This window comes from Haliotis rubra, unplaced genomic scaffold, assembly GCF_003918875.1.
Source record: "Haliotis rubra isolate DU_JTF1 unplaced genomic scaffold, ASM391887v1 Scf875, whole genome shotgun sequence".
Lineage (NCBI taxonomy): Eukaryota > Metazoa > Mollusca > Gastropoda > Lepetellida > Haliotidae > Haliotis > Haliotis rubra.
In genome coordinates, this window is record NW_025767607.1 from 59,039 (window position 1) to 203,217 (window position 144,179).

At 40.6% G+C, this 144,179-nt stretch overlaps 3 protein-coding genes across 4 annotated transcripts; 1 reads left to right on the forward strand and 2 right to left on the reverse strand.

The window, feature by feature from the left end:
• Positions 1 to 13,291: 13,291 nt before the first annotated feature.
• On the reverse strand, positions 13,292 to 27,768 carry LOC124263262. 2 transcript variants are annotated; one of them, XM_046697855.1, is made up of 9 exons: positions 27,674 to 27,768; positions 23,005 to 23,199; positions 22,305 to 22,396; positions 21,901 to 22,012; positions 21,330 to 21,424; positions 20,190 to 20,248; positions 18,993 to 19,070; positions 15,795 to 15,879; positions 13,292 to 15,126 (listed from the first exon to the last, which is right to left on the reverse strand). In XM_046697855.1, exons 2-9 carry the CDS (start codon positions 23,165 to 23,167, stop codon positions 14,905 to 14,907), a joined length of 906 nt encoding a protein of 301 aa, XP_046553811.1. In that variant the 5' UTR covers positions 23,168 to 23,199; positions 27,674 to 27,768; the 3' UTR covers positions 13,292 to 14,904. The 2 variants fall into 2 exon arrangements, with proteins under 2 accessions (XP_046553811.1, XP_046553810.1); XM_046697854.1 differs by lacking the exon at positions 27,674 to 27,768 and adding an exon at positions 25,200 to 25,314.
• Positions 27,769 to 39,249: 11,481 nt separating this feature from the next.
• On the reverse strand, positions 39,250 to 56,552 carry LOC124263253. Its single transcript, XM_046697844.1, has 11 exons — positions 56,450 to 56,552; positions 55,505 to 55,592; positions 48,573 to 48,943; positions 47,848 to 48,002; positions 45,567 to 45,658; positions 43,748 to 43,859; positions 42,590 to 42,687; positions 42,245 to 42,306; positions 41,878 to 41,955; positions 41,461 to 41,543; positions 39,250 to 40,616 (listed from the first exon to the last, which is right to left on the reverse strand). The coding sequence occupies exons 2-11, from the start codon at positions 55,505 to 55,507 to the stop codon at positions 40,543 to 40,545; spliced, it is 1,128 nt and encodes a 375-aa protein (XP_046553800.1). The 5' UTR covers positions 55,508 to 55,592; positions 56,450 to 56,552; the 3' UTR covers positions 39,250 to 40,542.
• A 2,631-nt stretch (positions 56,553 to 59,183) lies between these two features.
• On the forward strand, positions 59,184 to 76,847 carry LOC124263250. The gene is made up of 12 exons (XM_046697843.1): positions 59,184 to 59,189; positions 61,154 to 61,364; positions 61,782 to 61,959; positions 62,779 to 62,968; positions 64,760 to 64,870; positions 71,032 to 71,178; positions 71,698 to 71,758; positions 72,200 to 72,463; positions 73,632 to 73,735; positions 74,305 to 74,570; positions 75,516 to 75,727; positions 76,183 to 76,847. The coding sequence occupies exons 2-12, from the start codon at positions 61,154 to 61,156 to the stop codon at positions 76,674 to 76,676; spliced, it is 2,238 nt and encodes a 745-aa protein (XP_046553799.1). The 5' UTR covers positions 59,184 to 59,189; the 3' UTR covers positions 76,677 to 76,847.
• Positions 76,848 to 144,179: the final 67,332 nt, after the last annotated feature.

Genomic DNA, 144,179 nt, shown 5'->3' on the forward strand with positions numbered 1-144,179 from the left:
TAAGTTCATATCAGTGGCGAGTGTGCCCACCTTGTGTATTGATGTCTGACGTTAGATCATAATTTCCTATTGGCAAACGTTCGACCGAATTCTCAGCATCAGAACGATTCGTCAAGGTCTGACAATTTATGGCAGTCACAACACATGGAAGCATCTATTTAACCATGACTCGCGGTCTTCTCTGAAGGCAATCGACCCCTAGCTAGCCGGAAGAGCTGACTACCCACAAAGATGTTAGGAATTGTGCTTTCTACAAAGGAAAAACATAACTACCAAACTAATAATGTTGCAGGTTATAATGACATGAAAATGAAAAGAAACATAAGTCTTTTTGGTGAACTTCAGTGAGATCAGCATTGAAATTTATAACATATTAGTCTGATCACATGGTGTCTACGATAGATAACCGGGATTATATCACAGAGGCGGTGAAAATTTGAGACAGAAAGGAATCAAGCTGAAATACATGTAGCTGTGCATGTGAAGTTGTGGACACCAAGTATATATTTCTCTACAACCAGCATCCAAGCCCTGTATCATCATGAGTGATTTCAGTGGGCATAGACTGTGGCGAAGTCCAAATACAAACAGGCAAGGGATGATGTTACAAGATTATATTTTCAACAACGATTGACGTATTTCAATGGAAATTACTTACAACTTGGTTCAGGCAAATATTCTCCTCTTCATTTATTACTAATAATCGTAGACATACTAAATGGGTTAGAATGTCAAATCCACCACGCTCTGTGTGGAAGTGACCATTTTCTAACAATTCTTTAAGCAAGAATTCTAAATGACTTCACTAACCTAAGTGATCGTTATACAAGCACATCAAATCCTGATCGTCAGACTGATGCTCCTGATTCAATAATTTGCTAATAAAAGTATTCCCATATCCTCTACAAATCGAAACATCCGAACATGTGGGTTTGCTTATAGAAAAGCTAGAAAGACAGGAAAGAAAGCTGAGTATTTTTTCCGTCGCCATCTTGTGGTACATATTTTTAGTACATTCAAGCAAATAAACGCCAGTCACAGCAAGCTTATGTTTTAAAAATATTTGATATACTCCATTGTCCAAGGTACGGAACATGATCCAAGAGATCAAAGGTTAGGGGTCCAAATCTGGAGCTACCATCTTAAAAATCGTTAACTGTTCAATTGGCCGCCTCCGTGGTGTAGTGGTTAGAGCGTCATACCAAAAGACGTTAAAATATGGTACTTGTTGGTCCCTGCCTGGCGCTCGGCATTAATGGGTACAACAAGGACTGGTCGGCTCGGAGTCAGTATAATGTGTCTGAGTGGGGTATTCATGCTTCACTGTGGCATGGTATCTCAGTGGGCTAGCACAATAAAACCAGCTTAAGTCGGGGCTCGTACAAGCAGCCGCACATACACATACACACGCATGCACGTCGTCATATGAGCGAAATATTCTCAAGCACGACGTTAAACCCAATTTCACCTCACCTCACCTAACTGTTCAATTTAACATCTTATTATAAAGTCCTGATAATACAAACGTTTAAGATTTACATACTAGTTTTACATCTAAATGTGTGATATCCTAGTCGTCATTACTGTCCTCCGTTGACAGCTTCTTATAATTTAACTTTGTGTATTATGAATGTATAACTTGTTTTAGTCATGATATGACTGGAATACTGCTGATGTGACTTAAAATCTGAACTCACTCACCAACAGCCTTCGTACAACAACACGGATGTTATTGACAGTATTGAAACGTAAGCTCTCTGGAAGTGAATTTACAATAAAAATTACCATATCTTAATCCAGCATATCAATTCAGAATCCAGTTTGATATTTCTGCCGGTAAAGTACATCTTGCAAATGTAGCCATAACTCAGCTTTTGTATTTTCAGCCATGACAAACAGAATTAAGGTTAAACTGCCACGAATCAAATGCTATTCCATAGAATTATAACGATCAACAGTCCACAGGAGACAAGTAGGGGTTCACAAGTGCATTCACGTCTTCATTGGCCAGTCTGCCCACTTTGCGTATTCAGGCCTGGCACTAAACGTCAATGAATGTCACGGGGAAGGTCGTTTCCTTTGCGTGGGACGATTCAACAGTGTTTCTACAGTGTTGGTGGATGATTAAGATGACGTCATAATCGTCGTTTCATTTTATCTCAGACGTGTTCAGTGGGTAACAAAAGCAGGGAACTGTTCGGGCCAAGGCAACACATCAACACTGTTCTGATTAAGATATTGCCGCACAACTCCGTGTTAACGTCTTCAATTGCAAAAAAGGTGAAGCGGCCATTTGTAAAATCTCGGGAACTCAGATCAGTCACGATTCCTTCAATCACGAGCATTTCCGTCCTTCAATCACGAGCATTTCCGTCCTTCAATCATGAGCATTTCCGTTCTAGCCGCAGCTGTTATTCCACCCTAGTTCATAACGCCCACCCCTTTCCAAAACGGCCTCCGTCCAGAACACATGACCTGATGTAACATTGACCTGTTCGCCTGTAAGCGTGCTTCAGAAGGAAACGAGATGCACAAGCGACTAAAACTCCTCTGAACTGTCTACCGCACGTTTCATTTGCTCCACTGGAGACGTCAACCACGATGTTCTGGCGTCAGAATATGCCGTTATGCTTGGAACGGACGCATAGAGACGCATAGAGATCGTCCAACATTTAGTCACAGATAGACCTCTGTTGCAAGAAATGGCACATGCTTGCTTGCTGTCTGGCTTGAACACGAAGGTACGTGGTACGTTGTCCGAATCTATCGGTCTTTCCTATTTAGCGGCCACAATGGGGACGGTCTGTAGGTTGATTGTTTTCTGAAGACGTCGTCATGAGTTCCTAATGATATTGGTGTTGAATCGACGCCCAACGTCACGCCTCCAGATACCAGATTGAAAAATACCTTTCATGGCGTGACATTGTTGTACTTGCCCCAGCTCGATGAACAGAGGTATGTTTCTGCCCTCCAAAAAAGAAGCGCCTGGTTGTCAGGCCTTTAAAAGCGAAAGTTGCCGGACATTTTTTTCGTAAAAGGCCATGCTTCTTGCAAATTAAATGCAGTTCGAACATCAACTGCTAGATTGGGTTTCTTCGAGCATTTTAACATCTTTGGATGAAATAAAAACAATCATTTTGCAGATTATCGATGGAACCCTTTCATGTCACAATAACGTTTGCCTCTGAGGATATATTTTAACAGATGGATCCAATGATTGTGAACTGTAAATGGACATCTCAGTCATATGATCCAGATATTACGCCTGAACACATGTCAGTTTGATAGCGCTTAGAAATTCCGTAAACGGTCAAAACATAGCAGTTCAAAATATTTTCAGATTTTCTTTCGTGTCTCCAGGGTATTCCTGACATGTCCTGTGATCATCCATAGGATGATAATTTACCCTGGTAAATGTCGCTAGCCAATACCGATTTTGTTGGTTACCCAGCCATTTTGGAATCATTGGTAACACAAGGACTAACGCTGTGGGGAATGGAACACTCAACATCAATTCCAAACCTGTTGTTGGATGCATGTGAAGTGGGACAACCAAGTATGTATTAACAAGTTATACCCAATTAATCCAACAATTGGTTACGTCTTCTTGGGCTCTCTGTCCAGATTGGAAGCTGTATTGGCTATGCGAGATACACCCATGAATATACCTTCTATTTTGTGTCCCTTGTGATGAAGGAATCACAGTCAGGCATTTTCTGCTTGGCTGTACTGAGTTATCTGTCTCAGGTGATTAATATTTCAAATCATCATGAAGAGCAACCTCCTCGTGGTGGGTGCTGGGTAACGCCAATGGCTCTTCGCCCCCGTGTGGACCCGGGGTCGAATAGGTCCACAGCACCCCATTGCTGGTTGTAAGAGGCGACCAAATTGGGCAACCCGTTTGCCGTGGGTTGCATCCCTGTGTCGGCAGAGGAAGGGAGTCTGGTGGTTGAGGATGACGGAACCGGCAATAGTGTTCAATAATCCAACACACCACTTCGACCCTAACTTTGCCTAGACGGGTGGTAGAATAGGCCCGATTCTACCAATCGGCTGGTCACGCCTTGCCCTGTGCATGGAATGTCTATACAAAATTTGGTATTACATAACACTTTTGACCATGTTCAAAATGTTAACTAATATTCTACCAAAACAAATTAGCCTCGCAGACCCATGCACAGAAGGCGGTGGCTCATGGGCCAATCTGGTGATGCTGACCTCCGATTTCTGTACGTCTCCAATTGATTGTCATGGACAGAACCATCCTGACCTTTAATCTGGTAGGCAGCTACAGCATTTCATGTCAAATTCGCTGGAGTATAACACCCCCTTATCCCTGGTCTTTGCAGCTTGGAGACCCGCTGCAGTATAAGATCGTCCTTGTTGACACTCCACGGTGGGTGGGGAGAGGGGATGCCGAACCACATTACTAACGACATGGCTTCCCAATACCCCGGTTCAAAACGAAGACACATGGATGATGACAACTCCTCGTCTGACGAGAGTACGCCCCTCCGACCTGACTACTGGCCACGTTTCCTGATCATTGAGGCTTGTGACAAGCAACCTTTGCAATTGAATCCTTTTGCAATCTCCAAAGGTATCGCTGGTATCTGCGGAGAGGTTGCCAATGTTACAAAGCTTCGATCTGGCTCTCTCCTGATAGAATGTACCCGGAAACAACAATCACTAAATCTCCTCAAAATACAAGAATTTGTCAATATCAAGGTCGCTGTCTCAGCACACAAAACACTTAACTCGTGTAGAGGCATTGTACGGGACAGAGCTCGATGCCTGTCTGACATGACTGAAGAACAAATTGTCAAGGAACTCTCTCAGCAATCCGTCACAGCCGTAAAACGATTCACCTTCAAAAAGGACGGTGTTGTTCAACCAACGAACACCTATCTCTTCACGTTCGCGCGAGCAAACATTCCTGACTCGATTAGAGCTGGTTATTGTAGCATTGGTGTGGAGGTGTATGTCCCCAATCCACTCCGGTGCTACAACTGCCAAAAGTTTGGACATGGATCCAAGTCCTGTCGTTCCTCTGCTGTTTGTTACCGCTGTGGTGACAAGCATGAGGGCAACGACTGTACTAAGGAAGTGAAGTGCACAAACTGCGGTGGTAACCATATGGCCTCTTCCAAGTTCTGTCCAGTGTGGAAACGCGAATCCGAGATACTAAAGATCAAGCACAAAGAAAATATCTCCTTTCACGAAGCAAAGAAGAGGGTTGCAAGTTTAACTGCAGCCCCTTCAACCATCACCTACTCTTCTGCTGTCTCCCGTCCTACTATCACTACTGCAACCATCTCATGTCAGACCGACCTGACATGGATCATGTCTTCTCAGCCAACTGAACTCAACACAACTCAGCCTATCTCAGCAACTCCATCTCCAACGCCAAAAGTCAAAACCTCTGAATCACAAACACCAGAACAAATGCCAAAACCAGAAACAGAAACTGCGCGCAGAAAAAGGGAAAAAAAGAGGCTAGAGAGACTAAAACAACTTGAACAACTGCCAAACACAAAACCAAAGGCCACCTCTCCTTCAGAGGTCCCCATCGAGGTCCATAACTCCTTTGGCCCTCTGGATATGGAGGTAACTCCAACTCCACCTCACACCAATAGGAGTTCATCAAACGCTTTCTCACGTTCACGTGACATGTCACCAGTGGAAGCACCATGAATCCACAAAACATGATCCAATGGAATTGCAGAGGACTTAAGAATAATTATAATGAATTACAGTTATTGATTCAAGACTTCAAACCATCCGCGTTTTGTCTCCAAGAAACCTACCTAAAAAGGACCGATAAATTTGACATCCGTCGGTACAGTTCCTACCACTCCTTTTCTCCTCCCGGTGTAAAAGCTACAGGAGGCACTTCTATCCTGGTGAGGCAGGGCATCCTCCATAGCCCTGTTCCACTTAAAACCAACCTGCAAACTGTTGCTGTCCGCATGACTCTGAACATAGGGTTTACACTATGTTCCCTCTATCTCCCTCCCACCTCAACTGTTCGCCTATCAGATCTTCAGAACTTATATGATCAACTCCCGAAGCCCTGCATAATCATGGGCGACTTCAACGGCCATAACCCCCTATGGGGGAGTACTGATACTAATAGTAAGGGAAAGGTCCTTGAAGAGTTTCTCTCAAATAATGATGTATGCATCTTCAACGATGGATCAAACACCTACCTCCATCCTGCCACTGGATCATACTCTGCTCTCGATCTATCACTTACAGATTCTAATCTTTTAAATGAGTTCGAATGGTCGGTCCATGACGACCTTTGTGGAAGCGACCACTTCCCAACAATTCTTACTCCTATCAACCCCACGGATGAACCACCATCAACAAGATGGAATTTTACTAAGGCCAATTGGCCTTTATTCCAAACCCTATGTTCAGAAAAACTTAAGCCGGACAACTTCAGGAATGTTCCTGACCCCATGGAACTATTTTCAGACGTCCTAAATGCCATCGGAGACAAAACTATTCCTAAGTCCTCTGCAAACCCGCACATACACAAACCATGGTTTGATACAAACTGCAAACAAGCTAGGAAAAATAGGAAGAAGGCGGAAAAATATTTCCGACAACATCCTACAGTGCATAACCTGAATGCTGTTAAAATGACAAATGCCAGGGCAAAACGTACCTTCAAACAAACTAAACGCCGGTCATGGAGGAAATATGTGTCAAAAATCAACTCCCGCACACCCATGTCCAAGGTGTGGAACATGATTCAAAAGATTAAGGGCAAAGGGTCAAAATCAGGAGTTCACCACCTGAAAGATGGTGACTCCCTCCTAACAAATAAATCTGAAATTGCAAAACAAACTTGGCGAAACTTTGGCAAACCACTCCTCCTCATCAAATTATAACCCTCAGTTCCAGAAATACCAAACCCAACAAGAAAAGAAACCAGTCAATTTTAACTCTGATAATGGGGAGGATTACAACGAAACGTTTTCCCTCCATGAATTACGTACTGCCCTAGGACAGGCTCACGACACTGCGGCAGGAGCTGATGAAATCCATTATCAGCTTCTGAAACACCTCCCTGACACAGGCTTGGAAACACTCCTAAATATATTTGATGACATCTGGACATCCGGACACTTTCCCCTTCGTGGCACAATGCCATTATCATCCCTATACCAAAACCCGGCCGCGATCATACTGATCCCTCAAACTACCGTCCTATATCACTAACTAGCTGCGTTTGCAAAACCATGGAGCGCATGGTCAACAATCGATTAATCTGGTACTTGGAGACCAATAACCTCCTCAGTGACCTCCAATGTGGTTTCCGAAAAAACGAAGTACCATTGACCATCTGGTGCGTCTCGAATCATTCATCAAAAACTCCATTGTCAACAAACAACATACCGTATCTATCTTTTCGACTTAGAAAAAGCATATGATACAACGTGGAAACATGGTATCCTAAAAGATTTACACGAGTTTGGATTGAGGGGTAGACTACCTCAATTCATATCTCAGTTTTTAAATAACAGACAATTTCAAGTTCGGGTGGGTTCCACACTGTCTGACTATTTCCACCAAGATCAGGGCGTCCCCCAAGGCAGCATCCTGTCTGTCACACTTTTTAGCATCAAAATTAACAGCCTCACTAACGTTCTGAACAGTTGCGTTGATGGGTCCCTTTTCGTGGATGACTTCAATATTTCATGTCGTGGTAAGAACATGCACGCAATAGAAAGGCAGCTACAACTCTGCCTTAACAAAATCCAAAAATGGGCCAAGGGAAATGGTTTAAAGTTTTCAAAATCCAAAACAAATTGTATTCACTTTTGTCGTAAATACAAACCACACAAGGATCCAGACCTAAATTTAGATGGTACTCCCATCAAGGTAGTAGAAGAGGCCAAATGCCTTGGACTCATATTCGACCTCCACCTGACATTCTTACCACACATAAAATATTTGAAAAGAAAGTGCTTGAAGGCTCTAGACTTGCTAAAAGTAGTCTCAAATACAGAGTGGGGAGGGGATCAGACCACCTTCCTTCACTTGTACAGATCATTAGTTCGCAGTAAATTAGATTATGGCTCCATTGTCTCCATTTTTACAATGTGTAGTTATGATTAGTACTGACAAGTGGAAGCCAGGGACTGTTAATCCAGGCATGATTAATAAGAAAAACAAATAGAAGCCAGGGGCTATAATTAGCACTACCTGGGTGGATGGACAAAAGGAACCCAGGGATTGTTTTTTTTTTATAATATTTATTTCCCAGAAACACATACAGTCATGTTGGAATAATACTTGCAATCCATGACACAGACACAGTAATATATACATGGATAGTAACAGGGCAAGCGGAAGGTGAGTTCAACACCGTACTGCTGCCACCATTTGACATGGAAATTATTCATTATACACCCGCGTGCTGCATTTGACCACAAATGTGCCCCTGAGAGATCTAGACACCGATCTGGGGAATGTCATGGGATCGCTAAGACAATTGGGAAGATAATATATGCAAAAAAGCGACAAGAGAGAAAGAGAGATAGAGAGAGGGAAGCCAGGGATTCTTAATCCATGCGTCGTTGATGAGGTAACAATACTGGCACATAACAGTAAAGCTGTTTGTTCCTAATTGTTTCATTCACCTGATAAACGTCGTGACCTTAACAATAAAGAAGTTGTCATCAATAAAAAAACTCCTGTCCCTATGTGTATCACTTCTAAATGCCCTTCAAAGCTTTGATTTTGAAGCTTTGAATAAATGACACACTGGAAGATTATTTTGATCGTTCGAAACCTCTGAACATCAATAATATTACAGTTACTTGTATTTTCGTGCTTGCAACAAGCGATTTCATTGGATAAAAACTGGTTTCTCATTACGCTTTTCCCCCTGTATTCTGCTATGATGATCGTGATTGGTCGAACTGAAGGAAGCCAGTCATGTTACAGTACTAAATACCGTCCTTGTTTAGCCTTTAGGTTCAAGTTTGGGTAAAATCGCTTTGTTGCGTAGCACGAAATCGTCACCTCTACATCAAATATGGAACTTCGAGCTAGGTTACGATCTCTCGCCAACTATTGATATTTCCTGAGCGTGAAGATCGAGGCGACAGAAGCTGAGATGTCACTTGACTTACATTACACTTATTCATGACAACTTGTTGCCGAAGTGTCCGATCACGTATTTTTTTATAAAAAAAACTTTGCGGAAAATAGTTTCTAATTCTATTTTTTTAAATCATTGTGAATTGAACTTAAACACATCATCTCAGACAAGTGAAAAGTGATGGATTTAATAAATGAATGATATGTCAGGTGGGTACCTGAAATTACATATCATTTAGATGTAACTACTGCCTGGTCGGGAAATAGGCCTGCTCATGACGTCCTGTCCGGTTTTCCGGCCTGCGGGGATTAACTGAAGGAATGTCTGGTACCAAATATATGTTCCATTTCGTCATGATCTGTGACAGTATAATAACGTGTATTATTGTTATAATATCTCAGCAATAAATCACCAGTGAAAAATCAGTGTCGATTATCCATTGACAGAAACATAAATTAGCGTGGAAGGCAAATTACATGGAGATTCTTAGGGACACTAAGTAAACCTCCTGACTGAGTAATTATAATATGTTTATGATTTGGCACAGACAAATAAATCATGCAACCTATACACATTTCGATTTCGAGAGTCCCTTTGGGCATTGAACAACCCTTTTAAAGTATGAAATTATAATGTCAATTGATTCATTCACGAACATATCTACATATTACAGCATTACAAATTGACAGCATTATCAATTATAACAAGCTCATGGGATTTGTCTGGCAAAATGCCCGTGGCCACAAATTTGTTGGTTTTGTTTTTATAAATTCGAATAGTCGATATTTAGATTTCAAAATATAAACTAAACAAGGCCGTGAATGGTGAGTAGTAATGTGTCAAAATGGCGACATTTACGATGCATGTAGTTTTCAGTAATTGTGCCCTTCCTGCAACTGATGATATCCCAAAGGAAATTTCCACAGACTTCTTAATTGCGAAGTTTATTTATGCCTGTGATGTAGTTGGATAATTTTCGACATCAAAGTGAGGGTTGAAGAGGTGGGACATATATTTTATGAATTTTGTAGATAAGCAGAAAAGTTACAATATCAGCACATTAACCAATGGCTTGGTGAATCTTGTGCAAATTCGTTTTGGATTTGCTAAAAGAAGATTCCGTTGGAAAGACAATCGACGCAAGCTGAATGTTATACACTTTGGTTGTACATAAATAATACGGTATAAAGAAATAAGAACGCGTTAGTACCTTTTGTACAATGCATACATTTTTTAAACCGTGTATGTGTCAAAGAGAGGTACATAAAGCCAGCTAATGGCCTGGCACCATGAGTGTAAATTAAAACGACAAAACCATTTCCACATACATCCGAAATCTCTTCTGCAGATTTCAGCAGTATTGCATCTGTACACAAATCGAATCTGGATCAGACAATCCAGTGATTGTCACCATGTCATGCGATGAAAGAGCATATTGTGTTTATAAATCAACATGAAATAGTGATGATATCAGGTGTTTGCGAAAAGGTAAGCGTATCCTGCCCCACCGGCGGCACCCGTCATAAACATATGCAAAGTTTAGTCAGTTGTTCACCTGAAATAATTCTCGAACGTATGGTACAAGTCAAAATAGGGAATTTCAACGGACATCATTTTTATCACTGATTCATCAAATATTGAAATGTCCTCCACCTGTCTACCATGAAATGTTTGAAAGCTTTACTGAGGCCTTGTTCTTCTGAGCAAGAATGGCATGGCGCCCTTTGTAATCTTAGTAAAAGGAGCATGCTCAAAATTGTAGCTCAAAGGGAAGGAGCTGTTGGAATATTGCTCGACATGAAAGGAAAGTTGACGATTGGGAAGTTGGAATCACCCCTTTTGTCATAAAAGCAGTTGGCTGCACATCGAGACACAGGAACCACACACCTATGCCTACGGTCCTACACCACAATTGTATGCTGGATTGGACTCATTTGAACGTAATTTAGTGATATGCTGCAGTGAAAGTTTAATGCGGCGTTGTTCAAGGGAAGGTTCGTTAGTCTCCGCATATAGACTGTCTACCGAAGAGGCCCTAAAAGCTCCAAGGCAGAGCCTCGGGCCTTGGTGGTGGATAGAACCAAATTTTTCTAAATTTTTGCTTTTGCAGGCTCCACCATAATCAATGGAACCGTAATCTAGTTTAGAGCGAACCAACGATCTGTACAAGTGAAGGAGGGTAGTCTGATCCCATCCCGACTGTACTTGAAACGACTTTTACTAAGTCCAAAGCCTTCAAGCATTTTGTTTTCAAATATTTTATGTGTGGTAAGAATGTCAAGTGACGGTCGAATATGAGTCCCAGGAATTTTGCCTCTTCTACTACCTTGATAGGAGAACCATCTAAAGATAGGTCTAGATCCTTGTGTGGTTTTTATTTACGACAAAAGTGAATACGATTTGTTTAATTTGGATTTTGAAAACTTAAAGCCATTTTTTCCATTTGGGGATTTTGTTAAGCTCAGCTGCCTTTTATTGCGGATTTTGTTAAGACATGAAATATTAAAGAGTCGAAAAGCTGCCAATTGTTCAAGACGTTAATGCGTTCATGCTGAAAGCTGTGTGAAAAAACTTCTGTTTCATTGGAAAGGACCGCGTTAAATTATGAAGTTATTGTTATTGGCATGCACAGTCCTCTGGTAGGTAATAAGTCATTACAACCTATCATGCCTTCCTACTGAAAAAGTACATTGACCGAGAGGTCAAGGGTACAGAATAATGTGCCGTAAGCATTTCTCAGCTAATGCATATGCTGGTATCAGTTAAGAAGATGTCAAGTCAAAGAGGTAAGAATATTCCACCAAGCTTATACTGTTCCTATGTCTGAGGAGACATATCATGTTAACGTTTCCGAGGAATTGACAGAAGAACAACAAAATGATGTGAAAGAGATAATACGTGGATTCGGGGATTTGCTAAGTGGATTTTAGACTTCCATATTTTCTATCAATTTCCTAAGTTGAATAAGGTAGCGTCCTCGATGCAGAGACAATATAGTGAGTAGGTGCAGTTTGGGCAAGACTGTTACACTGAAATTACCTAACATGAATGGGTAAGCACTTGGAGGGATGGCTACGACAAAGCTGACCAACGTAAAAGTAATAAGAAGGATTCTAACTTGGCAACTCGAAAAGTTTCTGATCCGTTAACCCCAGTCTCAGCGTGTAAACAACAGAATGGAACTGGTGTATTCCAGGATATCATCGGGTAAATATCACGGTAGTTACATCTTATGAAATCCAACTAGGGTCCGTGCAGGTAGCAAAGGCACTGTAAGTCCCAATGGTCCCTAGTATGGTGATCTACCTTCAGTTGTTGGCGATCTAAAGCCCCAGTTTTATATTGTATTGTCTTCTTAGATTAAAATGTTTTAGTTTTACATGCTAATTTTAAATTAAAAGCTATGATACTCTAGTATTTTTACTGTCCTTCGATGACAGGTTTTTACGTTCTAGATTTTTTATTTTAAAACTGACATAAATGAAATTGTTCTCGTCTCGATATGGCTGAAATATTGCCGATGTGACGCTACATCTTATGATGTTTTGTGCGTGTAGGTTTAGAAAGTCGTTTGAATAAACGGATTGGATAATGTTTGTGTTTTTTAAAAGTGTATCCATTCAGTAAATAAAACTGACCATACTTTTTCAATATTTAGTGCAGTCTTTTTTAACGCTATGACTTTGGCCGAATGTGTGCAGAGATATGTTCAAGCAAGTGACATTTGGTGCGAAACTGGTGTTGGTGTGTTCAACTTCCACTACCCGAAAAGGAATTGGTTACCTAGTCAACATATGTGTTTTATCGTGGCTTTCAGGCCATGCTTTGCGTATATATACATTTAATGCCTGTTAACGACCTGCTATCATCAAGAGGTGATACAAGGGTTTAGATTGTCAGTTGCACCCGCCAGTGCCTGTTGTAAACTATCACCACGTACATGTTCCTGTTGAGAGAGTGCTTACACCATGTATTCGTTTGATCATTTAGTGTCGTTATGTCCACGTGTGGTGTTCAAGAGCTGCTCGTTTTCGACTCTTCAGAAAACTGAATTACATTTAAGCATTTAGTAAGGTTTGAGACAAATAACATTAAACGCAACCTGAACTTTCACACCCAAACATACAATTATGCAGGATGATATGCATAATATAGAGACAGGCGACACAGGTGTATAGTTGTAAAAGGTTTATTGAAATTATAACTTCTACAATCTTCCAGTGTGGTCATATTCATTTTTATCTGTACCACAAGTATTTAAGTTATGGCCCTACATTCACATGAAATAAAGAATTGAAGTATGTAAGCTTGGTGAATCAATCAGAAGAGTTGGATCTTCCCATGATTTGTCCCCGACATGAATACCTATGGGTGTTTTTCGGTTTAATAGTTCCTGCTATGTTTATTGATAGGGCTAGATGGAAATCGATCAAGGCTGCACTCGGCAATATTCCAGCTATATGGCGGCAGTCCGTATATAATCGAGTCTGGACCAGACAATCCAGACAGCATCAACATCGATCTACGCAATTAATATACGATGACATATCAACCAAGTCAACATACTGGCCACCCAATCCCGCTGATCGCCTCTTACGACAAGCATGGGTTGCTGAAGACCAATTCTAAACCGTACCTTCACGGGTATGCACCAGTAGAACCAAAATGAATCCCATATTTCTCTTGTTTTAAGTGGTACATCGTGTGACTGCCTAAAGCAGAGAATCATCAAAAGGCGGGAAGTGTGGTCTTGGCGAGGCTTAATTTTTTTCGGTTTAGGAAAACAAAAGCGAAAGAAGCCTTGAGTTGGAAAATTCTACGCTGCGGAATCTACGGAACAACGCACGCACGCACGCACGCACGCACGCACGCACGCACGCACGCACACGCACGCACGCACGCTCGCAAGCACACGCACACACACACATTGATTCATGTTTTAATGACGTTTTTCCGTGACGAATTGCAAATATCAAAAATTAATCATACATTATCACTGCTAGGAGGTGGATGACATTACCGCTATAAAAACGAACTGCTAAATCGTTCGGATTAAAACAGAAACTATTGACAGCTATGCAGTTTAGAGAATTTTACATAAAATGGCGTAAAATTATCATCGCAATATGTATGACTATAGGTAAAAAAACCCGATTCATTCATTTTACTGTGTGTAATCTGTCATGACAACTGGTATGAGTGTGATAGGCATATTGTGCTTCCCACACTATTCATAAAACTATTTTTCTACTGCCTGTAGATAATTTTGAAATAAGGTGATGACAATGATGCCAATAATCCCAGGATTTGTCAACTGTAAGTGAGAGCATTATATGGTTGTATAACGGCCACTAAATGGTTTCTCAGCCATAGAAAGCGTTGAATTATCTGACAAAAAACGTTTAAACATGCAATGAAGAACACACTGTACCGTCGACATATGCAACGTGGTGTATCTAATTCAACTGTCAAACCACATGGCTATAATGAGTGCAGCCCATTTCTGCTGACATTGCTGGAATAGCTTGAAAAGCTGCGAAAACCATACATGTACCATACATTTGTCAAAACTGATATCTCTAATTATATTGCTCACGATTGATTTAAATCTGTGGAAAAATTAATTGAAGACCAAATACAGTTTCAACTATGCCTCACAACCGTTATTGAGCGTCATTTGAGTATGATGGATGAGTCAACAGTCATCACGAGCCTTGCAATATTTTGAGGACAACTGCAATCAATTTCAAGACCGTCTAGTGATAAGTGTAACAGTTAATTCAGGTTTATCTTGCCGGACACTTGTAGCCGTTGAGAATATGGTTGTAGGGCAACCCTGGGCAGATAATGGAACAGCGGATGCCATTTTCTGGATTATCTGATTCGGACACAATGACCTCTTGGCAGAGACAGTTGTTGACCAAGTCTGGCAGACTGCTGAAGTGACGACCTTTGAACTCCAGTTCCAGACTGAAGGGATGCATGGTCACAGCCTCTTCTGGGTGACCCTGTTGGATAAAGAGATGTCAGACACAGGCACAGGACATTCATCATAAACACCAACTGAATATGAAAGAAGAAAGAACTTTTATAAATCAATTTGTGATATCCAAATTATGCCATTCTATTTTGAACCAAGGACATCGAATGATTGGCCATGTCGTCATCCGGGTTATAGATTCTCATCACTTTGTTCACTAATTTGGACAGCTTCTTTGAGCGGCATTTGGTGTGATGAACAACGGGGAGAGTTCTCCGTTTCGGTGTAGCTACTAACACCGTTATCAAGCAAGTGATATACAGATTGTCAGATTCAGTGAGTGATGTATTGTGTCACTGGATTCCAGCGTACAAAGCTGTTCGACATCAAACAATGTTTTCTAACCTAAATGTTATTACGGTAAGGGAACGGAGTAGTGATGACTTAAAATACAAGCAACACCAACTGGGGGATGAATCTGCCCTGCTGTTTCGAAAGGGTACTGACTTTTATTAAACAATCTAATCTAAAATAATGAAGAACATAATATGTTCTCAGGCTTTTTAAGAAAAGTCGTTGACAATCAAATTGTTCAGTTCCATGAGCAGAAAATCAAACATTAGCTAGCAGTAACCCTTTCTACCAACATTCCGTAAAGTCCTAAAGGATACTGTATTCACTTCATGGCAATCCTACCTTAATTTCGAAGTGTTCGATAGAATTGTCAAGCATCACCAGGCTAAGGGCAAAGCACCCAGCTTCCTCTTCTGTAACACTCATTCTGTGAGGAAAGAATGTAACGGTTATTGACATCAATGAAATACGCACGTTTATCTGGTCCCACCTTCTTAGCACTACGACTACCTTAAGTCTATGCAAGAGTGTGGAAGCTACGATTATCTTAATGCTTAGATCGCTTTGTACAAACGTCCCCTGATCACTAGGCTGACGGAGGGATCTTACAGCGGCCTCAGTGTCAATTGTCAGACAAAACCCTCTAAGAGCAAATTTGCTAATAAAATATTCTCCAAACGCTATGTTCTATTTATCCTTAATGTATGCAGTGTATAAAATATATAGGATGGTCTCTTAAATAAGTAAGGCTGTCCTGTGGTCGGGGGAAATGTTTGAAAAATTGACTTAACTTGGTTTAAATGAAAAGATTTGGGACAGGCTGTGTTACAGGACTGGTCACCCTTCTGAACAGCCAGTCCTTGGACAGGTCACATTTTCAAAACTTTTTAGACACTGATGTATGCCTTTATTGATCTCAAACTGTCAAAATTATAATCAAGGATAATCATTGTAAAACATATACCATAAAATAGATACTGAGCATTCTATATGTTTTTATCTAAATTACATAATGATATGAGTATAAGAAAATGACTAAATACAAATTTGTAACAACGTTTGAGCAGCATTAGGGAGATGTAATCTTTTCATTGCAATTACATAACTGACGGACAGGTGACCACATCCATTAGCCATAGTGTAAGACATCTGATTACAATAATGATTTCGGTATATCATTATTCTAATATTGTTTAATCATGTTAATGTAACCATCTCGGTCATGCAACCTTTTGCTGATATGATATTTTCTTGTTCAAATACCGACACTTAGTGCAAGTGTGACGAAGAAGTCACTTGTTATCAGTATCCTGTAACACTGTCCACAGTGACATACAAAAGGTGACCTTGTTGACAGTGACAGTGTTCTAACACTGCTCCACCAAGAATATATATACTTCAACTGTTGTAATAAGTTCCCTATCCCGCTAGCCCGAGACTACAAACATGTGCACGACCATTAAATAGTTTCAAGAGCCCGCTGGTGATTTTCTTACCGAGGGAGGCCCAAAGGTTTGAACGTGAATTCTGACGTACAATTGCCCCACGGATACGAAAAAGTCAGCCTTGAAACCAAAGACAATTTACGATAAATGAATTTCTAAGGCTTGGAACTGCAGTCACACCAACCGGTACAAATCTGGACCAATACACAGATGAGCTGTAGTGTACGCTGTTGTCGGCAATTGCCCAACACTTTTACAGTTGGGTAAACAACAAAAATGGGTTTTACGTATGGTAACCTTAGGGACTTGAACCTGGGAGTTCGGAGAGGCGAGCCAACCCTTTGACCACAAAGCTACCAGACCGCCTATATATACTGATGCCCATTGGGTATTCTGGATAAGAATTGGTCCCCAGCAATTATACTGGTCGTATGGCCGTGAAACGGTGGTCAGACTCGGTGACTTGCTTGACAGCGTGTCATGGAACCCCTCAGAGTGGGATTTTTCTCTCACAATAACAACCACCGGATTGTCCGATGCAGACTCGATTATTTTAAAGGCTGCCTTCATATAGTTGAAATATTGTTCAATACAACGTTGAACAACAGAGAAACATATTGTTCAGTGCAACGTTGAACAACGGAGAAACATATTGTTTGATGCAACGTTAAAGAATAAAGGAACATATTGTTCAATGCAACGATGAACAACGACAAAACATCATTGTTCAATGCAACGTTGAACAATAAAGGAACATATTGTTCAATGCAACGATGAACAACGAAGAAACATATTGTTCAATGCAACGTTGAAGAACAGAGAAACACATTGTTCAATGCAACGTTGAACAACAGAGAAACACATTGTTCAGTGCAGTGTTGAACAACAGAGAAACATATTGTTCAATGCAACGTTGAACAATGAAGGAACATATTGTTTGATGCAACGTTAAAGAATAAAGGAACAAATTGTTCAATGGAATGTTGATCAAGAAATGAACACATTGTTTAATGCAACGTTGAACAACGAGAAAGATATCGTTCAATGCAACGTTGAACAACAGAGAAACACAATTGTTTAATGCAACGTTGAACGAATTGAACAACGGTTTAATGCAACGTTGAACAACGGAGAAACATGTTGTTTAATGCAACGTTGAACAACGGAGAAACATGTTGTTTAATGCAACGTTGAACAACGGAGAAACATGTTGTTTAATGCAACGTTGAACAACGGAGAAACATGTTGTTTAATGCAACGTTGAACAACGGAGAAACATGTTGTTTAATGCAACGTTTAACAAGGAACATATTGTTCAGTTCAGTGTTGAACAACAGATAAACATATTGTTCAGTGTAATGTTGAACCACAAATGAACATATTGTTCAGTGTAATGTTGAACCACAAAGGAACATATTGTTCAGTGCAATGTTGACGAACAAACAAACACATTGTTCAACAACAGAGAACGTTGAACAACGTTGAACAACAGAGAAACATTTTGTTAAGTGCAACGTTGAACAAAGAAACTAACGATATTTGTATGTACTGATTATCGGATATCCCTTCCTTTTTGTTCATAGAGTGAGTGAAGGAAAACTAGGTTCTATGGATAGTCAACTTCTTTATTGCAATGAGTGCGACGTTTCGGTGTAGGTACTAACACCGTTATCAAGCTTAACGGTGTTAGTACCTACACCGAAACGCCGCACTCAGTGCAATAAAGAAGTTGACTATCCATAGAACTTAGTTTTCCTTCATCTTCACAACTTCTAAAATGCCTCTCAAAGAAAATAGAGTGAGCGAGTTGTGTTTTACGCCACCGTGAGCAGTATTCCAGTCATATCTCGACATAATGCCCAAGACAATCCCGCAGTGATGCTGGTATCAGACGTGTACCACAATGCTGAAACCGATTAGCACGAATATGGTGCTGTCACACCTAGAAACATAATCTTGACAAAATGAGATTCGAACCCTTGATCATAGGTGCCTTGTGGGCCCAAGAAACGCAACTTTGTACTGCCTCATTTGCTGACTGGGCCACCTGCGGCCCCTGTTATAAACCTGCACCTGAGATGAATGAAGCTTCTACCTGATGAGGAACGTCCCTGGTTTCTGGTCCTGCAGCTTGTTCTCCGCCTCCGAGCGAGTCATGTATCCCCCAAACCAGCTGAAAATATAGAGATATTCTGTATTGTCCATATTGTTTAAGACAAGTCTTATCTCACAGAAAGGGTAAAACAAGAAGCTGAGAAACTGAAATATGCCACTGGGAATTCTTGGGTTGAAGATGTTCACATACGCCTTCAAAAATGGCTCAAGAGGTTAGAGTGCGTAACTTTTATGAGTGTCTTTCATCGTGACCCGATTGTTGTGTTTGCTCAGGCTATCGACCACTGGTTTATTAGTCACAATTCAATATACTGAATTCTTTCTAGTCCGTTTTTTGCGATTATAACTGATTTTCAGGTTTTGCTTGTTAGTTCAGTCGAAATTGGTAGAACGAACTACGGTAATAACGAAATGAAAATTAGCGGTCGTTTTACACAGTATTCTTAGTAAATATACTCAAAATATACCACCATCACATTACGTCATATTACAGTTATCAACCATATTGCCTGTACCAATACTTATCGTCAATAGGTAGTGAGCCACATTGAGGGTGTTTAACCTTTAAATAGTTTAGAAGAATTTTGATTGGTTAATAGCCAATGCATATGAACCTGTAACAACGGTAAGAACAGATAATTTTAACAGTTTGCGACCTTTGACATTGAAATCCAACACGCTTGGAGAATGCAACTATTTTTATGACAAAAAGTTATTTTCTTCAAACCTCCATGTGAATATGCTGTGTTTCATGCATCAAGTGAAAATTGATTCGAAATGAAGATTTATCCAAAACAACGGCGTTATAATTTGAAATAACAAGTCCCTTATAGTTGTTAAAAGTTATGTCCCTTCGAATATCGGCGACAACATTCGGCGAAAACATTCATGACGAAATGCTTTGCGTTCTGTACCACGCTAGAAGCCAAAGAGAAACAGATGAAAAAGGTTCTGGAAACAAACTCACGAAACAAACGTCTAAAAAGCTTAAAGGTAACAAATTGATAAAAAAAATATTCTGTCGGTATATAACCATATCGCCTGTGTGAAATCATGCTGCCAGTATAACGCCAGTATGACTATTAAATGATGACTATTAAAACACGTCGCCGGATTATACTGGGACTGTAACAGCCTAAGTACTAGTGTCTAGTTCACGGAGTCTATATTGTCATACCATATCTTGGACTTCTTGTCTGTAGATTTCTGGTACGAATTCTCAACAAGTTGTTCTATCTGAAAGAAAAAAAAACATACTTCCATACGTATGCTGTTTGAATATAAAAAGTGAAAGAAAAGAAAACACACACCTGTTTGAAGGATTATCTTCAAAAACCAACGTAAATAGTTTGAAAAGCCTTTTGATTGTGAAAGATCAAAAACCTGATTTTCATAATATACGAACACGAAAAACCCGTACGTCACCGAAATGTGCGACCCCAAAAATGGCGTCCATTTTCATTACATTCACGGGCTGTAACATGTGAAAATGTATTGTGAGACGACCTCTTTAGGTATCCTCTGCTATTGAAAGGGGTATGGGTTGGCAGTTAGTTTGTATGTCCCGAGCCAAAACGCATGCTTTGGTGAGAATTTATATATCCACGTAATTAACAACTGTGTTCAATGTTCACATGAACCAAAGCAGTAAACACAGAAAAACAACGACATAGAATTATCCCCCTTTTTATAAAAAAGCTGGATATAAATTCAGTACTTCGTGATACCAAATTGCTGTGTGTATGTGCAATTCAAGGACATAAAACATGTGTAATACATGTTTGCGGATGCATTAAAAATAATAATATATGGTTTCAGCCAATCAGAATACGACAATCAAAGTCATATTATATAAGGAGATAGTGACGTCACTTCCTCAAATAGCCACGGTGGCTAATGAGACTCATTTTTCGGTTTGTTGAAATTGGGTTTAACGTCGTGCTTGAGAATATTTCGCTCATATGACGACCTGCATGTGCGGCTGCTTGTACTAGCCCACACTTAAGCTGGTTTTATAGTGCTAGCCCACTGAGATACCATGCCGCAGTTAAGCATGAATACCCCACTCAGATACATTATACTGACTCCGAGCCGACCAGTCCTTGTTGTACCCATTAATGCCGAGCGCCAGACAGGGACCAACAAGTACCATATTTTAACGTATTTGGGTATGACGCAGTCGGGGATCGAACCCGCGACCTTCCGCTCTCCGAGTGGACGCTCTAACCACTACACCACGGAGGCGGTCCGGTGGCTAATGAGCAAAGTGTATACAATTGGTGTGAGCTGTGATATCCTTGATTTTCGAGGATGTTACCTGTTTGACCACGACACATCTGTCTCCTTCTGTTCTGAACGGACCGAAGAATTTTATCACTCTGAGAAAATCTTCAATAGATATCTCGCCAAGGTCTGAAACGAAAAGTTAGTGCTTGAGTGCTACTCAGTCCATGTAGCTGAAAGAAGTCGGAGCAAAGGTCTTGCTGTCTAAGAATAGAAGAGGAAGAAAGTTCTGACATGACTCTTCTTTGACAACAAACTGTTCTCAGGACTAGTGCAAGCAGACACAGAAACACACAGAGAAACAGGCAGACAAATACACATGCCGAAACACAGACACAGAAACACACACACACAGACACACGCACTGCAGACAGCTAAAACAATACTGAACGCGTAGTTGAACCCAGCCTCACTCAACTCACAAGAAGTATGAATATGTTACAATATATGTGTATATGTGGTTAACATGTAAACGAGTCAAGATTCAATCAAGCCTCTGGTAGGAATAATTTAGTAGACACACAGATTTGGCAGAAAAAGGAATCATCTCTGCTCAGGGATCCCGTGCATATAAACTGGATTAAGCTGCTGTAGTCTGATTATACCTTGATACTCCGCGCCGAGCAGACTTTTAAAGATGTTCAACACCCGCTTCTTACAAAGTGCCCGTTCGTCGGGGAAGTCTTCTCGAAACGTATCTATGAAATCTTTCCAAATCTGAAAAGGATATAAAAACATTGGAATGTGCGTCGTTCTTATCAATATCCCAGCTGTAAAGGATAGAGTCAGGACCAGACAATGCAGTTATTAACATCGTGATCATCGATCTACGCAAATGGGAGATGATGTCAGTGAGTCTGACCATCAGATCCCGTTAGTCGCTTTAACGACATGCATGGGTTGTTGAAGACCAATTCTAACCCACACGCCTCTATCTTGACATCGTTATGTCCCCACTACGGACTATCTGGATGACATCAGCCGGGATGCAGCTATACAAGGTTCTCACCCTTCTACAGCACACGGTACTCGGAATTTTCTCCCAGAAGTTTCTGCTCTCAGGACACAGGAACATCCCATCTGCCAGAGTACATTTCCTGCCTGGAGAATACAACACACTATACTACCGGACAAAAAAGTGTACATTTGAACATTTTATTTCGCTGATTTTATTCTAACGTCCAAAATATTATTTCAATACCTGGTTCAATCACCACTGAATAGAACTTCTTATATGCTTCCTTTAAAGCACCAGCCAAAATAGGTGTAGCCTGTTTCTGCCTGCAGTAGATAAGAAAATAGAATTGACTAGGGAACTTATAGCAAACGTATGTTGAAGCCGACTCATACTTTTCACGTGAGGTAACTACCTTTCTGATAAAATTAATTATATTGTTTATGTTATTCAGAATTATTGGATTCTGCATAAGGTTTATTGTATAACATTTGTGGACTTTCCATCCGTCCTAGGAAACATGGACACCTCCTGCTGTCTAGAATTCCGCAATGTGCTTGTAGAGTTGTGAAACCCTGAGGTTTGTTAACAACTTAACATCAAGCCAATGTTCGTGCATGTTAAAGTGGTGAACATCTGAGGTTTAGCTACCTTAAGCCTCTATTACAATCGGGAGTTGACGCGCCGCGATATACCTAACATTTTTTAAAGCGTCTTGAAACGTCCCAGTCCACCATTCAAACGTTGTGCTTACACGGGCTGTTTGCGATGCTGCCGAATCCTGACTCCACTAAGCTCTGTCCCAACGACCAGCCCCCGTCCGATAAGCTCGAGGAGTCGTCCCACTGAGCTGCCAGTTCCTCACTCAACATCCTCCGATACGCTTCCTCCTCACCCTCCCTATATCTGTCCGCCATGGTTGTACAGTAGGCCAGCAGGGATAGTATATCTGAAACCGAAAATAAGTCAATTATTTTAAAATAGAATTAAAAAAATCAATAACGTATAATTGTGTCAATGTTACCATCGGCTGGCTGTGTCGGTTAAAGGCGTCGAAATTGTGATGTTACGGCCCTTAGTCGAACCAGGATCCGGTAATCAGATCCCAGGAAACCCAACCCTCCTGCGGAATAAAATACGTATAAAATTCATTTTTCCAGCAAGCCGATTCCATCGAAGCGAAGGACTCGGAAGGGTTGTACTTGATTCAGAGGTCAGCCAGAGAGACTTCCCTTGCCGTGACGATTCAATATTGCTCTATGCTTGGTTGAAACATTCCGTCCAAAGTTACAGAACCATCAACAAAATCAACACTGACAGAGAGATAATGTCCAACATCTCTGTAAACTGTGGCATTATTATTATGGAATATTGCTGAGTGCGGCGTTAAACAACAAAGAACATATTTAAATAGATGAACGCAGCAAGAGGGTTCGGATCATACCAGCACAGTCAGGCTCGTTTAGCTCATCATCAGCTCGGGGCGATGGGGTATATATAAGTATATACTAGTATATACCTATATAGTCTACCGGGACGGTGGGGTAGCCGATCGAGTGGTTAAAGCGTTCGCTCGTCACGCCGAAGTCCCCGGTTCGAATAACCACATGGGTACAATGTGTGAAGCCTATTTCTGGTGTCCCCCGCCGTGGTGTTGCTGGAATATTGCTAAAAGCAGCGTAAAGCCAAACTCAGTCAGTCAGTCAGTCATCATCAGCTCAGGGCCCTTGCCCCCTCTACACGCAGCCCAGACAGCCAATGGGACTTCTCCCATGCAGCACTGCCTAGTCGAAACCACCGAGACCTGTGAGAATGTGTTGACCCCGCAACACTGCAGCCTTCTGCATTACCCCGGGTGTCACAAGGGCCGTGGTCCCAGTGGAGAACCCTGACACACTCCTAATCTGCGTCCAGGGATCAGAAGGTACCAATCCAAGGGAACAGTCCAAGGAGGTGAGGTGAGTTGAAATTGGGTTTAACGTCGTGCTTGAGAATATTTCGCTCATATGACGACGTGCATGCGTGTGTATGTGTATGTGCGGCTGCTTGTACTAGCCCACACTTAAGCTGGTTTTATAATGCTAGCCCACTGAGACACCATGCCGCAGTGAAACATGAATACCCCACTCAGACACATTATACTGACTCCGTGCCGACCAGTCCTTGCTGTACCCAGTAATGCCGAGCGCCAGGCAGGGACCAACAAGTACCATATTTTAACGTTTTTGGTATGACGCAGTCGGGGATCGAACCCGCGACCTTCCGCTCTTGTGAGACTGTTTTCCTATTTTCAATAATGATTATTCACTTGAGAAGGAAATTTTAGTTTAAGAATTAAATTTAGAATTAGTATAATAGCTTCAATAAAAATGATAGAACAAGCAAATCGACTTAATAATTTCTTACAAAGCGCTGATTGACCACAAGGTTTAGAATACAGCTATCTTTTCCTCGTTTCGGTTTGTGAAACATTCCTGTTGCCCTCAACACAGAAGCAGGCTTAATATAAACTCGAAATATATATCAAACGAATTATCAACATTTGCCCAAAGGCAAACAGCAACACCTTCCTGATTATTTACAATTTTGTTAAATTTACTTTTTCAGACAAATCCTGAATATCTGAAGTTTTGTCGCTAAACACAGTATTGTCCCTCCTGTCACACACTGATCAAGGAAGTTAAACGTATTGACGATTCAGGAAGTTTGCAAATGTTTCGTTTTCTAACTGAAATCAAACAGGATTAAATGTCACGCGGCGGTAACATCAGGACACTGGGGTCTTGTGGCATGACAAGATTTTGCTTGTATGAAACTGAAACGCTGTCTCGGATCAGATGTGACCATCAACAGCTGGGCGGACGTACATCATGGATGACAAGACAAAGGGGCGCAAGCTCGAGTAGACTGTCAACGGACCGTGATCGATCAAATCATCTTAACACTTACCTGGTTTAAACTGTGAAACTGCCTGTACCTGCTCTGTATGTAACACAGGTTAGTATAGGTTTGATCATTAGATGCGAATGTATGTGTTTACGGTTATGATCTATAGATAGACGAATGGTTGTACTGAACGTATGACGTCACGTTACGCACGGCGTGTCGTAGGCAGGAAAACCTGCTCAAGTTTCCGGAACAGCATGAGGCAAACGGAGAGACTCGTCCCTTTCCGTTATCAGCCTTTTTTTATAATTTTAAAAGGAAATGACCGATCGTGGTTGTACAAGAGAGCATCATTCGGCTTGCCTCAGCATGGTCACAAATGAAGGACAGTATCTGTCTGTCTGTTTGTTGTTTAACGCCGCGCTTCGTATTAGTCTAGCGACACGAGGGCGTTCTGTAATTCTAATCTGAACCAGACAATCCAGTGATTGACACAATGAACGATTTACGATATTGTGGTACGAGGACATGTATGAACCGAGCGGGAAAACCCGATCCCATTACTCGCCCAATGTGGGTTATTCCACACATATACTTGATATGGAACATTGATCATGCTTTGCTTATCCATGTGAAATTCACCATCCAGCGGTGACAGAACGCTATGAGATAAAGGATTTTCCGGGTACACGTGAACCGAATTAACAAACATATATACTTTCGTTTTCAGGTAAATGCCTGTTTCGGGATAAAGGGAGTTATGTGAAATGAATTTGTGCCCAGTTTGTGTAAATATTTACAGGTTTTGTTGCCTAATCGTAATATGTTGTGTCGAAGTGACATTTTAGGAATTTCAAATTCGCGGGGGCGGCGGGGTAACCTAGTGGTTAAAGCGTTCGCTCGTCACGCCAAAGGCACGGGTTCAATTCCCACATGGGTACAATGTGTGAAGCCCATTTCTGGTGTCCCCCGCCGTGATGTAGCTGGAATATTGCAAAAAGCGGCGTAAAACCAAACTCACTCACACTTCCTTAATGGCGTTGGTGACGTTACACTCCTTTACTTACCTCCTGACAGTGGTACCCTTACCTATTGCCGTATCCTTATCACGGGTGGATTGGATGGTGTCTTTATTTTTCTTTTTGACTTTATTTGTAAGAATTTGATCTCTGGTTGTCCTCATATTATTTCATTTTTGATATCTACAATATTTCATATTAGAAAACTTTAACTGTGACGCACAGAATGTATAGCTCACCCGATACATTTAGGATGTGGTGAAAGTTTAAGACTGACTCATCTTTAGCCAGTGACTGGAGGCTGCTTAGAGTTTGTTTGTTTGAGTTTGTTTGTTGTTAAACGCCGCGTTCAGCAATATTCCATTTATATGACCACGGTCTGTGAATAATCGAGTCTGGATCACACAATCCAGTGATCAACGGCATTCTAACGCGGATCTTCACGGGTATTGTGGAGGTTATACGCATTTGGAAACTCTGTTTGTATTCTATTTGTTTTTAGTACATTTGTAGTAATAATTTATAGATCTCAACATACAACTGCATGCTCGGGGGATTTCTTTCCACATGAAACGTTGGTCCTGGTTGGGTAAATCGTGAATGTTAAAAAAACAGGAACCCATTGGAAAAGGGTAATGTGATTACAAATCTTTATTACCCTTAAGATACATTTGTCGAATTCTGATTGGTCGATAGCCAAAGCATACCAAACCATGTAGGTGGATTTGCCAGATTGTACGAACCGTACACCCCGTCAAATCTGTCATGTGACACACTACACGGGTTGTACGAATGACCTTGACCTTAGATGGAATGTGGCCGCCAAACGGCTGATCGCTTCGAAATTTTAGAGTTATACAATTATGAGTATAAACAGAGTAATAAAATTGTTGTCGTAATTTCTTATTTGTTTGTGTCAATAAATGTATCAAAAAAATAAAATGCTTCTGTATTTCATTTGTCGTTTAACAAAACCTCAAATTCGATAATTTTTATCATAAACTAAGCCATCCCGAGTTATCTCCCTTTATGACAGTTCAGGAAAATTCATGGCGAAACGTTTTGCGTCTCATTCTGCCAATGATTGAATGTAGTTGTTTAAAGATCAGCTAAATAAAAAGATCTTAAGGGTAATAAATGACGAGACCCGTACCCTTTCAAAACACCCTGTAACTAATAGTAATCATTGATATGACCCCAATTATTGTAGTACATGAGTGATTGAGTGAGTATGGTTTTTGGCGCTTTGCATAATATTCCAACAATACCACCGTATCAGACACCAGAATGGAGCCCCACTAATTGTACCCAGGGATAAAACCCCGTACCCTCGGTATAACGTTCGAACGCTTGAACCACCAAACTATCACCCTGTGATACATGAACTCCTTTATACATTTCTAGTTTTACATGTATAGATGCGGAACGGAGAGGCTTATGAATAATCAACATACAATGCTACAAAAAGAAGAAATAAAACAATTCTACAAATGATAATGAAATCATGCTTTTCCTTACTTGTGAGTCCTGCAGTTAGCGTTGACTTCAGTTTAAGCCAAATCAAACACTGGCGACATAAATTATATTATTCAAATGAGGAGACTGAAAGCAATTGATATTTTTATCTTGTTGCACACAGGAACGCTTTGGGAAAGATTACGTAACAGGAAGAATTGCATACATAGCTGTGTCAGACAACACAGGGTAAGCAACGTGATTATTATCACGTTGCTGAACACAATCCTTACTTGTCATTTAAGGTCATCTCAAATGTGGACGACTGATATTATGACATCCTGGTAATGATGACTGTGTTATGCAGCATTGTTAATCTGCTAACTACATAATGTAAATACGAGGGCGATAAGAGTGAGTGAGTGTGTTTAGTTTTACGCCGCAATATTCCAGCTATATGGCGGCGGTCTGTAAATAATCGAATCTGGACCACACAATCCAGTGATCAACAGCATGAGCATCGATCTGCGCAATTGGGAACCGATGACATGTGTCAACCAAGTCAGCGAGTCTGACCACCCGATCCCGTTAGTCACCTCTTACGACAAGCATTGGTTACTGAAGATCAATCCTTGCCCGGGACTAGAATAAATCACGGGTAGGGCGATAAGAGGCGATATTACATGGTTTGAATACATTCCAGTTAGTGAGTGAGTTTTACGCCGTTTTATTTGTCGTCATCTTTATTTCTCGAAAACTCACCAATGTGGTACATAAGACGAATAAATGCAAGTGAATACAATAAATACCAAGATAGCAAGGATGTACAAAGTGACATAGAAATCTTTAGTGATAGATATACAAAGATATGTTATAACTAAATGAAAAAGCGTAAATGTTACAAATTAGATTTTTATTTGGAGCTCTCTGAAAACAATTTTAATACGTAAAGTGTTTGTTCTTTTGGATTTGAGAAGGTTCGCCATTTTTAAGAGATTCGGCCATTGTAAAAATTGATTTGAGATCAAAGTGGATCTTTCGGAAATGGAGGCTTCACATTTAAAAGGATAATGGAACTCATCTGAAACTGCTGGTGAGTTGCAGAGAGGGCAAAGTCGCTCTTATCTGGGTACTCCAGTCTAGCGACCAGTCTCAACCGGTAGACTATGGTTGATGTTCGGAATTTCAAAGATTGCTGTGATATCGCTTTAGGAAAGAGAAGATGTATTTCAAAATTTGGGGAGTATTTGTAGCATCGATAATGAATGCCTTTTGTGCTTGGCATGATATTTTCTCTCTAATTTTGAATAAACTGATCTTAAAGCAAGATCTAGGGGTGGACACGAGAATTGAGCTTCACACATTGTCGCATGTGGGTGTGAGGAATGAACGCTGTAACAACTTGGTTACAACAAAGGCCCTCCAAAGTTTGTACAAAGGGGATACATGGCTGTTTGGTGATCTGTCGTTACAAATAAACCTAATCTGTGATTAAAGAATAGAAACTGAATATCATCTGCCATAAGGACGTGTTTGCTGTCATGTTGCTGTTAAGAAAATACTGAAAAGGGGACCGAATATTTTGAAAAAATGTGAATGAGTGGCGCCAGCTATAATCGAGTCTGGACCAGACAATCCAGTGGTCAACAGCATGAGCATCGATCTATGCAATTGGGAACCGATGTCATGTGTCCCAAGTCAGCGAGCCTGTTTGAAAAAAAAGAGAGATGCATGTCACTAACGTCACGACCGCGTGACGTGTCTGAAAAAAGGTCGAGTGCGCACCCACCCCAATCTGTACAGTCCACCCTTACCCATATATCCTACCCCGTATGGATCTGCCGGTGGTATTAGCCCCCTATACGGCAGTTATCCTCACACCAGTAAAGTCCTTTCTTTGGCAAATAATATACTATTCACACTTGGCTAAGGATCAAATCATGGATTCAACAGAAATTTGGTTTAAATATCTTAGCTTATTGTAAGCATGGATCCAAGGTTTCAGTGTGTCATTTCATCTTGTGGATCCCATACCTGCCATTGACAGGTGTTGTGTACTTGTCAGTGACTCGTTCCATGATTTGCAAAATGGTTGATTGGTGCCATGAGAACCATTTTTATGGTTACTCATGTATCAAGCGCATAAGGTTACTAGATTAAAGTGACTGTTTGCCCAAAGGAGGGTCACCGTATTATTATTTATCCAGTTTTAAATGGATACAATTTCAAATGATAAATCTACGTTTAAGTAAAGTTGTGAATTTTTGTCATCCTTAACAAAGTGCGAGCAGTATATACCCTGTGTTGGGGTACGGTGGGTGGGAGCCTAGGCTATCCTTAACAAACAGTCTCAGACCTCCGTCACTATTTCTGTGCACGTATGTATAACAGTCCTGTACATGTATTTTACTAATTTGTACTGCTATTACATAACGTCAGCGTTCCTTCCTGCTCGACACGTTATCTTGATAGGGCAGAGATTTATGGCAGTTAACAATTCGCTGGTTTCAAATACTGACTGTTTTATAGACGGTTCACTTTAAACACACATGACAGTGTTCTTTTCATTCACTGTTAGAACAATGCCCATGGATTACAAATTGTTTCCCCCATATTCAGTGTCTCACGTACAGGGCTTTACATCCTTGTAGATCTTAATGTGAAAACCCACTTTGATGATAAATCTACAAGCCTACAAACACATCCTTTATGAACACAATCGGTTTAGGATACAGGATGTTTGTTTATCTGATACAAGATTGATTTCGTCTCATATTCGGACACTGTATAATACAACGCTGGAACATTCTGCTCATTCTGAGGTAAGGGTGTACAAAGTGATCTTAACGCTTTGTTGATCGTAACTCTCAAACCTGAACATACACTTATAGTCCATGGGCTGAAATAGGTGACACACACCCACCCACACCCACCCCACACCCCAACCTCCGGGAATTTGAAGACTATATTTTTTTGAAAGCTTATTATGTGTACATTCAAATTCCAGATGTTTGCAGGCTGGGTGCGGGGGATTTTTCCAGTCGTGACTCCCCAAAGGGGGTCAGGGTGGGAAAAATATTGGGAAAATTAGTTTTTGCTTTTTTCACAAAATACATTCTCATAACTGCTTTCTATCAGGATCTATACAAATATTTATGGTTTATTGATAAGTTACAGGTACAGGAAGACATTTACTTTGAGAAATGCATTGCGTCTAAGGGAAAAATAAAACTTTACAGCTGTTTTTCTACACTTTCTGGTTGGCAATTGTTTTAAGAAGGTAGTTTTGTTTCAATAGCTTTAAAATGATCAAAATTATTGTTACAGCTATACTTAAAGCATGAACAGATTTTGCGATGGTTTATTGTAGTCTGGGTGCGGGGTAATTGTAGTGCCGTGACCCCCCAAGAGGGGGCCAGGGGGTAAAAATTTGAAAAAATGAGTGTTTTTCACAAAATACATTCTAATAACCGCCCTTTATCAGGAACAATGAAAATATCTAATGTTTATTATTTAGTTATGACAGACAACCGGACCATAAGCAGAAACACTACACATTTATACACGAACGGCTTTTCCTGGCGCAGATAAACTTTTATGCCCTTTTCGTATTGAAGGACGATAGCACACTGTTTATGTATTGCAGTACAACTTCCGAGACGCTGTTCAAAAATCACTAGGCCGCCTAATACCTGTTATAGCAAAGCCTTGACCGAGGGAACTATTTCACCACGGACACATACGGCGTTATGCAATGTTCACTTACTCACCCATTCATCAAATCATGACTTGAACGTATATTTTTTATTTTGCCTTCATGTGGCTGAGCGTAGCAGAGTGGTTTAAAAAACTGCAAAGGTTGTTCAAGGATGATCTTGAGTTCGAATCCCATACTCTACATACTCGGATTTATACACTGCTTCACACCCATTCTGCTGTTTCACCAGTTTTGTGCAGACATAACTGAAAACGATGTCAAAGATGACGATACCGAAGGGGGTGGACAGGAGGGAAGAGTGTCGACCTATCTTCCGAGCTCGAGGAACATAAACGAGCAAGACCTGTGTCATCCAAAAGAATGGTGGTCAACGAATGGCCACAGCACACCTGGTTATATTGATACATTGGTGTATCTTAAGCATGTTTTGGTTCGACTCGGTACAAATACAACAGTTAGGCATTTACATGTGCTTCTCTCAGTTTTCACGTACAAAAAAGCAGACAAGTAACAAACGTAAAAGTTATTCCCTCGGGAAATACGTCATTCGAAAAATATCGTAAATATCCGGAGAATGGAGCCCTTCATCATTTGTTGAAGATTGAATCGGTTTGGCAACTCGAGTGGGGAACAGAAGAATTATACAGAATTGTGAACGTGAGACTAGTAGGGTTGTAGAATGCGTCCTATAATCTCAGAATCCATTAAGTTAAGTTAAGATAAATGCCACAATATTATTACATCAACATTTAACAATTTCGTCGCGAATAGCTGCAAAATTGCTAATGTCCGTCATTAACTTAAGTTAAGATATATGGTGCTGCTACAATATTATTACATCATCATATAAAAAAAATTCGTCGCGAATAGCTGCAAAATTGCTAATGTCACGTTAAGCAACACTCACTCACTCATCTAACCATTGCTTGATTTACGTTATCTTCAAACACGCATGCTGGGGTATGTATGTGACGGGTGTCATCAACACGCATGCTGAGGTATGTATGTGACGGATGTCATCAACACGCATGCTGGGGTATGTATGTGACGGATGTCATCAACACGCATGCTGGGGTATGTATGTGACGGGTGTCATCAACACGCATGCTGGGGTATGTATGTGACGGATGTCATCAACACGCATGCTGGGGTATGTATGTTACGCATGTCATCAACACGCATGCTGGGGTATGTATGTGACGGATGTCATCAACACGCATGCTGGGGTATGTATGTTACGCATGTCATCAACACGCATGCTGGGGTATGTATGTGACGGATGTCATCAACACGCATGCTGGGGTATGTATGTGACGGATGTCATCAACACGCATGCTGGGGTATGTATGTTACGCATGTCATCAACACGCATGCTGGGGTATGTATGTTACGCATGTCATCAACACGCATGCTGGGGTATGTATGTGACGGATGTCATCAACACGCATGCTGGGGTATGTATGTGACGGATGTCATCAACACGCATGCTGGGGTATGTATGTTACGCATGTCATCAACACGCATGCTGGGGTATGTATGTGACGGATGTCATCAACACGCATGCTGAGGTATGTATGTGACGGAAGTCATCAACACGCATGCTGGGGTATGTATGTGACGGATGTCATCAACAAGCACGAGTCTGTTAACTGTGGGAAATGACTGAAGAATGAAATAAACGTCATAAGGAAAGGTTTGCTTTATTCTTTATATTTCATATGCTAAACGTCACAGCAACAAAGCATTTTATAACCAAACGGAATCAAATATCACCATTGCCGTCCATTAACACGATCTAAATGGGGAAAACTTGTGCTTTATCATTTTCCTTGTGAACAATATGTTTATCATGTTTAAAATGAAGTTCGATAGATATTTATCAACATAGTTAATAACAACACCGTATAATTTAAAAATCAAAATCAAATAAAATTATGTAAAATAATGAACGTGTAATACGGACCCAAGCGCCAAAACGATTTGTCACCAGTTTGTTTTCCTGTAGATTTTCGTATTGTATGTTGTTTGTTTGCTGTTATTAGTGCCGCACTTAATAACATTCCAACTTTGTGACGACGGCCTATGACATGTCGTGTCGACCATTTGCATTCATAGACGCATTGATGTTTAAGTGGGCGAGCCAGCCACCCTATCCCGCCAGTCGCCTCCAGGGCATTGAAAACCAGTTCCAACTCAGATCTGTTTCCATTCTATATGTGAGCTTCCCATAAAAATATATTGGGTCATAAAGACATGCATTACTCATGGCTTATTAGAACATATTTTTCAAAACAAATGTCAGTCATTTTGATTTTTGAATAAAGAAAAATGCAATAGTTAGAAAGTGCCGACGTTACATCAATACATGATGTCTGAAGATAATACAGATGACCAGAACAGCAAGGGGTCTCTATCACACCCTACTTATTATACTGTCATCTTCTAAAATACACAGCAAATACCTATTTTGATAAGAACTCACAAACACATTTGATATATGAAATGCTTCTCACAGCTATTGAGAAAAACAATAGTGTACCCTTGTACAAAGCTACCATAGCGCTGCAAGTGTCCTAAGGTAGGTATAGGGTATGGGAGTTACAATCACCTTAAGCGGCGGTCACATCTTACGGACACGCACGTACTTGACCGTAGTGGGGGATGAACTTATTAGACCGTAGTAAACCCATATTTGACCTTAGTTAAACGTAGTTAGACGTATTTAAGCGTAGTTCAACGTAGATCACCGTAGTTATGACCGTACTTTGAGCTTCAGCAAACCCATGATTTTTTTGGTCGTGGTAAGGCCTAAAGAATTTCAACATGTTCAAAATATCTCTAAGGATAGCTTGAATGCCAAGACACTACTGGTACTGTAGTTTGAACGTGATCGACCCTAGTTCTCCCAAGTAGACCGTAATGGACCCTTCTGCACCGTTGTGCTGATCGTAGTACACCGTGGTAACATGACACTATGATCAAACTACGTTTTACTACGTTAATCACTACGGTCCAGTCGAACAACGTTCAGAACCGAAAGATGTGACCGCACCTTTATCAGCGCTAAGATCGCTTTGTGCAACGGTACCAATACATGTAAATATCACGAGGCAACACAAGTACATGTTATAAACAATACATAGGTACGGCGATTGTGCGTAAAAATAAATACTGAAGTAATGTGTGATACAGATTGGAATATTTGTATACATAACGTTACCGTTACGGGAATATATTTTCACAATTATTGAATCCTTCTAATAAATATTCTGCTCTCCCCGATCAACAACATAGTTTTTGATTGATGTTTACTGCCATTTTTAGTGTTTGAATGTCCACATTCTCCAGGTAGTCTCTAAATGTGACAAAATATTTACTCATTTTGTTGAAAAATATGGTGCCGGGGCACTGTAGCTCACCTGTCAAAGTTCTGTCACTGAACATATCTGAAACCAAAGTCAGTGATGTTCTTCACGAATGCTGAACAGTATCACTACTGCTGATCAGCATAACCATACGTGGAAACACATTCCCAAGTTCACCCCTCCCTGTCTGCCAGTTCAGGAGACAGTTAAAGGACGATTATAAGTTTGAGTGAACAACATCGTCGTGGTTTTAAATAACAAAAAATGAGTAGATATGCATTGAATCCAACAATTAACTAACTATATTCCAGGGAACGTAACAAATGTATTATTAACAGAAATGACTAACATGGCAATGAATAGCGTTTGCAATGTGGCCGCCGTGCCATCCATATTGGAATTCTGAGTCTTGTCCTTTTCAACAAAGTATGATGGATTTGTTCATCGTCACAGCACAAGGGCTTCTGATGAAATGACGTTTATAATTTGCTTTTGGGGATAATTTAGCAGGGTGGTGTAACTTTTAAAATGTGACACTGATGTTGTACCCTACTAAAGGTTTTAAACACACTCTATGTCATTGCATTTTGAAACGAAAAGGAAAATATACAACTTGAGTTGTACACACGGAAATATACACAAAATATGCGACGTAATTTCTAAAAGGAATGGCTTATCTGAACACAGCCGGCGAAAGGTAATTTACATCATAATCTCAACCGTGCATAGATTCATAGCTCATACAACATGGATACTTTATTTCCTTCTTTCAGTGGCATTTAGAAGTTGGTGTGATGAACAATGGGGAGGGTTCTATGAATATACAACGTCTTTAGTATTAATATGAGCAACGTTTCGGTGTAGCTACTTACACCGTTATGAAGCAAGTTTGGCTTGGTAACGGTGTTAGTAGCTATATCATCACTTCCTTGATAACGGTGTCAGTAGCTACATCATCACTTGCTTGATAACGGTGTTAGTAGCTATATCATCACTTGGTTGCTAACGGTGTTAGTAGCTATATCATCACTTGGTTGCTAACGGTGTTAGTAGCTATATCATCACTTGGTTGCTAACGGTGTTAGTAGCTATATCATCACTTGGTTGCTAACGGTGTTAGTAGCTATATCATCACTTGCTTGATAACGGTGTTAGTAGCTATATCATCACTTGCTTGATCACGGTGTCAGTAGCTACATCATCACTTGGTTGATAACGGTGTTAGTAGCTATATCATCACTTGGTTGCTAACGGTGTTAGTAGCTATATCATCACTTCCTTGATAACGGTGTCAGTAGCTACATCATCACTTGGTTGATAACGGTGTTAGTAGCTATATCATCACTTCCTTGATATCGGTGTCAGTAGCTACATCATCACTTGCTTGATAACGGTGTCAGTAGCTACATCATCACTTGCTTGATCACGGTGTTAGTAGCTATATCATCACTTGGTTGCTAACGGTGTTAGTAGCTATATCATCACTTCCTTGATAACGGTGTCAGTAGCTACATCATCACTTGGTTGCTAACGGTGTTAGTAGCTATATCATCACTTGCTTGATCACGGTGTCAGTAGCTATATCATCACTTGCTTGATCACGGTGTCAGTAGCTACATCATCACTTGCTTGATCACGGTGTCAGTAGCTATATCATCACTTGCTTGATAACGGTGTCAGTAGCTACATCATCACTTGCTTGATCACGGTGTCAGTAGCTACATCATCACTTGGTTGATAACGGTGTCAGTAGCTACATCATCACTTGCTTGATAACGGTGTTAGTAGCTATATCATCACTTGGTTGCTAACGGTGTTAGTAGCTATATCATCACTTCCTTGATAACGGTGTCAGTAGCTACATCATCACTTGGTTGCTAACGGTGTTAGTAGCTATATCATCACTTGCTTGATCACGGTGTCAGTAGCTATATCATCACTTGCTTGATCACGGTGTCAGTAGCTACATCATCACTTGCTTGATCACGGTGTCAGTAGCTATATCATCACTTGCTTGATAACGGTGTCAGTAGCTACATCATCACTTGCTTGATCACGGTGTCAGTAGCTACATCATCACTTGGTTGATAACAGTGTCAGTAGCTACATCATCACTTGCTTGATAACGGTGTTAGTAGCTACATCATCACTTGGTTGCTAACGGTGTTAGTAGCTATATCATCACTTGCTTGATCACGGTGTCAGTAGCTATATCATCACTTGCTTGATCACGGTGTCAGTAGCTATATCATCACTTGCTTGATAACGGTGTCAGTAGCTACATCATCACTTGCTTGATCACGGTGTCAGTAGCTATCATCACTTGCTTGATAACGGTGTCAGTAGCTACATCATCACTTGCTTGATCACGGTGTCAGTAGCTACATCATCACTTGGTTGATAACAGTGTCAGTAGCTACATCATCACTTGCTTGATAACGGTGTTAGTAGCTATATCATCACTTGCTTGATAACGGTGTTAGTAGCTACACCATCACTTGCTTGATAACGGTGTCAGTAGCTATATCATCACTTGCTTGATAACGGTGTCAGTAGCTACATCATCACTTGCTTGATAACGGTGACAGTAGCTACATCATCACTTGCTTGATAACGGTGTTAGTAGCTATATCATCACTTGGTTGCTAACGGTGTCAGTAGCTATATCATCACTTGCTCGATCACGGTGTCAGTAGCTACATCATCACTTGGTTGATAACAGTGTCAGTAGCTACATCATCACTTGCTTGATCACGGTGTTAGTAGCTATATCATCACTTGGTTGCTAACGGTGTCAGTAGCTATATCATCACTTGCTCGATCACGGTGTCAGTAGCTACATCATCACTTGCTTGATAACAGTGTCAGTAGCTACATCATCACTTGCTTGATAACGGTGTTAGTAGCTATATCATCACTTGGTTGCTAACGGTGTTAGTAGCTACATCATCATTTGCTTGATCACGGTGTCAGTAGCTATATCATCACTTGCTCGATAACGGTGTCAGTAGCTACATCATCACTTGCTTGATCACGGTGTCAGTAGCTACATCATCACTTGCTTGATAACGGTGTTAGTAGCTATATCATCACTTGCTTGATCACGGTGTCAGTAGCTATATCATCACTTGCTTGATCACGGTGTCAGTAGCTACATCATCACTTGCTTGATCACGGTGTCAGTAGCTACATCATCACTTGCTTGATAACAGTGTCAGTAGCTACACCATTACTTGCTTGATAACGGTGTCAGTAGCTACATCATCACTTGCTTGATAACAGTGTCAGTAGCTACATCATCACTTGCTTGATCACGGTGTCAGTAGCTACATCATCACTTGGTTGATAACAGTGTCAGTAGCTACATCATCACTTGGTTGATAACAGTGTCAGTAGCTACATCATCACTTGCTTGATAACAGTGTCAGTAGCTATATCATCACTTTGCTCGATCACATCAGTAGCTACATCATCACTTGGTTGATAACAGTGTCAGTAGCTACATCATCACTTGCTTGATAACAGTGTCAGTAGCTACATCATCACTTGCTTGATAACGGTGTCAGTAGCTACATCATCACTTGCTTGATAACGGTGTCAGTAGCTACATCATCACTTGCTTGATAACGGTGTCAGTAGCTACATCATCACTTGCTTGATCACGGTGTTAGTAGCTATATCATCACTTGATCGATCACGCTGTGTGTCAGTAGCTACATCATGCTTGATAACAGTGTCAGTAGCTACATCATCACTTGGTTGATAACAGTGTCGTAGCTACGGTCATCAGATAGTGTCAGTATCATCACTTGGTTGATAACGGTGTCAGTAGCTACATCATCACTTGGTTGATAACAGTGTCAGTAGCTACATCATCACTTGCTTGATACCGGTTTCAGTAGTTATACCATCACTAGGATAGTATGGTTGATCACGAGGATGATGATGTATCAACATGGCTCCAAATGTGATGACGATGCTGACGGTTACCCTATCTTGCCCTTAGACATCTTAAGATATGAACATGTATCTTCAGCTGACATACATGACGGTCACACGCCAGCAAAGCTGTATATTGCTAAATTCCTCAACAAAAAAGTCTTACGCTCTTGATTCATTCCACTTATAATATCAAATGTAATATTAATATTTAACAGGGCAAGGAGAGCATAAGAGAAGACTAACGTGATAATGCTCATATATTAAATCTGCCATTTCCAACCATCATGTTTGAGTAAATTCACAATAAACATTATGTGTGCTTCATTTTATCCCCGTGACCACATATCGTATTGTACTGTATAATTTGGTCAAGAAGAAAATATTATATTTTTTAGTTATGCTGTTTGTATTTTCTACATAAGGGACCGTTTATAATTTATGGGTGGGGATTGGGGTGGACGGTGGTGTGTGTTTCACCCTTTTGTTCTGGGGAGGTGGGGTGTCAGCAATTTTGTACACACGTACTGTGTGTGTGTGTGTGTGTGTGCGTCAGCATCTTTGTACATAAAAATATCTTAAAATTATGCTCAAAAATTATGGGAAGTGGAGGGGGGTCATTGATTTTGTACATGACATGCAGCGGGGGTCACTTATTTTGTAGATAAATGTTTGGGGGTCATTCACATTGTACATGCTTCACAATAAAAATCATCACACACACACACACACACACACACCAAATTCTAATTAACTATAGTAACATCATCGAATGTTATTTAACGTCTTGTGAAAATGTCTAATAGAATAATATGTACAAATTAACTATAATGATATAAAAACATCGGAAGTTATGTAACGTTTTCTGCTTGGAAGACATGACAAATTAACTATAGTAACATAAAAACATCGAATGTTATTTAACTTCTTCTGAGAAGGCGTGACAAGTTATCTATAGTTATATGAAAGTATCGGATGGTATTTAACGTCCTCTGAGAAGGCGTGACAAGTTATCTATAGTTATATGAAAGTATCGGATGGTATTTAACTTCATCTGAGAAGGCGTGACAAGTTATCTATAGTTATATGAAAGTATCGGATGGTATTTAACGTCCTCTGAGAAGGCGTGACAAGTTATCTATAGTTATATGAAAGTATCGGATGGTATTTAACTTCCTCTGAGAAGGCGTGACAAGTTATCTATAGTTATATGAAAGTATCGGATGGTATTTAACTTCCTCTGAGAAGGCGTGACAAGTTATCTATAGTTATATGAAAGTATCGGATGGTATTTAACTTCCTCTGAGAAGGCGAGACGAATTAACTGATAATATGAAAACCTCGGATGGTATTTAACTTCTTCTGAGAAGACATGACAAGTTAACTATACATATAGTTATATGAAAGTATCGGATGGTATTTAACTTCCTCTGAGAAGGCGAGACGAATTAACTGATAATATGAAAACCTCGGATGGTATTTAACTTCTTCTGAGAAGACATGACAAGTTAACTATACATATAGTTATATGAAAGTATCGGATGGTATTTAACTTCCTCTGAGAAGGCGAGACGAATTAACTAATAATATGAAAACCTCGGATGATATTTAACTTCCTCCTGTGAGTAGACAACACATATTTACTTTAGTCGCGTGAAAGAAGCAGATTTTTTTTATCTTCTCTTGAGTAGGCAGGGCAGGCTCTTCATCACACGGATGGGCAAGCACTGAACAAGCCTGTATACAGCAATGGCGTCCATTTAGCAACATACTTTCATTTCTTATATCCGTTGATGATATGGTTGTATGGCAGACCAGGACATACTTTGGAACACCTGGTCGCATTTTCTTCCTCACCTTCTCCCGATATCTCTTCCTTGAAGAGAAAGGTATTTACTAGTTCAGGTAAACTAGAATACCTCTTTTCCCGGAAAGTCAGCATTAAGCTGAAGGGGCTGGAATGAATGGCTTCTGACGGGTGTCCCTGAAATCAGTAATATTTGCAAATGAAGATAAAACGGATTCTACATTCGTTTGTGTGTTGTCTTATGTGACAGCTGTGTGCGAAAAAGACCCCTGCCCAATAATAAGAAGGCTGTACAAAAAAGGCTTGGCCACATCTTATGAACTCACTGACACGGAGTGGCAATTTTATGTGCACACTCCTTAATCAACTTATAAACAAAAGATCAGCCCTTTCTGCAGATTGCACGCCGAAGGCCCGGGTTCGATTCCCCACATGGGTACAATTTGTGAAGCCCATTTCTGGTGGGCCCCGTCGTGATATTGCTGGAATATTGCTAAAAGCGATATAAAACCATACTCAGTCAGTCAGTTCTGCAGACTGATACAGCCATCAAACCGGGAAAATAGAATTGATAAAAAGATTGCGATATCAGAGTTACACCCAACCCCTACTCCGGTCATAATATTTGACTCATGGATTGCAATTTTCGTTTAGTATATTGATAGATCAATTCTGAAAAAAGAATTTCTAGAAAAAAATAAACTGTCGCATATTTAAGCCATCACAGTGAAACATGTTGCAACCATTTCTCATCCTGCGTCACAGATAGGACTACCTTAGCAATACCTCGGCCTGGAACACCATTTTGGGTTTCACACCAATCTACCAATCTACCAATGTGGGGAATCGAACCCTGGTTATCGGCATTACGAACGAATGCTTAAACCACCATGCTACCCAAAGCGCTCTTTGGTAAATTTATATTCAACAAGTTTTAATATCAGGAAGCGCAATACTAGTATTATGTATAACAATTAGTTTCAAGTAATATCCAGGCATTGGTCATATTAAATAAGTTTACCTCTATGATGAAGTGAGAGACTCTCGTCCGCCATGACAAGAGCTAATGAAAAACTCCCTTCTTCGCTCTGAGTCTCGCTCAATCTGTGGAATGTTCAAATAACAGTTATTATGGCATCACCATTTGAAAAAACATATTCGAACGAAAAATAACACCGCAAATTATAGAAACATCAAATTACACTTAAGGAATCTAGCGCAATATAAGTACACACATTTTGCTTATCATCATCACCATCATCATCATTATAGTGAACAGACATTAAGTATTGAACACATGTTTAGTAACCCGAGAATCGAGATAACGAAGAATCGATATCAGGATACTCATCATTATTGGCGCCGGTACAAATATATCACATGTGGTTCTAATGTTTTCATTATGCTTTTATCGTTACATAATAATCTGATCATTCACCTGATCAAGAAAGTTCCGGTTGGTCTCTCCTTCAATTTCGCATCAGCATCCTTTCTTGACAGAGGCCCAGCGAACCAGCTGGAATATTAGGGCTTAGTCTTAATTATGCGGATCCTGCCATTTAAATTCGCTGCAACGGACTTGGGCGTTTGTGTTTGTTACATTTCTGAACATAAGAAATTTGAAAGACACTACTTTGAAATTGACAGAAATACCTACCTCCGTGATCATGCTACAAATTTTGAAATGTCCTTCAATATGAGTTCAATAATAACGGGCGCTACCTTAAACTTCATTTCAACTCGCCATTTCTCCTCGTGAACGAAATTATCTGCATATATCTCAAAACGTGTATGAAGATGCTTACGAAATCTTTTGCTTCCTGTTTTTAGGATCCTTGATGAATGAGTGTTCAAGAAGATCTTCAAGCTACAACAAAATATCCCTCCAATTGTATATTTAGGATTGCGTAAGTAAAAGTGAAGGCAAAATATTTATGGATGACATCTGCTTTCTCATCTTAACCGAATATGATCATCGCATTATGATAGACGAAAGAAACTGTCATCCACTAAATATCTTCTGTTTGCGGAACATGAACGTTAAAGAGTTAAAATTGTATTTATACAAATAGTAGCACTTAGAATTGGTCTTCAGCAACACAGGAAACTTCTCTCGTATCATCAAACATGTCGCAATACACAACTTCTACCTGTTTAAGGACAACACATCGGTCTTGCTCGGCTCTGAAGGGACCGATGAATTTGATCACTCGCAAAAATGACTTGATGTGCACTTTTTCCAGAGATTCTGAAACAAATATTCATTTGAATTTCGAGACTTGAAAAGATAATTTTCCAAATTTAGACATGCTGAGTCAGCAATATTCTAGCCATACGAGGGAAATGAAATTGATTCAATCTAGGCAACTAAAGCCCAATCACGATGAGACAGTCTGTCCTGATTACATTACATGCACCCGTGAAGATCCGGGTTAGAATTGATCTACAGTAACAGATGCTTGTCGTAAGAGTCGACTAACGGGATCCGGTGGTCAGGCTCGCTGACTTGGTTGACACATGTCATCGTATACCAGTTGCGTAGATTGATGCTCATGCTGTTGATCACTAGATTGTGTGGTCCAGATTCGATTATTTACACACCGCCCCCATATAGCGTGAATATTGCTGAGTGCGGCGAACAACAAACCAACCAGCCATCATTACATGCAGTAAACGTTTGGGTGCTTACACAATTACAAATTCAGCAGCACAGTATTAACGCTATAAAGCATATATTATACAGCATCACCATTTAGATGGGATCCTCGGTCAATGGGTGAGTGAGTGAGTTTAGTTTTAAGCCGCTTTTAGCAATATTCCAGAAATATCACGGCGGTGAGACCAGAAATGTGCCCATTTGAGGAATCTTCCGCGTCACGAGCGAACGCCTTAACCAATAGGCTACCGCCGACCCCTACTCGGACAAAGATCAACAAAAAAGTCTTGCCATGGGTCACTGAGCATTCTCCATTCCTTCGTACAATTATACGTCTATGACAAACAAACAAATGTGGTATGGCCACTTAAATAGTTGATGTATCTAATGCCATTTGGCATCAGAGGAGACTTTCTAGAAAGACTTGAGTTAGTGCTTATTATTCATGCCTGTATGCTTGGGAAACCATCTATTAATCTGCATGAATCTATTAATCTACAAGAAAGGTGGCCAACAGTCGCCATGCGGTTATGATCAAAGTGTCAACGTTTAAATATATATGAACTTTAAGGTATCCTTTCACTTTGGAATGAGAAGTCGCATTTAAACTGTAAATGCTCAAGGAAGAGTTAGACCAATCACACTCTCTCACCATTCACTCCTAACAGTGACTTTAAGAGGGGCATGATACGGGCCTTTCCCCCTTTAAACGCTGGATCTTGAGGAAATGTTGCTTTCAGTTTGTCATGGAAATCTGACCAAACCTGAAACATATATGACCAACTATATATAAAAGTAATGTACAATATAACCTTTTCAATTGTTTTATTAATTTTGATATAATTTATTAAATCAAACAGATATGCTCTTCCAACTAGACAACGAACACAAATAATTATTTAATATTCTCATTTACAACAAACACACAACATTACCGTAGACAACAAACACATAATATACTCGTTCACCACAAACACATAACATTACCGTAGACAACAAACACAAATAATTATATAATATACTCGTTCACAACAAACACATAACATTACCGTAGACAACAAATACATAATATACTCGTTCACAACAAACACATAACATTACCGTAGACAACAAACACAAATAAATATTTAATATACTCGTTCACAACAAACACACCACATTTCCGTAGACAACAAACACATAATATACTCGTTCACCACAAACACATAACATTACCGTAGACAACAAACACAAATACATATTTAATATACTCGTTCACAACAAACACATAACATTACCGTAGACAACAAACACATAATATACTCGTTCACAACAAACACATAACATTACCGTAGACAACAAACACATAATATACTCGTTCACCACAAACACATAACATTACCGTAGACAACAAACACAAATAAATATTTAATATACTCGTTCACAACAAACACATAACATTACTGTAGACAACAAACACATAATATACTCGTTCACAACAAACACATAACATTACCGTAGACAACAAACACATAATATACTCGTTCACAACAAACACATAACATTACCGTAGACAACAAACACATAATATACTCGTTCACAACAAACACATAACATTACCGTAGACAACAAACACAAATAATTATTTAATATACTCGTTCACAACAAACACATAACATTACCGTAGACAACAAACACATAATATACTTGTTCACCACAAACAGATAATATATTCGTTCACCACAAACACAGAATATACTCGTTCACAAGAAAACATAAACATCCATTCACAGCAAACACAAAATACCCGTTCACAACATAACATGTCCATACACATTTACAACCAACACATAACATTCCCGTTCAGAACAAAATATGAAATACTCGTTCACAACAAACACATAACATTACCGTAGACAACAAACACATAATATACTCGTTCACAACAAACACATAACATTACCTTAGACAACAAACACAAATAATTATTTAATATACTCGTTCACCACAAACACATAACATTACCGTAGACAACAAACACATAATTATTTAATATACTCGTTCACAACAAACACATAACATTACCGTAGACAACAAACACATAATATACTCGTTCACAACAAACACATAACATTACCGTAGACAACAAACACAAATAAATATTTAATATACTCGTTCTCAACAAACACATAACATTACCGTAGACAACAAACACATAATAGACTCGTTCACCACAAACACATAACACTACCGTAGACAACAAACAAAAATAATTATTTAATATACTCGTTCACAACAAACACATAACATTACTACCGTAGACAACAAACATATAATATACTCGTTCACCACAAACACAGAATATACTCATTCACAAGAAAACATAAAACATCCATTCACAGCAAACACAAAATACCCGTTCACAACATAACATGTCCATACACATTTACAACCAACACATAACATTCCGTTCAGAACAAAATATGAAATACCCGTTCACAACAGGTGTCGCTTCTAATGGAGTACCAGAAGTCCTTGCTGTGGCTGCAGAGGAGGAGTCTGTCGGCAGCTCGGCACAAGTCACCTGAAACATAGCAGAAATGTCAAGGACGCAGTAACCTTGGGGGTGGGGTGGGGTGGGGGTGGGGTTTTTAGCCTAGTGGTTAAAGCGTTCGCTCGTCACGCCGAAGACCCGGGTTCGATTTCCACATGGGTACAATGTGTGAAGCCAATTTTTGGTGTGCCCCGCCGTGATATTGCTGGAATATTATTACTCACTCACTCAGTAACATGTACTTAGAGGGGTGACAGGAGGTACCAAAGTAATGTACCATCAGCAATTACATTCAATCCTGCAGACATTAGAAACTTCATACCAACTTGAGCACCGACTGAATCCACTATGTTATCTATAATATAGGTTGTTCACTGGTCACGACGGGGACATGGGTTGATGTACATACTATGTTTGTTATGTCCCCGAGCCCGAAGGGACCAGTGAACAACGTGTTTATCTTACTGAACACCTCATAGTTAATTCTGAACTGTTAGAAGCACGGGTGTCGGATCATAAATAAGGACTACCAGAGTTAGGCAGTTAGCCAATACTAGATTTTCAGATGACATAGGTTCTAGCAGACAAGAAAAACAAATTTAGAGTTACCTCCCTTCCGTCGCCGCGATTATGCAATCGCGAAACAGCGGCAATTTCCGTGTATCATACGTGACTCTATTATTCGAGATAAAGAACTACAAACACGAGGCACCAAATGAATTCCCACAGATCGGCATTCCTAGCGGGTAACCGAGAGAGAATGTTACTCGCTTCTTGTCAGCCGGTACATTGAAACTATTAGAAGAGCGCTCAGAAAACTACATTTATGTGTGAGGAAAGATAATAAGTATTTTAACACTGATTAACGGTTTGTCTAAACTATTCGATTGTATGTAGACACTAAATTTAGATAGAAACTATGCCAGTATGAACCAGTGCCAAATCTAACTTGCTTCATTTAGTGCTACAATACTTCAGTATGGACTGGATAGAAGAGGAAATACCATGGCCGGAGACAGTGAGAGTATCTAGACAATTGTGATGGAAATATACAACATACCTTAGGCATTATGGGTGGTTACAGCTTGGCTCTACAGCCACTTAAAAAGGGGAATTCAATGTTCAGCAATAAATTGATTCATCAGACTTCAGTGTTAATAAAAGTACCCAAACTCAAATTACCTCTTTAGTAAGAGAGTAATTATACAGACGTAAAATAATTTCTAATATCAAAATATTATGAAGGTAAAATAAAAAATTAACTTTGGTAATTTTCTTGGTGAGGACCATTGATCAACACGTCATCTGTAACAGCGTTCAGAGTTAACAATATTCCACTTGTGTATGGAGATCTATTCGAGCTTCAAACCGTTTTTAACAATATCGGATATGTCTTTCCCGCATGTACGTGGGCAAGAACAACACGCATGAATCATTATGGCATATTCGTCGTAGCTACAGAGTGAGTGAGTGAGTGAGTTTAATTTTACGCTGTTTTTAGCAATATTCCAGCAATACCACGGTGGGGCACACCAGAAATGGGCTTCACACGTTGTACCCATGTGGGGAATCGAAGCCGGGTCTTCGGCGTGACGAGCGGACGCTTTAACCGCCAGACTAACCCACCGTCCCTGTAGACTATATAGGTATATATACCTATCACTATAGGTATCGGGATGTTGTATTTTGCTATCGTAATATCTTTGTCTGTATGTACCAGTTAGGCCTCATGACATTTTTGTACATGAAGTAAACCCACTGAATTTCAGGCCGTAGTTCAACACGACTACCCAGTTCAGACACAGTATAATATCCCATTAATGCTACACGGCAGGCAGGGTAACAACAAGTACCATATTTTAACGTCTCAGTACAACCCGCCAGATGACTGGGGCGGTGGGGTCCTCGTGGGTAAAGCTCTCGATCGTTACACCGAAGAGTTCAAGACGCCACATGGGTACAATGTGTGCTGGGATATTGGAATATTGCTAAAACCTCCACTCACTCACTCACTCAAAGAGGACTAATCTACCCACCTTCCGCTCATTGAACTGATGTTTCGTCCACAAAACTACGGAGTATGCAGCAATAAGGAGAGAATGTATCTCACTGACTACATTCCTCACTGACTTCATTACTACATATCTGTGTGGCTCTCGCTTGAGTAAACAAACAACAAAATCTGCGTGACTATGAAAGTGACTAAAGTCCCCACTTACATGATCTTGGCAGACTGGAGGACAATGACAAATGACTGAAGGAGCTGCTGTAGCTTCTTGGCCTTTCACTGGTACACAGCTCACTTGCTGACTGGAGGTACTCCGCCTCAACGCTGTCTGAACTCTGCAAGGGAGTCCTTTTGCCACCCCCTTTTCTGTAAAGGAGGTACTTTCTATAACACACTAGAAGAAAGCATCATGGCTGCACGATTAAGCTATACAGAATGTATATCAAGACTTGGGATTCATACCCATTCGCTCAGCCACCGACTCACATACTCTTCCATAGTCTTCAAAGCTCTAACTGGAGTAAGAAAGAGCGGCTGGCACAAGCTATAATATGTATTACTATCACACTTTGAACAAGATTTTCAATAAACATTCTTGAGAACAAATACCCAACCACCAGAACATTCGCTCATTTACCCATGTTTGTCCTCAAAGCTTTAAACTGAAGTCAATCAGGACAAACTTGCACAAAGTGATTTTACAGCGATTCAAACTCTGATGCTTTAAGATTTACTCTAGTCTTTACGTAAAATCGCTCCTTGCAATAGGACCATGTACTGATCTTATGATAGCAGTAAAATCGGTTTGTCCAGGGTACTGTTCAACAGATCGAAGCTGAAAGACTATCTTAAGCCTATGTTGGATTACTGGAGCGGCGTAGTGCTGAAATAGCTTTGAGCAACGGGATCCAGGATATTGGTCAGTACAGTATTTACGGTATAGGATGCTGCAGTGTAACCTCGATGACACCGTCCTGCTGTGCACACTGATCGTCAGCCAGACCGCCATGACCCTCAGCTCCCAGCAGGCCTTGCTCTGGTGTTACTTCCGGTGATTCGCCATCCGTGTCCAGCCCGCAGTCAACTGAAGAAACAACCTTAGGTGTTGTAGCATCTGCTCCATCTTCACTGTGGGTATGGATACAGACTGAACTGTCCGACACTGAGGTGTCTGATAGTGTGTCGCAAACTTCAACAGCGGGTAACGGCTGATTCTGTTCTAAGCTCGCATGTGTCTGACTAGATTGTTCTTTGGTATCTTTGGCTTCTCTGTCCCGGGAACAGCACCTGCTTCTATCCATCGAGACCTGTAATACAACAACCGAATCACTCAAGGAAGGACCCGTGAAGATCCGGGATAGAATAGGTCTTCAGCAACCCATGTGCTTGCCATAAAAGGCGACTATGCTTGTCGTAAGAGGCGACTAACGGGATCGGGTGGTCAGTTTCGCTGACTTGGTTGACACATGTCATCGGTTCCCAATAGCGCAGATCGATGCTCATGATGTTGCTCACTGGATTGTTTGGTCCAGACTAGATTATTTACAGACCGCCGCCATATAGCTGGGATATTGCGGAGTGCGGCGTAAACCTAAACTCACTCACTCACTCTCAAGAATAGGGTGGCTCTTCCACCTAAACTGCCTTCTTTATTCTTCCACAAGAGGAAAAACACAATTTCTTCCTGACCTGCCCCCTCTATTCTTCCATAGGGGAAAAGTAAAGAAAACCCAGCATGACATTGGTATTGTCCAGCAGTATGGCGGCGGACTGTAAATAATGAGAGGAGACAGTACTATTTTCAAATTCTGCAGGAACCCACAGCACCATTACGATCTGAACATTTAACCATAAAACGAAATGGTTGAAATAAGAGAAAAGAGATAATTGGAATTAGAAAGAAGGATGCTTCAGAAGATGAACATACTGCATTGTGAGGTGAGGTGAAATTGGGTTTATCGTCCTGCTTGAGAATATTTCGCTCATATGACGACGTGCATGCGTGTGTATGTGTATGTGCGACTGCTTGTACTAGCCCAGACTGAAGCTGGTTTTATAGTGCTAGCCCACTGAGATACCATGCCGCAGTGAAGCATGAATACCCCACTCAGACACATTATACTGACTCCGAGCCGACCAGTCCTTGTTGTACCCATTAATGCCGAGCGCCAGGCAGGGACCAACAAGTACAATATTTTAACGTCTTTTGGTATGACGCGGTCGGGGATCGAACCCGCGACCTTCCGCTCTCCGGGCGGACGCTCTAACGACTACACCAAGGAGGCGGTTTACTGCATTGTGAAAATTTGGGTCTTCTTTAAGTCTGACTGACTGACTGAGTTTTGGTTTTACGCCGCTTTTAGCAATATTCCAGCAACATCACGGCGGGGAACACCAGAAATGGGCTTCACACATTGTACCCATGTGGGGATTCGAACCCGGGTCTTCGGCGTGACGAGCCAACGCTTTAACCACTACGCTACCCCACCGCCTCTTCTTTAAGTGATTTCATGCCTGTTATTTTTAATAGTTGTTTTAACTCATTAGAATCATGAACATCACCGCAGTTTTTCTAGTCATCCCAAACATCGTTGACCTTGAGACGGAAAGAAACACAAAGCTACCCAAACGCCCCTACCTTCAAACAGCCAAACGTCAGAACAAACCAAACGTTTTTCTGAATTATCTGCTGATTGATCATGCTTTTGATTTCCACTGAATCCACAGAAACAGACACGCAATGAGTCGTTACGTACAACCACTCAACCAGAGCATTGCTGTTCAAAGTATCCTCATAAACACATCGCTTGCGTTGACAAACATAATTATGGTCCTGTGAACCGACACTTAAATGATTATTGGTCGTGTTCATGCGTCACAAAAAGGTCACAAGGTAGTGTCATGATTAAAGTGTTTGTAACACTTTTCTCAAGCTGCTTTAAGTAATGAGAAAATTAAGAAACATGTGTCTTATAAACGTATGATTTGTATGGAATGCTATGCACGAGTCTCAACCCTTTCCTATTCTATCCCTGCTGCAACTGCCGGCGAGAACGAGTCATCTTACACCAGCCCACTCGACGCCCCCCACTTCAATATGCTAGATCCGCCCCTACAACAGGATATTACATATTACAACGTAGCTTGTAGTATTTAAAATAATCAATAAAACATAGTGCACACGATATTACAACGTAGACAGTAATATTCTATACCATTTAAATGTAGTGCACACTACTATCGACCTCATCCGAGCTAATGCGGACGGACATTGTGCTCGTCAGACAGTACTGTGAAACAACATCGAGAATGTTCCGAACGTTTTCCTTAACAATGGGTTATAAATTAATGATACATCATGGCGTGCTCAAGTGTGACGCGTCCGCTATAAGTGACACATATACCCAACTCGAACACAACCTATTTTGATATACAATCATTTGAAAGTCACATTAAAGTTGCGATAAACACAAGAAGATTCACATGCACTGAATCTGTATCGTGCATAAATAATTCGGTTGCACGTGATGGCCTCTGTTAGACTAAAGGATTAATTACGATGTACAGTCGTGCTTGAACTCTGGGCAGCAGGAACGCTGTCACGACACATTAATACCTAACACCGCCAATAGGCATGCAGAATACCGTTATCACCTACCTAATTGAGGTCAAGTCCCCAAATACAGACAAAACAGAATTAGTCTGGATACGATTGAGGCGCAATGTCACGGTCGCCTGTCGCGCAGCCAATCACGCACTGTTCCAAGAAACGAACACTCACGGGGAACTCCCGTCTGTGTTTATATATAGTAACGGGGTTTTTCCTTTTTCTATATTTACCCGCGGGAATATAGATCCTCGAAACGACGCCTGTGTTGCACCATTATGCCGTCTCTTCTAAATGTAAACTACTGAGGTATGTATGACGAAACCTGACGCTATGTTCAATGTTACTTCAAGAACGCTTGTTCTGAGCATGTGACTTGTGTTCACACTGTCAGACCTAGCTGCGAATTTAACATACAACTTAACAAGTCGCATCAAGCTCTGTATTCTCATATTACTCCCAAGGCGTGAATCATGGCTGTTATATTCAGTGCGTCGTCAGTGGCAATTTTAGAACCTTTATCATAGTAGTATAGATATACCGTATTTCCCGTAACAAGCGCACCGATGTATGTATGAATGTATCTGTGTCTGTGTGTGCGTGCGTGCGCGCGTGTGTGTATGTATGGATGTGAATGGATATGTATGTATGTATGTATGTATGTATGTATGTATGTATGTATGTATGTATGTATGTATGTATGTATGTATGTATGTATGTATGTATGTATGTATGTATGTATGTATGTATGTATGTATGCATGCATGCATGCATGTAGGTAGGTAGGTATGTATGTAGGTAGGTAATGTTATGTATGTATGTAATGGTATGTATGTATGTATGTAATGGTATGTATGTATGTAATGGTATGTATGTATGTAATGGTATGTATGTATGTATGTATGTATGTTATGTATGTATGTATGTATGTATGTATGTATGTATGTATGTATATGTATGTATGTAATGTATGTATGTATGTAATGTATGTATGTATGTATATGGGTATGTATGTAATGGTATGTATGTATGTATGTATGTATATATATATGTATGTATGTATGTATGTAATATGTATGTATGTATGTATGTATGTATATGTATGTATGTATGTATGTATGTATGTATGTATGTATGTATGTATGTATGTATGTATGTATGTATGTATGTATGTATGTATGTATGTATGTTATGTATGTATGTATGTTATGTATGTATGTATGTATGTATGTATGTATGTAATGTATGTGTATGTATGTATGTATGTATGTATGTATGTATGTATGTATGTATGTATGTATGTATGTAATGTATGTATGTATGTAATGGTATGTATGTATGTATGTATGTATGTATGTATGTATGTATGTATGTAATGTATGTATGTATGTATGTATGTATGTATGTATGTATGTATGTATGTAATGTATGTATGTATGTATGTATGTAATGTATGTATGTATGTATGTATGTATGTATGTATGTATGTATGTATGTATGTATGTATGTATGTATGTATGTATGTATGTATGTATGTATGTATGTATGTATGTATGTATGTATGTATGTATGTATGTATGTATGTATGTATGTAATGTTATATATGCAATCATGTATGCATTACTGGATGGATGGAAGGATGTATGTAATGGTATGTATGTATGTAATATATGTATGTATGTATGTATGTATGTATGTATGTATGTGGTATGTATGTATGTATGTATGTATGTATGTATGTATGTATGTATGTATGTATGTATGTATGTATGTAATGTATGTATGTATGTATGTGTATGTATGTATGTATGTATGTATGTATGTATGTATGTATGTAATGTAATGTATGTATGTATGTATGTATGTATGTATGTATGTATATGTATGTATGTATGTATGTATGTATGTATGTATGTATGTATGTATGTATGTATGTATGTATGTATGTATGTATGTATGTATGTATGTATGTATGTATGTATGTATGTATGTATGTATGTATGTGTGTATGTATGTATGTATGTATGTATGTATGTAATGTTATATATGCAATCATGTATGCATTACTGGATGTATGGAAGGATGTATGTTTGTGAGTATGTATGTATGAATGTCCCTCTCTCTTTCTTTGTGTGTGTGTCCTATGTTTGTATAAGTAAACATCGCCTGAATTCACGCACACATGTATTTATCTGCCTAGTTTGTCCAGTAACCACTTTGGCTGCGTGGTCAGTGTTCTGTTACATGGGCTCAGAAGTATAATAATAATTTAAATGCAACGGCAACAACTTAACTGAAACGTACTGTGTTTGGCCAACTATATATCGAAGTAAATAGATAGAAAAAATGCCCAAGTAACACGGACTTACCTGGTATGTGGAGATGGCCTAAGACGCTATACCTTGACTCGGGGTAGTTACAATGACTGGAAGCGGTAAGGATGATGACTCAAGTGCAGTTTTAATGGTGTCAAATAACGTGTTTGTTACACGGACTGTTAGACATAAATACGTTTTTGTATCCCTAACGCAACTTGTGCAGTCATGTTAAAGTTGACACAACATTATAATCAATTAGCATTCCTAGTAGTCAGTATACCGTCATTGTGGAGATTAAGTAGGCACTCATTGGAAATATACAATCACTTCTTAGTCCCTTCAAGTCAACAAGCAGTGTCCAATCTTATTTGTCAAGAAGATGAAGTGTTATTGACAGATAATATAAATTGCTTTACATCACGGACATTCAAGCGGATGATGTGTTTTAGTTTATGACTTGTAATATCCGTAAGTCGAGGTTCTGTTTAACTTTCTGTTCTGTTTTATTGTGTTCTATTTAAATCGGTGAGGTGTTTACTTGTGTTCTTGTTATATCGGTGTGGTGTTTAACTATGCTCTGTATAAATTTACAATTTGACTGTTGACGGGGTCTAATTGCACATAACAATTTTTAGACTGTAACATTTGAAATTTGAAATATCTTGAACTATTGTAGTGTTACAGTGGCGTTATTGCTTCAAGAACTGAGTATTCTGGAATCTCTGATACTCTGATACTTGTACTTTTCTGCTTATGTGAGATGAGATTGTTGATTTATTCGAATTTTGGTGTTGCATGATTTTAAAGGACAATAAATTGAATTCATTCCATCTAAATAAGCTCGCAAGCAGTTGTGAATTTAGTTTGACAAGAGCTTTGCATGCACACAAGGTGTATATACATTCACATGTGACTGTCAAATTCATGCGACTGACCAACTATTGATCCTGACTGACCTTTGTCTTAAGCCTATGATCCTGGAATACGTGTGCTCCAAACGCACTGTATATGTGTATTGTTTTTACAAAAGTGTCTTGACAACATCGAAATAAACGATAATGTCTCAGACAAACTGCCATAAAATACAGGTTTTGAAATAACATTCTTTGCAAAGATGTCATTCCATTTGTCAAGTGAGTGAGTAGTTTTACGCCGCACTCCAGCAATATTCCAGCTAAATGGCGGCGGTCTGTATATAATCGAGTCTAGACCAGACAATCCAGTGATCAACAGCAGGAGCATCGATCTGCGCAACTGGCATACGATGACGTGGGTCAACCAAGTCAGCGAGCCTGACCACCCGATCCCGTTAGTCCAAGACCAATTCTAACCCGTATCTTCACGGGTCCTTTTGTCAAGAACAAAAATATTGACTGAAGCAAACAACGGAAAGCCTTAATGTGAATGACGTAGCTGTATGTATACTCTAGACATCGTTTCTGTACAAATTACCAACATTGCGTAGATCTATGTTCATGCTGTTGACCACTGGATTGTCTGGCCCAGTCTCGATTATTTAAAGATTGTCGACATACAGCTGGAATATCGTTGAATGTGGCCTTAAACAACACACAAACTTTTAAAAGATTACCAACAGATCAGTCTTGTGGCAGCTGATTCTGGAAAGACTCGTTTCCGCGGAATAAAACTCAACGTACAATTGCGCTGGCAGGAGTGAAAGCATCCCACAATGCATTGGGGCTAAACGGTAGCGGTAGTATGACGACGTAAAAGACCGACGTTAACAGCATTGCACCGTACAAGTGTCATAACAGAATTCTACCGTTGCATTTTCACGTAATGCTACTGTATATTCAATCTAAAGCACGGTTTTTCAGTGTTGTCATGAACTGGCGCCTCTAGACGGTTTTGGTATATTCTCAACAACGTTAATTTCGAGTTTCCATAGTAAGTTTCATATATTTTTCACTACTAGTAATTACCATTGCGGCAATATCGTTGACTTTGTCCTCTTGCTTGTCTGAACAGACTCTGGGGGGAACTAGGAAGCAGCAGGACCATTGCTGTGTTCTAAACAAACAAAGATAATTTACTGTTATTGATCCTTGTCATGAGTATTTATGGTCTCTGTGAATTGTTATCATTGAATAGGAAAACAAAATAGGCTTTTACTTGCGCACGGCATGATATAAGGCGTCGGTCGTTTGACAGAAATAGTGTAGCCTGAATAAAAACAGAAATTGTTTTGGTACCAAGAACGTTTTTTTGGCCCTTCTCAAACAGACTGATGTCAGTATTAACACTGAAGGTATTCGGTATCCAAAAGAAATTCCATGGTTTCAAGAATTTATTTGCCTATCAACAGCAGTAGTAATCAATGTTTTGAAATGGCCTCAGCGGAATCAAGTGGCACTGTACAAGTGGCTTGGCGGAGTTTAACTCCACTTTTAAGCATGTTTAATAAAATCATATCAGCGAGAGAATCTGTATTTAATCATAATGTAATTATTGCTGCATTCCTACCACGCTAAGGCCTAAAAAAAATGTTGTGGTTCCGATTACCCGACCGACCCTTGAATTCTGGTGCCAACCCTATTTGTTTCAAATGGTATGAATAAAATAAGCTTTCAGATAACACTTCTTCCCCCGGCACCAACAGACATCTGTCATTCTGATAGAGAAAGTCGACATGATGGCTGCAAGCTTGATTAAATAAACAATTACACATTGAAAATTGTGTTATTAGTTTATACTTTACGTCTAAAAAAAAATATTAATTTTTTTTTACCAACTTACCTACCCTAAATTTTAAAGAGGTGTAATCGGAACCACAACATTTTTTTTGTTTGGCCTTACAGCGGATAACCATATAACCGAAATAATGCATAAAGCGGCATAAAACTTAACTCACTCATTTGTCCACTCACCTTAACTGAAGTCCTGACAAAACATTTGAGGAACGTGTTCCCCCTCTCTGACATAAAGTAGTGCGACAGCAACAACTCGTAGCTGTATTTATCTTTTCCTGGAGACCAAGTTGTCAGGGTTCATATCGCAGGGTAGAATCCCAGTGCGTCATAGTCAGGTGTCAAGCACTTACGTTAACGTGGGCGCTGACTGATAAGTGGCCAGACACGAAATGAAAAAAAGGTCCATGTAGTTTAGTATGGAGTAGTGTAAGGGACGTTCTCGCAATGTCGACGTTTGTTTTGTTGGAATTTTGGGGTATTTGATTTGTTTTATTTGGTTATCTGGTTGTTTGTTTGTTTTAACACTGCATCTTCAAGCATGATTGTGTTATATGGTGACTATGGTGTGCAGACCATGCATGTAGCATGGCCACAAGACTAATAACGTGCGCATGCGTCTTAGCCGTATGGTATTACGCATGCGCACAAACACCATCCACTTAGCGAGAAGATTAGATGTCACGCTCTCGCGATTTCGTGGTTTTGTTTTCTGATCTGACAACAGGGGCGGAAACAGCTTTTGAGGGGAGGGGTGCACACTTCATTTCCAATGGTCATTACAAACTTTCAGCACAAAAGGGAGGGGGTGCGCATCCCAGTGAGTCAGCACACACACACACACACACACACACACACACACACACACACACACACACACACACACACCTCTGGATCCGCCTATGTGACAAGTCGAGATTGCGAAATGTTTTGTCATGTCCAAATGTCATCTTTTGGAAAAATATAATATGACAGAAAACACCACATTTTGGACCAATCTCGCGATTCACATTCGCACTTTTGCTATATCTAGCTCGTTTATGAAAAGGCGGAGAATGTGATCGCGGGAATGTACCTGACAGTTTTCCATAGTTAAATGTGTCCTCGCTTTAAGCTCAGATCAAACTAAAGAGATTATATATGTAGGGCACAAACTGAAAAAAAACCGAATACGTCGATGAAAACACTTTAAACTTGGACAGTAAGGGGAATTTTTATTTTTACAGGCCTCATGATATATACTATGGATTGTGTTAATGCTGTTGAAAGAAAGTGATCATGGAAAGTTATTTGTTTTGTTTTACTCTGAAACACAGTGTGTCAATGTCGGTATACAGTTAATGCGCCAAATTACAAGAATAGTTGAACTCAACCAAGAAATGTTTTGGTGGAGTCGAAAATTCCTCTTTACAAAATCAATTTCCCTTGACAGAATTATAGTTTTGCATTACGCAAGGACACGCAATCTTCCCGTGGTAGAATTCACTGAAACAGAAGGATTAAGGTCAGTTTGATGTTTGATGATTGTTGTTTTACGCCGCACTCAGCAATATTCCAGCTATATGGCGGCGGTCTGTAAATAATCGAGTCTGGACCAGAAAATCCAGTGATCAACAGCACAAGCATCGATCTACGCAGTTGGGATGCGATGACATGTGTCCACCAAGTCAGCGAGCCTGACTACCCGATCCCGTTAGTCGCCTTTTACAAGTATGGGAGCTGAAAACCAATTCTAACCCGGATCTTCACGGGTATGAAATAGGAGGAAAATACATTTTCCGTAGTGCGAGGGAAACTTGACTTGACACTCATGAAGGTGTGCCGGTGCACATCCTGCATTGAACCCAGGCTTCTCACATGCCGTATCCGGACCTCCTACCGGGTACCCATATAACTGCATGATGAAGACAGGCGCGTCTATTTTGGTTACAGTTAAACTCTACATTGTAATTCAACCTGATCCAAAATGTCTGTCAAAACACCTGCATTTCTTTCATTCCCGCATCTAGTATATGTTTTGGGGTAAATACACATACACGTTGATTGAAACTGAGTGTTTCTATGCGTGCGAATACTGTACTGTCGCCTACTTAGCGCTATGAGCATACCTAGTGTGGAGTTTGGCGCTATATAAATGGACACATTATTATTTTTTTTTACATATTTACACATCTGATTTGGGCTTATTAAGTTGATTCGTGGAACGTCAACTACAAACAACAGGAGACGCGAGTCCTGTTGTCAACAGAAGTGACTGTCGTGACCTCGGAAGGTCAGCCTGACACTGGGGCGCGTATCATAATCAAATTGGTTAATTATTTCACTATTAACAACTGCAATGTCGGATTCCCAATTTAATGGAATTTAACATATTTAATCTCAATCAGTGCATTATATAGATGCATTTAATATCATCTTTGTAATTATGCTCTATTAAGAAACGATACGTAGGCGGAGATATCCATAAGCGTCCCTACTTCCTGGTTCGAGAGACGGATTGAAAACAAAGCCAACGTGAGCACTTGTACCCTACACTGTGATCATCATAGTAGCAGCCAATCGATCTCTTACACAACACAGGGCTCTCCCAAGCACAGGCAGGTCACAACTGTATGAACATATGAACCCGGATTTAAATATTTCTGAACATGTTATACCGTTTAATACCGAAAGTAAGTTTAAAATAGAAAATGTTAACAATCGGACGAGAGTATCATCGTGTAACGAATAAATGTTGATATTGGGTTTCATGTCTGTGTTCATTAACGCGAACATGCGGAAAGAATGTTTGCGGTTGTGACAAGTCGTCGCGCTGGTTAAAGGGAGCTAACTCTTGGAGCCTTCGTCTGGTTTGTAACCGTTGTCTGTGTATGCAACCTCCAATCATGATTCCTTTCTCTCCTCGGGCAAAGTGATAAAGGTTCAAAGCGGGCTACAAATCCTTCACGTTACATTTGGCTCACTTGAAGGGAAACGGGGTTCAGTGGCAGTCCTGAGTTGTGCCAGATCCACTTAATTACTACTGGCTACCAAAGTAAATCTCGTAACATGTACCAATATAGGAATCGAACCCATGAATAGAAATCGTTCGAGGTTGTGTGTTCACCACTGAGCCACCGTTAGACGTCCTGTGTCGTTTGCCTGATGAAGGTCGTATACCGCATATACGGTATTTTTCTGACTCACTGTTTCAAGGTCTGAAAAAAGACGTTTCTTCGAGAATTTCAGAATATATGAAATAACTCAGTAGTCTTAAATATTATATTTCCAATCTTTTGGTTTAAAGCTGATTGCAAATATGAAACAGGTTCGAAACTGGGACACTGAGAAGTGGTGTCTGAGATTTGTTCTGGCTAAAACCAACATATATCTCATTATACACCGATTTCAAAAGGACAAGACACGCCATGAATGTAATACTTAGCCATATATACATGATGTTCAGAGCTCGTTTTCATTAATTGGACTTTGCTTCAAAACGTTGATATCAGTCCTTTGAAGCCGATAAGCTGTATTGCTAACAATCGTATGACGTCATAATATGACGCATGCAGTGCACGGAGTTCGAAAACCGTTCGAGTAGCTGTGTTTAAGTTTACTATGTGCACATTCATTTTACCGACTTTCACTGCTTTATTTAAACTATTTTGTACATTGCATCGTTTGCACACTCAACTTAAACATAATTAACCATTTTACAGTAGTTTTAAGCTTGTCAGAACATGTTTCACTGATTTAAAAAATTCCAGTCGAGAGGTAGACGCAATTTTGTTAACATGTCATATAGTCGGTAGCGAACGTAGCTATCTTCAAAATAAAATAAAATAAAATGATATCTTGTACATTTCACATGGCGGTGAGATAAATACGTTGTAAACCTCTCCATCGGATAATACGGTCTGATGTACGCCATTTTGTAGCAGTGTCATCCCGCGCCTACCGACTCTATGACACCGCTACAAAAAGGCGTACATCAGACCGTATTACCCTCGAGAGAAGCATACTTATAATGGAGAACTGAAAACTGTGTATTTGTATTCATGACGCATTTTGAGTTTTATTCCACTTCCAACGTGAGAGACCCGTGAAGGTCCGGGTTAGAATATTGGTCTTCAGTAACCCATGCTTGTCGTAAGAGGCAACTAACGGGATCGGGTGGTCAGGCTTGCTGACTTGGTTGACACATGTCATGGGTTCCCAATTGCGCAGATCGATGCTCATGTTGTTGATCACTGGATTGTCTGGTCCTGACTCGATTATTTACAGACTGCCGCCATACAGCTGGAATATTGCTGAGTGTGGCGTAAAACTAAACTTACTCACTCACTCCAACGTGAGAGTGGGAGAGTAGGGATATAGGCGTCACTTTCGCATCCAGTTCAATAAATACTTGTCCCTGTTGTTGTCCCTGTTGTTGTTGGTGGTGTTCTTGTGCGTAAGGGCTGCTTAATCAGATTGATGGTCGGTTTGTTGTTTAACTCCACTCAGCAATATTCCAGCTATATCGCAGCGGTCTGTAAATAATCGAGTCTGGGCCAGACAATCCAGTGATCAACAGCATGAGCATCGATCTGCGCAATTGGGAACCGATGACATGCGTCAACCAAGTCAGCGAGCCTGACCACCCGATCCCGTTAGTTGCCTCTTACGACATCCATGGGTTGCCGTTGGCTCGTCACGCCGAAGACCCGGGTTCGAATCACATCCATTGGTTGCTGAAGACCAATTCCAACCCGTATCTTCACGGGTCGCTTAATCAGGACTTGATCAGGCACACGATCAACAGACATATAACTGATCTTCAAACCACTATTGCGATAGCTAATAGACGCTTAACTTGTTCGTTCAAATGCAATTTTTTCATTTATATATTATATATTTCAGATGATGACTGAGACAAATGATCAGACACATTTGCTTCCTGTTCGAGAAATCTTCAAAGATACTTTTAAGAAAATATACTCTGGATTAAACGATCTCAAGGACTATATTCCGAATGACGCCATCAGGTCTTACACGGAAGTGACGTCACAGCTGAAGGCGCTGGAGGAACATGTGAAAGATCTGGTGGTTCAAAGAGGGTCGTCAGTATCCGGTACACATTATCGTATTGTATATCTTTGACATACATGTATATGGCATTTTCCATCCCTTGAATGAGTGAATGATTATACTTTTGGTCGCCTTCAGAAATAGTTCAGAAACATCAAAGTGAGAGACACCTGCTTTGACGCATTGGATTCGTGCGAGTGAGTAATACAAGTGAGTGAGTGAGTTAGTTTTACGCCGCCCTCGGCAATATTCCAGCTATATTGAGGCGGTGTGTAAATAATCGTGTCTAGACCCGACAATCCAATGGTCAACATCATGAGCATCGATCTACGCAAATGGGATACGATGACATGTGTCAACCATGTCAGCGAGTGCAGCGTTTAACAACAGAGTATTGCATGGTTGTTATAAAAATCGTGCGGTTGAATGTTAAAATATTTGGTGTTTTCTTTTTCTACAGAAATATCTCTTGTGAACCAAGCAGATCTCCCTGAGGAGAAATGGGAGCCCCTGGGTCAAGGTTCATTCGGGGCGGTGTTCAAAGTCCGCTACCAGGGAAGTGATTCAGCCATCAAAATATTCACAACGGACGCGAGTTCCAAACTGAGGGAGAAGGATGCAGAAACTAATCTTCTCAGGTACGTCTTTGTAAATTAATGAAACCATGTTGATGTTAGTGTCATAATGATAATGATGATTATGAAATAGGACAGATATAAAGTTCAGACTAGCGTTGGATCTGGAGAAGTTGACTTTGTCTTATCAACAGATTAGTGTATCTTCCATTGCATTCTCATCTCCATGAGGAGTATGGATTCCATGCTGCAGGATAAGTACCTGACATGACCAGAGGGTGGTAGGGTAGCCTAGTGGTTAAAGCCTTCGGTAGTCACGCCGAGGACCCGGTACAATGTGTGGAGCCAATTGCTGGGGTCCTCCACTGGAATATTGCTTAGAGCGGCGTAAAAATAAACTTACTCACTCACAAAACATTACCTTCTTCTTACAATCCTACTGAATGCTCCGTTAAGTGTTTGTTAAATGCTGAAGGTTTACACACGGCCTCAGTGGTGAATGATGGGGAGGACCGGTGAAGATTCGGAATAGAATTTATCTTCAGCATCTCCTGCTTGTCCTGAGAGACTCAGGTCGCGGTTTTGTTTGATGCCTGTTTCCGTATCCCAACTTCGTAAATCGATGATGATGATGATGATGTGAATCACTGGATTGTCTTGACCAGATTCGATGATATATATAACAAACAAGCGAATGATTAAAAGGACTATTTTACCCATTTTACAAAAGTAAAAGTATGATATTCAGTGATCTAGCCACATAATTTTCACTGATAGTTTTCCTTTTACACCAAACGGAATTTGTTTCACAGGATTGTCAGCACCGGGTTTTCTTTTGGACTGATGTTCTATATTTAGTACAATTACAACTGTTTGTTTTAGAGGCCTCAGTCACGACAACATCATCGCCTACAGGGGCACCGGATACGTTACTACGGAGAGACTGAAGGAACTCACTCAGAACGACCTTGAACTTGAGGACTGCGAAGACTCCATGCGGTTCATCATTATGGAGTACATTGAGAGGAACCTTGACACATATGTTGCGCGGAGCAAAACACCCGATGCACCGGTTTGTTTGTTTGTTTGTTTGCTTGTTTGTGTGTTTGTTTGTGTATATATAAATGCAGCAGTTTAAACTTCGGCTTTCTGATAATCTTAAACAATCATAGTCTGCCACTATTCAGAACCTTTCAGATTCATTTGCTTACAAACACTTTAAATCATTACTGCATGTATAAAGGTACTTATCAGTATCTATCTCTCCTTATCTAAAATCTCTTCTAGCAAAGTTCAGCTGGTGTGGCAATTTTGGGTTGGGTTAGGTATAGAGGTGAGAAGATATAATAACATATCAATGGCTGACAGAGTCTGTTTTTACTGTAAACTATATAATATTTACTGTATTGAAGATGAAATACTTGTCCTCTTTGATTGTAAATTATATAATGATGCTAGAAATAGGTTTATTACTCCATTTTTGTATAATACTGCCAGCAAACAAAACTACATATACTTAACAGTAAAGATAAAATTATTATCATAAATGTTTGTAACTTTTTTATATGTATACATAAAACGAGAGCTGCAACTGTCAAAACGTACACCTGTCACTTTTACGTGCGCTTATTTCAACTCTATAATTTATTTGTATTATGGGCCTTTGGTCTTTATACTGAATGAAATATATGTCTGTATATATAACGGCGACTGTTAATATCGAGGCTGGACAAACCAGTGATTAATAATATGAGCAATTCACGGCGTCGGGTACGATGGCACACAATGATCCAAGTCACCGAGCTTGACCGTCATGTCCGCTGAGTCGCCTCTAACAACAATCACAGATTGCTGAGGACAGATCCACACAGGGTTGTGCCAAGCCATTATTTGGGTAAAATCAGGAATTCAGACCTACAGAGGTTCACTCCCAAAAGACAGACCTCCCATAAGACAGACTCAATGAGTACACTAATTAGCTGAGCCATGCTGTCCACCCTATGTAATTAATGAGCTCACCCAGAGTCACTAACAACACATTCCTATCTCTCCCAGTTTACAAGTGAATACATTGTGAATATTATAGTCTTTAATACCACAAACTAAAGCTATAATTACCATTTATCTTATCATAACACATATCATTGCAAAGACTCTGTGACAAATCACAAAGACTCTGTCACAAATCATAAAGTTTCTGTCGGAAAAATCACAAAGACTCCACTCTCACTGTAACCAAGTTCCCTACCAGTGCCACTGATGATGTTGAAGTGAATTTCTAATAAGTGTTATCCTTTTGGGTCATTGACTTATGTACTCGGTTCATCTCATTTGGGTATCCTAATTTTCATTTGAGTAACCAAAACATTTGTACCCACCTCACTCAAACTCACTTGGGTATTTTGCCATTTCCCATTAATTGTAAACATTGTAAAGATTAAATGTTATTCACATTGGATCTGTAATATGAGAAACGATAAGAAAGACTGCAATTTGCCAAGTTCATGTGTTGAAGTAGAACCTCTTAATATACCTCAGTTATTATATATGTGCACCGCAACGCAAGCTAAGTTTCGACCTTTTGTGTGTACGTATGTAAGATCAAATTTATTGAGTATTAACAAAAGTTAAGCGTACTTGTACGCAATTGACTTAATGGGAATTGAGTTTTCACATAAATATTTGCGTAATTTACGCAGATACGCAGCTTATCTGTACCTCTGATTCTGAATCATTAATGAAGCACGATACACTGTCTTTGTCGAAACTTCCTACTGATATATATGTCTGACAAATCCATTGCTAATCTCGACCGAGCCCTTACACCAATAAAAGTAATGAATATTCACGATGTATATTTCAGGGCTTGACCGTTCAGGAGACATGGATAATTGGTCAGAAAATCGCCAGTGCCCTGAACTATCTCCATGGTAACGGAATCGTTCACAGAGATCTGAAGCCAGACAACATCCTGGTGAGTACTGCTGAGTGGGATGTGCAGCCATGTCGCAGTTACCTCCCCTTAGTTTGAAGCCACCGTCTCAAAGTCCGATGTTTGCTCTGGTTGGATACCTGGCTGTACCAAACATCAGTGAACATTGAGCGAATGTTGTTGGGTCTGAAGGAATGGTGCGTGGGTTAGTTAGTTTGTTGTTTAATGTCACACCCACAACATTACAGCTATATGAAGGTCTGTCATTACTTTGTGTGAATTGCGTTGGTTAACAATAAGATTATTGCTCGTATTAATTGGCAGTAGTGTTGGAAATTGTTTAAAATCTCATAATTGATGATTGGTTCATTACCACCGATCAATCATCGAAAATAATTGGTTAGCGCCATTTTTGAAATTTGTTAATACACACAAATATATTGCATGTTCTTTGGGGTTTTTGGCAAAATCACATCTTTAAAGGAGTATGTTAGGAACTGCAAGAGTCTTTAAGATAAATCAATCATGACTTGGAACGAGCTTGTAGTGCTTATGAAATGTAACAGACAAAACCAACCTAGTGAAAAATACTGTTAATGAAAACAAGTGTTCCAGAAGGTTTCTGAGAAAACATGATAGATTGCTTGGTCGTTTAGTCCAATTGGGAGTAGGGCTGGATAACATCATATATTGTGATTCACTGATAGTACATCTCTCTGTGTGCGACATCGTCTTCTTAGTTGCTGTTACACCATATTTGCAGGCCCCCTGTCCCCATTGTGTATGGCTGTATGCCAGTGGTGTACAGATAAATGATATAGAGCCTTAATGTGGAACAAGGTTTTACGAACATAATGATAAAGGTAATAGTATAACATTATTTTCATGGTCAGTGTGCTGTTTGCTTCAACAGAATGCACTTCAATGCAGTATGTAATTATTGTTACTGTTTGTCGGTGATTCATTCAGATTCAACTCCAATATAAACATGTGTTAACATGAACTGTTGTAAAATGAAACAAAAACATGATTTAGGTGAACTACTTGAGCTTAAAATCTCATGTGACCTCCAGTAACTAAGATTCGTGACTAGAATTTCATTAAACAGTCCTACAAAGATTTATAAGACTATTATAAATTGATAACATATGTCCCATTATGAAACAAAATAGAAATAATAAAATAATGTGAATTGTGAAATGGTCACTCAGAGCCAGTAGCTCTACTTATAAGTCCAAATAAAAGATTGGTCAAATCTTTGAAGGGCATTTAGAAGTGGAATGCATAAGAAAAGCAAGAGTTATGGATGTCAACATCTTTATTGTGAATATTCATGACCTGATGAAGGAGCAAGCATACACTCCAATACGTTGTGTTATTCACAACAAGAAGTTGATATCCATTACTCTTGCTTTTCTTAAAAGATTGGTCCATTTGAGGCCACTTAATTCCTGCAAAACGTCACATATGAAACCATTCAAACCCACAAACTTAAATCATTTGATAGAATATTTGGTACTTTTGGAGCCACTTATAAAGACACTTCCACTTGTACAATGTTACATGAAACAAAAAAGAAACAAAAGTATATTTGGCACTTTTAGAGCACATTTTGTTGCTATGGAAATCAAGGGCAGATAATTCACTACGGATGACCCAATATATTGCAAAATCTGAACCATATCGAGATAATCGTATCGCGAGAAACTGTACCGGTATATATCGGTTTACCGGTAATATTGCACATCCCTAATTGGCAGGAGATTATATCTTGTTGATGATGGGGACAGGTTAGATATAACTCCTCTGGGATATTGCACAATTGACCATTTCCATTAAGGCGTTTACTGTGTTTATATACTCTAGATAAGATTTAAATTCGAAGACTAACGCTTAGTCTTAATTTTGACAAAAAACAATTTTAATTGAAAAGGAGCCCAGTGAGATGGGGGATTCAGAACCTGAGGAAATCTAGACTTGCTTCATTTAGGGCTTTACCACTTCAGAAAGGACGGATGGAAACATAACGCGATTCAGGTACTGAGAGTAACTATTAAATTTGTAACACCACTCTGTATACAGGTAGTAATCTTCTCTAAATATCTTGATTGTGGCACTTTGTTGTTGGTTTTTCTATTAAGCTATTTTATCCATGAGGACTTGAATTTTTAATGTCATTTAAATTATTTTTTTTATTCCGATTTTGCTAGTTTCGAAATTTAGTTGCATTTGTTCCCAGGAATGGGCGAGTGTCTACGTGGCCATGGCATACTGAATAAATTAATAGTTTAGTATTGATTTAAGGTGAATTGTGTAAACGATAAAATTTGTCGGGTGTTTTAATGGAATTTAAAAACTCTAAAATAATGAGACAGTTCTCTTTATTGAAGACTTTTGGCTTGAGGGAAGTCAGTGGATATGGCCTGCAGACACTCTGCAGAGATATTATAAGGTCTTTAAATGGCATGTAGAAATGATATACATAAGGAAGAGAGTTTTATGGATGTCAATTTCTTTATTATGAGGAACACAACGTTTCGGAGTATTAGGTGAATGAATGGTATGAGGCAGAGAGCATATATATATACATGTAAGAACAACAAAAGTAATAATACAACAAAGACGCAGGCTAAACAATGGAACAAATGGAAGCCAGCACTGTCAGTACATTAGCGCTGAATGGACGCCAAGACTTAACAGTTAATTAGCGTTGAATAGAAGCCATCACGTAAAAGTTGAATAGTGTTGATAGGTGATGAACAGTAGACAGTTAAAGCCGGGATTAACTTAGCAGGAATAGCACTAATAGATAAACACAATGGAGATGACAAATACAGGCCAGAACAAACAGATAGAAATCAGAGCAAAATAATTAGCAATAAGTACAGTACAATAAGTACAATCAAACAATGATCAAAGCAATAATTCCCAGGCGCTGGGCAGGTCGCGGTTCATGGCTAACTGGTGTCTCCTGATGACAATAGCTTCTTGTAGTTTTCTTTGTGGCAAGTTGTTGTTGGTAGACAGAACTTTGGTGGCTTCCCACATGATGTGATAATCATGTATGTTATTTATGTAGTTAAAGCAGTGGAAATAAGTGTTTGTAGATTTGGGCTTTGTGAATTTTCATGATTTGTAATGTGGGATAAATATAGATTTCGTGACTTTGAGAAATATAGAGATGGGTGGTAGGCTCATTTGAGTGTTTCCCTGGTTTGAGGACTGTTACCAATGTAGCTTCTCTTGAAGATTTTGGGATATTTTGAGGAATCTATGTATGATTAAATAGTTCGAGTGGTATATTTTTTAGTTATTTTTCTGGAGTGGTATATAATTAAGGTTTAGTATGATATTGCTAATGTTTTCCAACCCTTTGGCTCATTAAACGTTTTCCACAAGGTGATAGTGTTACTATTTCGGATGCTACAGAAAATATGCCAATGCTTCTCTTTTGCTGCCGTAATAGTTTCTAAATATAATGTGTCTGAGTGGGGTATTCATGCTTCACTACGGCATGGTACCTCAGTGGGCTAGCACTATAAAACCAGCTTAAGTCTGGACTAGTACAAGCAGCCGCACATACACATATACACGAATGCACGTCGTCATATGAGCGAAATATTCTCAAGCACGACGTAAAACCCAATTTCACCTCACCTCTTAATTTTATTTACCCGTGAAGATCAGGGTTAGAATTAGTCTTCAGCTACCCATGCTTGTCATAAGGGGCGACTATCAGGATCGGGGGGCCAGGCTTGCCGACTTTGTTAACTCATGACATCGTATCCCAATTGCGTAGAACGATGCTCATGCTGTTGATCACTGGATTGTGTTGTCCAGACTCGATTATTTACAGACGCCTCCATATAGCTGTAATATTGCTGAGTGCGGCGTAAAACTAAACTCACTCTTAATTGTATTTTATGTACTTTATCATCTATAGTGCGGTCATTATTATTGAATCTGCACCAGTATTGTCTGTGTACATCTCAATTCAGTGGGGCGATGGGTTAGCATGGTGGTTAAAGCGTTCGCTCGTCACGTCAATGACCCGGGTTCGATTCTCAACGTCTGTACAATGTGTGAAGCCCGGTGTCCCCCGTCGTGATATTGCCGGAATATTGCTAAAAGCGGCGTAAAACCATACTCACTCACTGAAAGCCGCAACAATATTATTCTGGTTAACGGTGCACACAATTTTCATTTTCACTCCCTGGGGAGTATACAAACCAAGCTGCCTGTAATACCATCTGATCCTTCCTTGTTAATACATTAACCATTACAATATCTTGCTGGAACCAGGGCTCGAACAAGGTTAGAACCAGTTAGTGTCTGGCTATCAACATACACATATTAAGCACATCCTTAATGTTAGATATTTCTGTAATAATAACTCACTCACACTCAATTCAGATATGCTTCGTTGAATGTCGTGATGGCCTCCTGCAGATCGACGGATTAGAAAGTATTTACAATTTGGCCCGTCTTCACAAACACAGGTCTTGAATAGGATTTCTTTGCATGAATATTTTAACTGTGATTAATCACAGCGGGGTAGTGTAAGACAAGTTCTCACCTTTCCCTAATAAACAGCAGAATATTGACTCCCGGCTAACCGACCGCCCACATTCTACGATCTATACCGGATTCTTACCGATATTAACCTTGAAATACCGGGACATATCGCAATACAGATGTTAATATAACACTAGCTGATAGAGTATTAATGAATAACTGGATAATTGATTTTACTATTTGCGTCTCGTTTCATTGTGCTTCGGCAATGAATTTAATTCGCCCAACTCATTTGCGATTATGAAGCGGATAAATATAGTCGTCCGCTCGTTATATGAAAGTCAGTATCAAAAACAATCAGGGGAAATAGTCAGCCAACAAGCAAATACCGTCTTTCCTTCAATAATTGATATCAACCCAGATAAAAATAAAAGAGAACATTGATCGGATCTCAAGTTGTAAATCATTGGGATGTGCGTATTTTTGTCTTATAGTTCCCATTTCATTCCGACGTGAAATATTAAAAAGGTTTTCTTGTCTGAAATTTCTCCGTTGCTGTACAAATTTGTCCTGATGTGATAAGATGATATTTTTACCGTAGCACACTTACGTAACAAAGCCCACATGAATAATGAAAAATCTTTATGGATAACGACTTGTTTTATTTCGTGAGTGCGACGTTTCGATACAGAAGCTTGTACCGTTCCTGCTTGAAAACGGTACAAGAAAACGTCGCACTCACGAAATAAAAGAAGTTGTTATCCATAAAGTATGTTCAATATTGTACTTCTCAACTTCCAAAATGCTGGAAGAAGAAACCCCACATCGGTTTGATTTTGTGTCATCTACACTTATTGAAAAAGTGCTTCCGAAACAAAAACGACTTGGTCTACTTCATTGATTATTTTTAAGAATATTACCGTGACCTAATTTTAAAATATGATCAAATACGTTGCTCAATAAGTTAGCACATTTCCCCGCCCGCTCTCTTGCTGTTTGAGGTGGGAGATGAGAAAAACTAAGTAAATGGGGAGGCCGTACGCGTCTCGGTGAGGTCACTCTATTCTTCTTGCAGTAGACCCGTGAAGATCCGGGTTAGAATTGGTCTTCAGTAACCCATTCTTGTTGTAAGAGGCGACTAACGGGATCGGGTGGTCAGGCTCCCTGACTTGGTTGACAAATGTCATCGTATCCCAATTGCTTAGATCGATGCTCATGATGTTGATCACTGGATTGTCTGGTCCAGACTTTATTATTTACAGACCGCCGTCATTTAGATGGGATATTGCTGAGTACGGCCTGAAACAACAGACCAATTAACCAACCAATCTTGCTATTCCCTGAACGCTTAGATAAGCTGCCGTCACCATATGGTATTGTGCCAAACAATAGACAAACTGCACATCAACTATACTAATGGTTCAGTAAAGAAGAAATCACTGGGATTGACATGTTTTTACAATTTCTCCTTTACTTAGCACACCCGGTGTCTAGTAGTGATGTAAATTCATCAACCCCCATTCGAATACACAAACGGAATATTATCTAACCAACATCACCTTGAATCCGATACATGCAAGATAATTTTACGAAACTGTGACGCAGGGCATCTATTGGAGAAAATACGGTACAACTTTCTGTGTTATACAACTTGCATATTACTTACACGTCATTGACTTTAATTCAAGTACGACTCTGGAAAAAGGATCGTAAAGGTCGCTGACTTTGGCTTGGCTTGGAGAAACGACTTCGTCAACACAAAGTACGTGTTCGGATCCACCGGCTCTCAGCGGGGCTTGAGTCTCAGCTCAAAAATGGCCACGACAGGATCTACGGTAATAAAATGACTTCCACTCTGATACGTCCTTTCAAAGTGTATGTATCGGCCCAAACTACGCTCTGGCGAGTCAGTCTGATGCAGAGTTGCGTCCCTTAGATATGCTTTGGTTATTAGTGTCGCTTATCACCAATATAGTAATGCTCGTAGGTTTCTCGTCCAAGACCAGGATGACCTTGTGCCTTGATTTGTCATTAAGCTAACAGTCCGTTAAATTATGTTAAAGATATGTAAAGCCCACGCCCCACACTCACTCACTCGAATGGGACCCGTGAAGATTCGGAATAGAATTGATCTTCAGTAACCCGCGCTTGCCTAAGAGGCGACTTACAGGTTCGGGTGGTCAGGCTCGCTGACTTGGTTCATTCACGCTGTTGATCACTGGATTGTCTTGTCCAGACTCGATTATTTACAGACAGCCGTCATATAGCTGGAACACAGTTGAGCCGGCGAACCAAATTTGGAAAACCATCTGTACGAATACGTCTGTTCAAATTTAAATATTCATGAATTTCAGCGAACCTACAAGCATGTACGATGGGGCCCACCTGAACTGTTTGACGAGGACTCAATAAAAGGTACAACAAGCTTATCTTATACTAATCATCATTACAGAATCTGTTCACTTGGAGGACAGGTCCTTTGCATTACTTTCAATGTGATGGGCGTTTTTGTAGTCCAGTGATTAAAGCGTTCACTCGTCACGCCGAAGACCCAGGTTCGATTCCCCACATGGGTATAATGTGTGAAGACCATTACCGGTGTCCACCGCCATGATATTGTTGGAATGTTTTTTAAAACATACTCAGTTCCATGTGGTAATAGTGAGTGCGTGAGTTCAGTTTTAACCCTTTTAGCAATATCCCATCGATATCACAACCGGAAACGCCAGAAATAGGCTGCATTGTACCCATGTAGGGAATCGAACCCGAGTCTGGTGCGTGACGAGCGGACGCTTTAACCACTAGGCTACCCCACCTTCCCCAATGTGGGAATAAGGATGCAAATGTCTGTTGAAGATGTCCCTGCCCTTGACCGCTACAAGAGAGGAGATATTTGGTGTTACGGGATGATCATGGCATTCCTCGTTACTGGGCAGAAACCCTTCGCCAACTTTATGACGGAAGACATTGATAGATCGGACCTGGAAGGAACTGGGGTAACTCCAGTTCGCCTTCCCCACAACCTCCAGCCCGAACTGAGGGTCATCATAGAGAGCTGCAGACAGGTCAAGGCTGAGGACAGACCGACTGCACAGGTGTTGCTGAGAAAGTATGACAAAGGTATCAAGAGAAATTTATGGTTAATGCATACTTGGACTTCAGTCATTTAAGAACACCCTCAAATTTTAAATCATATTTTTATGATTTTTTAAGATTTCAAAGGGACCATATGAATGTTTTGAAGTTCTGAATGCATGAATCAAATGTGCATCAAATCCTAAATCATATTTATGTTTTAAGATTTGAGGGAGTTCTTGAATGTTTGAAGCCCAAGAATGCATCAAATCCTTAACCATATGTATGTTTTAAGATTTGAGGGTGTTCTTGAATGCTTGAAGTCTAAGTGAGCATCAAATCCTAAATCATTTATGTTTTAAGTCCAAGTATGGATCAGCCTTATCTCTCCGAATTTAATCTTAAATCATATGTTTGTGTTACCCGTGATGATAGGGATAGGGAATTCGATATTTATATATCGCACATATCTACACAACTAGTACATGCTCAAGGCGCTGGATCCGAGATGAATATATCTTAAGCAACCCATGCTTATCGTCAGAGGAGATTATGATATCGGGTGGTCAGGCTCGCTGTCATGTCGCCGTATCCCATTTGGGTAGATTGATGATCATGTTGTTGATCACTGGATTGTCTGATCCAGACTCGATTATTTACAACCCTCCGTCATAAAGCTGGAATATTGCTGGGTTAAACAACAAGCAAACATCAAATGTATGTTTCTAAATTGCCATACCCACCCACACACACACACCCCTAAAATTTATGTACCAAAAAGTGACCCCACTCCATATCATGTACAAAATCAATGACCCCCCCCCCCCTTCCCTCCCATAATTTCTAAACATAATTTGAAACATATATTTATGTACGAAATTGCTGACCCCCCGTGTGTACAAAATTGCTGACCCGCTAGCTCCTCTGAACAAAATTGCTGACCCCCCTTTAAATCACACACACACACACACACACACACACACGCCATAAAATATGAACGGTCCCTTACGTCACGTCGCAATGAAGATTCATGTCTTGCAGGAGAAAGGAGACAGAACAAATACGGATAGTCTGACCGCTTTACAGAATTTACGCATTACAGCATGTCAAAGACATTTCCCCGTCCTTTTGACGTATTCGCAACGTATTCAGCGCAATAGATCATACAGTCACTTCTCATCGTCTCACTCACTCACCATATTGTTTATTCTAGAAATGAAAGAAACGTTTCTGAAGTCGCCCGAAGAGCAGGAATTCTTCACGTGTGCCTTTATGCACAAGACTGACATCTTTGTTGCCGATTCATGTGTATCTGAGGCAAGATTCCTATTTTCACAAATATTTTTGTAAAAAGAAATTGTGCATCTCTTAGAATTAACATAAATATTTTTGTCTGTGAACCCAAGAAGAGAAACGACAGCATCGCAAAAGCACTTAAATATTTATAACTATTGTTTTACAGTGAATATTACTGGAATAGCTTATCCTCTTGACGATATGGGGTCAGTGGATGTCGATTAACGGACACTGAGGAAAATTCATAAACTGGTTTGTCTGGTCCAGACTCGAACATCCACGAGACATTGTAAAGTCGATGCATTGCTGAAAGTGGCCTTATGCAACCGTCAGTCGATCTGATGTATTCTTATATTGTCTGGGGCGGTGGGGTAGCCTAATGGTTAAAGCGTTGGCTCGTCACGCCGAAGACCCGGGTTCGAATCCCCACATGGGCATAATGTGTGAAGCCCATTTCTAGTGTCCCCCGCCGTGATGTTGCTGGAATATTGCTAAAAGCGGCGTAAAACCAAACTCAGTCAGTCAGTCTTATATTGTCTAATACGAGACACGCTAAAACCCAAATAATATATAAATGTGTCTCCACGTAGCACGCTGAAGGATTTTTCAAGACCAGGATTCGACCACAAGGATACGACCACTCGTTTCTCCTGTGTCCTGTGCAGACTGAGGATGCTCCGTATCACCCGACTCCACCTTCAGATGAATGGGACCATTTCACAGCATACAACGATAGTTATGCTGAGTTTAGAAAGAAGGCCAGGAAGAAGGAGATCGATGACAACCCATTTGTATCCCTGAAGGGTTTGAATATCGCCAGACCAGGAGCCGAGGAAATCCAGCTCCTGGAGCTCAGGTTAGATTGTCTTTTCGGGTCAACTCGGCATATTCCGTACTACGCAATCCATTCGTCACCACTCGCCCCTTTCCGTAACTGAATAGCGGCTTGACCCGTAACACGAGCTGGTATACATTCGCTCTCTGAATATAATATAATTTTGTCTGAAACACATAATTCTTTTTAAATTAATAAGGAGCCCAAGTGAGATGGGAAAATCTCGACTTGCTCCATTACAAATAATGTGGTTCAGGGACTGTAAGACAGACCAGTAACAGCCGTGAATGACACCATTCGTCACCACTCGCCCCTTTCCGTAATTTCCAATAAGAGCCTTTTAGCTTGTCCCGGAATAGCACCTGTACAGTGCCTCAGGCGGCAAATTAGTAGTGATGTCACATGAAGTCGAAGTATTAGTTTGTTCCTGCCACTGGCCCCTATGTCAAGGTATTCCCATATTTAAAAGCCATCCGTGTGTGTTTTAACTAATCTGACGGTTCAGTTTACTAAAATGCGACTCGAAAGTAAATTTATCACCGTCAAACGTAGAAATAACAATGCGTTGTCACCTGACAAATAACATTGCCTACCCAAATTACGTCCAGTAAAGTGGCATTCTTAGAAATAAGGCGCATATAGAAAGGAATTCATGTATTGGAAAACTGTGCATTTACACAAGTCCAATGTTCCAGTTAGTGTGATATACATTTATTCGTAGTATGTCCGGGTCAACGAAACGTAAAGGAATCCAATTATTACTTGACACAGAAGATATACAACTGGGAAACTGTAATGTGTTGGCAAAACTGCTGCTTGATCAGCAATATTCCACCTATATGGTCAGGACCAGATCTAACCGGATCTTCACGGGTTTTGCCAACCCACTTCACTCACGAACACTGTTAGACCCGATTTATTTAAAACCTACCCCCGATCCTTAAATCCGGTTTCACCTCTACACAGGTATGTCCAGTCGACCTACTGCCACCACCGAGCTATGAGGGAGGTCTGGATGAAGGAATTGACCCCAACGGAGCGCCATGTGGAGGTGCCCTGCAAGGCCATCGTTCACCCTTTCTATAGCACGTCCTTTGGCCTTCATGTGGCTATCCTGACCAATGAGGGACCGGACAAACACCAAAAGTTCATTTTCTGTCGCAGGGCAAGACGTGCAGGTAAACAGTGAGGCTCATGGAAATGTATTAATAGGAAATGGACAGGGGACGGGCTTGTGTGTGCGTCCGTGTGCGTGTGTGTGTGAGATCAGACCAATCCGAGTTGCATTACCTCAATACACAGCACCGAGGAGGGTAACAACCTGTGTCATCTTTTGACCCCCTGGGTATGAGGGGCGGTGGGGTAGCCTAGTGGTTAAAGCGTTCGCTCGTAACACCGAAAACCCGGGTTCGGTTCCCACATGGGTTCAGTGTGTGAAGCCCATTTCTTGTGTCCCCGGTCGTGACATTGCTGGAATATTGCTAAATGCAGCGTTAAACTAAACTCACTCACTCATTTGGTATGACGTAGTCACGGATCGCATTACTACCCAATTGCTACCCGGGATGATTTGCGGATCTTTGTAGGAAATGAAATTGCAGGTAAAAACGAAAGAATTGTTTTATCATTTTAGGTGTCTCAAGCCCCGGTGTCCTCACATGTGGAGCTGTAGAGAGCTGCTCAATCAACGATTTCGTTGATGCACCGGAAGGTGATGGTAAACGGGTTGATCTGCTCAAAACTGCCGCTAGAGGTCTCCACGAAGAGCTAGGTTTGGAACTGACCGGAAGTGACCTCGATGCCATTACCCTTAATACCGTGTACCTCAAGTTTGACACTCACGAATGGGGGATGTGTGGATTTGTGGATCTCACTGATGACCGGATCAGCCAGGACCATTCGATCAGTGGTCAAAACCTGGAAGCGAGATTTCTGGGTGGAGCCAAGGACAAATTTGAACATGATGCCATTGTGAAAATTGATTTCCAACTGGACACCATGGTCGATTTTGTCTTTGAGAAACACCATGAATTTGCCAGTTCCGCGAAGCTGGTAGTTGTGAAAGTTCTTCAGGCGTTTTTTGGCGTTGATGCTGTCCAGCGAGCATTTGAGTTGAAAGGGGAGTAAAATTGCATACGGTATGACTCGGGTTCAAATCACTCCGGTCAGCAACTGATTAAATATACTGCACGATTTAACCCTGATTTTCATACTGAAGAACAAAACGAACGATATTTTTCGGGTCGGCCCGAGTCCACATCATTCCGGTTTTCAACTGATTAAATATTCTGCACGATTTGCACGATCTAACCATGATTTTCATTCCGTGCAACATAACGACCGATTTTTTCGGGTCGACCCTGGCCCACATCACATCATTTAATTAAATGGACTGCATGATAGAGGTGGGTATTGCAGGGAATTGTCGTATTGCGATATATTGCGATGCGAAAGCATGTATTGCGATATGTATTGCAATATATTGCAAGAATTATTTTTAACAAAAAAACCTACTTATAATCGAGTTAATGCTTGATTTCTATAGCAAGAACACAACAAAATCACAATGCTTGACTAGGCTTCGATAAAAACTTTTAATCATGATAAAATAAAAATGTAAATAATGTTTGGCACAAATGAAACAAGGAAAGGAACGATTTAAAATACGGAAATATCCGAAGATTTCCGAGTGTTACGAAGTTTTCCGAAGGCATGTCCAAATATCGGTTTTCGATCAGCGTATCGCAATACGTATCTTTTTCATGTCTGAACCGGTAAATACCGGTAAACCGGTTATATTGCGCAGCCCTACTGCACGATTTAACCGATTTTGATAAAAGCCTTTTCGTTTACAATTTGGCATTGAATAACATCTACATAAGCAACACGTCAGATGTAAAGCTGATAGCCACGTGGACTAGTGAAAGTGTCCCAATATAGAATCCTTCAATTCTCCCCGACAAGAAAAGCAGGGTGATTGAGATGACAATGTGTTAACCCCTCGTGGTTTAAACGTACGTCTTACGTACCCAGTTAGTATAATATCAACAGTTTCGGGGTTAATAATTCTATATGGAACTAGGTCAGGCGAAATAACATTACAACATAACATATAAGCATTACCAACGCCTCCCACTCAAGCAGTTGCAACTGTACGTACAAGCAACGATAGCCTATTGTCGAGATTACTATTAATACCCGTGTCTCTCCCAACTTTCCGTGCCCATATTCCATTAACAAAGAAATAATAACGGCGAGTCAAGACTTATTTCCTTTATTACATTCAGAGGTATTCTGAGATTAACATGAATGTACGCCAGGTGTAATCAATACGAGTTTGTTACGATTGAGATGTGTTTGTACCATAATTCACATGATAGTTCTTGTATTTTCTTAGTTCTTAATCAATTTATCTAAAACCGATAACATATTTCTGTCGATTTATCCTGTAATTGTGTCAACGTCAACTACTGGATAAAAGAACGTACACGTGAGACAATTCCTTATTGAGACAAAACGAGACAAAACGATATTGAAATGTTACATGTCTGAAAACGGTTATCGAAACGCTGTAGACTTGAGTGAGTGAGTGAGTATGGTTTGACACCGCTGTTAGCAATATTCCAGCAATAGGCTCAAAACACGACCGTGATACCTGTATCAAATACTTGATCATGGAATAACCATTTTCGCTTGTTTTGTTATAACCTGCATCAAACTTGAGGTTTAACTTACTTTTGTTCAGGATTTTAGTTATGAGTTTTGTTTGTCCATTGGTCAATTAATACATTCGCTCGTCACTTTGAAGGCTCGAGTTCGATTCCCGACATGGGTACAATGTATAAAGCATTTCTGTTGTCCTCCGCCGTGATTACAAGAATATTGCTAAAAGCAGCGATTCACTCACTACTGATCTACAACTATATGACGCGTTTTGAAAGATCGAGGGGCGGTAGGGTAGCCATGTGGCTAAAGCGTTCGCTCGTCACGCCGAAAGCCCGGGCTCGATTCCCCACGTGAGTACAATATGTGAAGCGTATCTTCTGGTGTCCCACGCCGTGATATTGCTGGAATATTGCTAAAAGCGGCGAAAAAACAAATTCACTCACTCACTCACTCACTTGAAAGCTCAATGTTACTTAATTATCATGCAGGTTTCAATTAATATTTGTTTACTTTTCCAATGCATAATATGGCGGATCTTTTACACCAAGTTGCAGACCTTTATTTAAATGTGTTTTTACATTTGAAATCTATATGCCTAACAGTTTGAAACTTCTCACGTCGTTTAATAGCTGATGAAAATGATATTTTGGCCTGTTCCAAACAAACTTTAGTTTATTATGGCCCATATTTAGTTTTTGGAAAGTTTTTGAAATATATATGAACCTACATCAATTATTAATCTCACGTTAATCAACCCCGAAATCACACTATTCCTCTTAGTGAACATTTAGATAAATGTAATGGCAAGTTCAAAGTTTTCCTGAATTATAAACTCAATTATAGCAATGATAATGTTTTATTCTTGAATTTAATAATATTTTATTCATAAATATGCGCCAAAATGGAATGGCAAAACATGATTTTCAGTACATGATACTATGCTATTGTTGCTATACTCATTATGACGTCATAGGTCCTTGTGTGACGTCATATTGTTACAGAGTGTGTTAGTTACTGCATAAACGACCTGAGGAATCAGGTACAAACTGCACCTGCTGAAAACTTTTGCCAAACTTATTTCAACTTCATCTTCTTATTACCAGCACACACTCCTTCCAGTACACAAATCAAATGGTTGGTCCCCATGTTGACAACAGTTTGCTGTGTGTTTTGACGTTCTGTGTGTAACGTTGGTCATGTTACCATCTACTTTGTTTCTGTCGGTTTTACTTCGTTGGGGTCACGATGAAGGTGAGCCAGATACCATTTTAATTACGCCCTTATTGGTCAGTTATTAAACATGAATGGTGATTTTTTTCTAGAATCAAATTCACACTTCTATACCATGGGATTTAACTTCACTTCTGTACTATATACAAATTCCTTAAAAACTGCAAACTTTAATCAAAAGTTTTGGCATCATTAGACAGACAGATTTGAAATTGATCAGTGAAATGTTTATGAATATGAATCCTATTCCTCATAGCCGGCACACCTTCATATTGTCTGTTATCTACTTTATATTTCTACCTTGATTGTAATACTTTTCACGCGTGGTGTATTTATTTTCCTGGAGCGGTATATATATATGTCGTAAGTCTTGTTTACCAATACAGTCTGTGTACAGGTTAAGGATAATAAAAAATGTTTAAACCATTTTGCTTGTTACTCCTGGTCTTCCACCAACATGACATAAGGGACGCGACTTGTACAGATAGTAGTGAGTAACTCTCAGAGTGCGTGAGTGAGTTTAATTTTACGCCGCTTCTAGCAATATTCCAGCAATATCACGGCGGGGGACATCAGGAATGGGCTTCACACATTATACCCGTGTGGGGAATCGAACCCGGGTGTTCGGCGTGACGAGCGAACGCTTTAACTACATGGCTATCCCACCGGTAACTCACAGAAATTTCCCTTCACGATTAAATGACTTGTTATTATTGCAGTAATTTCATCAATTATCTACACACACACACACACACACACACACACACACACACACACACACACATACATACGTACGTAAACATGTTTTATGCTTATGATTCACAAGGACAAGGAAGCTTGCAAACATGTTTTGGCTTACATGATAATTCAATGAAGTCTGATGCAATTCCCTATTTTGACTTCTGCAATATGGTCTAGTGCCTTTTCAGGTGAACGATTTACTTGCCTTTGCGTGTGTTTGTGGCGAATACTACCAATGTGGCACGACACGCACACACTCTCGCGAACACATGGTGTCAACACCTTTTGATAATGCAATGATATAGTCGGACTCGTTCAATCGACGCTCAATCGATTTCTCATGGTTATGTACAGGGTTTTGTTGCTTTTATTCACTTAATTTGATTCAACACCTCTCGAAAACAATTTGTTTTGTTGAAACACGTGTGAGCCGCCCACAACTGGTTATACGTCCTTGTAGAAAATATCCCATCCTTGAAAATTAAAGTTGAAAAGTGCAAATGCATGTTGATTTGGAAGTAGACCCGAACGCAAGTATTTCTCATTTCCGCCATGCTTTTCATTCTCATTCTTACCAAACCCATGCAGTGTATATTCACATAAAAGAATTCAATTCATAAGATTGACTTCTGTTGAGTCAAAAGTTATAAGCTTCCTTTGTAATGCTTTGGGCTTTTGTTCAACTTCAGCCATTGTAACCTTGGACCGTTAGTTTGTTCTGATTAATTATCACGTGACACTTTCATTGAAGATAATGTGCACGTGCCATTCACGTGGGTGGACAGATTAAAGATTTAGTTTACAAATATATCGATTCCGAAACAAAAGCGTATTGTTGAGTCGTTGGAGGCCGTTTCCGAGATAATGGTGAAGCAATGTTCAAATACCGCCTCGCAAAATCACGTTCCATCCTTTCATTAGTCTACTTTCCCTTTAACAAATCACTATATCAGTCCGGTGCGAAACACCTACGTCACACTTACACTCCAAACAATACCTCCGCGCCATGGTACACAATTATATGCGAAAAATGCATCATCAGCAACAATATCTCACATGAGGGTATCAATTGGACGTGACGTCTTTGCTGAATTATTTAAAACTTTGGTTGTAACTTCAAACCCTTGTGGACCATTCATATTGGCATACTTTCCCCCAAAGCGTAAGTCAGTCCCAACTGACGTCACTAAGCATGGTGTTTACCCGTGTAATATAGTATCTTCCTTAGATCGTGGAGACCATTGCAAAAGAAGCAGAAGTTTCACTTTTGAAGTTTTTGTCAAAGTATAGTAGGTGGGTGTCACTGTAACCAATACGGCAATCTGCATTTATCTGTTAAATTTGAGTATTTTCGTTCTGTAAAAAGGAGCGTTCCCAACTATACGCCACATTTCTCTATGGGAAGAGGAAGCATACATTTCATTAGCATTCAAGATGGTCGATGATGCATTGCAAATGTGAGGATGGCTTTTGAAATGGTCCTCTTGGGAATGAATCAAGGACATTACTTTTAGAAAAAGATCATCGTCTATTATTCCTAACCATTTGTGAATTTGAAACCATTTTTAAAACAAATACATTTTATTGTTCCTGGATGTCGGTCGCATAAATGTTATATCAGTGGACAAGAGAGTGCTTATATCAGTCCATATGGTCCTTTACGTCATCACGACTAGTAATGATAATAATAATGCAGCCGTGCCAACCGAGGTCGACACGTGACTAGTCTGACCAGGTTGAATAGTGTTAACCAGTGTACAAGGATAGCAGTACAAGACAACATTAGAAATTTGTATAGGTCGCCCAGATCTTATTTCACACACATTCATATATTAAATAATATATTTTAACTAATATTACAGCTTTTTGCTAAAGCTTTATACTACAATAATGTTAATGTTAATGCTACAATTTTGTCAAGGATAAAGCTGAACACGCATGACCGTTGGAGTTGTCTGGACACTCTTGCGTGGTAGTGTTATTCCTTGTGTAACAGTGTTCCAAGTGTTATTGTATGTGTGAATATTCAATGAAGGGCATTGGTGTAGCATATTTAGACTAGTACTATAGTTCAGAGTACTACTCTTTTGGCATTGCTCACCCAGGGAACCTTCTGGCGTCTTTTTCTGCGGTATTTAAGGGGATTTCCTATTGCCTCGCGTCTCACATTAAATCTCTGGTTACAAGAAGATCAGCAATTGTGTGGAGATCAGTATTACCCTGGATACTCATACTAACGGTCAAAGTGCAGGTTCGGCAAGGAGAGTATGTTCACTGGGCAGACTGACTGTCAAAGTGCAGGTTCGGCAAGGAGAGTATGTTCACTAGGCAGACTGACTGTCAAAGTGCAGGTTCGGCAAGGAGAGTATGTTCACTGGGCAGACTGACGGTCAAAGTACAGGTTCGGCAAGGAGAGTATGTTCACTGGGCAGACTGACTGTCAAAGTGTAGGTTCAACAAGGAGAGTATGTTCCGTAGGCAGCCTAACGGTCAAAGTGCAGGTTCGGCAAGGAGAGTATGTTCACTGGGCAGACTGACGGTCAAAGTACAGGTTCGGCAAGGAGAGTATGTCCACTGGGCAGACTGACTGTCAAAGTGTAGGTTCAACAAGGAGAGTATGTTCCGTAGGCAGCCTAACGGTCAAAGTACAGGTTCGGCAAGGAGAGTATGTTCACTGGGCAGACTGACTGTCAAAGTACAGGTTCGGCAAGGAGAGTATGTTCACTTGGCAGACTGACTGTCAAAGTGTAGGTTCAACAAGGAGAGTATGTTCCGTAGGCAGACTAACGGTCAAAGTGTAGCTTCCACAAGAAGAGTATGTTCCCTAGGCAGCCTAACGGTCAAAGTATAGTTTCAACAAGGAGAGTATGTTCCCTAGGCAAACTAACGGTCAAAGTGTAGCTTCGACAAGGACAGTATGTTCCCTAGGCAGACTAACGGTCATAGTGCAAGTTCGACAAGGACAGTATGTTCCCTAGGCAGCCTAACGGTCAAAGTGTAGCTTCGACAAGGACAGTATGTTCCCTAGGCAGACTAACGGTCAAAGTGTAGCTTCGACAAGAAGAGTATGTTCCCTAGACAGATTAACGGTCAAAGTGTACCTTCCACAAGAAGAGTATGTTCCCTAGACAGACTAACGGTCAAAGTATAGTTTCAACAAGGAGAGTATGTTCCCTAGGCAGACTAACGGTCAAAGTGTAGCTTCGACAAGGACAGTATGTTCCCTAGGCAGACTAACGGTCATAGTGCAAGTTCGACAAGGACAGTATGTTCCCTAGGCAGCCTAACGGTCAAAGTGTAAGTTCAACAAGAAGAGTATGTTCCCTAGGCAGATTAACGGTCAAAGTGTAGCTTCAACAAGCAGAGTATGTTCCCTAGGCAGACTAACGGTCAAAGTGTAGCTTCAACAAGGAGAGTATGTTCCCTAGGCAGACTAACGGTCAAAGTGTAGCTTCGACAAGGACAGTATGTTCCCTAGGCAGACTAACGGTCATAGTGCAAGTTCGACAAGGACAGTATGTTCCCTAGGCAGATTAACGGTCAAAGTGTAAGTTCAACAAGAAGAGTATGTTCCCTAGACAGATTAACGGTCAAAGTGTAAGTTCCACAAGAAGAGTATGTTCCCTAGGCAGATTAACGGTCAAAGTGTAGCTTCGACAAGGAGAGTATGTTCCCTAGGCAGACTAACGGTCAAAGTGTAAGTTCAACAAGTAGAGTATGTTCCCTAGGCAGATTAACGGTCAAAGTGTAGTTTTGACAAGTAGTGTATGTTCACTGGGCAGACTAACGGTCAAAGTGCAGGTTTGACAAGAACGTTTGTTTATTTCGCCAGAATAAGGCTTAAAGACTCGATTGAAATTATATCCATTAATATTTTTTTCAGTTAACTTTTTAATTTCCATCACGTAATTACTAAGCTAAATATTCATCCTGTTAACATCCACCATGTTAACCCCCCTTCATGAGATTCTTGAGAGGCATTTAGAAGTTGATGAATATAAAAGACGAGTATATGGATGACAACTTCTTCTTTATTGTATAACACTACGTTTCTGGGCTTCTTCTTGCCCCTTCTTCAGGTGATATCACGAGTATATGGATGACAACTTCTTCTTTATTGTATAACACGACGTTTGTAGGCTACTTCTTGCCCCTTCTTCATCAGCAAAACACCCATATACCTCAACACAAAACAACAAAGTCCCATAGCGCACATGTCCTGTATAATTCAAAGGGTTCTCCCTTGTGAAATGAAACGACCATGCAAAGGTCAGCTGTTATGAACGCACCTCTCACCACCTCGAACTGTACAGCCCAAGACATGATCACACAGCACTTGCTTACCCTTCTTAACCTTGAATGACATATTTAACTTCCTATTTTTCGGATTTCATGCTCAAAATATTGTCCCAACTGCGTTTATCAATCTAGAACCTACACCAAAACACGGCATTTAGCACCGTTTATTCAAGAGCAACAATTTCTTCAGGTTTAGTATATGAAAGAGGAGCTACAATTAAATATGCATGCCACTATCAGCATAAATATCGTCATCAAAATACCATGAATACTTTTAGGATATTGTGCTGAAATTGCGTTCTTTTTAACTAGAAAATTATTGGCCAAAATTTAATATTTATGTACCATCTGAACAATGCTAAAGATGAAGGATGTAATGGTGTAGAGTTACCCGTTTACCGTTATCAATCACGTCATTTGGAAGTTATACCTCCCTCATCGCTAGTACTTTTAGCATCCTTATATGTTGAAACATGTTCACTGATCAAAGGACTGTATGACTTGGTAATGGTATCTAGCATTACATGGGCTTATCGGTTCCAGCTCCAAGCCAAATACTTAGGGGAAAATGAAAGAGAGGGACAATGAAAAGATTGCATTTTTAGAAACATTTCGCCAACGTTTATATTTTGTATCAAGATGACTTGGTAGATTAAAGGTAAAATGATACGCCGGAGAGTTCAAACTTCAAAAGAGCATACGGATTTGTTATTAATTCATCGGGGACGATGATGCTGTTTATGTATACGCAATTACCGTTATGTTATGAGCAATTACAGTTAAGTTCTCCCACGCCTCCATCCGTTCAAAACGTGAAAGTATAAGGGATTGATGTGTACAGGGAAATATCATTGTGTTTAAATTGAAAGTAACGCAATACATAGTCAGCAGCACGATTGCTATCTTTTCCTCTTTATGTTCGTTTTCAGACTATTGATCGACCCTCTTGAAACAGTGCAGTTTGTCGTTATCTAATGAATGGATGGTGCACTCCAGAGATAAAGAGTGGTAAATCTTTCTCAACGGGGAATATTTTGCATTAATATTGCACCTAACTTTAGTGCCAACATGTCCATGCGGAATGTTTGGTTGCGTTATAGCATGAATACATCTATGTGGAATTTTTGGTAGTGTCTTAAACTTGGTATATTCAGTAATGACCTCCTCACTCAACAAACTTGGTATATTCAGTAATGACCTCACTCAAACTTGGTATATTCAGTAATGACCTCCTCACTCAACAAACGCGGTATATTCAGTAATGACCTCACTCAACAAACGCGGTATATTCAGTAATGACCTCCCTCAAACTCGGTATATTCAGTAATGACCTCCTCACTCAACAAACCTGGTATATTCAGTAATGACCTCCTCACTCAACAAACCCGGTATATTCAGTAATGACCTCCTCACTCAACAAACCTGGTATATTCAGTAATGACCTCCTCACTCAACAAACCTGGTATATTCAGTAATGACCTCCTCACTCAACAAACCTGGTATATTCAGTAATGACCTCACTCAACAAACCTGGTATATTCAGTAATGACCTCCTCACTCAACAAACCTGGTATATTCAGTAATGACCTCCTCACTCAACAAACGCGGTATATTCAGTAATGACCTCACTCAACAAACGCGGTATATTCAGTAATGACCTCCTCACTCAACAAACCTGGTATATTCAGTAATGACCTCCTCACTCAACAAACCTGGTATATTCAGTAATGACCTCACTCAACAAACCTGGTATATTCAGTAATGACCTCCTCACTCAACAAACCTGGTATATTCAGTAATGATGACCTCCTCAACAAACCGGTATATTCAGTAATGACCTCCTCACTCAACAAACCTGGTATATTCAGTAATGACCTCCTCACTCAACAAACCTGGTATATTCAGTAATGACCTCCTCACTCAACAAACGCGGTATATTCAGTACTGACCTCCTCACTCAACAAACGCGGTATATTCAGTAATGACCTCCTCACTCAACAAACCTGGTATATTCAGTAATGACCTCCTCACTCAACAAACCTGGTATATTCAGTAATGACCTCACTCAACAAACCTGGTATATTCAGTAATGACCTCCTCACTCAACAAACCTGGTATATTCAGTAATGACCTCCTCACTCAACAAACCTGGTATATTCAGTAATGACCTCCTCACTCAACAAACCTGGTATATTCAGTAATGACCTCCTCACTCAACAAACCTGGTATATTCAGTAATGACCTCCTCACTCAACAAACCTGGTATATTCAGTAATGACCTCCTCACTCAACAAACGCGGTATATTCAGTAATGACCTCCTCACTCAACAAACGCGGTATATTCAGTAATGACCTCCTCACTCAACAAACTTGGTATATTCAGTAATGACCTCCTCACTCAACAAACCTGGTATATTCAGTAATGACCTCCTCACTCAACAAACCTGGTATATTCAGTAATGACCTCCTCACTCAACAAACCCGGTATATTCAGTAATGACCTCCTCACTCAACAAACCTGGTATATTCAGTAATGACCTCACTCAACAAACCTGGTATATTCAGTAATGACCTCCTCACTCAACAAACCTGGTATATTCAGTAATGACCTCCTCACTCAACAAACGCGGTATATTCAGTAATGACCTCCTCACTCAACAAACGCGGTATATTCAGTAATGACCTCCTCACTCAACAAACCTGGTATATTCAGTAATGACCTCCTCACTCAACAAACCTGGTATATTCAGTAATGACCTCCTCACTCAACAAACCTGGTATATTCAGTAATGACCTCCTCACTCAACAAACCGGTATATTCCTGACCTCCTCACTCAACAAACCTGGTATATTCAGTAATGACCTCCTCACTCAACAAACCCGGTATATTCAGTAATGACCTCCTCACTCAACAAACCCGGTATATTCAGTAATGACCTCCTCACTCAACAAAACCTGGTATATTCAGTAATGACCTCCTCACTCAACAAACCTGGTATATTCAGTAATGACCTCCTCACTCAACAAACCTGGTATATTCAGTAATGACCTCCTCACTCAACAAACGCGGTATATTCAGTAATGACCTCCTCACTCAACAAACGCGGTATATTCAGTAATGACCTCCTCACTCAACAAACCTGGTATATTCAGTAATGACCTCCTCACTCAACAAACCTGGTATATTCAGTAATGACCTCCTCACTCAACAAACCTGGTATATTCAGTAATGACCTCCTCACTCAACAAACCTGGTATATTCAGTAATGACCTCCTCACTCAACAAACCTGGTATATTCAGTAATGACCTCCTCACTCAACAAACCTGGTATATTCAGTAATGACCTCCTCACTCAACAAACCTGGTATATTCAGTAATGACCTCCTCACTCAACAAACCTGGTATATTCAGTAATGACCTCCTCACTCAACAAACCCGGTATATTCAGTAATGACCTCCTCACTCAACAAACCTGGTATATTCAGTAATGACCTCCTCACTCAACAAACCTGGTATATTCAGTAATGACCTCCTCAACAAACGCGGTATATTCAGTAATGACCTCCTCACTCCAACAAACCTGGTATATTCAGTAATGACCTCCTCACTCTCAACCTGGTAATTCAGTAACCTGGTATCAACAAACCCGGTATATTCAGTAATGACCTCCTCACTCAGTAACAAACAAACCCGGTATATTCAGTAATGACCTCCTCACTCAACAAACCTGGTATATTCAGTAATGACCTCCTCACTCAACAAACCTGGTATATTCAGTAATGACCTCCTCACTCAACAAACCCGGTATATTCAGTAATGACCTCCTCACTCAACAAACCAACAAACCGGTATATTCAGTAATGACCTCACTCAACAAACCTGGTATATTCAGTAATGACATCCTCACTCAACAAACCTGGTATATTCAGTAATGACCTCCTCACTCAACAAACCCGGTATATTCAGTAATGACCTCACTCAACAAACCTGGTATATTCAGTAATGACCTCCTCACTCAACAAACCTGGTATATTCAGTAATGACCTCCTCACTCAACAAACCGGTATATTCAGTAATGACCTCACTCAACAAACCTGGTATATTCAGTAATGACCTCCTCACTCAACAAACCTGGTATATTCAGTAATGACCTCCTCACTCAACAAACCTGGTATATTCAGTAATGACCTCCTCACTCAACAAACGCGGTATATTCAGTAATGACCTCACTCAACAAACGCGGTATATTCAGTAATGACCTCACTCAAACTTGGTATATTCAGTAATGACCTCCTCACTCAACAAACCTGGTATATTCAGTAATGACCTCACTCAACAAACCTGGTATATTCAGTAATGACCTCCTCACTCAACAAACCCGGTATATTCAGTAATGACCTCACTCAACAAACCTGGTATATTCAGTAATGACCTCCTCACTCAACAAACCTGGTATATTCAGTAATGACCTCCTCACTCAACAAACCCGGTATATTCAGTAATGACCTCCTCACTCAACAAACGCGGTATATTCAGTAATGACCTCCTAATGACCTCACTCAACAAACCTGGTATATTCAGTAATGACCTCCTCACTCAACAAACCCGGTATATTCAGTAATGACCTCACTCAACAAACCTGGTATATTCAGTAATGACCTCCTCACTCAACAAACGCGGTATATTCAGTAATGACCTCCTCACTCAACAAACCCGGTATATTCAGTAATGACCTCCTCACTCAACAAACCCGGTATATTCAGTAATGACCTCCTCACTCAACAAACCCGGTATATTCAGTAATGACCTCCTCACTCAACAAACGCGGTATATTCAGTACTGACCTCCTCACTCAACAAACCTGGTATATTCAGTAATGACCTCCTCACTCAACAAACCTGGTAGAATCAGTAATGTCCTCCTCACTCAACAAACCCGGTTTATTCGGTAATGACCTCACTCAACAAATACGGTATATTCAGTAATGACCTCCTTTCTCAACAAACCTGGTATATTCAGTAATGGCCTCACTCAACAAACCTGCTATATTCAGTAATGACCTCACTCAAACCTGCTATATTCAGTAATGACATCTCTCAACAAACCTGGTGTTTTTAGTGATGACCTCCCTACCAACCCACCTGGTATCACCGAAATGACCTCGCTGATAAGTTCAGTAATGACATCATCATCTACTTAAGTCTCCTCTTTTTTAAGCGTGAAAATAACTCCCTACTCGTTTAGTGTCGTTTATGAATCACATATCCATATATAGTATATGCAAATGAATAGTATATATACGTAGTATATACTCAGAACATTGTGGATATGGCTTAGCCATGCATACATGCAGGGCCTATTGTGTCAACAAGGTAAATGTCATATTAGTAAACCGGTCTCGATGTAAAATTAACACAGCACATAATGGCCAAATATTGCCCCTGATAAATATCCGTTTGACAACGATTTAATACTGAGATAAAAACATCAACTGATTTGCAAGCATTCAATACATAGCAAACAGTGAGGGGCTGTGCCAAGCCAGCTGCTGAATGCAGAAACACTACGTAAACATGATGTGTTTGATCATTTTTACCCGCTGATCTGGCCATGGCGCAATTGTATCCTGCCGCGCTCAATAACTCTGCTTTAGGTCCATTCAGACGCGCAATACATTATTTACTATGAACATTTAGAAATCAATACCTATTTGCCATCGTTTACAATGCATTGAAAGCAGTGCTTTCCTGCAGAATCAGCACTTTTGGTTCTTTTTAAGCAATCATCGTTTAAGGTTAACAGTCGGAGATAATGGATGGTGGTGTGTATGCATCCATTTCCGCTTGAAGCGCATTGAGCTCCATTTAGAATGAATGGTATGATGTTATGAATGGTTCAACATATATTGTACATAACTGAATAGTCGTGATGCCTTATATCCACAACACTGGAAGGCTTTTTCGAACAAAGATAATATTTTCCAAACTTTCATTTTAACCCACGCATCGGGCATCATCAGTGTCATCGGTTTCTGTGTTAGTGTTAGCCAATAGTACCCTGGCCTTTCGGAAAGTGATCTGATGATTAAGAGAGTAAGTTATACCAAGCTGTGAGTGAGTTTGGTTCGATTCCACTTGGAACAGTATTCCAGTTATATCGCGACGTGGCTGTTTAATGTGGATGGACAATCTGAATATCAGACGTTTACGTTTTCTGAAACCCACGTCCATGAGGATGGTGGTGAGAACTAGAGAATCTCAGCCAAGTGTCTTCTGATATCAATTATATCAACACGAGTTGAGAAAGTTACAAATATCCGAGTCTTGCCGAGGCTATATTTTTACTTTATCAACGAGTGTTGATATATTTGATATCAGAAGACACGAGGGTGAGATTTTATTTATCATCCAAAATCACTCTTCATTAATTTTCAATGAAATATGTACATCTCTGAACATGGTACTGCCAATAGCCTTGCAGTGCAGCGATGTCATAGCATTGTGACGTCATCAAGTACATGACGTCATAGCATTGTCAGGGCATTGTACAAAATCTACTGTCAAAACGATATCTCCTAGGAGATATCGTTTGATCTCACACAAGCGATATCTCCCGTGGAACACAGTTTTGGATGATAAACCTAAAGCCATAATCATGGCGAACATGGATTCGAACCTATCATCACTGTTTTCCTCCTTATCCAAGGAGCACAACTCTGCACATATACTGAGGGGAAAAATAAAGGATCACATATAAAGGTGCTCCTTTATTTGTTTCCAGGTTTCTTCACAAGCTATGCGATACAACGCTTGTGAAGAAGCCTGGAAAAAAATAAAGGAACACTTGTGCTTTCATGTGATCCCTTAATTTTTGCCCTCAGTATATGATTGGGCAACGTGTGCCGACAAGCGTAATTACAGACATACGTTGGAGCAAGGTCAACAAGTAACACAGGACATACACATTTGAACTTCAACCAAACTTTCACCTTTATGGAGATGGCTTACCAAGGATCACACTCGTGAGATCCTGCTTAAGATTGGTCTTGAGCAACACATGTTTGTCGTAAGAGGCGACTAAGGGGATCGGCTGGTCGGGATCGCTGACTTGATTCACACATCGTATTCCATTTGCGTAGATCAATCGTCGTGATGTTGATGACTGGATTGTCTGGTCCACCCCCGATTATTTACTGACCGCCACCATGTAGCTGGAATATGGAGTGCAACAAGAAACAAACAAATAAACAAACAAAACAAACAAACAAGGATCATTGCCCGGCGGGAATATCATTCGAATCCAGAAGGACTCCGAAAAGCAAATGAATTCAACGCCTGATTACAGAAACAGACAAATATGTGATATTCTTTTTAAAAGCAAGCCTTTTATGCCGACAGTTGTATTTGAAATAACGCATTGTGTAAACACGCGTCACATTTCTATTTTTGTGCTAAATGGTCGAAACTCCAACAAAGTTGATTGATTTTCCTTAAACTGAGTGTCTGATTGTTTCCCTGTTTACTAATAGACAGAGATTAGGACCTAAGTCAGTTTGAAGGCAATTGGTGTGACAAGAAAGGTTAAAAGAATCGCGTTTAACTGCAAGTATCGTAACGTAAACCATTTCCAGTGTGGGCGGATTAACTATAACCTTCGTGTTATATATACTAGTACTAACTGAGTCATTTCTTTGTCTGGGATTTCATTATTACATTCAGGGCACCCCAGGGCACCGTAGGCTATCGTACAAAACAAAGCATTCATATACTCAAGGAAACAAATAAGGGAACACTTGAAAGTACAAGTGTTCCTTTATGCTTTTCCAGATTTTCACCCTCAGTGCAATACGAAGCATGCGAAGAAACCTGGGAAAAGTATGGGAACCCTGTACTTTCACGTGTTCCCTTATTTGTTTCCATGAGTATACGTAACCTCATGGTGATTCCTGAGGAAAGTTAAAGAATAGCCTCAATGTGATTTTCGGGTAACATGGTAAGTACGGTGATAATTGGTATGCAATCCTATTTATGTGAACATTATCATCAGTTATGACCGGTTCATAAGGGTATACCAGCACCATGTGGGCTGAATACTTTCACCAACGAAACTGAGATAAGCCTAACGTAGGTACTGTCTTAACAACACAAATGGCAACGCAAATATAACATTTAAACAATGACTAGCAGATGCTGGCAATATAAGGTATGAAACGCCTTACACCACCTGGTTACCCTTGCCCGAAGCATACACATGAGGTCCACGTTAATACATGTATAAGGTATAACCATTTTATTGACCAACAAAAACAGGTTCTAAAAGGCATTATCAGAAACGATTGTTGACAAGAGTGAGTGGGTGAGTTTTACTATACGCCGCTTTTAGCAATATTCCAGCAACATCACGGCGGGGGACACCACATGATGACAAGAGAGAAAAGGAGATATTGGCATGTAAACTGTACGTGCTTGAAAGCTTTCATCGTCTAAGAGATTGGGAAAACGGACATTTCATTAAAACTGTTTCCCTCACCAATACAATACGTTTTCTGAATCTGGATGACTAAATATCCATCAACTTTTCCTTGAAATACATTTTCCCAACTTGTCACGATCAACGGTTGCTAATGTGAGATAACAAAGAAAATTGTCAACAAAAAAATATGACCATAGCATTTCGTTTCTTTGTTCGACTATTTAGATCACATTATCTTTGAACAATAAATATGACCTTTACACTAATGTGTAAACTACACTTTAGTTTCTTCAGTTTGAGAATATGTATACAAGACGCTCACGCGGTCCCATTTCTATATTTAACATAGATCAATGGGAAGCGTAATCATTACGTTCAAAACAGAGTACAAGCATTGAGTGAATGGGTTTGAACGGCTCTTTGAACTTTATTTGAATTACATTGCGATGTGGCACTTTGTGAGTGGGAACACAAAGTAAGCGCTGGTCCCCAAAGAATGTAAATGTAAAATAACATTTGGATCAGTAATTTGCAAATTCACATAAAGGGGAACTATTGATCTTCATAACAGATATAAATATATTCTTTACTTTATACATGTATGTGTGAAAGGAAATCTCTATCCCCCCCTCTCTCTCTCTCTCTCTCTCTCTCTCTCTCTCTCTCTCTCTCTCTCTCTCTCAATTACAAATGATAGCACAGTCATGCATTTTAACGTCAATGACAATAGCAGAACTGGTGCAGCAACCTGTTTGTGTGCTGATGGTAATAAGGTCTATGAGGTTATTGTCCATAGGTAAGTTTGATAAGGTTTCATATTCCTGTACGAAACCATCTCATTCATGTCCTTCAGTTACAGGCATGTTTTGTAAACGGTGACTTGCCAGTTTATCGTGGGAATCTTGGAGCTGTCAATATTCATCTTACTCTAGTGTCAGAGAATGAGTTTAGTTTTACGCCGCTTTTAGCAATATTCCAGAAATATTACGGCGGCGGACACCAGAAATGGGCTTCATACATTGTACCCATGTGTGGAATCGACCCCAGGTCTTCGGCCGCGGGGTGACGAGCGAACGCTTTAACCACTTGGCTACTCCACCGCCCCCATCTCACTGTAAGCTCGTGAACAAATTAGAGGTGACGCCCCCTATCGTTGACAATGAGAACCATCATCAGTTTTTCAAAACCGATCAAAATATCGTTAACAGCCTGCTACTGATTAGGATCACTTATAAATGATTATGGATGGTATCAGAGCATATGACTAAAAAATAGGGGTGAAACGGTACGCTCTTACAATGGTACGGTACGTATTGCGGTACAATGCCTTCGGTTCAGTCCGTTTCGGTTCGGTATATGAGAACTTATTTCCGGGAAATAGCGACCGTCTAGCAAGGAAATGCACAGATTTTGACAAAATAATTCGATTTCTAGACATTTTAGAAAAAGTATAAAAAGGTAAATAAAATGACGGTACGAAAACCGAAAATACCGACGTATTTAATTGCATTACGGAATACCGAACCGAAGGCAAAATTCCGCGGTTCTACGAATACCGCAGTGACCGCCTCCGTGGTGTAGTGGTTAGAGCGTCCGCCCGGAGAACGGAAGGTCGCGGGTTCGATCCCCGACCGCGTCATACCAAAAGACGTTAAAATATTGTACTTGTTGGTCCCTGCCTGGCGCTCGGCATTAATGGGATACAACAAGGACTGGTCGGCTCAGAGTCAGTATAATGTGTCTGAGTGGGGTATTCATGCTTCACTGCGGCATGGTATCTCAGTGAGCTAGCACTATAAAACCAGCTTAAATCTGGGCTAGTACAAGCAGCCTTACATACACATACACACGCATGCACGTCGTCATATGAGCGAAATATTCTCAAGCACGACGTTAAACCCAATTCCACCTCCACCACGAATACCGCGGTATACAGTTTCCCCTACTAAAAGTGGGCCACATTATGATGAATCTTTTGAATACCTTTCAGGAAGAGTTAAACCCATCCTATCTCAGTCAGCTGTCGCCCGGAGTCTGGCTGCCCAGCACAAAAGTCGGTAGTTTCAAGTAACTATATTTCATGTAAGCATCACTATAGTAATTGCTGTTAAAGTAAGGTAAAGTACAGAAATAAACTGTAAAATCAGGATCAAATAATGCCACACATGAACCGGAATGTTGTGTGTGGAAGACATCTTCCTCTTTAGTGACGGGGCAGAGAAACCACGTTAGGGATCGAACAGACTGATTGTGAGATGCGACTGAATCAGATGATTAGATTAGTTGTTGATCACGGGTTTGTGTAGTCCAGACGATTTACAAGGCTCCGACATGTAGCTGTACTGTTGGTGAGTCATAAAAAGAATGAAATTGGAATTTGACAAATTGAACCAAGCACGAGATTTTCTACCGTTACCCTTTATAGTGAAGAGGCGATCCCGTTGTATGGAGGAGTGAGTGAGTGAGTGAGTTGAGGTTCCCGCCGCTTATAGCAAGAATCCAACAACATCACGGCGGGGGACACGAGAAATGGGCTTCACACATATGTGGGAATCACCTATGTGGGAATCGAACCCGGTCCATCGGCGTGACGAGCGAACGCTTTAATCACTAGGCTAATCCACCGCCTCTTTTTATGGATTTTGAATGCATATTTACAAAAGTCATCTTGGTACTGTTTATCATAGTTGATATTTAACTGATAATTCCCACGCATTCCAAGTTGATTACAGAGGCCGTAACCATAATAATAGTTTAAATGTCGCTAATTTAATTCCAAATATAAAACTTTCGTCATAGTTTATGCATCAAGAACGTGGTAAAAATATAATTTTGACATTTTTCAAACACCCACATGATGTACATGTATACGGACCGTCATGTGGCGGCGGTTTATCGTTTCGTTCTAAATTATTCACTTTGCTAGCGACTCGCATGTGTGATTTTATCTCTCTGTGTGTGTGTGTGTGTGTGTGTGCGTGTGTGTGTATGCGTGCGTGAGTGCTTGAGCTTACTGTGCAATCCCACTCGTGTGCCATGTTGCAGTTTTGATATGAATACCCACTTCAGAATATACAATCTCTTAACAACGCTACTCCAAGCCCATCAACACTAGGGTGGTTCCTTGAAGTCAGTCTCCAAGCAGGCAGAAACAATTTTTGATATCGTGTAATAGAGGAATTGTTATGCTCAATATAATTGTCCAGTTAAAAAAAAAGAATGCAGCAAAGAGGGTTACCATGGCACAGGCAGGATGATTCGGCTCATCATCACCCACATTATAAACAATTATATAATTGTCAATTTCCATGGTGACGCCCCCTTCCCACACACCCCCCTGCCCCACCACCAACAATCAAAACTAAATGACTTAGGAAGATGTATTGGTGCATAAAATTTGACCATGTGAAATTTACCTCGTTAAACATTTTCCGCACCAATTCGACTTGGATTAATTTAAACGTTTCCAACACGTGCCCTAGTCTTCTATTTCTTTTGTAACATACAGACATCTGTCTATGGTGAAACATCATGTTGTAACCAACTCCTTCAAGAGCCAGGAATCCTCCTGCAATTACTACTGCTACCATGGACATAATTAAGGGGTATATTTGCAGGCTGTATCAAAGTAAGAGGTCATGTGCCTTACTATCCATTCAAGTCACCATCCTTCTGGAATTGACGCACTTCTAAAACGAACTATGTTTGACTGCCTTGGTCGTGGGTGGTTACTAAAAGACCATAATTATACGAAATAGAGGTTCCGTGCTCCTCTTAGCGTTTTACTAATTTGCTTCAGTCTGAATCATGCAGAGGCCACGTGTAACCTGATTTAACGTCATTAACGTTAGTATACATATAATGCTTTCAAAAAATCTTCAGACAGATGACCATGTGCATGATGCGTCTGAATATACAAGATGAAAGACCGAGTGGTCTGTTTCATTTCCTCGACTCAAATTTCAGCTTTTTGTATATCATTAATGGCACTGGCATTTCCCTTCTACTGCCCGAGTTGTCTATAAACAGACCAAAATTAATGAAAACGTCATTAAGGCGTTGTGTCACCTTCCTTGAAGGTCAGATTGCTGATGTAGTTTACACTGCTCAAAGTTTGGGAAGGATGGTGATTGTATCAAACAAATCTGACATATAAAGATGGAAATATGCTGGTACACATTAATTCTCTAGACGATTGGTCCTCAGTTTCAGAGAGTGGAACTAAAGTTACTACATAGGACACATACACATTCGTTTCCGTAAAATAAGCATGCTTAACCCCCATGATGCCAGAGGGACATATATGTCCTTTCTCTTCAGCCCTCAATTTGAGGTCCAATAAAATTCAAAATATTTCATGCACATAATTACACTTCACAGTTTCGAATTCTGTGGGAAATCTCACTCATTCCTAATGTAGTGTTCTGTTTGACAGATCAACATTAAAAGCTGACAGAAGTCGTATCGCGCCAAGTCACTGCTGCCACTCGTTCAGTTCGAATTGTGAGTGAGTTTGGTTTTACGCCGCACTCAGCAATATTCCAGCGATATGGAGGCGGTCTGTAAATAATCGAGTCTGGACCTGACAATGCAGTGATCAACAGCATGAATATCGATCTAGGCAATTGGGAACCGATGACATGTGTCAACCAAGTCAACGATCCTTACCACCCGATCCCGTTAGTGGCCTCTTAAAAGCATGGGTTACTGAAGATCCGAGGCGGTGGCGTAGCCTAGTGGTTAGAGCCGAAGACCCGTGTTCGATTCCCATCAAGGGTACAATGTGTGAAGCCGATTTCTGGTGTCCTCCGCCGTGACATTGCTGGAATATTGATAAAAGCGGCGTAAAACCATACTCACTCACTCACTCACTCACTCACTACTGAAGATCAATTCTAACCCGGATCTGCTCCGGTAGTTCGAGCTGTGGGTAGTTCGAGCGAGTTCAATGGGTGCTTGCCTTTTGCTGACATTAATACACGTATAGACTGTGCTGGAATACATTTACAAGCTTTTCATCGCCTAATTACATTTCTAAGCAAATTGGTCGAAAACATAGAACAGAGAAAAACAAATTAGGTCACAGGATGATCACTGTATCCAGTTATCCAACAGCATTATGGTAAATCTTTTCTAATCCTAGTTAACGTTAGTGTTACGACAGTTGTGGCCCAGTCACGTAAGTCAGTCCTGAATCTATTCAACACAAGGATATCACAGACCAGGAAATACATCTACGAGTTACAATTGGTCTACAGCAACCCTTGTTTGACGTAAGAGGCGACTAATGGGATCAAGTGGTCAAGCTCACTGGCTAGTCTGACACATGCTATCTCGTCCCACTTGTGTGATTGGTTCATAACAACCGATCAATCATCGAAAATAATTGGTCAGCATCATTTATCAAATTTTTCTGGTTATGTTTGTTACTGCACAAAAAAACAAAGAAAAAACATGTAGTTCTTATGAGTCTTTTTGCAAATTCCACAAAATGCATGTGCAAATTTAACATCTTTAGGTTATGATTAGTATGTTAGGAACATAAATTTCCTGGAGTCTTTAAGATAAATTCAATCCTGACTTGGAACGAGCTTGTAATGTTTATGAAATGTAATAGACAAAACCAACCTTGTGAAAAATATTGTTAATGCAAACAAGTGTTCCAGAATTGTTTTTGTTCGATTATGAGAAAACATGATCGATTGCTTGGTCGTTTAGTCATTGCGACCAATCTTCGATTATTTCAATTAATCGGACCACCACTAGTCCAAACCCGATACGCCATATAACTGGAATACAAGTGCGGCGTTAAACAAGAAACAAACATACGATCTGCGCCAGTCGTACATCTGTTAAACACTAGCGTTGCAACGGTTTGGGAGTGGGGAGGGTGTGTGTGCATTGTACTATCTATCATGAAGCTTTCCATCAAAATTCCTTGTCAGTTCATTCCACCAAGTTAACTGTAGACATTTCAGAGGAAATCATTTTGAAACGTGGCCCGGCGGAATTGTAACAGTTACTTTGCACATGGGACAAATGCTTTGAAATTTAGGTATTCACGATTATGGAAAATGTTCCGTAGAATAAAAATCAATTTCTTAAAGAGCTTAAACACATAACATAATTTTTTATGGTTACAGCTGCAACCGACAATTCATGATCAGTAGCTATTTTCCATAAATATCTCCATGTTCTACCCAACCAGTTGCACTTCCAATTTAAATGTCAAACCGGAGAACACAGCTGTTTGACATGAATTTTACATTCACATTTGGCCGACAGCTACACCAAGTAATTCACCCCCATACCGAACCTATTTCTACCTTTTAACCTATTTCTAAAAATATCATCAATACAGCACTGATACATGCATTTTATTTGATGTCATATCCGTGTGGTTCCCGATATGTAATGTACGAATGTTAGTGGTAACCCTCTTTGCTGATGGATTCCAAAGACCTGTAACACTTAACGGTATCATCACGTACGTATGTAGGATAGTATTTGATGGTGATCAATAATCAATAATATATTTCCGTAGTTGGGAGACCTATCCTGAATCCATTAACGAGTGCCTGTGGCAAAACATAAATCTGTGAATATGTTTTAGAAGATCGGATGTGACAAGCACGTTATGCTACCCCTTCAATTAGATGATAATTTGATGAACTGGGTATCGATTACCAAAGAATGTAAATCATTTTATTATTAGTTGTATTGCTTGAAGACAGTGCGGGGGCATCCCATCACGGTATTAGATAGAGAAGCGGTCACGTAGGGAATCAGGTGGCTGTCCCATATCGTTTACATGTCAGAAGCAATTATTATTTCAAACTTAGAAATCGTTTACCGTTATCTTGTTCTCCCAAGGCGCTTTCAAAAATAAAGAATTAATCAGAAGCACGTGTAGAACTATGACGATTGGTTGGAAACCAACGACACCAGGATGCTTTGCATTGTCATGGCCTTGGGCAGGATCCGGATTTGTAAAGGTTTGGTTTCAACTGTCAAACATATCTCGCGAATCTGTAAATTGTAAAAGAAGTTAAATCAATGTAAATGTTGTAATTACGTAACAAGAAACAACATGGTTGATTCGGAGATTTTGTACATTTCTTCTTTAAAAAAAACCCCACAACTGAAGCTTTACAGGTTATGGAAGCAGCGTATCTGAGTTTTTGTACAGTATCGTACATGTAAGCTTTAAGTTTGTCAAACAATATCTTTCCATTGTCATTTGTATATGTTCGATCACTAAATGTTCTTTCTAGATGATGGACTATTGATGAAGTTACCTTTACCTCGTGATTTGCAATGATGCAGCAGTTGGGTGGTTGGTTTGGAACAAAATTGCCCTCACTACAAAATCACAGGGAGCATTAATAATATCAAATACGATTTACAATGATATTATGATAATATTGTTATTGTAATATATCGACATAATGACACATTATATCACAGTGTTCCACTCACCGTCTTGTTAATGTAATGTGTGGTCATAACTCCACGGCACATCAAAGTGTTTCGCTGACGTTCTTGTTAAATTGCCACCTTTGTTGCCTTAATCATGCCTGGATTAACAATCCCTGGCTTCCACTTCAAATTAACTACTGGTTTCCCTTGTTATCTCATAACTGTTGTTGTTTTAACATGTACATATATAGCTGTCTGTTCCTAATTGTTTCATTCACCTGATAGAGGAGTAAGAATATAGAATCTACTTCGAAACTTCGTGACCCTTCACAATAAATAAGTTGACATCCATAAACTCTTGCCTTTATGTGTATCCCTTCTAAATGCCCCTCAAGGACCTTCTTTTGTTATTGTAACATCTTGTCATAACGTCGTGTCACAGATTTTGCCCTGTCTGTATGGCGGATATCGAAGACGAATATCATCTGTTTTTTATATGTGACGCTTATGCCGATTTAAGAAAGGAGTATATTCCACAAAAATATCTGGGTCACCCTACAATTATAAGAATTTATCATCAAAAGACGAATCTGTCCATGTAAAGTTAGCCCTGTTTTTAACACATTCGCTGTCTTTAAGGAAGAGTCTAATTTCTCGTGTCGACTAATCTAACAATGTTATGATGCTTTCCACTGTTTGCAATGTCCATACCTTGCCTGTCATTACAATACTATGTATACGGGCCAGAGGCCTTATGTACAATAAACCATCTTGATCTTGACGTCGTGTCAAAAAGTAAACAAACAACAACAGATGTTTGCGAAACAATTCCTCATATGAGTAAGCTAACCACTTGTTATTGCCTTGTTTCTATGCAAAACAAACAGTTTGTCTGTGTACGCCATGTGATACCCCAAGTGGGGCATGTGTCGATAAGTACTGTATTACCTGTGTTGTGCGGTACAACACAATAGCTGTTAGGCAAGTCAGTAGTATCTCATTCAGTACTTCCTCGTTAAAATATTTCCGTTTGTAATTAAACATGTCGCAATGCCACTGGCAAACAGAAATACGATTCTATGTGTGCTACTGCGTGTGTACACGGCGAGGCCGACAACGTTATTTCGCAAGAACACGTACTATTAAGTAATACGTGTGTGGTTAATTTGAAAATGTACGCATGGGTGATACTTCAGAAATCTCTCTAATGTGGTGTAGTACCCTTACAAGTGCAATCACCATGGAGAGCAATTGATGCACCGTCAAAGTGGTTCAAAGATCTCATTATTTAAGACATCAGCAAATCCTTTGGCAAAATAATTATTCAAATGATCGTATGAATGATATTTACAATTGTTCTGTTGAACACTTGTTTGTTTAGGGAAGGCAACAACGCGTAACGCACAACTATTCTCCGTGTCTTAACGATTAGGAGATCGTTTTTTTCAATATTTATTTGTTGATTGTATCAATACTGTATGGCAACAGCTTATAGGTAAATGAATCTTGACCAGATAACACAGTGATTGACACCGTGAGTATCGATCTGCGCTATTGGGATACGATGCCATGCCATCGACAATGTCGCCAAATCTCCGATCCACTCAGTCGCCTCTTACACCGGGCATTGCTTGCTTGTCTTACAAAGAATCGGGGCGGTGGGTTAGCCTGGTGGTTAAAGCATTAGCTCGTTACGACGAAGGCCCGGGTTCGAATCCCCACATGGGTACAATGTGTGAAGCCCATTTCTGGTGTCCCCCGCCGTGGTATTGGTGGAATATTGCTAAAACGGGGTGTAAAACCCAACTCACTCACTCACTCACTTACCCAGAATCCCTACGAGAGAGTTGTTCTAATATTTGAACATTTTGTTCCAAGCTGAATTTTTCTTCCCACAAATAGATAAAGATAGCCCCTGTGTCCCTGGCTATCTAACAGCAAACTTTCACCTGTGAAAAGATATCGCCATTCTACATTCATATTAGTCATGTGTATGCATGTGATCATTCAACAAGTCTTGTAAACGGAAGAGTGAGTGAGTGAGTTACGTTTTACGCCACTTTTCGCAATATTCCAGCAATATCACGGCTGGGGACACCAGAAATGGGCTTCACACATTGTACCCATGTGGGGAATCGAACCCGGGTCTTCGGCGTGACGAGCGAACGCTTTCATCAAACAAGATCCTTCCCTGGTTACAGAACCACTGAGATGCATACATAGTTCTACTGGTTCTACTCATCGTATTCTATTTGCGTAGATTGATGCTCATGATGTTGATCACTGGATTGGCAGCAATACAGCTGGAATATTGTTGAGTGTGATGTTAAACAATAAACAAACCAGCCAAAGACTCAACAAAGATAAGGCATGACAGATCTACCATAGCTATATGAAGAAATCTATTGGTAGAGTACGAGTTGGCCAGAAAGCTAGATTTCGGTTCTTATGGCTTCCGGACCACCCTCGATTAACCAGTAAATTTGGTCTTCAGTTTGATACAAATGATGTCTCATTCGGATTCGAATTCTACGAAGCTGAAAATATCCGCCCCAACTAACTGGTCACGTGAGTGAGAAATACTTTGGGGTGACTGAGTTTGGTTTTATGCCGCTTTCAGTAATATTTCAGCAACATCACGACGGGGGATACCAGGAATGGGCTTCACATAATGTACCCATGTGGGGAATCGAAGCCGGGCCTTCGGCGTGACGAGCAAATGATTTAACCACTAGGCTACCCCACCGCCCTGAAACACTTTGGAAATGATTCCATGGTATGTATGGTGACATAAGGGAAATACGATTCCCTGGATGAACGAGGATGGGTCATGACAGTCAGTGTACATAACTGATATATCAGCAGTGTGTTGTTGAGAAGTATTGGGTATATTACAATGTAAGTTACAAAACATTCGCAGCATGTAAACACATGTAAACACACGGTGACGTTGCGTTTCTTTGTATGCGCGTTGTTTATCCTGTCGGTTATCTTGGATATGTATTCACCTCCGTCTGTAGTCACCCGTGGGGCTTTCGAGTTGTATTGTAGGACACGAGTCTGGGTATCGGATCCGAGCTTAAATCGTTGTCCCCATTCTATGCTAGTCGTAGATGTAGGTGCTGATTTGATGGTCTGTAGAAGATTAAGGGGTTACTATAGAGGGCGAGTGTCGAAAGGAGAGACCGTATGGGACAGAATGACGAACGGTGAAATAGGGAGAGACAGGGACAGACACATGCAAAGACACATTGAATTGAAATTCACAGCCAGAGACATAGTAATACACAGAGAGAAACACACAGGGACCCATAGAGAAAGAGACACACGGAAACAGCGACATTCAGAGAGAGTCGGAAAGAAAAATAAAGACACATAGATAGAGAGACATCCACAGATAGACAGAGGAACAGAGACGGGAAGACAAAAGAGAGACAGAGGGACATGCACAGATGGACAGAGGAACAGAAGCGGGGAGAGGGACAGAGACACACAAAGACTAGCAACAAGACACACAGATGGACAAAGGAACACAGACAGAGACATGCACAGATAGACAGAGGAACGGAGACAGAGAGACATGCAGATAGACAGAGGAACAGAGAGACATGCACAGATGGACAGAGGAACAGAGACAGAGAGACATGCACAGATAGACAGAGGAACAGAGAGACATGCACAGATGGACAGAGGAACAGACACAGAGAGACATGCACAGATGGACAGAGGAACAGAGACAGAGAGACATGCACAGATGGACAGAGGAACAGAGAGACATGCACAGATGGACAGAGGAACAGAGAGACATGCACAGATGGACAGAGGAACAGACAGAGAGACATGCACAGATAGACAGAGGAACAGAGACAGAGAGACATGCACAGATAGACAGAGAAACAGAGAGAGAGAGACAGAGGAACAGACAGAGAGACATGACAGACAGAGAGACATGCATATGGACAGAGACAGACAGAGACATGCACAGAGACAGAGGAGACATGCACAGATGGACAGAGGAACAGAGAGACATGCACAGATGGACAGAGGACAGACAGCACATGCAGATGGACAGAGGACAGAGACAGAGAGAGCATGCACAGATGGACAGAGGAACAGAGACAGAGAGACACAGATGACAGAGACAACAGAGACAGCACAGAGACATGCACAGATGGACAGAGGAACAGAGACAGAGAGACATGCACAGATAGACAGAGGGACAGAGACAGAGACATGCACAGATAGACAGAGGACAGAGACAGAGAGACATGCACAGATAGACAGAGGACAGAGAGAGACATGCACAGATGGACAGAGGAACAGACAGAGAGACATGCACAGATAGACAGAGGAACAGAGACAGAGAGACATGCACAGATGAACAGACAGAGAGACATGCACAGAGAGAGGAACAGAGACATGCACAGATGGACAGAGGAACAGAGACAGAGAGACATGCACAGATAGACAGAGGAACAGAGACAGAGAGACATGCACAGACAGACAGAGGAACAGAGAGACAGAGACATGGACAGAGGACACAGACAGAGAGACATGCACAGATGGACAGAGGAACAGAGACAGAGACAGAGGACACACAGATGGACACAGGACAGAGAGACATGCACAGATGGACAGAGGAACAGACAGAGCACAGATGGACAGAGGAACAGAGACAGAGAGACATGCACAGATGGACAGAGGAACAGGAAGAGAGACATGCACACAGACAGACAGAGGAACAGGAACAGAGACATGACATGCACAGATGGACAGAGGAACAGAGAGAGACACATGCACAGATGGACAGAGACAGAGAACATGCACAGAGAGACAGACAGACAGAGAGAGAGACATGCACAGATGGACAGAGGAATGAGACAGAGACACATGCACAGAGACAGAGACAGAGAGACATGCACAGATGGACAGAGGAACAGAGACAGAGAGACATGCACAGATAGACAGAGGAACAGAGACAGAGAGACATGCACAGATGGACAGAGGAAAGAGACAGAGAGACATGCACAGATGGACAGAGGAACAGAGACAGAGAGACATGCACAGATGGACAGAGGAACAGAGACAGAGAGACATGCACAGATAGACAGAGGAACAGAGAGACATACACAGATAGACAGAGGAACAGAGACAGAGAGACATGCACAGATAGACAGAGGAACAGAGACAGAGACATGCACAGATAGACAGAGGAACAGAACAGAGAGACATGACAGGACAGATAGACAGAGGAACAGGAGACAGAGACAGAGACAGATGGACAGAGGAACAGACAGAGAGACATGACACAGACAGACAGACAGAGAGAGAGAGCATGACAGATAGACAGAGGAACAGAGACAGAGACAGACACAGATAGACAGAGAGGAACAGAGACAGAGAGACATGCACAGATGGACAGAGGAACAGAGACAGAGACATGCACAGATAGACAGAGGAACAGAGACAGAGAGACATGCACAGATGGACAGAGGAGACAGAGAGAGATGGACAGAGAGACAGAGGAACAGAGACAGAGAGACATGCACAGATAGACAGAGGAACAGAGACAGAGAGACATGCACAGATAGACAGAGGAACAGAGACAGAGAGACATGCACAGATGGAGAGGGACAGAGGACAGACAGAGACAGATGCACAGATAGACAGAGGACAGAGACAGAGACAGAGACAGAGAGAGCACAGATAGACAGAGGAACAGAGACAGAGAGAGACAGACACAGATAGACAGAGGGAGAACACAGAGAGACATGCACAGATAGACAGAGGAACAGAGACAGAGAGACATGCACAGATAGACAGAGGAACAGAGACAGAGAGACAGAGAGAGGACAGAGACAGAGACAGAGAGACATGCACAGATAGACAGAGGAGACAGAGAGACATGACACAGATGGACAGAGGAACAGAGACAGAGAGACATGCACAGATAGACAGAGGAACAGAGACACAGAGAGAGACACACAGATAGACAGAGGGACAGAGACAGAGAGAGACAGACAGACACAGAGAGAGAGACAGATGGAACAGAGGAACATAGAGAGACAGACAGATAGACACAGATGGACAGAGGAACAGAGACAGAGAGACATGCACAGAGAGAGGAACAGAGACAGAGAGACATGCACAGATAGACAGAGGAACAGAGAGAGAGAGACATGCACAGATGGACAGAGGAACAGAGACAGACAGAGACATGCACAGATATGGACAGACAGAACAGAGACAGATGACATGCACAGATGGACAGAGGAACAGAGACAGAGAGACATGCACAGATAGACAGAGGAACAGAGACAGAGAGACATGCACAGATAGACAGAGGAACAGAGACAGAGAGACATGCACAGATAGACAGAGGACAGAGACACACATGACAGATGGACAGAGAGACAGGAGAGACAGACAGACAGATGGACAGAGGAACAGAGACAGAGAGACATGCACAGATAGACAGAGGAACAGAGACAGAGACATGCACAGATAGACAGAGGAACAGAGACAGAGAGACATGCACAGATAGACAGAGGAACAGAGACAGAGAGACATGCACAGATGGACAGAGGAACAGAGAGAGAGACATGCACAGATAGACAGAGGAACAGAGACAGAGAGACATGCACAGATGGACAGAGGAACAGAGACAGAGAGACATACAGATAGACAGAGGAACAGAGACAGAGAGACATGCACAGATAGACAGAGGAACAGAGACAGAGAGACACACAGATAGACAGAGGAACAGAGACAGAGAGACATGCACAGATGGACAGAGGAACAGAGACAGAGAGACATGCACAGATGGACAGAGGAACAGAGACAGAGAGACATGCACAGATAGACAGAGGAACAGACACAGAGAGACATGCACAGATGGACAGAGGAACAGAGACAGAGAGACATGCACAGATAGACAGAGGAACAGAGACAGAGAGACATGCACAGATAGACAGAGGAACAGAGACAGAGAGACATGCACAGATAGACAGAGGAACAGAGACACAGAGATGCACAGATGGACAGATAGACAGAGAAGAGAACAGAGACAGAGACAGTGACACAGATGGACAGAGGGACAGAGGGACAGAGAGACAGAGCACAGATAGACAGAGGAACAGAGACAGAGAGACATGCACAGATAGACAGAGGAACAGAGACAGAGAGACATGCACAGATAGACAGAGGAACAGAGACAGAGAGACATGCACAGATAGACAGAGGAACAGAGACAGAGAGACATGCACAGATAGACAGAGGAACAGACACAGAGAGACATGCACAGATGGACAGAGGAACAGAGACAGAGAGACGTGCACAGATAGACAGAGGAACAGAGACAGAGACGTACACAGATGACACAGATGAGACAGAGGAACAGAGACAGAGAGACAGATGCACAGATGGACAGAGGAACAGAGACAGAGAGGCAGATGGACAGAGGAACAGACACAGAGACATGCACAGACACAGACATGCACAGAGGAACAGACAGAGAGACATGCACAGATAGACAGAGGAACAGAGACAGAGAGACATGCACAGATAGACAGAGGAACAGAGACAGAGAGACGATGCACAGATAGACAGAGGAACAGAGACAGAGAGATGACAGATGGACAGAGAACAGAGAGACATGCACAGATGGACAGAGGAACAGTGACAGAGAGACATGCACAGATAGAGGAACAGAGACAGAGAGACATGCAGACACAGAGATGCACAGAGACAGAGGAACAGAGACAGAGAGACATGCACAGATAGACAGAGGAACAGAGACAGAGAGACGTGCACAGATAGACAGAGGAACAGAGACAGAGAGACATGCACAGATGGACAGAGGAACAGAGACAGAGACATGCACAGATGGACAGAGACAGTGGACATGCACAGAGGAACAGAGACAGAGAGACATGCACAGATAGACAGAGGAACAGAGACAGAGAGAGACATGCACAGATAGACAGAGGAACAGAGACAGAGAGACATACACAGATGGAGACAGAGGAACAGACAGAGGGACAGAGACAGACAGAGACATGCACAGATGGACAGAGGAACAGAGACAGAGAGACATGCACAGATAGACAGAGGAACAGAGACAGAGAGAGACATGCACAGATAGACAGAGGAACAGAGCACAGAGACAGAGAACAGAGAGACATGCACAGATGGACAGGAGAGACAGACATGGACATATAGAGGAACAGAGAGACATGCACAGATAGACAGAGGAACAGACACAGAGAGACATGCACAGATGGACAGAGGAACAGAGACAGAGAGACATGCACAGATAGACAGAGGAACAGAGACAGAGAGACATGCACAGATAGACAGAGGAACAGAGACAGAGAGATATGCACAGATGGACAGAGGAACAGAGAGACATGCACAGATGGACAGAGGAACAGTGACAGACAGACATGCACATATAGAGGAACAGAGACAGAGAGACATGCACAGATAGACAGAGGAACAGAGACAGAGAGACATGCACAGATAGACAGAGGAACAGAGACGGAGAGACTTTCATGGATAGACAGAGGAACAGAGACTAGCAGCAAGACACACAGAGAGACAGAGAGATAAAGAGACAAACACAAGAGAATCACACAGTGAAATTACATGAGGACTTGTATGCGCATTAAGAATTATATGATTTCACCAACATTATTCTAATGTAAAAAACATAAACAAGATATACATTATAAATGGGACTTAAAAAGAGGGATTTCCAAAGAGTAAATCATCCGTTTTGTCTATTCTCAATGCTCTCCAACAACACATATGTTTCTGCTGCTGGCTTTAATTGATGTATTGCTTTCAATGAAATGTGAGCAATGGTCGTGACGCACGTTACTTCACGCACAGGTACACCGTGTGAAGGCCAGCTGTTACCACAGTTATAATTCAACAGAGATCCACATAATCAACAGTACCTTGGGTGGTGCGTAGCTACATTTCACTGCAACAATGATAGATTAGTCTGTTTGCAGATTTCCATCAACATGGCTGACGCGTTGGACTTCAAAGCACACGTGATGAAGCATATTTGAGACCGATTATTTGATTTCTGATTTCCTTTGGAAGAAATGATGGGTGGGGAGAAAAAAATGTAAATAAATATATGTAATTTAATCTCAGTTACACACAGGGCACTTCCTGCCCTTCACTTGTCTCGAACAAGGATAACTCGAACCGTGGTTGGCGCAACATAACCACCAGGACCTCACAATGGTTATTGGAACTATGGTATTATATCGCAACCTCGCTTGTCTCGAATCTCGTTCCACTCGATGCATCGCAGAGAAGACACAAGTATAATGTCCTGACGGCCTTCAGTGGATGGTTTCATATCACCACTCTGCTATTCTCGAGCAAATGCAAAAACTCGAAGACTCTAACCCGTGAAGATCCAGGTAAGAATTAGTCTTCAGCAACCCATGTTTGTCTGAAGAGGCGACTAACAGGATGGCGTGTGGTCACGCTTGTTGACTTGGTTGACCCATGTCATCGTATTCCAGTTGGGTAGATCGATGCTCATGCTGTTGATCACTGGACTGTCTGGTCCAGACTCGATTATTTACAGACCGCCGCCATGTAGCTGGAATATTGCTGAGTGCGGCGTAAGACAACAAACCAACAAGATAATAAGGGGTAAAGAAAGAGAATTGAAAGAATACTTGTCAAATTTGATTATTCAGTCATGCTTCAGATTGTAAGATTTAATTTAAGGCTGGGTAATTGTATGTGAAAACAAATTGGTGCAATGACTAGATTCAGAAAGCCAACTATGCGTGTGGTTTATCCTGTCAGCTATCTTAATGGTCAGTGAAAGATTCAGGGGATGCTGGAGGGCGAGAGAGTCAAAGGGAAACTGGCTGGGACAGAGAGATAGACAGGGCGAGAGACATGGACAGACACACAGACACACTGACAGAGAGACTCGCAGAGATTGACATTGGTCGATTACCCCACTACCATGTCTGTATTGTTCTTATCCTTCTAGCGGGGGCGGTTGGGTAGTCTAGTGGTTAAAGCGTTCGCTCGTCACGCCGAAGACCCGGGTTCGAATCCCCACAAGGGTACAATGAGTGAAGCCCATTTCTGGTGTCCCCGCCGTGAATTGGCTGGAATATTGCTAAAAGCGGCGTAAAACCAATCTAAAATATTTACACCATAAAGAAGTATTCCTTGAGTGCTGACTGAACGTGAATACAATTAATTTTTTCATTAAAAATCCAATGCATAATATAATAAGCTAAGAGGTATAGTTTCTTTTATCCTGTTAAAATATGAGCACCGATTAAGGTCAAATCGCCTATTGCAATAAAATACGCTTTTAGATCCGTCATAATGGGTTGACGTCAGGGCCGTGTTCGATTCCCCACATGGGTACAATGTGTGAAACCCAGTTGTAATGTCCCTCGACTTGATGTTGCTGGAATATTGCTGAAGCGGCCAAATCTATACTCAGTCATTCACAAAGTTGTTCGATACATGTCTTGACCCTCTAGGAATTATACTTGTCTGTCCGAAAACCCGGGTTCGATTCCCAACACGGGTACAATGTGTGAAACCCATTTCTGGTGTCCCCTGCCGTGATATTGCTGGAATATTGCTAACAGCGGCGTAAAACCCATACTCACTCACTCACCATACGTGTCTGTGGACACAGGCACAAATTTCGCAACCGCATCTACACCTGTTGCTCTGTGCAGAACACTTAGCAACATATTGCTTTCGAACAAAACGTCCGCTTTCGCCATTCTCCTCCTACGGCGACGCCACCCTACGCCCCCGTCAGATCACGTCGGTTGCAGTGTCGTGGAGTGCAACTCGTTAAGCGCAGTAAATCAGGACATGTCCATGGAACTGCTGCACCCTGCAACAGCAGCGGTGGAAACAACGTTTACGGCCGACGGTGAGTGAATATTGTTTAACGCCGCATTACGCAGTTCCTGAGGCGACTTACAACCGACGGCAAACACCTCAGTTTACGAAAACCCGTGGAATAGTACATCGGTTAGGTGTGCATACGTTAGCTGTGTTTCAAAATGCACTTGGGGGCGGTATTAAAGCTTAGGTTACTAAATACGTACACGGAAAAATAGCTACTGGGAATAATAGCAACATGGTTTGTTGCGACAGCGATACGCCTACCTGCACATAGGTGGACTGTTTCAATTGTAGTGTGTACTTACGCCAATGGGAGTAGGGGAGTAAAGAGTAAACTCTGTGTGTGTGTGTGTGTGTGTGTGTGTGTGTGTGTGTGTGTGTGTGTGTGTGTGTGTGTGTGTGTGTGTGTGTGTGTGTGTGTGTGTGTGTGTGTGTGTGTGTGTGTGTGTGTGTGATTTTATTATCAATGTTTATAACTGTGGATATTTGTGTCTCCCAGGCCATATGGACGGTTGCTGATTTTAAACAACGATTCTTTAATAACCCAATGTCTTTTATTGCAACTCAGCATGTGACACGGAAATATTCTATATTTCTTCTTCTCCTTCTTTTTCTTCAGTAAAGGGCAAAGAGCACTTGTCCAGTTATGTTTTGAGAACTTTACACGCATTCACCTTTTAGCAATTTTGTTCTCAATATCACACGAGGAGATTGGAGAGTAGAAGGCACCCATAGAGTTCCTCTCAGCTGCTGGACACAGTTAACTTGAAAACCGATGTCAAAAATGAATTTTGATACGTGTGAAAATTATGTTTCATTTCAAAAACATCATGTAAGAAATGTATAATAATTTATTGTATACATGTATATATAATCAAGAATTAAATGAATGTTTTTTTCTGAATACAAGAAAAGTGAACAATGTATATGAATGCACAATGAAATGGGACATACCACTTTAATGAAGGGTTGAAGGCATTAGTAGACTCAACCGTATAAAGAGGAAACCCTATGTACAAAATCATACAAATAAGACTGACTGACAGACTGAGTTTGGTTTTGCGCCGCTTTTAGCAATATTCCAGCAACATCACGGCGGGGGACACCAGAAATGGGCTTCACACATTGTACCCATGTGGAGATTCGAACCCGGGTCTTCGGCGTGATGAGCCAATGCTTTAACCACTACTACACACCCACCCCCACCCCCACCCCCATACACGGATTAATGAATGAATCACTTAGAACCAGGTGTTCGAACTACACACCTGAGTGTACAGGTGTTATATAAATGTCATATAACACCTACACGGATTACTGTATTTGTTTCATTGCGAAATGGCACTGTACGATATCAAGATATCAATATATGGACATTAGTGGGAACAGTTAGGACTTACACCTACTGTGTTTTGAAATTTGATATTGTCCAGATGTAGATCATGTACATCTAATTCTAATTTAAACTGAGTGCTTTTGATTTAGCTCTAAATCTATAATCTGTAATGGTAACAAGAACTGATCCAAAATGGTAGTCTTTTGTAGGTGAACAGGTAAAACATCTTACACAGACCAGAGTCTGAAGAAGTATGTGTGCGCGCGCGCGTGTGTGTGTGTGCGTGCGTGTGTGTATGTATGTATACATACATACGCCTGTATGTATATGGCGGCGTACTGTTAACATAGAGGCTGGACAAACCAGTGATTTCAGTCCGTTTGGCTCTGGCGATGGCTCAGGGATTCAGCCTTGAAAAAAATCATAGACTTTTTAAATGATAGACGTAACATCATGCGAGTAATTTATCATGTGTATCTCTCAGCACCGGTAAATGAATCAATAACTTTGTCGGCACTTCCTAAAACAGGAACACAGGTGTATGCGAAGCACTTGCACACGTGCCGACAAAGTTATTGATTTATCTGTGTTGTGGTCTCCATCCTTTCTCGCATGCTTGTTTGTCCCTTTCTCTGCACTCCTCCCTCGTAACAAAAAGTGAATTGTGTCAATATTTTAATGATAGTTTGCTAAACAACTTTTTTTACTTTTAGGACATAATTCTGCTAAAAATCTCACAGAGATGGTGTGATGTTTTGATTATGATCAGTGTTTCAATGAGTATTATATGTTTATTAGTTTTCGAGTTAGATTGTAATTCATCAATCCGCTTTTGAGCCAAACGGTCTGTAATAACACGAGCAACAATTCACGGCGTCCTGTCCGTTCTGAAAATGTTGAACACATACTTTTTCATGACTGATTCAAGTAACTGCTATACAATTACGTGTTTGTAACAAAAAATCAGATGAAATACATTTAGTCTTAGTTTCATCACGACGACCTGGTGCTTATCAAGTCTTTCTGTGACACCAGCATGTCATCTTCCATTGGAGGGGCTATCAGGGATGACATGTTGAAGAAAAAATGAACAAACTTTTGAACGAACTTGTTCCACAAACTTTATTAAAGAAACGATTTTTATGCATTTTGAAGATCAGCAGTTGGTGTGAAATGACACCCCAACAGTTAGACTGAACAACAAGAGAACATCACTGTTGGGGAAATAAATTATATAGATAAAGGGTAGTTTAAGGTACTTAATACGGGCGAATACCATCATGGCCAGTGCTTGCCACAAAAGGCGACTATGCTTGTCGTAAGAGGCGAGTAACGGGATCGGGTGGTCAGGCTCGCTGACTTGGTTGCCACATGTCATCGTTTCCCAATTGCGCAGATCGATGCACATGCTGTTGATCACCGCATTGTCTGGTCCAGACTCGATTATTTACAGACCGCCGCCATATATCTGGAATACTGCTGAGTGCGGCGTAACATTAAACTCACTCACTCACTCAGTATTGACTGTCCAGGTTGCACCAAGAGCACCTTAATGACTAATCCTGCTTTAGTGTACGCTCATTCAGTGTGCGAAATGGCCACTGGCCCGCTAGCCCGTGGCTAGTAAAAATCCAGTCGGGCCAGCAATGTACTAGTGAATTTGGTTAGTGCATTTTCATGGGGTCAATTTGTAAATATATCACTCTCTCCGACTTGTTAAATTATAATACACTTTTATTAAATCATGTGAAGATTATGTAATCTTTTGTTTACTATTTACATTCAAATTTCGGGCTAGTGAATTCTTTTGTGGGCTAGTAACTTTCAGGCATTGCTAGTCCAACTGGCTAGCAACATTTGGAAACTATTTCACACATTTATCCACTAGCAACACACTGTGTTCTATAAGGATATGTGTAGTAGCCATTAATGTGGGACATAAAGTAGAAACATAAAATCTCTTTTTGGTTGCCTTCCTTCCTCTTTCGTAAGTGGCATTAAGAAGATGGCTTCTTGGTTTAGTAAACATAATTACAACGACTGTCTCTGTACTCTGAACTTGAGCTGGCATTGAGTTAATTCCTTTCCATATCCATGGCTGCCAAAGTGTTATTCCTGATGAAAGGCGGGTGGGGGTTGTCAGAGTCCCAGTGTTGTATGGGTGGAAATATGTAAACAAAGGTTGTAGCTGCAAAACGTCGACACGAAAGAGAATGGTAACGTTTGTCACCAATCACCATGTGGCCCTGTGTGTTTTACTTAACTACGTGACCCCTGATGATCAGGGTAAGAATTGGTCTTCAGCAATCCCTGCTTGACGTGAGAAGCGGCTACTGGGATCGGGAGGTCAGGCGTGTTGACTTGGGTGACGCAGGTCATCGTATCCCAAAGATCTATACGCATGTTGCTAGTCAGTCGATTGTCTGGTCCAGACTCGAAATTTACAGACTGCCTTCATATAGCTGGAACATTGCTAGGCGGCGTTGAACAACAAATAAATAAAACTTAAGTTTTCTTGTGTTGCGAAATATATTCATCATGATTGACGAACTGTTGTTCTGATATCGAACGTGTACACTATTCTAATGGCTTATCCGCAGCCATTTTGACATGCATTGATGTCGAATCTGTCGATATTTCTACACACACGTTTTTTTGGTATGACAAATGTTTAATTTTAAAAAAGGTATCAGTGGGGAAAATGATACCTCTTTCTAACCAATCAAAATCAAGTATTCTTTATGACCAATATCACGGTGCTAATATTTGTGAGGCACTAGGTTATGGACATAGCCAGGAATCCTGATACAACCATAATGGGAGCCTGTTCACTACAACGCTAAAGCACAGTCGTCAAGTTATAGCGAACCACCACGAACTAGTTCTTAATCATCTAATCGTTTATACCCCATCTGTACATATCTCACCTACAAATGTAGTGGTCACGATCTTCTTTGTAGGCTATTTCCACGACTGGGCATAGACAAAAGCCTTTGTATCCGGCATGGGATATTTCGAAATGCGGTAACACCATGTTGTCTCTCTTGGCGTGTTATTCCAATTTCGATCGGATTAATAACACAGCGCTGTGTCACTCGTGAATGGAACGCGTGATATTTGCAACAATGCAGGTAAACCAAACCTGATGTGTTGTTGCACGACACTCATCAACGTGGAGACATCCAGCCTTGGTAGAGGAGAATAAATGGTTTATGGTGATAATATTTCGTTTTGCCGAAGTGAAGTTCAAGTGTCATGATATATCTTCTAAATGACAATATAGTCACGTTTGTTGTTATGAGTAATGAATACTTATAATGAGAAACTGCATTTTGGTTTATTTTAAAGGTGATACAATTACCACCTACTGTTTGAGTGAGTGAGTTTAGTTTTACGCCGCATTCAGCAATATTCCAGCTATATGGCTGCGATCTGTAAATAATCGAGTCTGGACCAGACAATGCAGTGATCAACAGCATGAGCACCGATCTGCGCAACTGGGACCCGATGACATGTGTCAGCCAAGTCAGCGAGCCTGACCACCCGATCCCGTTACTCGCCTCTTACGACAAGCATGGGTTACTGAAGATCAATATTTAACCCGGACCTTCACGGGTCTGTTTTGAAATTAAATTGGTCAAGGTGAAAATAGAAAAATGTGACTTGTTATCAGTTTCATATCAAACATAAAACTGTCATTCTTTCTGAAACCTACGTGTTTAGAAGCAGTAACCTTAGATGTAGTGGTATGGTTTAAAATCGCTGCTTCGTATAACTCGAAAACGCTTTGAGACGACATAGTTATAACACTCTCATGACTTTTCCCATCGGCTGTAAGGTCTCAAATCGTCTTTCTGTGAGGCTCGTGTCTCGTACAACTCGATATACTCGTAAGATGAAATTACATAAAATATTTAGTTTAAATTACAAAATTAAACATGAAACCATATATTTGTATCAACACATGCGTGGTGGGCGTGGTGGGCGAGCTGTCTAAGGCGCCAGGATAGTGATCCAGGGAACATGAGGTGCCGGGATCGAGCCCACCTGTGACCGGGTGTAAAAACCTTGGAGTCAAATTTGTGTGCAGACTCTTTCAGTGTTGTCACAATCCCTAGTATACAGTACACAACCCTGTGCACTTAATAGAACCCACGAACCCGTTGGTATATGACCAGATGGTGGCCACGTGAATACGTGCAAACACCTAGTTGTGGGTACAGCAACGTGCAGTTAATTTGGCCAAAGTACTGTGACCATGTGTCCCAGTCCACCCAGCTGTGAATGGGTACTTCGTAAGGATGGGAAAGCCGCAATAACTCGGTGCGCAGCAAGAGTTGTATGATCTCCAGGGAGCTGAGATTGATAATAAGATGTGCCGTTGAGATTGACATCCAATCCAATGATCGAGAGGAAAAATACCAGCGCCTTGAGCATGCACTAGTGCGTGGATATGCGCACTATGTAAATATCCAATAATAATAGCAATAACAATACTTGGTGGGTTCGACTAGGCAGCGTTTCCTGGGAGAAGTCCCATTCGCTGTCTGGGCTGCGTGTAAAAGGGGCAAGGGCCCTGAGCTGATGATGAGCCTTACCAGCCGGACTGTGCCAGGATCACCCAAACCCTCTGTGCTGCATACTATCTTTAATCTGTAAAACATTCAAAGTACTAACAGTCCAGTAATTAAAGTTATAACGGCGGGGTTTTATTCATTATTCTGGTACGATCGCCAACACATGTGAAACTATAACCAATTCCGTGTAGTTCATTCTCCTTACACGATTACCCAACGAGTGCAACAACCCGTGCGCAGCACGTTCCCCACTCGTGTATAACCCGTCCACCATGCTTTTGATTACCTTGACACAGATAACAGATTACAGAAGGAACAGACTGTTGACCAAAGGTGGACCATGTTATGCGTAAATTGGAGGTACAAAAAAATGACAGTAGCGCTTGGTTTTCAGATGAAATGGTCGTTACTTGTTCCTTTTGATAGGGGCGGTGAATATAGACTTGTAGTCACACAGGAGATCCGGATTCGATTCTCCTCATGGGTATAATGCATATGTGTGAAGCCCATTTCTGGTGTTCCCCGACATGACATTGCTGGAAAACTGCTAAATGCGGCGTAAACCATACTCACTCACTCACTCACTCACTCACTCACTCACTCCTTTTTAATATGATTTCCTAAGCAAATATGAGAACCGTTGGTTCATTCAGTTCTTTATTTTCTTCTGCATAATCTTTCGAAATGGTGTTACCCTGGAAAATAGTTCTTCGTGAAAACGCTTATTTGGTTTGCCAATTGAACGCCTGAAGAACGAGTATATAACAGGGATAAACTGTATGAGGTTTGGCCAATATTTTGTCTATTGGACACTCATTACTGTATGACGGTTAGGGTCTCATTGTCTCCGGTCCCTGATGGTGGGAAAGAGAAGCACAGAATGAGAATAGGTTTCATCACGGAGGATGCATTTAAGGGAAAGGGGTCTATTTATTGTCGGAAAGGTCCTGTAGATGTCGGTGTGGGTTTGTGTATAAGATGGCCGTTGCAAAATGGCCACCAGCAGAGGTATAACATGACCATCAAATGCGCAGTTAAATTTGGGTAAACGAGTGTTGTTTTAATTGGCATATTGAAAATACTAATCTGTCAAACAGACAATGAAACGAATATACCCAATGTAGCCCATGCAAGTCCAGAATGTGTGGCAAGTCTAGATTACCACAGTTTCAGGAAATGAAAATGGGCTTCTTTTTATTGTGTTTTCTCTTAATTCAAAAACTATTTTTCTGTAAAATATGTTCATTTCAGAGACTATTTGTTAGTCTAGCAAAATACCGTCCACTGGATTCTTGACACATCATTGCAAAATCACACCATTTCTGGTACTAACAACATATTTCTTTAACGTACATTAACAGTTTATAATCATGTGCTTGGTGGGCAAGGCTTGGTTACCATTTTCGGGAACACCTGGTGTCATTACTGTTTCTTAGTGGTATATTTTTAGTTATGAATACACAATGATATTTGGAAGGTGGTCAAATGTAGCACAAGTTATATTTGGGATTACACTTTCTCAGTAAAGTACAGATTGTAGTACTTTTGAGTTCAATCCGGGATTCGAACCCACACTAATTAGGTGCTTGATTCTGAGAGTGTGGGTTCGAATCCCGGATGGGACACAATCCAACAAAAGTACTACAATTTGTACTTTACTGAGAAAGCGTAATCCCAAATATAACTGGGTATTGTTTTGCCCTGGCGTTATGTATGCTCAACCCAAAAAGTTAAGGACCACCCCAATTTTCAATATCAAAGTATTTAATAGTTAATATTATGATATATGTTATACTTAAATTTTGAATATTGGGGTGGTCCTTAACTTTTTGGGTTGAGTATATTTATGAGCAATAACTGGACTGTAGTATATATGTGATATATGACGTCATATGTACGAAGTAAGGCAGCAAATGATAACATACTCTGGTAACAATATTAATAATTGTGCAGGCCCATGAACCACTACGACCAGTGTAACGAATCAAAATCTTCTTCAAACGTCCAAATCCTTCTTTGAGAGGCATATTAGAAGTTGTGAACATGAAGGAAGCTAGGTTCTATGGATAGTCAGCTTCCTTATTGCAATGACTGCGACGTTTCGGTGTAGATACTGACACTTGCTTGATAACGGTGTCAGTACCTACACCGAAACATCGCATTCATTGCAATAAAGAAGTTGACTATCCAAAGAACCTGGTTTTCCTTCATCCAAATCCTTTATATATTATTAAGCAGATGGAGATCAGGTCTTTAGATATATGGGCCACATCTGTGGAATACTTACCATCAGAACTCCGATCGGCGAATGAACACAGGTGAGCACTTTTAAATCTCATTTGTTCACCAAAGCCTACAAACACTACCAGTACCATGACGCCAAGCGTTTTTCCAATGAAACACCCATCGATTTGCCATCGTTTTCGTCAAATGCCTTGATACAAAAAAACCCGACGTTTTTGTGTTTGCTGTGTTAGTAGTGAATCAGAGGATAGTTGTTATAATTTGGAATATCTAATCAAAATAACAAGACATCTATCACCACTGGATGAAACACAAAAACGCTTTATGGTTTATTCACTATCATTTCAACCCCCGCATTTCAGCTTAATTGTCTAGTAAGCTGGAGTGCAAACATGTTCTGACATTTCGTGTCGGCATGCGCTTAATGTAGATATGGGAGGTTTGGTAATCCATGTAATCCTATATAGTATTACCAGAAATTATTGAGAATTTTAGTTATATGTTTAATTGGATTTCTAGTGTAAACAACCTTGACCAGCTATCAAGTGCTTGGTTTCATTCAAGAGAGACAACTCCGTTAATCCTTTTCATTAGTTTGTGAAGAGTTATCCCCCTTTGTTTACTTGCTAGCAGACGACATTTTCAGTGATCCTCAGTATGGATGATTTAAAGAAGAGGAAGTTGATTTTAGAGTATTATAACAAGGACATCAGATCAGCTAAAGTGATTTCAAGTAGAACAGGCATCCCTTTGTCCACTGTTTATCGTGTTTTGAAAAATATTGCAAATGGATATGGCATTGAGCACCAGGAAGGCGCAGGTAGGCCCAGAAAATTGACTGTCGGTGACAGGAGGTGGCTTGGTATTCTTGTTTCTAAAAACAAACGAAGGCGTTTAGAAAACTTAAGGCTGGATATGATTGATAGAGGAACTGTGGCTGTCTGTAAGGAGACAGTTAGAACTGAGCTGCATGCAATGGGTTGGCAGAAAAGTCGAGGAATTCCATCACCCATCATGAAACCTGAACAAAAGGAGCGAAGGTTGAACTGGTGCTTACAGCATAGAAATTTTAACTGGGACAATGTGATTTTCTCAGATGAAAGTTCTGTTTGGCTGTTTCCTAATACACTGAAATTCTGGACCAAACAAACTGGAAAACCTTTGTATCAGCGCCCAAAGTACAGTCCGAAATTTTACGTGTGGGGTGGCATATCTGTTTTAGGGGCTACGCCCCTCTGTGTATTTGAAGGGAATATGAACAGTGAGCGGTACACAGATATTCTCGAGGGACATTTACTTCCATCTGCTCACGTGTTCTATGGACATTTTGGATTTTCCAGCAGGACAACGACCCAAAACGTCGTCAAAGCATTCACAGGCCTGGTTTCGGACCCAAAATATGACATTATTAGATTGGCCAAGCTATAGCCCTGACCTAAATCCAATAGAAAATGTTTGGGGACTTATGAAGGAAAGTGTCAATAAGAAAAATCTGACAAATATTGCTGAAATGAAAGAAGAGGTGGTCCGATATTGGGACAGCATGGACTACGACTTTCTAACTTCTTTGATCAGTAGTATGCCCCGCCGCATTGAAGCCTCCATTGCTGCCCATGGTGAAAATACTTACTGTTTACCTGTCTTTGAATCTGGAGTTATGTTCTGCTAATATTCACATTAATACGTGTGTAATGAGTGAAAAAAATGTAATAAATTACAATCTTTAAATTCTCAATAATTTCCGGTTGTACTGTAAATGACAGGGATTCGTTACACAATAGTTAAAAGGTCGTGAGTTGAGCGAGTGCGGTTTAATGGAGCTTCCAACTTTATTTTAGTAATCACAGCGTGTGACCGTAATGAGAAGTTCACAGTGACATGTGGTGGACGTTTACCACACGACACCCACGCAGCGCCCACGCGGCGCCTTCGCGACACGAGGTGACGTTGACAAACCACGAATCTTATTCAATGCGAATTTTGGATTCAAACCCAGAGCCGTGTTAGCAAGACGAGGGACGATCATATGTACGGGGATTCGCGGCTCATTTGAATGAATTGGATTTACGTTCCCATTTAGCTAGTATCATCGCGAATTTGGGATTCGAACCCCCGATCAGCATGGGGATTCGACTACCTCTGCAGTGCAAGGGACGACACCTTAAGTCACATGATCGTCAGTGCCCTAAAATGTTTGTTGCACCATTCACACGTGAGCGATGACTCCATGAGTAAATGTTCCGCGCATGCTTTAAGCTTCGGATACTTACTCTTAGCCTCGGGGCTGTGGGTAGTCTAGTGGTTAATGCGTTCAATTCCCCACATGGGTACAATGTGTGAAGCTCGCCGTGATATTCCTGGTGTCCCCCGCCGTGATATTGCTGTAGCGGCATAAAACTCAACTCCCTCCCCTACTCCAAGTCTCACACTGGTTTGCCTCTCGTATCTGAAGTGTAGCAATGTAGTACCCCTATTTAATTGACAGGTACCTTTGTCCAACCTGTTGGTGACGTGACCATGGAGTGGCGGATGACGTCCAGCAACGCACTCATTGTACCCTTGTCCAACTCTCGACTACAGACAAACCTCACGAGTCCTTATGAAGGGCATTACGTCGGAACACTAATCGCTGCTAACATCTTGTTCAAAGATTCAGGTGCGTGTTCGATCGCGAGGATCCATTTTACACTCATGTGGTTAGAACTAACGCTGTCTTTGCTTACAGCGCTACTAAAATATGATAAAGTGCACACGCAGTTGGACAATTTGATTTCGTGGACATGATCATTTATCGATCATTTCCGATCCCTGCATGTAAATCGGAATTGGCAGATTGTACCCCAAATGTGTTGACAGATATTCTACTATTCTGCTGATAGTTAGTATCCCTATAGTGATTCTCCAAATGGTATTGAACGTTAGCGCCCCTACGATGTTGATGATACCTGCATTGCATTCACATGGTGTATTTTGTATCCTAATTTATTTAACGTTAGTGCCACTATGTTATTATGACTGATGGTACACTTATTGTATTCACAAGGTGTACCTTATTTCATTGTCAGTTGGTATCCTAATTTATTTAACGTTGGAAACCCCTGTGTTATTATGACTGATGGTACACTTATTGTATTCACAAGGTGTACCCTATTTCATTGTCAGTTGTATCCTAATTTATTTAACGTTGGAAACCCCTGTGTTATTATGACTGATGGTACACTTATTGTATTCACAAGGTGTACCTTATTTCATTGTCAGTTGGTATCCTAATTTATTTAACGTTGGAAACCCCTGTGTTATTATGACTGATGGTACACTTATTGTATTCACAAGGTGTACCCTATTTCATTGTCAGTTGTATCCTAATTTATTTAACGTTGGAAACCCCTGTGTTATTATGACTGATGGTACACTTATTGTATTCACAAGGTGTACCCTATTTCATTGTCAGTTGGTATCCTAATTTATTTAACGTTGGAAACCCCTGTGTTATTATGACTGATGGTACACTTATTGTATTCACAAGGTGTACCTTATTTCATTGTCAGTTTGTATCCTAATTTATTTAACGTTGGAAACCCCTGTGTTATTATGACTGATGGTACACTTATTGTATTCACAAGGTGTACCTTATTTCATTGTCAGTTTGTATCCTAATTTATTTAACGTTGGAAACCCCTGTGTTATTATGACTGATGGTACACTTATTGTATTCACAAGGTGTACCCTATTTCATTGTCAGTTGTATCCTAATTTATTTAACGTTGGAAACCCCTGTGTTATTATGACTGATGGTACACTTATTGTATTCACAAGGTGTACCCTATTTCATTGTCAGTTGGTATCCTAATTTATTTAACGTTGGAAACCCCTGTGTTATTATGACTGATGGTACACTTATTGTATTCACAAGGTGTACCCTATTTCATTGTCAGTTGGTATCCTAATTTATTTAACGTTGGAAACCCCTATGTTATTATGACTGGTGGTACACTTATTGTATTCACAAGGTGTACCCTATTTCATTGTCAGTTGGTATCCTAACTTATTTAACGTTGGAAACGCCTATGTTATTATGACTGGTGGTACACTTATTTTATTCAAAGGAGTACCCCTATTTCATTGTCAGTTGGTATCCTAATTTATTTAACGTTAGTGACCTTGTGTTATTGACAGATTGTACCCTTATCACATTTACAAGAAGTACCCCTATTTCGTATCAGGTGGTACCCAAATTTATCGGCAGGTTGTACCCTTATTTTTTTAACGATAGTGCCTCTAATGCATTGCCAGGTTGATCCCCTATTTTATTAACAGAAAGTACCCTAATTCATTGTCAGTTTGTACCCTATTTCCATTGACAGATAGTACCCCAGTTTACATCTATCCCTCTATTTTATTAACAGGTGGAACTCCAATATTATTAACCCCTATATTATTGAACGGCGATAGCCCAATCCCTCTATTTTATTGACAAGTGGAACCCCAATATTAAGAACCCCTATATTATTGAACGGAGATACTTCTATATCTCTATCTTATTGACCGGTGTACCCAAATATTAATAATAGGAAGTACCCCATTTGTATTTGCAGTTAGTACCCAAAATGGTTGTACCCTTTCTTTTTAAGTACCCGTCTTGGTACCCCAATACTATTAACAAGACGTACCTCTATCCGCTATCCTTCTAAAATTAACAAGCAAACTAGTTTTGTTTGCTTTGAAGAACACATAATTAACTTATTCTGGCCTTTGACACGTGCCTGCCCTACATTCAGCCACAGAGTACATCAAGGTTAACTCTTCAGAGCGCATGGCTATAACACGCGGTGACATCTATCGTCAGACATATGGTTTATGAGAACGGCGTCTATAGATATCAACTATTTAATGTTTACCCTAAAAACGCTGCATGCATAGATGTATCGGGGTGGCGTTGAATTGACTGGCAATCTTTTCGATCACGTTGTTAATAGTGACAGAACTATAGACAGCCTCTTGTACAACCTCCCGTTCTTATATATCAATAAATCGCTATATTTACGGCTAAGAAACCGGTCTCAGCTTTGATTATCAGTAAATATCAACAGAATGTCATATTATATTTTTGAATGTATAATACATATCGCTGACTGAAACATATTGATTCATAAACAGAAAATATTAAATCAGTTTGAACACAGACGCCGTGCTGGGCAATCAAATTCTATCGTGACCTTTTGTAGGACGTTATGAAACAACTACTAGGTCAAATTCTCTGATTATCATAGTTCTTTTATCAACATTCTTTTCAACATTCTTTTAACTTTAAAGGTGAGATTGGACATAAACTAACGGGAAAAGAAACGATACAAGCCGAAATCACAGATATTACAAAACGACAAACCACCATTGTGAAAAAGGAAAGTAAATTTTAATAAAAGGCAACATCTATTCAGTCATTTCATTGGAGTAGCAACAATACCAAGCCCATTGAGTCACAGTTATAAATGAAGGAATGAAGTCCAGATTATCAAATTAAAATCTGGTATCGTTTCTTTTGCCCGTGAGTTTAGTTGCGATCCTCAGTCGTGCCAGTATCCCATTATTACTGATGCATCATCATAATCTTTGATTTAGTTGGGTTAATGGGGGATGGGTGTGGGGTCTTGAAAGATCATCAAAGTTGAGATGCTGTCGAAAGCATGGGACACCGAGTGAGTGAGTGAGTGGGTGAGTGAGTGTCACGGCGTAGGACGTCAGGTATATTCAGACCACTACCCCTTCCTCCTACCCCCTACTCCCTGTCTCTATACCCTAACAGACGAGCATGAGCAGAACACACTCTTGCAACCTATACTACGTCAACGAAACCTTCTAACGCTCTTGCAACCTATATTACGTCAACGAAACCTTCTACCACAACTACTGCCATCAATAATGCACAGGTGTAATTGTTCGCCTGCAGTGTACTTGAAACAGCCATGAATGACATTGTACATGTCGGCTGGGACAGTATACATTCATTGATATACATGCATTATAAATTATAAGCAATTATTGAAGCATGAACCAGGCGAACTACCATGAGAGTAGGAACAGGTGCTGAAGCTCACCTCCATACGGAGCTCAGGAGAATCCTAATTACCACGATGTTTAAGGCACCACTCAGCAATATTCCAGCTATATCGCTCCGGGTTGTAAATAGTCGTGTCTGGACCAGTCAATCTAGTGATCAACAGCATGAGCATCTATCTACACAAATGGTCTACGATGACATGACATTGTGTCACCAAGTCAGCGAGCCTGACCCGCCGTCAGCATGGTTATGACAGGCATGGGTTGCTGAAGACCAATTCTAACCCGGATGTTCACGAGTTATTACCATGATGTACGAAAATGCCATTTTAACACAACGCAACAGATTAAGCTACAGCTACGGTTAATAACGTGAAAATCAAATCGTCGTACTATCACTTGGTTAAGAGACTGCTTCTGTTTCTGGTTGTTGTTTTGTACTGGGAGACATAATTGGTGAAGAGACATGTAAAATAGAAATACCGGAATTAGGAATATGAGATCCAGCGGCATGTATGCTTAAATTACGAATTTGGAAAGTAGGGTTTCGAAATCAAGGGATAAGGACTGTAAGACTTGTAAGAGGAATGCATAAATATAAGAAATAGGAAGCAAAATTTTTAGGAATTAGGTATGTGTTAATTTGAAATGTAGGACATGGAAATGAAGGAATAGAAATAGAGGTTAGGGCTGTCAGCGTTATAGAAGCTGTAGTGTAGGAGTGAGTGAGTGAGTGAGTATGGTTTAACGCCGCTTTTAGCAATAATCCAGCAATATCACGGCGGGGGACACCAGAAATGGTTCCTCACACATTGTACCCATGTGGGGATTCGAACCCGGGTCTTCTGCGTGACGAACGAATACTTTAACCATTAGGCTACCCATCCGCCCATATGAATTAGAAATATAGGAACAAAGAGGTTTGGTATGTAGGAACATGGAAATTAAATATGTATGATTGTATGTAGAAATGTAGGATGTATGTATAAAGAATCAGACATTTACGAAGGAACAATGTATGAATTAAAAATTGGGAAATTCGGAATTTGAAATTCGAATGACATTAACATGTAGAGACTGTTATTGCGCTGTCACGTTCACGGACTAAAACTCCCATCATAAATAATAACAACGAGCCGCTCATAATGCATCTAATATCGACCACGTCATCAACATCGACCGGAAAATATTAATATCAAGCTCAGTCACGGCTTGTATCCCTTACACACGGACATAACGGGACTTATGTCAACGGTAGTTAATAATGACATATTTCAAGTGTCAGTACATTTTCCAAAGCAAGGCAAAAAAGTAAATTTCGTTGTTAATCAGTAAGTGTAAAGCTGGATGGTTGGGTAGCTTTGCTAAAGGGTTTGCTCGTCACGCCGGATGTCCGGGTTTGATTCCCTAAAGTATACAATGTGCATTGTATTAAAATGTATGACGCACATATCTTGTGTACCAAACGTAATGTACCCATGAACATCCGGGTTAGAATTGGTCTTTAGCAACCGATGCTTGTAAAAGGGGTAAAAGGCGACACATGTCACCGTATGCCAACTGCAAAGATCGATGCTCATGCTGTTGATCACTGGATTGTCTGGTCAAGATTCGAGCATTTACAGACTGCTGCCATATAGCTGGAATATTGCTGAGTGTGGCGTTAACCAAACCAAAGCAAACCAACCGCAATGACAGTGCGATATTCCTCAGCGCGGCCCAATGCAATATTCACTCACATACACCAACTATATCAAATGCAATTTCTACAGACCGTTCAAGCATCAGTAGTTTCCCCAACAACGTTTCTTATCCAGCGACTGCTGTTACGGTTCTTAACTCTTATACAAACCAATTGATGAAAGCACAGCGAATAAAATTTCATGTTGCGTTTCTTATGTGTTTAAGTATTTACATGTAGACAAGGCCGTTTCATTGTATGCTTTACAATGACATACCAGACGTTCATTCAGACAAACCCATTCATCTTTAATTCGTCAGTGAAGGTTTAACCCCAGTACGCCCACGCACGTGCTGCCTAACAATCCAGAATTGATTTACCACACAAAAGGCCCTATTCATGAAAAGTATTAGGCAAGTGAAAAGAAAAAATGTAAAGTTACAACTCAGCCGTTAAATCTAAAATCAATCACTCCATATCCAAACCGTAACCATATGTACTGAAGTGCATTTGTGCCATATTATGAAAAATACTGTCTACGTAGGTGATACTTACACCTACGTACACGGAACTTACATCTACGTACATGATCTGCGCAAATGATACTTACGTCTAAGTCCGTGATACCTTTATCTATATACTAGTAGATTATACTTACACCTACGTACATGATAACTATATATGCGCAAATGATAGTTACGTCTACGTAGATCGTACTTACGTCTACGTAAATTGTACTTACATCTACGTACGTAGTACCTACATCTATATAGATAATACTAACACCTACGTACATGACACCTAGATCTGCGCACATGATACTTAAGTCAACGTAGATTGTACTTACATCTACGTACGTTGTACCTACATCTATATAGATTATACTTACACCTACGTACATGATACCTAGATCTGCGCACATGATACTTAAGTCTACGTAGATTGTACTTACGTCTACGTACGTGGTACCTACATCTATATAGATTATACCTACACCTACGTACATGGTACCGAGATCTGCGCACATGATACTTAAGTCTACGTAGATTGTACTTACATCTACGTAAGTAGTACCTACATCTATATAGATTATACCTACACCTACGTACATGACACCTATATCTGCGCACATGATACTTAAGTCTACGTAGATTGTACTTACATCTACGTCGTGGTACCTACATCTATATAGATTATACCTACACCTACGTACATGGTACCGAGATCTGCGCACATGATACTTAAGTCTACGTAGATTGTACTTACATCTACGTATGTTGTACCTACATCTATATAGATTATACTTACACCTACGTACATGATACATAGCTCTGCGCAAATGATAGTTACGTCTACGTAGATTCTACTTACATCTACGTAAGTAGTACCTACATCTATATAGATTATACTTACACCTACGTACATGATACCTATGTCTGCGCACATGATACTTAAGTCTACGTAGATTGTACTTACATCTACGTCGTGGTACCAACATCTACGTAGATGATACTTACATCTAAATATGTGATTCTTGCGTGTACGTTCATGATACTTACGTCTAGTCACATATATGAACATGATACTTGCATTTACGTAGATTATACTTTATTTGCGTGAATTATACATACAGGTAAGCATATGATACTACATCTACATATTATGTGATTCTTGCGTGTACGTACATTATATACATACCTCCATGCACATGATGCTTACATCTACGCACATGATACGATATATTTAAATGTAGGTAGACGATATGCCTACGCAGATGGCACTTACATGAACGAGTATAGATTTATATCTACATAGACATCTATGTAGGAAATACTTTCATCTACGTACATGATACTTACATATTCGTATATGGTACTTGTATCTAAGTGGATGATACATATATGTATGTAGATTACACCTACACCTACGAACGTGATACTTACATCTGCGTAGATGATACATCCACGTAGAAAATTCTTTCATCTACGTACATGATACTTACATCTATGTGGATTACACCCACACATACGTACGCGGTACTTATATCTCAGTAGATGATACATCGTCAGTAGACTAAGGGGATCAGATGGACAGGCTCTCTGACTCAAATACCCGGGATAGAATTAGTCTTCAGTAACCCATGCTTGTCGTAAAAGGCGACTAACGGGATCGGGTGGTCAGGCTCGCTGACTTGGTTGCCACATGTCATCGGTTCCCAATTGCGCAGATCGATGCTCATGCTGTTGATCACTGGATTGTCTGATCCAGACTCGATTATTTACAGACCGCCACCATATAGCTGGAATATTGCTGAGTGAGGCGTAAAACTAAACTCACTCACTCACTCTTACTCAAATGACGCATGGCATCGTATTCCAACAATGTTGATCACTGAATCACTGACGTAAATGAAAGTGTCGAATCAGCAGTATTCCAGCTATATGACGGCGGCCTGTAAATAATCTGATTTGGACCAGACAATCCACTGATTGACATCATGAGCATCGATCAACGCAACTGGGATACGATGGGTGAGTGAGTGAGCTTACTTTTACGCCGCACTCAGCAATATTCCAGCTATATGGCTGCGATCTGTAAATAATCGAGTCCGGACCAGACAATACAGTGATTAACAGCATGAGTATCGATCTAAGCAATTGGGATACGATGACATGTGTCAACCAAGTCAGCGAGCCTGACCACCCGATCCCGTTAGTCGCCTTTTACGACAACCATGGGTTACTGAAGACCAATTCTAACCCGCATCTTCACGGGTCGGGATACGGATATGACCACCCATTCCCTCTTACGACAAGCATAGGATGCTGAAGATCAGTTCTAAACGGATCTTCTCATGTGATAACGTGGTGATACGGTTATTAGTAAACCGTACCAGTCTAGAGAAGATCTACCGCAACAGATTCCAGTTGAATGATCCCCAGGGAGTTGAGATTGATAATACAACGTGCCGTTAGAGACTGACATCGAATGATCGAGGGGAAACCAAAACGATTCATGAAAGTCACCAGATGTTAGCGATAGTAAAGCCTGTCCTGTTCTACCGATAGCGTGAGAATTCCAGTTATGCATAGTTTTCGAGAAAGGCGGGTTAATATTATTGATTATGTACAATAGTGCTACGTCATTTTAAAGATACAACACAGCTGAATTTAAGTTATGTGAGGTGAGGTGAAATTGGGTTTTGCGTCGTGCTTGAGAATATTTCGCTCTTATGACGACGTGCATGCGTGTGTATGTGTATGTGCGGCTGCTTGTACTAGCCCAGACTTAAGCTGTTTTTTTAGTGCTAGCCCACTGAGACACCATGCCGCAGTGAAGCATAAATACCCCACTCAGACACATTATACTGACTCCGAGCCGACCAGTCCTTGATGTACTCATTAATGCCAAGCGCCAGGCAGGGACCAACAAGTACCATATTTTAACGTCTTTTGGTATGACGCGGTCGGGGATCGAACCCGCGACGTTCCACTCTCCGGGCGGACGCTCTAACAACTACACCACCGAGGCGGTTATTTAAGTTATGTGTTTCATTGGCACCTGTTCATTTGACAACAAGCTGTAAAAAGTATTACGGAAACGTTAACATAATGTAAGTACAGAAAAACGATTACAAAATAATAGTATGACCCAAAGGTGACTGTATGAATGTTTACGTATGTAAACTGACGTCAGAAAGAAGTACACACCTGGTGTTTTGGGATTATTTGAAAAGTGTTGTGATTTTGACTGGCAACTTCGCAGTTGGGCACGATTTCTGTGGTTTTTTGGCAACCTATTAGGAACGTCTGTGACTTATATATCACTGTAAAAACCCTTTTCAAAACATTTACGTCGCTCTTTGGAAAGTAATCCAAAAGCACCAGGTGTGTACTTTCTTTTGTGCGTCAGTTTATGTGTATACGTCGGGGTGCTGTAAAAAGTGAAGATTGAGTTGCTATGAACTGAGGTACATACATACCCCTTCCCAAACAACGCGATAAACACAGAATGTATGTATTGTATATTTTAAACATCTGATTCATGCTTTTGTCAAGCTATCGGTCACTGTACATAGAAACCACATTTATTTTCGTCAGTGAGGACGCTGAATTTGGAAGAATTGATGTGTCGATCATGACAACCATCAGTGATGGGACTTGACAACATGGCGACGGAGAGAAACTATCTTCCTGCAGAGTACTCGTGACATCAAGTCATGGCGATTATGACGTCATCAGGGAATCGGAGCTGACGGATTTCGTTCTTGAAATGTGTTTTTTCAAACGAGTTGCCGTGCAAAATGTCCACACAAGATAATTTTTGGAATATATAAACCCAGCCATTTATTACTTCGCCACATCGTCAGGATATGTCTCGTAAGTTATCATCCTAACATCTATGTCCATTTTGTTTAATAGTGATGATTATCGTGTATAACCGCCTCTATATCATCATGGACATTTGTCAAGAACAGTCACTTTCTGAAATTTTACAGTGCAACATGATTTATGGATAAATTGGAATGATAAAAAAATATGTTGAAAAGTGAAAGTAAACTAAATACGGAGTGAGTGAGTCGTCATTTACATCGCTTTGAACTGTATTCGAGCATCACGGCGTTTGAAGTAATGCTGGAGAGGCACAAATACACACACAATACCAACGCCCCATGTATTCAATTACAACCATATGTGAGTAGGTTGTATTGAAAAAAATGTTACCCTCTTCACCTAAGCCCTGACGTGTACGTGCACATACGTACGTAGTAAGATGCTAGTGCGCTGAAAACTTTGCATATTAAAAGGACCGAGTCTCTCCCAGCAGAGGTTTCACAATTGATTCACGCCCACAACCACGGTAATAGATGGTGAGCTGATTGACACGTCCGTTATATATAAACTCTCCTTTACATTTGAATGTTCAGATTTCCTTATCATTTATATAGGGGCAACGGTTTTCATACCACTGAAGAGTGACACATAGAAGGTTATTAATCCACAGGTAAGTTTTAAAGATTTTTATTGCTCCTTTTTTACAATTATTACTGTTCGTTACATTATTTCTACTGTTTGCTGACGTTGATAGGCTGTTTCAAATGGATCTATAGTCAATGTAAGCTGAAAATTGCATTAGGTAATATTGTCAAATGTTTAAAACAAATGAATATGCGGAAATAATTAAAATATATAATGTGATATTTGCCGATGTTGATGTTGATGTTAAGGGACTAGTTTTAATATTACACAACGTCCAATCTATACTCTTCGTCCAGCGAAGACCACACTGACTGAGGGTTACTGGACAATCGACTCTGCATGCTGATTTGTAAATATCGATTTTATGAGCTTGCATAAGCTCTACGTAAAGTGGCTTTTGAAATCGACCAGCTGAAACAATCGCCTGTCACAATGAAGGGAGCTATGTTGTAAAATGCCATAATTCTTTAATAGTGCGAATTCACAATCTGATACCGTTATGTAAAGTAGATAAGTGTAATGGAGACGATAGTTGAGGCTTGGGTATCGCGTGGTATCGTGGTATTCATCTCGTGGAAATTGGTACTGGCCCTGACAAGGATACGGAACAACAAACGTATGTACTGTTCAATTCGTATATTCTTCCTGTGGGTATGTTTCCATTAACATTAACGATAATCAGATCTAACACGTTGATAATGTTTAAACCCAACTGCCGGGCAAATGAAAGAGTACGCCCGCGTGGTTCAGAACGAAACAAACAAAAATTGTTATTCGATCATGAAGTTTTATGCGGGTATTCTTGTGGAGCTAATCTTTGAAGTGGTTCGGCGTTTGTTTGTTTTTTCAGCCTTCGTTGGATATTGTTTAGAATATTTTTATCTATTCCTGTTTTCAAGTGTATTCTTTTGAGTCAAATTGTGTACAAATATTGGTGATGCTGCTTGACAGGAGGATGAAATAAGTGAGACACATTTCGAGAGTGAGACGTTCAGTACCCTAATAAATGCGCACCAATGCCAGTTCCTACCGTAAAGTTCTAAACATCTGATGACTGTAATAACCTACAGAGAAGCTGCCGTTTCAAAATGTTCTCAATTGCCAATAGATTCATCCGTCTGTCTTCTGACAAGCCCAACACTGAATTAATTCACTGAACATACACATTAAATCCTACCACATACTCAACGGATCATTCCCGAATGAAATATTAATTCATCCATTCAGATGTCACGTGTTCTTGACGTCATTTGGTCACGACATAACCCACCTTCTGATTGGCTGGAAAATAAACTGAATGGTTATACATTTCTGCCGGATGTGAATGGAAAGCTTTGCCACTTATACAACATGTGTTGGCAGGTCGGCCTTCAGGTGGATAAGTTATTTCCAGTGTGTGTTACTGAACAGTTATATTTGTAGGCGTTTGTTTTGTACAAGCTATACACGCGTCCATGAATACATTTTAAATATTCATGGTTTGACATTTAAGAATCATCACGTGGTTCCGAACTGAAATTCAACACGGGGCATACGATTGATTAGGTGTGTCATTCTTATTTTTTATGAGTGATTGTACAAATGAATCGTTAAGAAATATCACGTGGCTCTATATTAAAAAAACAACGATAAACTTGTACTATCATTGTTATTGTTTTTAATGATTGTTAAAATGAATCGTTAAGAATTATCACATGGTTCCGAATTAATATTCAACACGGGGCATAACGATTCATTAGTACTATCATTCTTATTTTTATGAATCGTTAGGTTATTTATTAAGACTTTGTACGAAAGCACGTTCGCATCAGCAGGATGTTATACAGGATGGTCACAGGTGATCGCGTAACTAATACCTTCCGGACAATAATGTCAGGGTATTAATCATATAAGTGAATATCCTGTTAAGGTATTAATCAATTATTATCTGTGCCTTGTGAAAACAAATTGACAATTGTGTTCCAAACTGAGTGAGCAATGTTCCTGCTGTAACATGACGCCCGTAAATATTGATGTCTGTACAGGAAATTAGTGATTGATAACATGAACAAACTCCCAAGGGTAGGCGCGTTGTAACATAACGCCCGTAAATATTGATGTCTGTACAGGAAATTAGTGATTGATAACAGGAACAAACTCCCAAGGGTAGGCGCGTTGTAACATAACGCCCGTAAATATTGATGTCTGTACAGGAAATTAGTGATTGATAACATGAACAAACTCCCAAGGGTAGGCGCGTTGTAACATGACGCCCGTAAATATTGATGTCTGTACAGGAAATTAGTGATTGATAACATGAACAAACTCCCAAGGGTAGGCGCGTTGTAACATGACGACCGTAAATATTGATGTCTGTACAGGAAATTAGTGATTGATAACAGGAACAAACTCCCAAGGGTAGGCGCGTTGTAACATGACGCCCGTAAATATTGATGTCTGTACAGGAAATTAGTGATTGATAACAGGAACAAACTCCCAAGGGTAGGCGCGTTGTAACATGACGCCCGTAAATATTGATGTCTGTACAGGAAATTAGTGATTGATAACAGGAACAAACTCCCAAGGGTAGGCGCGTTGTAACATAACGACCGTAAATATTGATGTCTGTACAGGAAATTAGTGATTGATAACAGGAACAAACTCCCAAGGGTAGGCGCGTTGTAACATGACGCCCGTAAATATTGATGTCTGTACAGGAAATTAGTGATTGATAACATGAACAAACTCCCAAGGGTAGGCGCGTTGTAACATGACGCCCGTAAATATTGATGTCTGTACAGGAAATAAGTGATTGATAACATGAACAAACTCCCAAGGGTAGGCGCGTTGTAACATGACGCCCGTAAATATTGATGTCTGTACAGGAAATTAGTGATTGATAACAGGAACAAACTCCCAAGGGTAGGCGCGTTGTAACATGACGCCCGTAAATATTGATGTCTGTACAGGAAATAAGTGATTGATAACATGAACAAACTCCCAAGGGTAGGCGCGTTGTAACATGACGCCCGTAAATATTGATGTCTGTACAGGAAATTAGTGATTGATAACAGGAACAAACTCCCAAGGGTAGGCGCGTTGTGACATGACGCCCGTAAATATTGATGTCTGTACAGGACATTAGTGGTTGATAATAGGAACAAACTCCCAAGGGTAGGCGCGTTGTTTTGACGTTCAGTATATTTGTGAATCAAATGAGAATTAAACGTAGTGTAAAATATATTTAATGTTCTTTTCTACAAATGGACTATTGTTTTTATGCAAAAACATTTCGGTCTTCTTTTGAGAGGGTGGATGCGGGATTGAACAATGTTTTCCTTGTGTGGGGTGCGGTAATTTATAACCTCAAATCGACAAACCTGTGTACGTCCGGGTTGGAATTGATCAATAGCTACCCACGTTTGATGTAAGAGTCGACGGGACCGGATCGTGGGGGTTCGCTAGCTTTTGTGATGTAATCCATCGTATCTTCACAACTGTCACTTGTCTGATCCAGTTGGCAACCTGCAAATGGTGGCCATATATCGGGGAGTTGGTGGAGCAAGGCGTTTTAAGAGAAACATCCCAAACATATAAATGGACGATGTGCTAAACGTACCATTCACACACACACACACACACCAAAAAAAAAACAAACCTTGTTATATACTCTGTCAGACACATCGGGCGTGTAAATGAGACTACAGCCAGCACTGGGTATCATGTTGTGAAATGTGTATCAACGGTGGAGGGAAGCACGCTTATTGATTAACCCTGGCGTATTCCTGTATTCAGCGAACAGCGAAGAGATCATAAAATCAAACGTATCACACAAGTCATTTGTGTTTCTCGCCAGTGATCCTGAGTTTAAATTTCACATACAGGGGCAAATGATTCATTTAACATTGAAATGTTTGTAAAAAAAAATACATAATACAATACATGCCCTAGACTGGTGAAGGAGAAGTCTTTTCAGTATCTGCTTCCGTGAAGAAACAAATGTGGTTATATAATCATTCCAAAGACACGGATTTATTGTTTGTTGTTTAACACACTCAACAATATTCCAATTATAGTTATATGACGGCGGTCTGGCAACCAAAAAATCCAGTGATGAACACGATGAGCATCGATCTACTAAACTGGGATACGATAACATGCATCATTTGAGGTCAGCTAGTATGACCCCCGATCCCTGGAAGGCAAGATAGTAGTCCAAAAATACTGTTAAAAAATGTTAAGACCCATCCTCTTCTTTCACGTGACTGCAGCTTATCTGCCTTGGCACCCAGATTAACTGTAGAGACATTGAATTGCGTGATCTTTGGCATAATATGTATTTTTAACCTCGAATTCACGATTTTTGACTGAAGTATACGTTGGTTGGAAAAGGACTTGAATTTCAAAACAAAAGCATTTTCAAAATGTTGTGTAATGTTTCTAAAATTAGACTTTGGTATGCTGGTCTGTCGTATCAGTGAGTGTGTGCGAATTGCCAGAGTTTTTATATCACGAGTCAGCAGTTTTTCAAACACAGAATCTCTGTCCTGGTATTTCTGCTATGCTATAAGTGAGAACCACACATCTGGACAATTGGGCCAGGGAAGATTGTGTGTTACAGTTTTCAAATAACTTAAAACATACGATATACAGGTTATATAAAATTTAATTCTTTTTATGAATGACGGTGGGGTAGACTAGTGGTCAGAGCGTTCACTCGTTCCGCCAATAATGTGCGTTCGATTTCAACTGTGGGTACAAGGGGTGAAGCCCTTTTCTGGTGTCCTTCGCCGTGATATTGTTGGCATGTTGCTAAAAGCTGCGTAAACCATACACACTCACTCATTATTATGAATACAGTTCTTATGTCGCAGCCTTTATTGTTCAGTCATTGTCAGGATTTGGTTTGGTTGTTGTTTAACGCCACATTCAGTAATATTCCAGCTATATGGCAGCGGTCTGTAAATATTCGAGTCTGGACCTGACAATTCAGTGATCAACATGAGAATTGATCTACGCAATTGGGATACGATGACATGTGTCAACAAAGTCAGCGAGTCTGACTACCCGATCCCATTAGTCGCCTCTTGCGACAGGCATGGGTAACTGAAGACCAATTCTAACCCGGATCTTCACGGGTGTCATGGTAAAGAAATACATTTAAGGTATACTCTTCAAAAAAGAAACGCATAAGCCATTTTCAGATTAACTTATTGCGTTAGTTTAAGAGCAGTTATTTCATGCATCCAATGGCAAATTCACACATCTTTAAACAGAGAGTTCGCCAATACAACCGCAGCCTTTATTGTTGTGTTTCTGTTTACTTGAGTCCACAGGATGCTGTCAAAGTCAGCAATTACTGCTCGGCACCGTCTCGGCACAGACTGGATACGTCGCCGAAGTCGCTCTTGCGGAATCCTTCCCCACTCTTCCCAGTTGTGGAAGTGTCTAAGGCGTGTTTTGACGTTGACGTACACATCGATCGCGTTGATCCCATAGGCGTTCTATCGGGTTTAGATCTGGTTGTCGGGAAGGCCATAGCAAGACATTGACGTTAGAATTGGCAAGGTAGCGGACCATGACTGTATGTGAAGTAGCGTTGTTATGCTCCCTCTGTCGGTACACAATCGGAAGCATATGACGTGCAAGGACTTCGTTGATGTACCGATCTGCTGTCAAATTCCCCTGAACCACCACTAAATCAGATCTTTGTGCGCTGGATATCTCACCCCACACTATGACACTTCCTCGACCTGTCGAATGCAATTAGGTGCGTAAACACGCTGTCTTTTATCTCGCCGGTGAGAAAGAAATCGTGATTCATCACTGAAACTCGCCCCAGTTTCTAAGGTTCGAGATCCGGACTCCAGCGCAAGCGATTGCGCCGACTGAAGTCTCTCAAAGCAACGACAACTGGCCTTCGTGGTCGAATCCCCGCTTGCCGCAATGGATTCCTGACAGTTTGGTCGGAAATTCTTCTCGAAAAAGGATGCGTTGTGCAGTCTCCACGGCTGTGGCAAGACGATGACTCAAGTGAGCAGCCCGGAAGTAGCGATCCTGGGCTTTGGTGGTAACTCTTGGACGGCCGCTTCTCGGGATATCTTGGGCTGAATTGGTCTGCAGAAAACCATCCCAAAGGAGAGACATGGTGCACCGAGAAACGTTGAAATGTCGGGCAACTGCAGACTGCGACTCCCTAGCTTCAAGGCGGCCTATGGAGATGTTTCTTTTGGCACACAACGTTTGCCTTTTTATAGTGATCGATACAACATGCTTTACAACTTACTTGCACGTGCATTTTGCTTTGCATGTTTTCTTGGTGACATTTTGGCGAATATTTCTTCAAAGGCTTCTAAAACAAGGGGAAAAGTTAAAATCGCCGCTTTGCATTTACACAAAGAGGACGTTTTGGAATTATACAGTATATTTGTATTGTTTTTGCCGCAGTTACATGAGTCCAATATTTTCAAAATCACATATGCGTTTCTTTTTTTAAGAGAGCATATTTCTGCATTAATGAGTTTTCATTTGAATTTGAAGATAGGGTATTCGTCGAGACAGAGTGGGTTAAATCGATGAGTTTGTGTGCCTCACTCGGAGAGTGTGGGTTCCAGTCCGGACGGGACCGAACCTAAAGAGTACTAGAAGTTGTAGTCTACTGGAAAGAAGTGTTATCCCAAACATAGGCTACATTTGGCCACTTTCTAAAAAGGCATTGTATATTCAAAGGAATAACTATTCTTAACGTTCGCTTGGCTCGCTGATGACCCGATATCGAATCCCCACGGCTCTTCCAGGTGATCGGAATATCAAGTGTTCGCTCATAACAAACTCTGAACTAAAACAATCTGATCCAGTTTATCCTCTTAATTGATAAACTGCGCCGTAAGCTCTCTTACGGCTCTCTTACGATACGCTTAGTGTTTGAAACGGAGGTGTGAGATTTCATCCTTGGGGCTTTAAAGCAAAGTGAATACGGTAATTGGGTCATTATCAAGACTTAGGGTGAGACATCTGGCCGACCGTTATCTCATGTCTCTTCTGAGTCTGTGGCATTCAGGGATCATTTGGAATGCCGTAGGATTTCCTCACCCGGCCGGTTTTGATATCCTGTATTTGATGAGCCACCGCCTACACCTCAATCGCAGTCCTCAAATAGCTTTGGATTGCCTTCAGTTGAGCTCTCACCTCCCACGCTTTAAGCTGGCCACTTCAATGACACAGACTGAGTGATGGCGCGGTCTCCAGAGGGCCACCGTATATGGATGGTCTCTTCTTTTGACAAGAGGGAACAGACATTTAAAAGTTTAACGGTCCGAAGTGTTGGACTGTGGTCAAAGATTCAATAACTGTATGGCATTGGATTCACTTTGGCCCTTGGCATTCTAGCGAGCTGACAGTGACGTTGACCGATGGACGGAACCGTTAACAGGGGAGTATTTCATTCCATCGAATTACCTTTGTAAGAGATGACGAGCACACACAAGCAAACTGCACAGTGCAAACTATTCACAGCAGGAGAATAATAAGTCACAATAACAGAAACTTATTGTTAAAGGTCACATCGTTACTTTAAGGATGACTTTGGGGGCAGTGCTATTAAAAATACGCTGGAATATTTTAAGTCCGCGAAATACATCATCATCATCATCATCATCATCACCACCACCACCGTCACCACCACCACCACCATCATCATCATCATCATCGTCGTCGTCGTCGTCGTCGTCATCATCATCATCATCATCATCATCACCATCATCATCATAACAGTAATGATACTGATGGTAATAATGATGCTGATGATGATGATGGTTGTGGTGTTGGCGGTGGTGGTGATGATGATGATGATGTGGACCATCGACATCCTGTTGAGTGCCATGTGCACCATGGAAATAAATACCCGTATGTTTACTATCATCATCATCATCATAACATTAATGATACTGATGGTAGTGATGATGATGATGATGATGATGATGATAGTAAACATACGGGTATTTATTTCCATGGTGCACATGGCATAACGTTATTATTCCCCCCTGCCCGTTGATTAGCGTGCACGCAATGTTCATTTTCAACTCAAGATTCCTACGAAGCGCTCAAACGTTAACGTGACATATTCATCTCATCCGATTGGGTACCCATTCATTGATGGGTGAATAGAAGCACATTAGGAACAAAGTCACCCGCCTCAGGTGACACCATATGGGCTACATGTGCTTCAGTGTGGGACAGGATTGTTGCCCAGAAACTCCGTCAGCCATCCAAGGACCCTCAACGATCAACAATGCTATAATCCAGCTGATTTGCGAATAATGCATTTGTCCAACCCAATGACTCCATAGTTACCTTTAAGTTCTACCTTAGGACGACGTTCATGTATTTGTAGTTATTTTTGGAAGGAAGATCTGACTGAAAAACGAGGTACAGTATGTACGCGTGCATATAAGTTTCCAGAAAGGTCAGAGGGTGATAGAATATTAATGGTCAATTATTATTATCACCCTGGATAATAGAGGTTCTGTATTACACTCACCAGATTTACTGTTAATGAAAGGGGCGGGGTAGCCTAAATGGTTACAGCTTAAGGTAATCACGTTTAATGCCCCGTGTTGGGTTCCCCACAGTGTACACTCACGTTATGCTCAACGTGCATTTTTCGTATTTATCGCCGTATATTGTTCTATTGCATCACCACGATCATCACGTCGCCAATTGTGGACATGTCGGCCTAACCAATTACACCTCAGCTAAATAGGAAATTTATTATAAATTTGATATAAATTATTACAAGACATTATGATTTAACATTTATATTCTAAGATCGGACTGAAAAACAGGTTCATACGTACATTTGGGAAAAGTTTCCAGAGAGGCTCAGATGGCGAAAGGACGTTAATGGTCAATTATATTATTTACTGTTAATAAAGGGAGGTGAGGTATCCTAATGGTTACAGCTTACGCTCGTTACGTTTAATGCCCCGTGTTTGATTCCCCACATTCGTACACTCACGCTAAGCGCAACGTGTATCATCGCAAAATAAGATGCTATTGTATCACCACGATCACCACGTCGCCAACATGTCGGCCTAACCATTTATACCGCCAATAAATAGGTGGAATGTGATATAAATTATCACTAGACATATGGTTTAACATTTATATTGTACGATCTGACTGAAAAAGAACGTAAGTTCATACATTTGGGAAAGAGTTTCCGAAAGGCTCAGATGGAGAATGGAGGATATTAATGGTTAATTCTTATTATTGGTGTCCTCCCATTGCGCAGACAGGCATTTCGCAGACGTCGTAAAAGAACATCATTTAACATTCAATAAACAGGCCCCGATTTCTCGAAACAAACTAAATCCTGTGTTTTGACTTAAGTTAGAGTTTTAACACAAATGTGAGAAAAGGCAGAAAAATACATTTCCCAGAATAAGCTGAAATTAATTTTAAACTCTAACATAGTAGACAATTTGAGTTTGGTGGATAGATTACTTTAGTTGTTTGGGCTTTTTTATTTTAAAACTACAGTTGAGTTAAAAATTCAGCTGTTTCAAATTGTCATTTGAAATTTGAGTAAGAACTAAACTTTGTTTCGAGAAATCCGGGCCAGATTAGCTCTAGCTGTTACCTTCGCATTCTATTGGAATAGGTAAATGGAGGGTGGTGGGGTAATCGTATGGTTACAGCTTACGCTCGTCACGCTTTATACCCGTGTTTGCTACCCAGCATTGTACACTCACGCTATGCGCAACGTGAAATGTTTCTTTCAAATGCCTGCTCACAAGGATACCGACGTTGATGAAACGTGCTGTGCGTCTTGTTACACACCCTACACCACCATTCGGAAATCGATGTTTACATGGCGAACGCGAGGGCAAAATCATCTTACGTGGCATAATCGCCTTACGTGTATCCAAACCACGTTTTTTCTGTACATTCACACACATGTGCACACTCGTGAATTGTAGATAAGATTGTTATCCTGGTAGCAATCCACAAAGAATTCGTAGCACTACGACATTCGTAAGCTAATCGTATATTATAGAGTTACGACAGGTCGTAACGTTACCAACAGTCGGGACCCTGAATATTATAAAGAATATGACAATGCAAGATGAGCCAATGAATGGGTGAATCCAGTCGGAACTTAAGGGAGTGAGTTAAGTTTTACACCGCACTCAGCAATATTCTAACTACATGGCGACTGTCTGTAAATAATCGAGTCTGGAAAATCCAGTGCTAACCATCATGAACATCGATCGACAAGCATGGGGTACTGATGATCAATTCTAACCCGGGTTTTCACGGGTCGGAAGTTAAGATATAGGTGAGGGTCGGTCAGGTAAGCTAGTGGTTAAAGTGTTTGCTCGTCAACCCAAACACCTTGGTTCGACTTCCTACATGGGTACAATGTGCGAAGCCTATTTCGGGTGTTACATGCTCTGCTATTGCTGGGACATTGCTAACAGCGGCAAAACAGGTCACTCTCTCACTCACTCATAGATCCCAACACGTACCCCCTTAAGGGTATAGTCCTTGGGAACTCTGCTAGAATCACCGTTTCAAAAGATCAATCTGTTAAAGGGAAGAAACGCTCCATGCTTGAATACCTTGAAATGTTGATCTGCTAGTTTTCGCGGAATCAAAATTTGATTATTATAGAGTATGATTTCACCTGGTTTTGTTGTATTTGTTACTCTACCAGAATGGAAAGCCGTATATCGGAAAACTATATACCATAAAGAACTGCCATATGACGTATCTCTTTAATAGGATAAAGGACCGTTCATAATGTAAGGCTGGGGTGGGGTGGGGGTGGGTGTGAGATGATGATGATTTTAAGGGGTCACCCATTTTGTTCTGGGGAGCTTGGGGTCATCAATTTTGTACGCACGTACAGGGGTGTTCAGCAAGTTTGTACATAAAAGTATGTTTAAAATTATGCTTAGAAATTATGGGAAGGGGGTCATTGATTTTGTACATGACAAGCAGGGGGTGGTCACTTATTTTGTACATAACTTTTAGGGGTGTCATTCGCATTGTACGATGCTCCTCCACAAAAATCATCATTCCCCCAACTCATGTATGACATTAAAGGGTGCTGCTGGTGTAGAGCATCATATTCAGTAAGACTGACTGACTGAGTTTAGTTTTACGCCGCTTTTAGCAATATTCTAGCAATATCACGGCGGGGGACACCAGAAATGGGCTTAACACATTGTGCCCATGTGGGGAATCGAACCCGGGCCTTCGGCGTGACGAGCCAACGCTTTAACCACTAGGCTACCCCACCGCCCTATTCAGTAAGAAGGTACGCAATACCTTTCAGGAAAGTCAAGTAAGCGAACTGGCTATTACAAACCTAGCCGCGGTAAAACTGTTTACAATGACATGAGAGAAACTCAGTTTCAGTTCCAAAGGTTGATCAAGACTTAGCAGCTAGCACATACCCATGGATCACTACTGACTAACTGTAACAAAAAGTTAGTATGCTGAGTGACATAACACTTCCGGGTGAGTGAGTTTATGTCACCAAGAATGTTGTTTAGCCTGAGTCGAATGCACCATCTGTTAATATGCACTGTACAATGAGTGAGTTTAGTTTTACGCCGCTTTTAGCAATATTTCAGCAATATCACGGCGAGGGACTCCAGAAATGGGCTTCATACATTGTACCCATGATGAGAATCGAACCCAGGTCTTCGGCGTGACGAGCGAGCGCTTTACCCCATCGCCCCGTTTACTGGTGGAAACGCCGAGGTTACGTTCCTCATCATTCAAAGCGAGTAGACCATGTTTTATTCCATGATATATTTTATCGAATCATACGTACTTAGGAAAAGATCATGAATATTTATATTAATATCTATTAATATCTATTGCCCCACAGGCACTGTAGAAATGTACACAACACCCTATCAGAGAATTCAGGTAAACGAAGAATTGATTGCACAAAAAACTTTTCAATATGACATATGAGAGGCTTTCAGTTCCAAAGAGGGAATTTCCACTTAACA

Coding starts and splice junctions, on each gene's coding strand:
- LOC124263262 (XM_046697855.1), bottom strand. CDS start 23,167: ATGGCGGACAGATATAGGGAGGGTGAGGAGGAAGCGTATCGGAGGATG. Junction 22,013..22,304: donor GTACCGTGTGCTGTAGAAGG/GTGAGAACCTTG, acceptor TATCCTTTTCAG/ATTTGGAAAGATTTCATAGA. Junction 15,127..15,794: donor TCGAACACTTCGAAATTAAG/GTAGGATTGCCA, acceptor TTTATCCAACAG/GGTCACCCAGAAGAGGCTGT.
- LOC124263253 (XM_046697844.1), bottom strand. Junction 45,659..47,847: donor CTCCAGTCTGCCAAGATCAT/GTAAGTGGGGAC, acceptor GCTATGTTTCAG/GTGACTTGTGCCGAGCTGCC. Junction 42,688..43,747: donor GTCACTGTTAGGAGTGAATG/GTGAGAGAGTGT, acceptor TATTTGTTTCAG/AATCTCTGGAAAAAGTGCAC.
- LOC124263250 (XM_046697843.1), top strand. CDS start 61,154: ATGATGACTGAGACAAATGATCAGACACATTTGCTTCCTGTTCGAGAA. Junction 61,365..61,781: donor AAGAGGGTCGTCAGTATCCG/GTACACATTATC, acceptor CTTTTTCTACAG/AAATATCTCTTGTGAACCAA. Junction 72,464..73,631: donor GCTGAGAAAGTATGACAAAG/GTATCAAGAGAA, acceptor TGTTTATTCTAG/AAATGAAAGAAACGTTTCTG.